Source organism: Lissotriton vulgaris, chromosome 7, assembly GCF_964263255.1.
Source record: "Lissotriton vulgaris chromosome 7, aLisVul1.2, whole genome shotgun sequence".
Lineage (NCBI taxonomy): Eukaryota > Metazoa > Chordata > Amphibia > Caudata > Salamandridae > Lissotriton > Lissotriton vulgaris.
Genome location: NC_141695.1, coordinates 1,214,411,873 through 1,214,556,051, shown reverse-complemented (window position 1 = coordinate 1,214,556,051; position 144,179 = coordinate 1,214,411,873). Strand labels below are relative to the sequence as shown.

The window sequence follows — 144,179 nt, the reverse complement described above, 5'->3', positions numbered from 1 at the left end:
GGGCCCCTAATGATTGGTGTCTGAGCAATTGTAATACAAAATAAGATTTTATTTTAAAATTGTAAAAATGCCACTTTTAGAAAGTCAATATTTCCCTGCCCTTTGCTATGTGGTGCCTGCAGCTTGTCTTAGGTCACATAACTGGGTGAACTTGTCAGTCGGACTTTGTTAATAACTCAAAGAGAGTCACAAAATAGAGGGATTTGGATTGACTGAATGTTCCATCTACTAAAAGGATGGGGAGGCAGAGCTGAGCGCAGTCACACTTGCAACTGTATATGCTCTGATCTGCCTTCACACAAAGGACTTGTTCTTTCAGTTAGGTTGGAGACAGGGCAAGGAAGTCAGGATTCTTAAAGGACTGCAGTGAGAATTTTCCGGAAACTTCTCCTACTTTAAAGAAGGCACCATGCACCATTTTCTGAACATGCTGAAGGACTCCGAGAAGACAGACAGCTATGTACTCCACAAGGCTTCTTTGCTGCACCTGAAAGGTCTACTTTACTGCTTGGAGCCTGTCTTGAATCTTCAGAGGCCTGCCCTGCTAATTGCTCTCTGCTTATTCATCTCATCCCAGGGTTACCAGACTGACTAGTTTGCTGGCCTCCTGTTCAGAACCTGCAGGACAGAAAAGTCTTCCACCATCTTGAACCCACACCTGGACCCAGCCTGGGTGAGTCCTACCCCCCAACGTGGTGCCCCTCCAGTCCTGGACTTATGGTGGTGGTTATAAAGTTACCCAGATAGCCAAAATTCAAAACTTAGACATGGAAATATTTTGGATATAAGCAGCTCTGAAAAAAGAGATTAGACTGGGACTAACATGCTCATCTATTCCCCCAAAAAGCATTGTTAGTCAGGCTGACTTCTCAGCAGCTCCTGTTACATTCTCTTCCACAGTAGCAAATCCCGTTTAGCGGCCTTTCGCAATAGGGGTATCGGCCTCCTGAAGCTCTCATCGGCAACAACCTCCTCCCTCACCCCACTGAAGATTTTCGACTTCCCAAAAAATAACTAAGTCTGAATATATAGATTTTCACAGTGACTTTGTCCAGCAGCTCCCAAATGACAATGCTCCTTCCTTGACCACCACCTGCGCCCTTGGCCTGATTAACTTAATTTTGTCAGAGTACTTTTTCACCGAATGTATTCTATGTTTGAAGGTAAGTACTTACTGGGCCCAATCCACTTTTTGTATTTGACTGGTGCTCCATTGCAATTTGCCATATTCTATTTACTTTGACACAATCTTGCACATTTAGATGTGAATGGTTGATGCTGTGATCTTGTATGTATTAGTTTTCACCTTCAAATTGTGAAATTCATGCCTCTAGTTCTACTGATTGAATTTTTGTCATTTTGGAGTCAAATCATTTCTTAAAATGAACTCTAAGTTTTTTAATTGGTGTTGGATTTTTCTTGTGTTGCATTTTCACTTTATAAATGTTTTTTGTGCTGCATAAATAATTCACACATTGCCTCTAAGTTATTCCTGACTCCTTTGTGCCAAGCTACCAGAGGATTGATCACAGATAATGTAGGAATGTTGTAATTCGCTGTGACAGGGACTGTAATTGTTGCTTGAAAATAAGTTACCACTGCTTTCCCTAACATCCAAGTTCCTCACAGATTAGTACTGGTTGTGCAAGCAACCATGATGGCTAGCTTATGGATTCTGCCTGCCTGATGGTTTAAATTGTCTAGTGTGGCTATACCTGAATGAAGAGCCCTAACTAGGGCAAAACTGGCCCCAGGTTGCTTGTACTTCAGTACAGGGAGGACCTAGCCTGGCAGTCGGACTGGACTGTTCCCAAGTGGAGCAGGGTTAAGAATGACTTGCATAAGGCTTGGTCCAAACTGAGGTTGCATGGTGGGCAAAAAAAACCAACGGCTGGGGATACAGCCTGAGCAATTGCCAGTGACTGGGAACCATTCGAGCATTCCATCCAGCATTTAATTTACCACCCTTAGTGTGACAGGTATGCTCAGAAGGAGGTTCCATGCTCACTGTGCCACTGGAATCAAGCTATAACTGGCTGATTAGCTCATAATAATGATTGTTTGTTTTCCAGGTCAGGGAGGACCTAGCCTGGCACTTAGGGCTGGAGTGATTCAACAGGATCAGGGTCAAGGCTGATTGGCATATCCATGTGTCCAAACTGAGGTGGCATGGTGGATGAAAAGTGATGGATTAGGATGTGGCCCGAGTGAATTCCATTGGCTGCAATTAAATCAAGCATTCCATCCATTTCCTTGTTGATCTTACTTTTAAAAAGTCAGCATTTACTTGTCCTAACCGTCTGGTGCCTTGAACCTGTATCCTGGGCCAAATGACTAGGTGTAGCTGGCAGTTGGTCTTTGTGTACTACTCACAGACAGTGAGACAAAGGGGAATATGTGTTGGCACAATTGTTCCTATCTCTCAGAGGGAAGGGGAGGAATATCAGCTACCACACTTGAACATTACAAAGACTCTGCCTCTGCACACTCACAAAGTGTTTCACACTAGTCTTTTGTGGCACCAGACAGTGTGGGACCAGGCCAAGAAGGTAGGAGATTCTAGATACCTCTCTACAGGGAGGGCTCTAGAAACGACTCCCTCTTGAAAGGTGGTACCAAGTATAAATATTGAACCCTCAAACCTAGCTCTTCAGTACCCATATGAACTTGTAGGAGGCTCAGAAAAAGACTACTGTGCTCCTCTGTTGCACAAAGGACTTCAACTTTTCTACTCGGGCGCCTACTGCCCTGCTCCCTAAATGAGAAGGATTGGGCCGGCATCTGGAACGTAGGACCAGCAGAGTGACTCAAAGGGCTAATTGGATTCTGTTCTAATCAGAGCCCTAGTGACAGAAAATGCTCGAACCATCATAACCCTGTCCCAGGTCTGTGCCTGCCGTAAGTACTGCCCCGTAAGCGGTGCTGCTCGAGTATTAGACACTTGATAGTGGCCCTGAAGATGCTCTGCCAGCCCAGCTGCGGTCCCTGTGGAACCAACACTGCAAAATACATCAACCTGCAGCTTATCAGAACTGATGCTGAGCAATGAATGAATGAATGAATGAATGAATGAATGAATGAATGGGTGTCTTATAATGCACATAACTTAACCCCAAGGGGCATCAAGGCGCAGGTAACAGACATATAGGCACAGCAAAGCAGATAGGAAATATAGTAAAGATTAATACTTAATAAGCCAGGGAAAAAGCCATGTCTTCAAAAGTTTACGAAAAATCACCAATGAGGGTTGGCTGGAAAGTTCAGGTGGGAGCGTGTTCCACAGTTTGGGCACCAAGAAGGGAAACGCTCTTTCTCCCCATCTTACCTTATTGAATCTGGGGACGGTGAGCAGGCTTTTGGTGGATGAGCGAAGGGGTCTGCTGGGGATGTAGGGGCTGATTAGAGATTTAATCCCTTCAGAACCTGGACCAAATACAGCCTTGTGGGCCAGGCAGAGGAGTTTAAAAGAAATTCTGGCCTGAATTGGCAGCCAGTGGAGGTCTTTTCTCGCCTTGGTGGCCGATGAGCGCCTAGGCAGATTAAGAACCACCCTAGCAGCGGCGTTCTAAACCACCTGAAGTGGCTGACTCAATTTCTTGTTAATACCACCATATATCGCGTTACAATAGTCGAGCCTAGAGGATACCAGGGCGACCGTTGACTGTTTTTGTGCCTCAGGGGACAAATAGAGGGCAATCTTTTTTAATGTCCGAATAATAGTACAATCAAAGTCAATGGAGATCCCTGGAAGAACAATTCTTTTTTTCAGTATTATTACCTCTCATACATCCAAAAGCTCTTAATATTAATTTTTTTTTTTAATTTGTCTTACATATGACACCCACACTAAAATGTAACATTTACACTCTTTTTATTTTGCATAGAAGGTAAAGAGGAATCTTTCTTTGCATCACAGATTAAAAATTGCAGAAAACATTCTGGAAGCGTACCATTTATTTAAAATATATACAGTATATCACACTAAAAATAAAATTCATTAGTTACGAAAAAGCAAGGAACTTATTATATAAAAGCAATTTCTATATCTAGACAATTTATTACAATACATTCAATAATCACAGTATGTTATAAAAACCCAACATTCCCCTTTCTTACAGTAGCATCCAATATTCTAACTACACATTATAGTGATCCAATAGCCTTCCAATGTTTTTCTACAGGGAACTACAGTATCCAAAACTTTTTTTTTGTATATCTGTTCTTCCCTGGGGCTTTATTTGGATTCTGTTTTTCAATGCGTCAACGCATTTCGGTGTTATACCATTGATATAGTAACACCTTCTTCAGGACAGAACAATTCAAAGGGGTCACCGTTTCCAATTTAGGTATCCTTTCTGTATATATAAAAAATCAATATCAGTAAAGATAAAGATGTTAGATGTTCCCATCACTCCCATTGTTGGTCTAAAAATTCTTTTGGGTACATTCTAATGCATCATGTTATTTTTTTCTTCTTCCTAAGTTGCATATGATCTTTTTTATGCATCCAAAAATTCTCTTATGTTACAACACTTGCAGATTACCTTATTTTTCATTCCTATGTTCAAAACAGCATACATTTCCCTCTGTTGCATTTTAGTATTGGTCCATTCACCTCACACACCCACTATGTATTTCCATCACTCATACTCTTCCACTTACTCGTATTCTTCTGGAATGAGGGGAATTCTATCCCGGCCCGAGAGTGAATTCTTCTCCTTAAGGGCTTTGTCCGACAAATATGGGGCAATCTTTTTTAATGTCCGAATAATAGTACAGCAAGTGGCCACTGTTTTATTGACCTGACGGTCAAAGGAGAGGGCCGGGTCAATTATGACACCTAAGTTCCTGGCTGCTTGCACCGGTTTGGGACAGTCCCCTAGCGAGACAGGCCACCAGTCATCATTCCACAATTCATGGCTCCCACCAAAGACCAGGACCTCAGTCTTCTCTCCGTTTAGCTTAAGATGGTTATGTATCATCCATACAGATACCTCTTCCATGCACGCTCTAAATTGGGGGGCAGAGTCTTGTGTCGGTCGGGCAGTAGAGACAATGATCTGTGTATCATCGGCATATGAGAGTACCTGATACCCAAAAGATCTTATAATTTTAGCGAGAGGGGTCAGATAGATGTTAAATAATACAGGGCTCAAAGCTGAGCCCTGTGGGACCCCACATTGCACCGCCTGGGAGGGAGATAGAAATTTGCCCAGTTTAACTCTCTGCTGTCTCTGATGCAGAAAAGAGGAAAGGAGATTCAAAGCATTGTCCTCGACCCCTATCGCCCTCAACATGTCTACCAGGATTGAAGGGGACAGGGTGTTGAAAGCTGCTGTTAGGTCCAACAGCACCAGTAGAGCGGTTTGACCTTTGTCAACTTTTGGTCTGATGTTGTTGACCACCACTGTGAGGGCCGTTTCTGTACAATGGGCTGCACGAAACCCATGCTGGGAAACATCCAACAGATTCTCCCTCTCCAGATATGAGGACAGGTGACAATTGAGATGGGCTTCAAGTATTTTAGCCGGGGCCGGAAGTAGAGAAATTGGCCAAATGTTTTTCAGGACTTCGGGATTCAAGGAAGCCTTTTTTAACAGGGGTTTAACCACTGCGGTCTTCCAGGGGGAGCAGGACTTAGTAGCGTCAAGGATATTGTTAAGCTCTACCAGTGACATCAAAGGAAAATATGTTAACCGGGAGCAAGGACTTTCTTCCGAGACCACAGGCCTGACCGGGAAATGAGGTAAAGATGAGGTGGATGTTGGCCCGGTGTTCAACTCCAAATTTAGAGTTTCAAGGGCAGTATGTATGTCTGCTATTTTAGTGTGGAAAAAGTTAGCAATGTTATCACTTACCGCCTGTGTCTCAACCACTTAATTAGCGGTTCTAGGTGAGGATAAATAGTTGATGATTTTGAAGAGCTCTCTATTAGATTTCAACGCAGTAGTGGTGTTATTGAAGTAGCTCTTTTTCTCCTCTATTATCGCCATTTTGTATTCTTTTCGGGCCTGTTTATGCTGGCTCTTCTCGGGGGCGTTAGGTTGGGCGAGCCAGGCTCTTTCTTTTTGTCGGCATTTCTGCTGAAGCAATCTCAATTGTTCAGAGTACCAGGGGGCAGAGGGGCTCTTCCTAGCAGAATAATGTTTTTAGGAGGTGCTATAATGTCCATAGCCATGCCTAATGCACTGGACAGACTTTGAGCAGCGGCATTAGCATCAGGCAAGAGGGAGAAGTTGGCTTCTGCCAAAAAAGGGGCTATGGAACTATTGTTGACATCTTTGTAATTTCTTCTGGCTTCCCATAAGTTGCTATTTTTCGGGGTCGTGGCAGAGGAAGGTATAATTAGACGGAAAGGAACAGCCCAATGATCTGACCAAGTTAATGGGATCGGCGTTCCGGTCCTCAACTTATTATCGTTGGAAAAAATACCATCTAAAGTATGACCAGCAAGGTGCGTAGGACCATCTACCAGTTGGCTCAACCCACATGCGTTCAGGCTCTCCACTAGAGCAACCGTGTCCGTGTCCTCAGTCTTCTCCAGATGAAAATTAAAATCACCCAGGAGAGTTAGATTATGCCTATTGATAAAAGGCTTTAACATTTAAAGTATATCATTAGCAAATGGGGCCCTGGGGCCGGGGTGCCTATAGCAGAGAGTGCCAGAGAAGGAGGAGGTGGGGGCCAACTGTATGGAGAAAGAAAGAGCTTCAAAAGTGTCTTAGGGGGAGGAGAGAGGGTCTATACGACAAGTGAAACCATCTATACATAGAATTCCCAGCCCCCCACCTCTCCGCCCTTCTCGATCCATTCTAGCCAGTGCATAGCCTTCGGGGATAGCATCAACTAGATCCGGACCGGCAGTCCCCGAACCCCAGGTCTCAGTAATAAAAACACAGGGGGGTTCCCATAGTAATACAAGCTCCTTAAAAGCTAAATTGTTTTTGACCAGGGACCTGGCGTTGATGAGAAAGCCAGGCTTCATTACCAGGGTGTCTGACCTCTTATCTGTCAGTGTCCTGATCCGATGGTTTTTGGACCCACGTATGCCTCCCAGAAGAAGTGGGGTAATTCAGCCACAGGTGACATTATCAGGGGATCTCGTATGGTGACATGGTAACGAGGGTGGCCTGATCGAGAGTAGAGTGGCAAGGGAGTATAACTCACAGTCATCTGGAAGTATGAAGCGGGGTACAGCCTTCCTGGCCCCTGGCGCTTCCTCAGCACAGACGGGCTGGACTCTGGCGCGACTCCGGCGCAGGTCCGGCGCGTCTGCTGTTCGCGTCCGCTGTGTGAAGCCATATCGGTCCCATTTTATACAAAGCGCTGGACTGCGCAAAGCGCTTCCTCCCTATCCAAAATGGCCACCCCTAAATGATCCCCGGGACCGGCAGACTTAGCACCTGAATCGGCTGCGAGGGGGCCCAAGATGTGGGAATGGCGGGGAAATAAAGCAAATGCGCTCCTAAATCGAGGCAAAGTGCGAGTGCAGGCAAGTTAAAAATAATGGTAAAATTTTAAAAGCACGTTAAATCCACGGCACAATAGAGAGAGGGTACGGGAGAAAAGTACAGTCACCAACCAACCTCCCGGCTTCCGCCTCATGAGAAAAGAGACACACACACAGCAAGGAAAGACCAAGCAAGGAATGCCCCTTTTATACAAAGCGCTGGACTGCGCAATGCGCTTCCTCCTTATCCAAAATGGCCGCCCCTAAATGATCCCCGGGACCGGCAGACTCAGCACCTTAATCAGCTGCTCGGTGGCCCAATATGCGGGAATGGCGGGAAAATAAAGCAAATGCGCTCCTAAATCGAGGCAAAGTGCGAGTGCAGGCAAGTTAAAAATAATGGTAACATTTTAAAAGCATGTTTAATCCTTGGAACAATAGGGAGAGGGTACAGGAGAACAGTACAGTCACCAAGCAACCTCCCGTCTTCCGCCTCAGGAGGAAAGAGACACACACACAGCAAGGAAAGACCAAGCAAGGAATGCCCCTTTTATACAAAGCGCTGGACTGTGCAAAGTGCTTCCTCCCTATCCAAAATGGCCACCCCTAAATGATCCCCGGGATCGGTAGACTCAGCACCTGAATCGGCTGCTCGGTGGCCCAAGATGCGGGAATGGCGGGGAAAAAAAAGCAAATGCGCTCCTAAATCGAGGCAAAGTGCAAGTGCAGGCAAGTTAAAAATATGGTAAAATTTTAAAAGCATGTTAAATCTGCAGCACAATAGGGAGAGGGTACAGGAGAACAGTACAGTCACCAAGCAACCTCCCGGCTTCCGCCTCAGCAGGAAAGAGACACACACACAGCAAGGAAAGACGAAGCAAGGAATGCCCCTTTTATACAAAGTGCTGGACTGCGCAAAGCGCTTCCTCCCTATCCAAAATGGCCGCCCCTAAATGATCCCCGGGACCGGCAGACTCAGCACCTGAATCGGCTGCGAGGTGGCCCAAGATGCGGGAATGGCGGGGAAATAAAGCAAATACGCTCCTAAATCGGGGCAAAGTGCGAGTGCAGGCAAGTGAAAAATAATGGTAACATTTTACAAGCATGTTAAATCCGTGGCACAATAGGGAGAGGGTACAGGAAAACAGTACAGTCACCAAGCAACCTCCTGGCTTCCGCCTCAGGAGGAAAGAGACACACACACAATGCATTACGATGCAGGACCTTGCATCACATCCTCACAGCTCCTCATAACTGCCACTGCACAAAGCATCCTCAATGTAGAATCTTGCCTCTCAGCCCCACAACTCCTCTAAACCACTGATGCATGACCCTTCCTCAATTTGGGGCCTTGCATCCATCTGCAAATTGGAGTCAGGGTACTTTATTCAAGACACCTAACTTGGTCCCTCTCTACTGTTCCATGCTCCATCCTGGGCAATCTAAGCTTGAGACTTTGTCTCAGTTAGGCACAACCAGCTAACCAGGGTTGGCGCCTTGTGCGTTTAAGCACTATTTTGCAGCTAAACATTCAAAATTACTTATCTCCTGTTCATCGGATTGGAATTTTGCTGTGTTGGTGTTGATTAATTTACTACATTTTACTTTGTTTTTCTAAGTTGGTGTGAGATTTTCTTGAGATGTGTTTTCACTTTATTACCGTTTGAAGTGCTACATAAACATCTTACACGTAGCCTTTAAGTTATGCCTGACTGCTTTTGAAGTAAGCTACCAAAGGGTTAAGTACAGATTATTTGGGGGGTTGCTTGTCTTTCATCCTGACAAGAATTGTGGTTGGTTCTTGAGTAGACGCCCCCCCCTCAACCAACAACGCAATTTCCTACATTGGGGTTTAGGGGTGATATTCAGTAGTCAGTGCCACAGAATGATTTTGTGTAACATTAAAATGCCATATTATTAATTTGACATCCATTTGACCTCGTTTTAAATTATCTTTGAACGGCCCTTTGGTTTTCCAAATTTTCTCTGATTCTATCTCACTGTCTATGACCATACCTGCAGGTATGTAATTTAAGCCTCTCATTCTGGAGAGATACACTGCGACTGAGCTCAAGGAGTTCTGTATGGATAGGGGGCTCCCAACCAAGTAAGGCACTAAGATGCAGGAGCTCAAGAAAGCTCTGAGTGCTTGGATGGAGGCTCACCAGTTGCTGACAGCAGGAATGGACGAGGATGAGGAGGATATGGAGGAAAAAGAGGGAGACCTGGGCACAGAGACACAGGTTATAGTGTGTACCATCCAGTGGAAGAGGTAAGCTTTTCCCCAGGATTTGTGCTCCCTGCCTGGGCAGAGAACAGTGTGGGGCATATGTATAAGGGGATTGCATCACTGAAATGTCACTTTTTTTACAATGCCCTGCACCATATTTAAGAAGCACTGTTAAGCCATTTTGTATGGCTTAATGCCGCTTTGTAAATATGGTGCACTTTCAAGCAGGTATCTACATGAAAGGGACTTGAACTGAGTGTTGCTGTGGGTATTCCACCACAACACACGTTGTTTTTGATGCTGCCCTAGATTTCCAAGGATGTATACATCTGAGGCAGAGCAAACATTTACACAATGCAAAAGTAGGCAATAGATGGCGCAACAAGGAGAAATAGTTTTATTTCTCCTTGTTTTTGCTTTTTTGATGTGTGCTTAAATTTGTAGATACATAGTAAGAGCAAAAAGCAATTAATGATTGTTTTTGTGCAAGAAGGTGTCCCTTCCATCCTAGACAAAAACAATCATTAAATAGTGGCGATTCTTATAAATACAGCGCATACCTGCATTTTTTGAATGACACAACGTGGTGCTGCAAAGTTTGCTGCTGCACCGTTTCCATTTACATATGCCCCTGTGTCTTCCCAAGGCCTGTCCCCAGTGGAGTTGGTAGACAGCATGGATGAGACAAAATCCAAAGATATAACAAAAGAAATGGGCATGGAGACAGAAGAGAGGAAAATGGCTTCAAAGACCTGAATATCTGAGCCAGACAAATGGATTTCAGCAGCAATGGTGACAGTGATACCACAGTGTCCAATGGGGATAAAAGCGTGCACATCCCCAAAGACCTGGTGCCTAGCTATGTAGTGGGGGGTGATATTGGCAAGTGGTTCTCAACCAATGAGGTGGCCCCAAGGATGCATAGGGATTGAGAGGAGTATTGGGGTGAGTCTCTGGGAATACATTCTTACAGTGGGGAGGGAAACCCTGATCACACAGATGAGTTAGGTCCCCATGAAAACCATTTTTGTTGTTAAATTTGGGCTCCCCCAGAAACGTACCACAATCAATCAATCAATCAATCAATCAATCAATCAATCAGAACATTTGTAAAGCGCACTACTCACCCATGAGGGTCTCAAGGAGCTGGGGGGGGGGGTGGGGGATGCTGCTACTGCTCGAATAGCCAGGTCTTGAGTAGTCTCCTGAAGTTTAGCAGGTCCTGGGTCTGCCGTAGGAGGATGGGGAGGACGTTCCAAGTCCTGGCGGCGAGGTGGGGGAACGATCTGCCGCTGGAGGCCGCTCTTCAGATGCGGAGGACGGTGGCGAGGGTGAGGTCGGCCAGTGGAGCTGGTGGTTGGGGTGTAGAAGGTGAGGTATGCAGGTCCGGTGTTGTGGAGTGCTTTGTGTGCGTGGGTGAGGAGCTTGAAGGTTGTCCTCTTGTTGACGGGAAGCCAGTGCAGGTCTCTCAGGTGGAGTGTGATGTGGCTGTGGCAAGGAATGTCGAGGATCAGACGTGCAGAGGTGTTCTGGATGCGTTGTAGTCATTTCAGGAGTTTGGCCGAGGCTCCTGCATAGAGGGTGTTTCCATAGTCCAATCTGCTGCTGACGAGGGCCTGGGTGACCGTTCTTCTTGTTTCGATGGGGATACACCTGTAGATCTTGTGGAGCATGCAGAGGGTGTTGAAGCAGGAGGACGAGACTGCGTTGACCTGCTTTGTCATGGAGAGAGTAGAGTCGAGGATGATCCCCCGGTTGCATGCATGGTCTGTGGGTGTTGGTGCTGTTCCCAGTGCGGTTGGCCACCAGGAGTCATCCCAGGCCCAGGGGCTGGAGCTGAGGATAATAATTTCTGTCTTGTCCAAGTTCAGATTCAGACGGCTGTTCTTCATCCACTCAGCAACGGCTTTCATTCCTTCATGGAGGTTGGTTTTAGCAGTGAGGTGGTCCTTGGTAAGGGAGAGGATCAGCAGGGTGTCATCAGTGTAGGAGATGATGTTGAGGTTGTGCAGTCGGGTAAAGTAAGCGAGCGGTGCCATTTAGATGTTGAACTATTTCAGGCTGAGGGATGAGCCCTGGGGTACGCCACAGATGATCTCGGAGGCTTCGGAGTGGAAAGGGGGAGGTGGATGCTCTGGGTTCTGCCGGAGAGGAAGGAGGAGGTCCATTCCAGAGCCTTTTCTCAGATCCCAGCAACGTGGAGGCGTGTCTATAGAGTGTGGTGGCAGACAGTGTCGAAGGCGGCTGACAGGTGCACATGAGATTTAGGAGCAACTAGGAACTGCCAACCCTGTTTACAGTCGCAATCAACACACAGTGCCCACACCACAATTACTCAATACATGTTTTTAAAGGGTAAGAAACCGATTTATTGTCCCTTCCCTAAACAGCGTTACTTTGTGTCCATTATTTTATATCTTTTTCATATTTTCAAAAAAGTCATGACAGAAGAAAGACAATAATTTCAAATATTTACAAGGCTAAATAAACGTTGTACATACATTAAAGACAAACATTATTTACACATTAGAAAACATTTCGACATCAAGCATTACAAAAAAATGATAATAGTTTTGTCACAAACAACAATTTTTACAAACAATTAATGAGAGAAACTAAGTTTTGGGGGAAAAGGAATATAAATAACTCAATAACTTAGAAACATTTGAATACTGGACCAGCCGGTCCTAGTATTTTTAAATTGGTGATTTATTTCTCCCAAACAACACTGCCAACGCGTTTCAAGACCAGGCGCAAAGTCACTGGTCTGTCATCAGGACTGTATATCTTTTGTATCTGCAAGATGCAAAGACATTGTTTTACTTAACCTATCATGTGGATTCCTTATTTCCATACAGTAGCTACAAACAGTTCTAAGCTACATACCAATTTTGTTTGAAGGAGGACTTCGTGAAGGGTCTTGTGGTGGTCCTGTTGCTAAATAATGTGGCCGAACAGAGATCCCTAGAAAGATTTTTTAGAGTGTGTTTAAGTTGCAATATTTATCCGCTCGTTTCGTTAGTTACGAGAACAGATCAAAGGAGGGGGGGAAACGTACTTTGTTCTTTAAAAACTGCCGGATTGCGGCGGAATCAATTGTGCGGTGTAACCATCAGGGTTGGATCTACAATGTGGGGGAGAATTGCGTTATTAGCGGAGCAGCGTACAACCAGTGTGTCACGTTAGATAGAATCTGGCAATCAAGGAAGGTAGCCTACCTTTGTTCGTTTTCTTATTCTCAAAGGAAAGGAGTGTCACTATCACCGTCCTATTGGAAACAAAACGCAACCTTAGCGATATGTTCAAGCATATGGAGGCGCAAGTTAAACGCTTACTACAGCAGGATGGATGATTACCTGCTACTCAGCCACTACTCGATAATGCTGAGGTCTGCTTTCTCTCAGTAAAGATGGCCGCCGCTATTTCCTGTTTGTTTTATGCTCAAACCTGAGCTGGTGCATTCTGGCACTTGTGGTCCTATAGCCTTCAGGCAGCTAGCAAATGTAACAAGAATGCACGCAAATTAGCGTCCTGATTCTGGCACATTAACATAATGAAAATTATGTTTAATAAAGGTCAAAATGGTGCTTACCCCCGGATATATTGGAACTGTTATAGATATTAAAGCAACATGTGGCTCTAGCAACCTGTGATTGTTTCAACATTCAAAGGACATCTCAAGGCCACGGACCAATTCTAATGTCAGTTTCATGAAATAGATCACAAAGGCCAAAGGGCAAACCAGGGATGTCTAACCGATGCAAGTCAGGACTGAGGGGGTCCTTAAATTAAATTATATATGCTCTATCTCAGACAGATTATTCAGGCCAGTCTGTCCGCTATTAAATTTTAGAATCAGATAGGCATCTTTCTGTAGCAGAACGCGCTCAACGTCATGGCATTTGGACTTAGAATTCATGGTGTACAGTACAGACCATTTAAACTCTTGTTTGTTGTGACCTTTTTCGCAAAAATGCTCAACCATTGGAGCAGACATAACTTGTCTCTTGATACGTGATCGGTGCTGGCTGATTCTTTGGTCACTTGTTGGCTAGTTTTTCCAATATAAATTAATTGGCACGGACATAATACCATATACACAACATGCTTGGTTCTACAATTAGAGAACTCTTTGTGTCTCCACTTTATGACTTGATGGACAAACTCATCGCCTTCTATTGTGCTAGGACAAGCGACACAGTTGCCACACTTGATAGTCATCTGGCCCCGTTCTATGTATCTGGCAGAGGGTGAGAAGCAAGTGAACAATACTATCTGGTACCGTGCACTAACAGAGGATCCCACTAAGGATATCCAGGGCCAAATTGCGAAAGTTTTGGACTCCAACAAAGAAAGTGGTTTCCTGGGCAACAAAGAGTACGACTATCTCTCTAAGAAATGCCCTAGGACCCCTGTTTTTTATCTTCTCCCGAAGATACATAAGAGCCTGCTAGAGCTCCCCGGACGTACTATCATTTCGGGCTGTGATTCCTGTTTAGAGCCGATAGCACAATATGTAGATTTTTTTCTAAAGCCTTTCTTGTGTCAGGTCAAATTTTATTTGCGTGACACAAACGACTTTCTGAACAAAGTCGAAGGTACCAGCTTTGATCCGCAATCACAAATTTTCTAATGTGCAAATAATGTTTGTCTTTAATGTATGTACAACGTTTATTTAGCCTTGTAAATATTTGAATTTATTGTCTTTCTTCTGTCATGACTTTTTTGAAAATATGAAAAAGATATAAAATAATGGACACAAAGTAACGCTGTCTAGGGAAGCGACAATAAATCAGTTTCTTACCCTTTAAAAACATGTATTGAGTAATTGTGGTGTGGGCACTGTGTGTTGATTGCGATTTATATAGGGTCTAGCCCCCACCACGTAAAGGACCTAACCCCTGTTGTTCACAACCCTGTTTACAGTGGCATTTCCTGATTATTTCAGTAACGCACTAAGTGGTTGGATGAAGGTCAGCAAAGTTAATTATTATATTGGGCTGTACAATTCGATCCAGAGGGGGCATAAACATTCAATATTTCTTTTACAGCACTGTTCCAACACCTAGTGCATAGTAATCTCACTGAACCCAGGGAGTCTACTAAGGAGGTGGACCTCTGGGTCAGCACCAGAGGGCCCAAAAGATATCTGGTTTGGACTCCCAAAAGGTTGGTCAGGGCTCACACTCTAAAGACCCCCAACATATTTCCCAATGGAACAGTAACCAGTCCATTCTGATCACAAGATAAAGCATTAGCATACAAGGACATTCATTCACTAGTATACTGAGTGTTATAAATATGGGCACTACAAGGGAGGCAGCAAATGCCTCAAGTTGGTGCAGCTTCCCCTGTGGTGATTAAGGGTGGCAAGAACAGCACTAAGGGTTTGAGGTGGTCCAAGTTAACTTGGGGGGGAGTAGAGGTGTGCCCAAGTGGGGGTGAGAGCAGAGGAGAGACTCTGGTGTCGCTCGCGGACAGATAGATGGAGCCAAAAGCCCACATGCCTTCCAATTCTGCCAAGTATAGGCAGTGTGTCACCATCAAAGGGCAAAGGAAGGAGGCTCTAAGTAAGACTGAAGCCAGTACATATATTTTAAGGTGTCATCTGGTGTTCTCAGAGAAGATCATCCCTAAAAGATTCTACAAGGTCATAGTTGCAGACAACCATGACAGTCACTACCACATGGCTCTGTCTCCCTTTGGATGGAGGGTCTCAGGTTCTCTAAAAGTAGATGAGAAGCCTCCCACACATGTAGGTTTTCTATTAGGCAATGGCCTATAGCACAATGTCTGAGAGGAAGTGGAGCTATGGTCACACCTGGAATTGTTAGGTTTGGTTGAATGGGTCTGCATGATCACACAGTCCAAGGCTGCCCAAGAGGGGAGTTGAGGAAGACTGGAGCCTGGAAGAATGGCACAGAAAGCTGGCAAGAAAAGAAGGGCAGAGGCAATGAGAAACCCACCCCTGAAACTCCCACAGTAATGGTTGATGGTGCACCTGAGGGGGCCACCCAGAGTCTAATGGGGAGGACATTGCTGCCCTGGGAGACCTGCCTGAGCTTGCTGGTTGACAACTTGAGGGGGGCAACAGGGAGGAGTTCTGTAAGGCACAAAATGAGTGTTCCACCCTAGAGGGCTGGAGACCTCAAGCTGAGTCCCAGGCAGCAGGTGATTCCTCTAGATATAACCTTATCCACGAGGAGAACATCCTGTATAGTGAGCCTAAAGTTCCTTGAATAGGGTCAACCCATGTGCTGGTGTTAACCCAGTGTTACAGGGTCTTCCTTCTGGGGATGTCTCATGACCTACCCCTGGCATGACATCTGTGGTAGGACTGGGACTGGTAACTCCACCAGTGAAGTTGGCAACGTTTAGGAGTCTGCATTTTGCTGGAAGAATGGAGTTCAGCAAAAACTCCACTTATTGTTTGCAGAGCAGAGTTTACCCACATATGCTTTTTGTAAACTATGGCTCTGTCATTCTCCAACCACCCTCAGTGTTAACCATCTCAAAAAGGTAAGCTTCCTCATACGTGTTACTCAAGTTGGGACAACAGAAGAGAGGCTTGTGGGTAGCCATGGATAATTGTAATCAGAAGTGTTGTGTCACAGCAAAGACTGTTGGGAATTAAAGTAAAATCTGTGTTTACCTGGAGGACAACAGCATGAGAGAATCAAGAGAAAGGTGGCCTGTGAGAGTGACACCTCCCAAAGAGACATTCCCTGAGGTGAGAGAGAACATGTGGACCTCAGGAATAAGACATATGTGGAGGCTTTCCTTTTTGAGGTAGAAAACGAGGAGGGTGGTTGGAGAGTGACAGAGCCATGGTTTACCACTTGAGGTGAGATCATCAGCGGCACACTCGCGAGAAAGCTGGGCCATCCAATATCACATGGATTTGTATGGGAAGGAGGCTTGATGAAAAACTACTGCTCCACATACGTGTATTACAATGAAGTGAATGATAAACCTCCTTAAAGTTCTGCTCCCCATGCAATTAACTCATGTCAGGGCTTCTGGTCTCCAAACAGAAGTACCAATATTCACGGGAGCGAAGAGTGGGTCTTTCCTCTCCCCTGAGATACTGACACCCTCTGATAAGGAACAAAGCAGGAAAGAACAGTATCCCTATGGAGCGAAGAAACAAGGCTGGACCACCAAAGGGACTTCCTGACCAATCAAAAGGGATGATAGGACAATTCAAATATACCAGATGAACCTGTACCAACAGACATGAGTAAAAGGACAAGTTAAGGAAAAACACCTTATAAAACAACAGGTTAGATAAGTGCCTACAATGGCTCGGGATGTGTACTTTCACATACTCACAGTAATAAGCATAAAGTGAGAGCTTGTCAGGAGAGTTCCTCATTCAATCCTCAAAAAAATGAAAAGGAAATAAAAATCAGAAGATACTCCCAGTAGGGGAAGGTTGACCTGCCATCAATCGTATTATAAAAAAGGCACACATCAGTCCATAGTCCGCTCATGAAGCAATTTCCATAGACACAGTCTTGTATCCTCCCAGAGAAGGCTTTTAGAACACACTTACTCAAGGTTGTTGGTACTCACGTGGTACAACAAAAATGAGACCTCCAAGTATCAAACAAATGAAGGTGGTGTAGTTTTCCTCTGGATTCCAGGGACTTGAATAGATAGGAGGCAGTATCGTTATGAGAGCATTCTTGCTCTAAACTGAAATGAGGAACACCTGCCAGGAGCATATCCTCGCAACCGGAGGTGGAATCAAGACTTGATTCAGAAGCAGCACGTCCGAGCACTTGAGGGCGGAATAATGCCAGCAAAAAACAAAACAAAGGTGAGCGGGATCTCGTGCTATGGGAATGAAAGAGTTCATCAAAAATAACGCGTCCTTGTGCTTGTCAAGAAGATTAGCGCGTCCTCATACTTGTCAGGAAGATTATCACGTCCTCGCACTTGTCAGGAAGATTAGCACTATTGGTACTCTTGCTGCTGGCACTTCCTTTGAGAGGGTAGGCATCAACATCGTTACACCCTTGGACCCCAAAACTTCCTTTGACAACAACTTCATCCTGGTTTTGGTGGACCTTGCCATTGGGTCCCCAGAGTCCATCCCTCTAAGTTCAGTGACTGAACCTGCAGTGGCTAGGGCCCGGATGGGGATTTTTACCCTAGTAGGGTTCCTCAAGGAAGTGTTGTATGACAGAGGCACCAGATTCATGTCCACACACATGAAGTCTATGCGCAGATTAGTCTGTGGTAACCTATAACCTCTCCACACACTATCACTCCCAAATGAATGAGCTTGTTGAGAGATTCAACAAGACTCTCAATTCGTTTTTGTTATCCTTCCTGAGTCCATGAAGCAGAAGTGGGACGCCCTCATGCTGTCCTCATGCTGTGCTTCATCAGAAGGTTTAGAATATGAATCCTTCGGAGCCCAGAGCTCTTCAAGTTCATTGGACAGGCTCTCTAAGAGATTAAGACACAGAAGGAAGAGGCCACCTATGTGGTGGACCTCAGAGCCCCAAGAAACCCCCCTCAGCATGATCCATATCAATTGCTCCTGATGGCAGATAATGGGTGGAGGAGGAGAGTGGCCTCTCCCTGACCTCTCTCACCACCAAGGAGCATGATAGATCAGTAGATGGTGTCAACCTTTCCCCTACTCTGAATCCATAACAGCAGAGGTAAGGTCATGAGTAGTTGGGTTAGTTTGCCTCACTGTTTTTATTCACCCCTTGGCTTACACACTTGTGTACCCACAACATCGATACTGTAGACAGTACATTAAAAACAAAATTTACAGGTTGACACACAAGATGAGAGCTAGTGTCAGTTAGGAAGTCTCCAAGATGTTGGCATTGGGGTAATGGAGCCTTCCAACAGTCTCTGGTCTAGCCCCATTGTGCTGGTGCCAAAGGTCCACCTTCCAGGCACCACCCCAGAACGTAGGTTCTGTATTGACTAGATTTTACTCAATTTAGTTACTAAGACTGGTGAGGCCAAAGATAGGCTGAGCGCTGCAAACTCCTCAGTACCTCTGATCTAACATCAGTGTACTAGAAGAGGGGACAAGAAGAGTTCCGCATTCTTGACCCCATAGAGCCAATTACAATTTTGGGTGATTCCCTTTGGTCTAAAGATTTCCCCTGCCACCTTCCAGAGGTTGTTAAACAGGGTCCTGGCTAGGAAGGAGACATTCTGCAATGCATACCTGGATAACACAGCTGTCTTCAGTTCCAGGTGGAAGGAGCACTTGTAGCAGCCCCAGTAGGTACTTCAGGATCTGCAGCAGTTGGGCCTGACTATCAGGGTCAGTAAGAGTCTGATAGGGCAGCAAACTGTGGCATATCTGGTCCACATGGTGGATGAGGACATGGTGCAGCCCCTCCTGGCCAAGATTTACACTATCACGACCAGGCAACTCCCACAAACTCAGACTTAAGTGAATACCTTCCTGGGTCTCACCAGATATTTCATGAGGTTTGATAAGGGATATGGAACAATTTCTTTCCCCGTAAGTGAACTGACTTCCAAGAAGCAGACCCAAAAACATGAACAGGATGGAGACCTGTCAGAAGACCTTCAACAACCTAAAGGGGGACATGTGTATAGCACCTAATCAATCAATCAGTGACACTTATAAAGCGTGCTACATACCCGTAGGGTCTCAAGGCGCTGGGGGGGGGGGGGGGGTGCCGCTACTGCTCGAACAGCCAGGTCTTCAGCTTCTTCCTGAAGGAGAGGTGGTCTTGGGTCAGGCGCAGGTCGGTCAGGAGGGAGTTCCAGGTCTTGGCGGCCAGGTAGGAGAAGGACCTTCCTCCTGTAGTCGCTCTTTGGATGCGGGGGACGGTGGCGAGGGCGTGGTTGGCTGATCGGAGGTGGCGTTTGGGAGCGTAGAAGTTGACTCGGCTGTTGAGGTAGCTCAGGCCTTGGTCGTGTAGGGCTTTGTGTGCGTGGGTGAGGAGGCGGAAGGTGATTCTTTTGTTGACGGGGAGCCAGTGAAGGTCTCTCAGATGTCCGGAGATGTGGCTGGTTCGTGGGATGTCGAGGATGAGTCTGGCTGAGGCGTTCTGGATCCGCTGGAGTCTCTTCTGGAGCTTGGCGGTGGTACCGGCGTAGAGGGCGTTGCCGTAGTCCAGTCGGCTGGTGACGAGGGCCTGGGTGACGGTCTTCCTGGTCTCGGTGGGGATCCACCAGAAGATCTTCCGTAGCATGCGTAGGATGTTGAAGCACGCCGAGGAGACGTTGTTGACTTGCCTGGTCATGGAGAGGGAGGAGTCCAGGATGAAGCCCAGGTTGCGTGCATGGTCTGTTGGTTTGGGTGCGGTGCCGAGGGCGGGAGGCCACCAGGAGTCGTCCCAGGCGGAGGGTGAGGAGCCCAGGATGAGGACCTCCGTCTTGTCCGAGTTCAGTTTCAGGCGGCTGGTCGTCATCCACTCGGCTACCTCTTTCATCCCTTCGTGCAGGTTGGCTCTGGCGGCGGCGGGGTCGTTGGTCAGGGAGAGGATCAGTTGGGTGTCGTCGGCGTAGGAGATTATGCTGAGGTTGTGTTTGCGTACGATGGCCGCGAGGGGGCTCATGTAGATGTTGAAGAGGGTGGGGCTCAGAGATGATCCTTGGGGGACGCCGCAGATGACTTCGGAGGCCTCTGACTTGTACGGTGGTAGGCGGACTCTCTGTGTTCTTCCGTCGAGGAAGGAGATGATCCATTCCAGCGCCTTGTCCTGGATTCCGATGTTGCTGAGGCGCCGTACTAGGGTGCGGTGGCAGACCGTGTCGAATGCCGCGGAGAGGTCTAGGAGGATGAGGGCCGCTGTTTCTCCATTGTCCATCAGGGCTCGGATGTCATCGGTGGCGGCGATGAGGGCGGTCTCGGTGCTGTGATTGGCTCGGAAGCCGGACTGTGAGGGGTCGAGGGCTCCGTTCGTCTTGAGGAAGGCGGCCATCTGCTTGTTGACGGTCTTCTCGATGACTTTGGCTGGAAACGGGAGGAGCGAGATGGGGCGGTAATTCTTGAGGTCGGTGGGGTCCGCTGTTGGTTTCTTGAGTAGAGCGCTGAGTTCGGCGTGTTTCCAGCTCTCAGGGAAGATGGTGGTGTTGAAGAATGTGTTGATGATGTCTCGCAGGTGGGGTGCGATGACGGCGTCGGCCTTGTTGAAGACGTGGTGAGGGCAGGGGTCGGTCGGTGATCCGGAGTGGATGGAGTTCATCGTGCGGATGGTGTCTTCGGTGCTGATCGGGGTCCAGGCATGGAGGGTGGTGGTGGGGGGTGGTTGTTCGGTCATGGTGTGCGTTGGTTGGTTGTTGAAGCTGTTGTGTATGTCCGCGATCTTGTTGTGGAAGTATGAAGCGAGGGAGTTGCAGAGGTCTTGCGATGGGGTGATGTCGTTGTTTCCTGCGCTGGGGTTGGAAAGCTCTTTCACGATGTTGAAGAGTTCCTTGCAGTTGTGTGCGTTGTTGTCCAACCGGTCCTTGAATGCTGTTTTCTTGGCGGCGCGGATCAGCTGGTGGTGTTTCCGGGTGGCAAGTTTGAAGGAGGTCCTGTTGTCCGGTGTCGGCACCTGCACTCAAGGTTCCTAACATCGCCAAGAAAGTTATCGTGCAGACTGACACTTCAGAGCATAGCATAAGGGCTCTAAAGGAGGAGGGCCTAGATCAATCTGTAGCTTTTATCAGTGGAAGGTTATTTCAGAACAGAAATTTAGTGCTATTAAAATGGAGGCCTTTGCTGTGGTCTAAGCACTGAGGAAGCTGAGACTATAGCTGTTCTAGACTCACTTCTTGGTTCAGACAGACGATAGGCTCTTCAGATGGCTCATGCTAGTAAGGGGTGACAGGGAATGGATTTACCAGTGGAGCGCCAACCTAGGTCAGACCACACCAATGCTGGAGGTCTATCCAGGCTCTTTCATCTTAGTGATGAGAACTCCCAGGAGATGAAGGACTTTTCCCAGCTTTCAGCTGTACGGGCTCACATGTTTGGCCTGTCAGCCTTAGGGTGGTTTACCCCCAAACATTTTACCTTCCTCCTTCTGATGAATTTGATTTTGTCGGCCTTAAGAATCTGGACATGTTACCACTGCTATCTAATTCTAAATTGCTTGTGCATTCTCCCTTAAACATGGTGAAATTGACTTGCACTTAATTGGCACATTTAATTCACTTGTGCGTTCCTAGTAAAGTGACTCTACATAAACACGATGTTCATAAATTAAATGCTACTTATAAGCCAACAGCACTCTTGTGTGTGCAGTTATCCCTTATCTTGATCTACCCAGGTGGCCATCTGCTCTCATATGTTAAAGCCCTTTTTCCGTGCCCCAGAACCTTTTCCGGGCAGAGATGGATTTTTCCAGTTTTTTTTTTTTTTTTTTTGGGGGGGGGTTTATATAGCGCTTGCAAGACCCGGGGGTATCAGAGCGCTTTACAGCATACATAACAGTGAAAACATAAGCAATAAAGTACAGTTGGAATCAACAAGGATATTGGGTAACCAACAGTAACAAAGTCATTGTCTGGAGGCATAGAGGTTGTGGTTGAGGAGAAATTATTTTAGTTGCCTCTTGAAGTTCGTGAAAGAGGGATTCGTCCTGATGTGAGTAGGGAGAGAGTTCCAGATTTTTGGGGCATTCCCAGAGCAAGAACAGGAGAGGGCTTTTTGTTTATGTCTTTTTGGGGGAATTAAGAGGAGTGAGTTGGAACTTCTGAGGTTTCTTGTTTGTCCAGCTTTTGTGAGTTTGGCGGCGAAGTACTCCGGTTTGCCTGTGTGCAAGGCTTTATGTGTGAGGCAGGCCGTTTTGTAGGCGCAGTGTGCTTTGATGGGTAGCCATTTTAGGGCCTTTAGTGTAGGGGTGATGTGGTCAAATTTCCTGGTCCCTGAAACCATTCTTGCTGCAGCCTTTAGGGTGGCTCTCAAGGGGCCGGTATGTGTTCTAACTGACCCAGTTAGAGTGGCATTGCCATAGTCAAGTCTGGAAAGAACTAGAGATTGTGTTGCAGTTTTTAGGTCCTTGGGGGGTATGAAGGGTTTGATTTTGTTGAGGAGTTTTAGGTTGTAGAGGGCACCTTTAGCCGTGGATTTGATGTGGGAACTCATGTTGAGGCTTGGGTCTAGAGAGATCCCTAGTGATTTGACTGAGTTTGCTGGAGTGAGTTTGCAGTTTAGAGCGGTAAGTTGGTTTAGCCATTCTTGGATCTGAGCCGGTTGCTCGTGATTTGAGAAGACAAGGATTTTGTTTTTTTCTTGGTTGAGTTTGAGGTGGTTGAGGGTTAGCCAAAGTTCTATTTTAGAGAGCGTGGTGTTTATGTCAGACGTGCCACCTCAAGAGTCCAGGTTCTTTCCGTCTTGGAGATGACTAATCCCAATACCTCCAGGAACCAACAAATGTGACAAGGAATTCAACACTTGTCACAAGTGCTGACCCCCAAAGGGACAGGGAAGTGGGGGACGGAAAAGGGTAGTGGAATGGGGGACGGAAAGTGAGAGAGAGAGAAACAAACACAGGATCTCTTCTTGAGATGACTGTCTCTCCCTCTTGAAGCACTCTGGGCTTTCGCTGATCAGTCGTGTTTAGATGCCGAGCTGTGTTTGAAGACCAACATCAATTAACATCATTTCCCACTATCCTAATACCAAATACTGAATGAGCTAGATACATACATACCAACTATTAGAAAAGCCCATTCCTGTACTTCATGTGCAAGATCTTTATCACTTCATTCAACTTACATTTAACTTCGCTGAAGTCTTAGTCACCTTTGAAAACATAGATATCCCAAGTAAGTGTTTACTTATACATGAGTGTCACATTTAACCAAACAATCAAATAATTGGTTAGTAGAAACTGTAACCACACCTTACATGCAATTATTGTTTCTTACCTTGCATCTCTGAGGTGAGGTCTTTGAAGGGGGTTCTGTGAAAATAGGAAACAAGAAAAAACAAGCCCCTAACTACTATTCAATGGCTCAGGTAATTGAGCTAAGTCCTCAAACATCAATTACTGCAGTTAAAGTCACTGCTGTACATTGAATACTGTATACAGGACTGGAGTCACTAATAAATCCTGAAAACAAATCTACAGACTCGAAAAGTTCTAAGAAAGGTGTTCGATTTTTGCCTTTGCCAAGGTTCAATTGAAATGTTTACCATGGTTCGGTTTGAATTTGCCAAGGCTTGTTCCTTTACCAAAAACAACAGAAAGGTCTTACTGTATTCTCCGATTTAACCGGAAGTCCAAGTTCAGGGGCTGGTAGGGAAGAAACGAGTCCGGCTGAAAAGTCGCTCCGATGAGCAAACCGGAAGTTTGAAGACTCGCTTCTGCCGGGGTTCGAGGGTCGTCCCGAAGATCAGCTGGGGAGGAGTTCTGTGAGCGCTGGGACCCCCTAAGAGGAATCAGGTTGGCTGGAGCTGCCATGTCCAAGACAGGAGGGTGAGGCCGGTTGCTGAGCTCGGGATCCTGGAAACTCCTGAAGTGACGCGCAAGCTGAGAAGCGAAGCGTCTTTCAGTATACCGGTAAGCCTTTTATAGGCTGTATTGCACATGTGAGGCAGCGTCAGTTGAGCGCACCTGCTCAACGTGAGATCTCATGAATATTCATAATCTTTCTTTGGCCCTGCATGATCAACAAGCATTGTACCCAACAAGTGTGTGTTCTTACAGTATCATTATCGGTGGAACAAGCATTGCTAGCTCCAAACATCTTTCATGCATAGTACATAGTAATAATCCAGGAAAACCATAGTCATGTTTAGGTTTTTATGACAGTTCCCCCCCCAAAGGCCTTCTCAGGGGTCGTGGTTTAGTGGGATTCAATGCATGGAAAGAGCGAAATAAACGGGGAGCGTGAACGTTATTCTCAGGTTCCCAGGATCTTTCAGAACTATCATAGCCTTTCCAGTCGATCAAATAATACAAATGCCCCCTTAGTCTCTTTATATCCAGTATTTTCTTGACCTCATACTCAATGTGATCTCCTACAATAATTGGGGGGGCGGTGAGTCTGGACGGGTGTCAGGATGTACTGGTTTAATCAGGGATATATGAAATACCGGATGAATTTTGTAATCTTGGGGAAGGTGTAGTCTCACAGAAACTGGGTTTACAATTTTTTCAATGGGAAATGGACCGATGAACCTTGGTTTTAATTACTTAGGTCCCTCAATTTGTATATTCTTGGTTGAAAGCCAAACCTGATCCCCTGGTTTATAAGCTGGCGCTGGTGTCCTATGTCGGTCTGCATAAAACTTCATCTTTTCCTTTTGTTTTACTAATGTTTGTTTCACATTTTCTTGGAACTTACGTAAACTGGCTAGTCTATCGGAAACTGCTGGCATAACAGTTCCTTTCTCTGGGAATATTATAGGTAGAGTTCTGGGGTGTTGGCCTGTGAGGAAGAAAAACGGGGAACAACCAAGAGCAGAGTGTGCTGTGTTATTATAAGTGAATTCAGCTAAAGGCAGGGCGTCTATCCATTCTGTGGATAAAGTGGTAGTTAAACAACGCAGACTTTGTTCTAGGTATTGATTTACCTTCTCAGTCTGACCACAGGTCTGAGGATGGAAAGCTGATGATTACGCTAAATCAATTCCTAATTGAGTGCTCAGTTGTTTCCAGAATTTCGACAGGAATTGTGGACCCCTGTCTGAGATAATTTTTGTGGTAAACCATGTAATTTAACAATATTAGTTAGAAACACATTACTGAATTCGACTGCCGAAGGGAGTTTAGGTAACGGAACGAAATGTCCCATCTTAGATAGAAAATCCACTGCCACCAAAATAGTTGTCATTCCTGATGATCTTGGCAAATCTGTTATAAAATCTAAACTGATGGTATGCCACGGTGTCGGGGGTACTTCCATTGGTTGTAATAAACCTACTGGAAATGAGTGTGAAGTTTTTTGTCGGGCACACACCGGACAAGCCTGAACATATTGCTGTATATCTGACTTCATGCCCTTCCACCAAAAATACCTTTGGCACAATTCTGTAGTTTTGTTAATTCCAGGATGAGCTACAATAGCTAGATCATGGTTCCATTTTATCACTTGTTCCCTCAGGTCTTCCTTTGGAAGGAATATTTTGTCTTTTAGATAAAATATACCATCCGATACTGAAGTTTGTTTTTGTGAAAGCCAATCATTTTGATTCAGGTCTTTGGTCTGCCCCCTGAGTATTGATAAGAAATCTAGTTGAGTGATTTCTGCACAGATCTTTTCTACTGGTATTATACTCTGTTGTCCTTTTCCTGTCTCACTGTTTTTATCGCAAACCAAACGCGAAAGAGTATCAGACAGCAATTGTTTGACTCTGGGTCTATAAGTAATAATGAAATCAAACTCGCTAAAGAATTGTAACCATCGCATCTGTCGCGGTGTGAAAGCTTTCACAGTGGAGTAGAATTGTAAATTCTTGTGGTCAGAAAATATGGTTATAGTATGTTTGGCTCCTAGGAGGTGATGTCTCCATTCCTGAAAGACAGCCTTGATTGCCAGAAGTTCGCGCTCAGCGATTGTGTAGTTCTGTTCTGCTGGTAATAATTTCCTAGAGAAAAAGGCGTTAGGGTGGAAGTTCCCAGAATTAGCATCTTTTTGTAACAGAACTCCTCCAATTGCTGTTTGCGAAGCGTCTGCTTCAACAAAAAATGGTCTGTCAGGGTCAGAGTGTGTTAAAAAGGGGGCAGAAGTGAAAGCCTTTTTTAGAATGCCAAAAGCTTGTTCTGCTTCGGCACTCCATTGAAATTTCTTTCCTTTCTGTAACAGACTGGTAATTGGCACCACGATTTCTGAGAATTTGGAGATGAACCTCCTATAAAAGTTTGCAAACCCCAAAATCCTTTGTACCTCTTTGACCGAAGTGGGAGTTGGCCAGTCCAGGATTGCTTTTACCTTTTTGGGATCCATGACTATTCCTTCTGGTGACAACCAGTAACCTAGAAATTCTACTTTTGATGTGTTAAAAACACATTTTTCTAGTTTGACAAACAAAGAATTATCTCGTAATTTTTGTAAGACAGATCTAACATGCAACACATGATCCTCAGGAGTTTTGGAAAAAATCAGAATGTCTTCGATATATACAATGACACAGATGTCCAACAGCTCATGCAAAACCTCATTAATGAAATATTGAAAGGCTGCTGGAGCATTACAAAGGCCGAAGGGCATCACTGTATATTCGAAAAGTCCAAATTTGGTGCGGAATGCCGTCTTCCACTCGTCTCCTTCCTTTACTCGGATTAAGTGGTAAGCCCCACGAAGGTCCAGTTTAGTGTAAATGGTTGACCCCTTAACCTGGTTTAACAGTACAGGAATCAGTGGCAATGGATATCGATTTTTTAATTGTAGCCTTATTTACTGCACAATAGTCTATGCAGGCCCTCAAGTCTCCTGACTTTTTTGCCACAAAAAATAACGGAGACGAGACCGGAGAGGTGGAATGCCGAATGAAGCCCAGTTCGGGCAACTCATTTAAGTAAGTTCGTAGATACTGGTTTTCTGGTTCAGTGAGTGCGTAAATTCGACTACAGGGTAGCACTGCTCCAGGAATTAAATCTATCCTGCAATCATAAACCCTGTGAGGAGGTAACTTAGTTGCCTTTACAGGGTCAAAAACATCCGAAAAATCTTGAAATTCAGTTGGCTATTCAATTGGATCGGGTTGGGTAGCAGCACAGATAAGAGGTAGTCTTGGATCTCTATGCTCCTGGTAACAATGAGTTTTACAGTGTGTGGAGTCCAAAGTTACAGTACGCTTAACCCAATCAATCTTTGGGTTATGGAGCTCCAACCACGGAATGCCTAAAATTACCCCAAAAGCTGGAGTATCGATAAGATCAAAAACAGTCAGTTCAGTATGTCCATTGTCGGATAGAAGAAGCAGTGGAGGAGTGTGGAACCTAATTAAACCAGATGAGAGTGCCGAACCGTCAACAGCTCGCACCGGTTCAGGTTCCTTCTTTGGAATCCTATTCAGATTTAATTTCTTGGCGAATCCTAGATCAAAAAAGTTTCCGGTAGCTCCTGAATCAATTAGCACAGGAATACTATGCTTTTGTTGATTAGCTAGAATTAAAATCATCCTTATGGTCAAATGACGAGGTACATGGTTTGGAATACTAGTTATGTAACGTGAGATCTCAAAAGTGTCTTTTCCTGAGGGATCGACCTCTCCTTCCCTCGAGACTACGAGTTTTCCGATTCCTGATCTTGAATTGTGGCCAGTAGTTTCTTTTTAACTGGCCGGATTGGACACTCTTTGGCGAAATGGCCTGCCTTCCCACAGTAAAGACATAAATTAGCTTTCCTTCTTCTATCTTTTTCATCTTGTGGTAGAGGTCCTTTAATCCCTCCAATCTGCATTGGCTCTACCTGGGCATTCTTATCCTCACTAACTTTTTTCTCAGTTTTAAAATGTAAGGCTCTGAAATCCGACTTCGGTCTTTCAGACCTTCTTTCACCTAGCCTATGGTCTGACTTGATTACAAGGTCCTGAAATTCGGTAAAATCATTAGGTAGGTTTACTATGTGTGCCAAAGAATCTTTCAATTCCTCTCTAAGCCCCCGGTAAAAAAGAGATATTCTTTTATCTTCTGGCCACTGTGTTTCTGCTAATAAGCGATTAAAGGTGGTCACATAAGAAATCAGATCTTGAGAGCCCTGGCGTAGATTCAATAACTCATTATCGGACGCTTGGAGAAAAACATGTTTTGCAAATAAACTGGACATTGCAGTTTTAAAATGAGTTAAATTATGCAAAAGAGGATCATTTTTATCCACCAGGGGCATGGCCCAATTTGCCGCTACTCCCCCTAAATAAGAGGTTATAAAGGCTACCTTTGTGGTGTCTGAAGTGAAAATGTGAGGTTTACATAGGAAATGTAACAGACATTGACTCATAAAAGTAGTAAAGTGAGTACTATCTCCTGAAAAGCGTTCTGGGTTAGCTAAGGGAACTGGTTGTGGAGAGACAACTGTGATTTGAGCAGGCTGACCTGAACCAAAACCTGAGCCTTGAGTTTGGTTTTGAAATGGAACCCCAAATTTTGGTGGTGATAGAACTGGTTTTTTCAACTCCCCTTTATCTCTCCAAGAGGTGAAGCCATCTCTAGTGTTCTCTAATTCGTCCCTGGTGTGATCTAACTCTTGTCTAAGGGATTGGTTTTCTAAACGTAAGTCCTGTATTTCGTCATTCATTTTGCGCACTAATTCTGCTAACTGGGTGACATTCATGTCCTCCATGGGATTAGTCAACTACAAGAGGAAATAAGGACAGTTTGGGCTTCGCTTTCTGTCAGACGTGCCACCTCAAGAGTCCAGGTTCTTTCCGTCTTGGAGATGACTAATCCCAATACCTCCAAGAACCAACAAATGTGACAAGGAATTCAACACTTGTCACAAGTGCTGACCCCCAAAGGGACAGGGAAGTGGGGGACGGAAAAGGGTAGTGGAATGGGGGACGGAAAGTGAGAGAGAGAGAAACAAACACAGGATCTCTTCTTGAGATGACTGTCTCTCCCTCTTGAAGCACTCTGGGCTTTCGCTGATCAGTCGTGTTTAGATGCCGAGCTGTGTTTGAAGACCAACATCAATTAACATAATTTCCCGCTATCCTAATACCAAATACTGAATGAGCTAGATACATACATACCAACTATTAGAAAAGCCCATTCCTGTACTTCATGTGCAAGATCTTTATCACTTCATTCAACGTACATTTAACTTCGTTGAAGTCTTAGTCACCTTTGAAAACATAGATATCCCAAGTAAGTGTTTACTTATACATGAGTGTCACATTTAACCAAACAATCAAATAATTGGTTAGTAGAAACTGTAACCACACCTTACATGCAATGATTGTTTCTTACCTTGCACCTCTGAGGTGAGGTCTTTGAAGGGAGTTCTGTGAAAATAGGAAACAAGAAAAAACAAGCCCCTAACTACTATTCAATGGCTCAGGTAATTGAGCTAAGTCCTCAAACATCAATTACTACAGTTAAAGTCACTGCTGTACATTTGAATATAAATCCTCAAACATCAGTTACTGCAGTTAAAGTCACTGCTGTACATTGAATACTGTATACAGGACTGGAGTCACTAATAAATCCTGAAAACAAATCTACAGACTCGAAAAGTTCTAAGAAAGGTGTTCGATTTTTGCCTTTGCCAAGGTTCAATTGAAATGTTTACCAGGGTTCGGTTTGAATTTGCCAAGGCTTGTTCTTTTACCAAAAACAACAGAAAGGTCTTACTGTATTCTCTGATTTAACCGGAAGTCCAAGTTCAGGGGCTGGAAGGGAAGAAACAAGTCCGGCTGAAAAGTCGCTCCGATGAGCAAACCGGAAGTTTGAAGACTCGCTTCTGCCGGGGTTCGAGGGTCGTCCCAAAGATCAGCTGGGGAGGAGTTCTGTGAGCGCTGGGACCCCCTAAGAGGAATCAGGTTGGCTGGAGATGCCGTGTCCAAGACAGGAGGGTGAGGCCGGTTGCTGAGCTCGGGATCCTGGAAACTCCAGAGTGATGCGCAAGCTGAGAAGCGAAGCGTCTTTCAGTATACCGGTAAGCCTTTTATAGGCTGTATTGCACGTGTGAGGCAGCGTCAGTTGAGCGCACCTGCTCAACGTGCGATCTCATGAATATTCATAATCTTTCTTTGGCCCTGCATGATCAACAAGCATTGTACCCAACAAGTGTGTGTTCTTACAGTATCATTATCGGTGGAACACGCCTTGCTAGCTCCAAATATCTTTCATGCATAGTACATAGTAATAATCCAGGAAAACCATAGTCATGTTTAGGTTTTTATGACAGTTTAGGCGGAGGATGTCAATGATGGAAGAGACTTAGAGGTACAACTGGTTGTCATCAGCATAGAGATGATAGTCGATGTTTGCTTGTTTTAGAATGGTGATGAGTGGTTTCATGTAAATGTTGAAGAGTGTGGGGGAGAGGACTGAGCCTTGAGGAACACCTCGAGTTGAGGGAGAGGTGTTGGATATTGAGTTTTTGATTTTTATGAGTTGTGAGTGGTTATGTAGAAATGAGGATAACCATTTTAGGACATTGCCATCAGCTCCTATGTGTTTTCGAAGGGCGTCTAAGAGTGGGTTGCGGGCAACCATTTCAAAGGCGGCAGATAGGTCGAGGAGGACAAGTAGGCAGCATTTGTTGGAGTCAAGGGAGTTATGAATGTCGCCTGTAATGCTCAGTATAGCTGTTTCTGTGCTGCATCCTTTTCTGAACCCAGATTGGTGTGAATCGAGTAGGTTATTAGCTTTCAGGTGGTGGTTCAATTGGGAGAGAACAGATTTCTCTAGGATTTTGGCTAGGAAAGGGAGGTTGGTGATGGGCCTAACATTTTTGAGGTCATTAGGGTCGGCCTCAGGTTTTTTTAGGAGGGGGTGACTTGCACTAATTTGAGGCAGTCAGGCATCAGTCCGTTGTTTAGAGAGCTGTTGATAATCTTCGTCCACAGAGGGGTTAGGGTGAGGTAGAGGTTCTTGGCTAGGGAGGTGGGTAATGGGTCTGCGAAATGGTTGGAGGGTTTGAAGTTAGCAATCACATTGGAAATGCCCTCTTCGGAGAGAGGGATGAAGTCTTTCCATTGCTTGGGGGCGATGGGGGGCAAGGGAGGCGGGCAAATTTGGGGGTCAATGGAGGAGTGTTCTCGGCTTCAGTGAGCGTGTTGTGGGTTGGGGATGGGAGAGGTTTCATAAGGGGTGTGGATTTACTGTGTTAGGATTGGGGGTGTTGGTCTAGGGAGAGCTCCATTTTGGAGATGTTGTCATTGAAGAATTTAGCCAGATTGTTACACTGCAGTTTGGAGGCAGGGGGTTAGTTTTGGTGGGCTTGGAGGTCTGTCTCTGGATGATGTTGAAAAGTTCTTTGGGGCGGTTTTTGGCTTTGTCTAGTGCGTTCCAGAAGAAGGTGGCTTTCTCCTTGATTATGTGTTTTTTGTAGTTGTTTCGTTGATTTCTGAGTTGGGAGAGGTTGATTGTGGATGGGTTCCCTCTCCAGAGTCTCTCAGTGGCTCTTACTTTTCTTTGTTCGGAGTTGAGGTCGTTATTGAACCAGGCTCGGGAGGGGATGTCTCTAACCCTTTTGAGTTTTAGGGGGGCTAGTTGGTGATGGACAGCAGACGGGCCAGCCACTGCTGAAAGGTGGGAGGATGTGGATCTCAATGCCTAAAAATAGTCATTGAGATACACAATAATTCTCTTCCCCCGTAAGTGCTTCCTCCATCTTGAATAACCAGTAAGATTAAGGCTGGTGTCATAACTATATTCAGTCATAGTTTATCACTAAGAAATTCCCACATTTGGTTAATAATCATTGAGAGAGAGGCACATGTTCCAAACATGTGGGCTAATTCTGCTTTGTGAAGGGCACAGCGTGGACAACGAGATCTTCTTCCTTTACCCCACTTTGAAATACAATATGGAGTATATTATAAAAAAACAGGTTTTATAATAATGGACCTGCAGTTTAACTGACATCATTGCTCCCTGTGTGGTTAAAAAGGCTTGATGAGAAAAGGTACCTGTAATGCCAAGTTTAACTTTCCACCAGTCTGAATATTTCTCTATATCATCCTTCATCAACTCATTTAATAGTAATTATATAGTGCCAATGCGAGGGGGGACTCCATTTCTTAACTTCTCCACCAGTTTTCTTTCTGTCATTTTCCCTGGCCCTCCCCTTTTTTCTGTAAAAAGACCCTTATCTGGAGGAATTTAAAAAACTCTGTATGAATTGTTTGATAGGCTTTATTCGATAAAAAAGTTATCATAAAGGCTTTTTACAGGATAAAAAAGTTATATGTAGAATTTTTCTTAAAAGGACAGTTAAAAATTCAGCACAGATAATAAAATAAAACAGAAGAGGAAAATATAACATCATGTCTTTAAAATAGTGATTAGTCCATAGGTCCGAGGTTTCCATTATGGCAGAAAGGAAGGTTACAACCCATATTGTTCCCCGACTTGTGGTGAGCGCACTGGACCAAAAACAGAGTTCCTTGTTAGGCAGTTGTAGTTGCCTTGCAATTGTCATGTGTAACTTGGTCTTGAACACACAACAAGACCTAGAGAAGAATAAAAGCACCCTACTTTGTTGATCACATCCCTCAACCATTTAGCCATGCATGTATCCGAGAATGTCTCTGGTGGATGTGGATTGCGCTGGAGGGGAGAATAAAAATTGAGCCTGCATGATCCCAGGAGACGTCGATTAGGGACCCATATGTGGTAAACTACCATGATGGTCTTAACCATTTTGTAGTACCCCATTTCTAGCTGGCCCCACAGGCATCCCCAAGCCTCAATACCGATCAGCAGTTGATACAGTGAGGGGTGCAGCGGTGGAACATCATTGTGGGAGTGCTTCAGAAGGATCATAGAGTGTACTAATGCCGTAGCCCAGTAATACAGCTTTAGGTTAGGTAATGCCAACGCACCACGCTCTTTGGGAAGTGTCAGCCACTTAGCCGATCTTATGGGTTTCGAGTAGGCTCAGATAAATTGAAAGAATAATTTTTTACATTTTTAAACCAGTAGTTAGGGAATAAATGGGAATAGCTCTCATCAGGGACAGCACTTTGGGGAAGTAAATCAGTTTTAATAAATTACACCAACCTACTAGCGTTGGATGCAGATTCTCCAACTTCCTCAAATTTAGCTTAGTTTTTTCCACTATGGGTATTAGGTTCTCATCTACAATAGCGTCCAGGTCTGCCCTAATTATAACCCCCAGGTAGTTGGCACTCTCAACTAACCAACTGTCTGTTATTGTGACATATTCCTTGATGGCTATCTGTGTTTTTCCCCTGTTTAGGGAAACTGCTGCCTTTTACTCTAGGGTTTTTATGGCTAGATCGGGGTCAGGGGTGGCCACCGCCATGTCATCGGTGTATGCCAGTACAGAGGTATTGTGGCCTTGTTTTATTACAGGGGGTGTGTTTGAATTGCCTTCCAGTTTTTGTTAGAAGGGATCTATATACAGTGCAAAAAGCAGTGGAGAGCATGGGCAGCCCTGCCACATCAGTGTTGTTATGTTCAGGTGTCTAGATGATCTCCAGTTTTTACTAACTCTGGCTACAAGGTTTGTATACAAGGCCCTGACTGCCCTGATGAAATTTGGGCCAATCTCCTTCATCTGCATAGTGAGCCACAGAAGTGGCAGGAGACCTTATCGAAAGCTTTCTCTGCATCGAACAGAATTACTGCCATAGGGTCTCCTGTCACCTATTCCACATTAAACAAGGATATTATTCTTCTGATGTGATTGATGGTCCCCCTTCCAGCAATAAATATGTGTTGGTAATTTACCACTATTTTATCAAACCCTCTAGACAGTTAGGATTGTAGCATCTTCGAAGAAGCTTAAGCATCACAATTAACCAAAGAAATTGGATGATAGGAATTTAATTCTTGGACAGGTTTATTCTTTTTTGGAAAAACAATCATTTTAGCTTCTGCCCATGATTGTGGTGGAATATCCCCATTAAAGGTTTCTGTAAAGAGATCCATCATTACGTCTTTTAACTGATCAGCAATTGCCTTATAAAACTCAGAGGGTATTAGGTCTGGCCCCGCAGATTTGCCATCTGATAAACTCGAGAGTGCCAGAAGCATCTTGTCCATAAACAGAGGTGCTTCTAAGTCATATTTATCTTCCTCCATCAGTATAGTCGTGGGTACCAGATTTAAGTAATTACCAATGGAATCAAGTTGCTGAGGGCCCTGCTTTTTGAGTTCCTCAGTGTAAAGATTTTGATAATATTTCTGAAACGCCTCCCAGATCGTTTAAAGTCAGAGTGTCCTAAACCCTCCTTGGCGGAGAAGATTACCATGGTTCCTACTATAGATCAACCTTTACTTACTTTTCACTCCAAATTTGGAAAGGACCCTCGTAAGGGAGTGGGCAAAGCTTGGTCCACCTGTCAATATAAACTACTTGACGTGGTAGGCCCTTTGGCACTTATTTTTGATCTGGCAGAGTCTGCCCGTCTGGATGGTTCAGACCTTTTGGCGAAGATGTTTCAATGTGGGTCCAATGAGCCTTTTGCCTTCTGGGCAACGCCAATGTTGCCATCACACATGAACGCTGTAAAGGGCTTCTTATTAAATTAGATCCCAAGTTGGCCAAATTAGCTCCTCAGGATCCGGGCAATAAGGCTAATGGTCTTCTCTTCGGAGACTCTCTGGTCAAAGACCTTAGCAAGTTTGTGTCCACCTTTGTTTCTTTGGATAAGGCACAGAAATCCATAAAGAAGGTTTTTTCACCCCGGGTTTTTGGACGGGCCGGCAGAGGCAGGGGTCGCTCTTCCGGCCGTCCCTACCACAATCAAGGCTCCAGAGGCTCCTTCAATTCCAATTCCCAGGACTACAAGCCCCAATTCTACCTGCAAAGGGGCAGAGGTTACAGAGGTCGGGGTCAAAAGAATTACTGCAACAACAACAACAACCAGCAAGGTATGTCTTTCGCCACCCCCCTGTGGGAGGGCGTCTATAATTATTTCTTGCAAAATGGCAAACTATCAGTACAGATCCTTGGGTGCTAAATTCCATTGAAGGTTATCTTATAGAACTTTATTCACCGCCTTCCCATTCTGTGTTCCTTCCACCACTGTTTTTTTTAAACAAGATGTCCCAATTGATCTCTTCGGAAGTCCTAGCCCTCCTACAAAAACAGGCTATTCTAGTTACTCCCTTCGATCCTACAGGCTTCCTAAGTTCCATTGTTCTAGTTCAGAAAAAGAACAAAAAGCTGCGTCCGGTTATATATCTAAAGTGGCTCAACCAGTTCGTGGTGTATTGCCACTTCAAGATGGAGATGATTCTTCATTTAAGAGATACTCTTCGTCCAAACGATTGGATGATCGGATTGGATTTACAGGACGCGTATCTCACTGTTCCCATTAATCCTTCTCACTCCAAGTTTCGTCAGTTCCAGTGGTTGGGCGTGACTTATCGCTTCACCTCCCTCCCGTTCGGCCTCTCCTCAGCACCTTGGTGCTTTACGAAACTCATGAAACTGATGGTGGCTTTCCTGCGCTCTCTCTGGATCAGGCTCATTATTTATCCCTCTCGCAGCCGCCTTGCGACGAGCAGATGAGGACAGGTCAGTGCTGATCGTGACCACAGCTCAGGTAGCGTTTAGCGTGGAGCGCTTACAGCGGCAGTAACGCTTCTGCCTTAATGCTGCATCTTTCCACCCTGCTTGACCCTAAGATGGCGGCCGCTTAAAGCGAAATGGAATACCCGTGTCTAATCTCTGGGACCTTCTGACACTGGTTATCTCCCACTCGGTAGGCCTCTCTGGAATACTGCTAGCTGTGCTTGGCCCTGCTCACCTTGTACTATGCCTAAGAGGTGCTTGAAGACTTCTCTGGCACTCACCACCGCAAGTCAATACAGCACTAGTAAATAGTAAATGACTGCCATTTTGGGCCCGACCGCCATCTTGGCTGCCCGAACAGGAGGAGAGGCCCGCACTGTGAAGCGTGCCGAGTAGCACCGCTGGACAGAGCCAGGAAAGGAAAGTGTAGCCAATTGCACTTTCCTGACTCATATGGAAGGCACCTGGTGGGCTGATTGCAACGGTGGTGGCTGGGGAATCTGAAGGAGAGAAGACCTGAGAGGAGGATAACCACTGATCAATAGCGGTGCGCGAGGTGACTTTAGGGCAAAGAAAGTGAGGTGGAAGGGCCACATGGTGCTGCAAAGTGGGAGCTTTGATGTGTCCCTGCGTGTACACCACCCTTGATAGGAGATCCAATGCTGCAAACTCATCTAGGCTGAAAGATCCCATGATGACTATAACAGCCCCGGGGAGAAAAGCTGAGACCTAGCTACTTTTGTATAATGCTCGGTGGAGCTACCTCGCTAGCTATGGGGGAGATTGACTTTGGGTTCCCTCCTTTGACTATCACCTACCCAGCCAGACTTCGGGCTAAAGCTCCCGCGACTCTCCTGAACTTATCTTCCCGCTCTCCCTTCCCCCAACACTCCCCCCCTCCGCTCCTACTCTTTCCAGCTTCTGTCCTCTGCCCTCATATGCCCTTGCCCTTTGTCCCCACCCTGTTTTTCTGTGAACCTCTTACCTCGCCACTTGAGAGCCCAATGGAGCTACCTGGTTTGATATAGAGGAGATGGGCCGTGGAATCCCTCCATGGTCTTCACCTACCCAGTCGGTATATAGACAGACTTCCTTTGGGGTCTACGGTTGTCTCTTCCCTTATCCTCACTTTCTTTCCTCCCCTACCTCCCACTACTTTCTCTCTCCTTCCTCTTCTCCCCTAATGTATTGCTGATTCTTCGATTTAATGTTTACTTGTTGATCTTTTTCTGGTATATTGTTGAACCACATTGTTGCACTTCCTTTCGTCTCTCCTGCTGTCTCCTCCCGCATCCTCCCTCTATTTATGTCTCTCCTTCCTTCCCTCCTCTCTCTATGTATTGAGACCGAACTATTTTGTCTGATGCCCGATGGAGCTACCTAGTTTAGCTGTAGGGGAGATGGGCCGTGGATTCCCTCCTTGGTCGTCACCTACCTAGTCGGTCTTTAGACAGACCTCCTTTCGTCTCTACTGTTGTCTCTTCCCTTATCCTCACTTTCTCTCCTCCCCTTCTCCCCACTACTTTCTCTCTCCTTTCTCCCCTCCCCTAATGTATTGCTGATTGTTTGATATAATGTTTACTTGTTGATCTTTTTCTGGTATATTGTTGAACCACATTGTTGCACTTCCTTTCGTCTCTCCTGTCATCTCCTCCTGCATTATACCTCTATTTAGGTCTCTCCTTCCCACTTCTCTCAATATATTAAGACTGAACTATTTTGTCTGATGCCCGATGGAGCTACTTGGTTTAGCTACAGGGGAGATGGGCCGTGGATTCCCTCCTTGGTCGTCACCTACCCAGTCGGTCTTTAGACAGACTTCTTTCCATCTCTCCTTATTGTCTCTTCCCTTATACTCCCTTTCTCACCTCCCCTGCCCCGTCCACTACCTTTCTCTCTCCTTTCTCGCCTCTCCTAATTGTTTTGCATATTTTTTGGGATGTATTGTGTAATTGTTGAACTTTCTCTGTTACATTGTTGATTCTCATGTAAAGCGTTCTGATACCTTTGGGTCTAGCCAGCGCTATATAAAACTCTTTAAACACAAATAAAAATAAATACAAATAAATAAATAACTATAACGACAGTGGGATTCCTGATATTAATGACCTCCCTTTGTATGTACTCCTGCCGGGTTAGTGCCGCCAAATGGTGACCTATCTTCTTGCTGTTTTCATAAATCTTTTCTTGATGGAGTATAGCTCTGTCAAGTGATTTCTTCATAAGGACATTGCTAACTTTAGCTATTGCGACTTCCATTTGAGCCTCACCTACCCCATTCCCTAGCTGTACAGCTGCTACAAGTTTTAATTCTGCTTTGACACATCTTAGGTGGAGTTCCTGTGTCTTTCGTTTATCGTCTTTCCCTTTGTTTAAAGAACATTGGATGGTTTCCCCTGGATGCTGGCTTTGAGGGAATCCCAGACATTAACTAGGGAGGCTGTTCCTGTATTTTCCCTCAGAAATTCCGGTATCCAATCCTTCATGTATTTCATATATTTTTTGTCAAGGAGTGGTGCTCTTTCAAAGGTCCAGGTTGAGGTTATCAAACCCGCCCCAATCCCCGCCAATTCCAGCACAAGAGGATTATGGTCAGATACAAGTCTGGGGTGTCTATCTATTTTGCACTTTGACTGAATCATGGATGATACAAAAAAATAATCCAGTTGTGCATGTTTGTGGTGAGGGGCAGAAACAAATTAAAACCTTCTTCTAGTGACCTCACCGTTGGCCAGACATACATCAAGCCATGCATGCTACAAGAAGCGAAAGCGCTTGAAACACTTTAGGTTTCCTCCCAACATACATAGGGGTGGACTCCCAGTTATTTGGTAAATTGACCTTAAGGTCTCTGCAGAGGATGATGGGTAGTGGCTAAAGTGCCAACTCATTAGTTAACCAGTTAAGGACTCCAGGATCATCCACTATAGACCCATAAACAGAGCAAAGCATAAAAGTGTCCATCCCCACTATGGTACACTTAGTGATCACCCATTTCACCTGGGTCTGAGGAAACTGCATTCTATTGTGTTGGGCTAGTATGGCAACATCACAGGTATGTGATCCTTGAGTGTTCCCTCCTATCAGCCTATATCCAAGATTTTTAAAAGGCCCACCTTTGACTCTTCTATATGGGTTTCCTGCAGGCAGACGTCTGCTCTCAATGATTGCAGCCCTAGATGTACCTTCTATCTTTTATTTGCATAGTTTAGCCCGCATATATTAACCATGGCTATGCAGAGCTTCCCAGCACCCATCATTCGTACTGCCATAATATACTATGCCATCCATGCGCAAGATAATACCTATAACTGCTGGAATGACTGGTCTTACAAAACAAATACCAAACGCAAACAAATTGGGTAATTCCCTTTATCCACCTGCCCATCCCCCTCACCACCACACCCCATCCCCCCCAAAAAAGAGCAATCAGGCATAGCCTGAGCATTGTGTCCCCAGACCCCTACGCCCACCACTCCTCTTTCCGCATAGTGAAAAAAGAAGAAACAGACAAAAAAGAGAAGAATCTCATCCCTGCCCCAGTTAGCCTTCCACCGCAACCTCCTCCAAGTAATATCTTTGTAGGTTCATCCTAAATATAATTTACCATTATTATTACTGTTCCCCGGACTGTTAAATACTCTTGGGCCTGTATTTCCGATCTAAAGCTATAAACGTGACCTCTGAAGATGACCTTTAACCTGGCCGGGTTTAGGAGGTCGACTTCTGCTCCTATTCTTTGGAAGGGGTTGATTAGCTGCTGAAGGCGCCATCATCGCTCCACAGTAGCATGTGTGAAGTCCAGTTTACCGTACAATGAGACCCCTTCAAAAGATTTTTTGCCTTTGGGAATGCCTTAACATAGATATGTTGCCTCAATAAGAAATTTCCAAAACAGATAAGCATTGCCCTGGGCCTTTCAGATTCATTATGTGGGTATTTCCTCGCTGTTAAGGGGAAGAGGTGAACTGGTTGGACTACCGCATTCCAGTCCATTTTAACTAGATCCGGGAATGCGCCTCTTAGTAGATTAACCACGTAGTCTCTTGGGTTATCGCCCTCCACCGCTTTAGGAATCCCTAGCAGATGTAGTTTTTGCGCAGCTGGTGGTTCTCCTGGTCCTCCAGTTTGAGTATGAGATCAACCTGCGCCGCACCCTGAGATGCATTCTGAGCTTTCAGGGTGTCTTCTTCCGTCTCCAAGGCCTCTGTACAGCCTTCAACAGTGGTCAGTTGGTCTGCAAATTCTCCACTGACTTTGATCAGCTTTCACTTTCTGATCTGCAGGGTCTTTGAGGTGACCCTTGCCCGTTGGTTTTCGCTGCGGTTCTCTTCCTGCATTTGTTTAAAGGACAGAAAGATGGTGGTGAGAAATCGTTCTTGTCCCTCGGCTGCGATCCCTGCTTCAGCTTAATCCCTATCGATTATCCCAGGATCTTGAAATGAAAGCTGGGCATTGCAGTAGTTCCAATTCAGCTGCTGCTTGCCGTTCCATATTGGGCCCTCCTTTCCCACACTCCTGTGTTTCTTCTTTGAGGACTTTCTCTTTCTTTGCTTGTTTTAAGGGTTGTCCAAGGAAACACTACTGTCAGAATCCAGAGAAAGTTGACTTTCTAAGGATGAGCACTCCGGTTTAGATGAATCTGAACCATCTGTCAGAAAAATAACTTCTCTCTTTGTTTGCAGCTTGACTTCCCTGTCCAGGCAAGATATCTTCTATTTTAGATTTAGCTGCCTAGGGGGTCACCTCTTCTTCCTGCCTCCTGTGTGGCAAAACTCATTTCCACCCCCAGATTCGGGGTGGGATTAACACATTGTACATTTCCTGAGGCAATTACAGGGGGGCTATTTCCCTTGTCCAAGTTGCCATTCTGTGCCCAAAGACTTTCGAACATTGCAAGGGTTTCGTGTGGGTATAACCCTCGCCTGGTGTAAGGGCAGCAAACTTAGGTCTCTTTTGCTTGGATCAAAGGAGGGTTTGACAGTTTTCACATCCCCCTAACAGGGGGGGCAAACCAGGAGGCTATAGTTGTTTAGAGTCCCACCCTACTGTATCCCATTACCAAGAGGTGCCATAAATACTTTTTTTTCTTTCCAGGCTCCCGTCTGGCACCAGCAGTATTCTGTCTTTGTTTAGGGTCCTTTGCTACCTCCGGAGCCACTCCTGAGCTTACACCACCTGTTGTGGTCGATCTGGTGGCGACCAGCTTGGTTGTCTTCCCTCCGAGCCCCATCATGTTGATCTTCACTGCATTACTCTGAATTCATTCAACTGCATCCCGATCCGGAAAGCAATCCAAAAAGCCATGATCTGGACGCCAAGCGACAGCCTCCAACTGCAGCTGCAGTCAATTGGTCTGCCGATCACTGATGGTGAGAGGAGTAGTGTGAGTGGGCAGTGGGTTAACCTAATCCTGCTTCTAAAAACTTCCTTTTTAATGCATATGTTAATCCAAAAGTAGAACCTAAACAGCCCCTGGGACAGGGAACAATGGATTTGAATGTTGGGCATGTGCTTTCAACATTTACATGTCCTGGAAGTGAAAAACTCTTAATTTCATGTTTTCACTCCTGCAAGGCCAGCCTCTTCCATAGAATAATGTTGGGTTCCCTTATTAGATTTACAAGTTGTAACTTTCAGTTGAGAGCAGGTGGGAAAGTTGAGTTTGGTTTCTACAGAATTGTAATTTAAAACTATATTTAGTATAAAGTTCAATTTCAAGTCACAATTCTGAAAATGCCACTTTTAGAATGTTGGCATTTTCTTCTTTCAAGCATTTGGTGCATGCATCCTGGATCACATGACTAGGTATAGCTGGCAGTTGGTCTTTAGTTAAGACATAGGGGCAATGGTGTGGGTAGGATGTTCCATCTCTGTCAGGATGAGGGGGAGAAGCTGGCAACTACCAAACTTGTACACCATAAAGACTTTGACTCTGTTTGATCCTGACAAGAATCGTGGTTGCTACTTAAGTAGGTTTTCCTCCTTTCAACCAGTAATACAATTTCCTAGGGCAACATGTTGTCGATAAAGCTTGAAAGATTATGTGATCAGTGTTACAAGTTGTGTGCCTTCATTCCACCCTTCAGGACTGGCTATAACGAGCCTATCCCCGACTCCGTGAACAGGCTTCTTCCCTGGCTCCTCTGGCAGACCTAGCCAGGGTTTACCTTCTAACTGCCATTCTGGATCTAAACCATCTTATGACTTATTAGCTATACACTCCCTGCTTACCTACCGTGGGCATGCATCCGTATACATGGAGGGGGGTCCAACTCAGCCATGCTCCTGACTGATTGTTGCTAACCGTTTTAAAGTAGCGAATCACCTCTTTGTACGGTAGTTAGTAGTTGAGGTTTTGGGGCGACAGATGCTTCGACTTCAGAAGTGTAGGGTGTGGGGAGTTGGGGGTAAGCATGGCAAATTTTGCGAATCTCGCGTTCGCGAATTTTGCGGATTTGCGAACTCGCAATCCGCAAAATCCGCGAATTCTCGCGAATTTGCGGATTTTTTTTTTTGTGTTTGCGCGGGTTTCTGCCAGTTTGCAAGGGTTTTGTACAATGTCGCAAATTGCGAACTTACCTGTCGGGTCGCAAGTTTCGCGAACTTGTTGTTTCTACGTGTCCAGCCTGTTTGGGACACTCTTCTTCATCACTGCCACTCTCTGTCACCACTGCCACTCTCTGACTACTCATGCCACCCTCTGGCCCACCCATGCCACCCTCTGTTTCATCACAGCACCCTCTGGTTGTCCAGTCAGTGTACATTATTGTGGCAACGCAAGCACACCTTCCCTGCCTCAAGTAACCTGAATTAATTTGGGGCTGATTAATGTGTCACAGAATATTTTTTTAGCTGGCACCTGCTTCCTTAGTGCTTCCTGATTAGTGATCTTTTGCACTTGCTAAGTGCTTTCATTGTTGCAAAATTAGTTACAACACCTGCCCTGCCCCAACTGACAATAATGAATTAGGGGCTGATTAATGGATTTGAACCTCCAGCCTGGCTCCTGCTTGTCTCCCTTAGCTGTAATTCAGGACCTTTGTGGCATATGTGTAACTATTCTGAGGTTCAGAGCAGGGTCACATAATAGTTGCAACTGGCAGCTGAACTCTGGAGGGGCCCCTCAGGAAGCACTACAGGAAATGGCTACTAATGATGAGCCTGAACTTTTGAACCTGGTAAGTAGTTTCAGTTTTGCTAAGATCGTATTTCTGCAATTGTGCACTTATTCGCGGGGCGCGAAGTTGTACTGGGAAGCCGCGAACTCACGCGAACAGTGCGAGCAGTGCGAGCAAAATCCGCTGCTCGCGGATTTGCGGATTTTGCGGGAGATTCGCGAATCTCGCGGATTGCGAATTTACCGAAAATCCGCAAAATCCGCGAGCGAAACGGATTTTCCGCCCATGCTTAGTTGGGGGGTTGGGAGGGACGGGGGACCGTTGTTCCTCGACAGTTTGTTTTGTTTAGCCACCTACGGGCCGCTGGTTGCAGTTCTTCTTGGTAGCTATGTTTCTCTGATTGGTCCACAGTTGACAAGCAGATCACATTTTCCACCAGTGTGTTATTTTTGGCCGCCTACGGGCCGTCATCGGGGGCTCCCATTGGTACCTTACACAAGTGATCTCCTCCCTCCCGCAGGGACTTACGGTGGTAGGGGGGATTTGAACGCCGTCCTGCAGCCCCTGCGTGATACGACAGGGACCCCATCCGGGGCCCGGGCCACCTTCGCGAAGATCTCTCAAGTTGGTCCTCGGCCCTAGGTCTCCGTGGCCTGTGGCAGGTTTGGAACCCCATGGGGAACAATACACCCACATGTCAGCAGCCCATCATACTCACTCCCGAATTGACCTTCTCCTTATGCCGGCCACAGACTGCCAGCTGGTATCTGGGGCCACAATATTGCACAGGTGGATCTCGGATCACTCTCCCATCTCCCTCCTCTCAGGTTCCCTCTGACGGGTCCACAAGCGACTTGGCAACTAAACGCCTGGTTCTTGCAGGACTCTGCGACAGTGGAGTCACTTGGTCAGGAGTTGCGTCACTATTTCTCCACCAATACGGGCTCGGTTCCCTCGCTGGGGATGCTGTGGGAGGCTAGCAAGGCCGTTAACCGGGGGGTGGCCAGGGTCATGTGAAGCGATCGGAGCAGACAGCCCAGCTTGTCCAGCTGGAATCTCGGGCGACGCAGCTGGAAGTGGCTCAACTCATAAGTGACCCGGGGGATTCCTCCTGACAACTGGCAGCAGTGCGCAAGGAGATCCGCCGGATCTTGCTGGAATCTACAAAGAAGCTTTGGTGTTAGTTGGTTGCTCGTATGTACATGTGGGGTGATAAGAATGGCAAGCTCCTCCATAACCTTGTGTCTTATCCCAAAGTCAACTGTATTATTCCTGATGTCCGTTCGAACACCGGGGCCCTCCAAGTGACGTTCTCAGCCATTGCACAATCTTTTGCTGCTTACTACACGACCCTTTACACCGCTTGACCCCCGGTCGCTCCTCTGGCTGACTTGCTAGACAGGAATGGTACCCGACTGCCGTGTCTCTCCCAGGAGACTGCGGAGGCCCTGGACCGCCCCTTCACCCTGGAGGAAATCCAGGACGCTATCTCGCTCTTACACCCCGGTAAAACGTTCGGTCCCGATAGGTATCTTCAAGAGTACTATGCGGCCTTTCAGGATATTTTGGCCCCCCATTTGGTAGACCTTTTCCCCCATGTGGCAGAGATAGGGACATTCCAGCCCGAGTCTGATGTGGCCACAATAGTGGTTATTCAGAAGACGCAGCAACCCTCCCTAAACTGTGCAGACTACCGCCCGATTTCACTGATCAACACGGAGATCAAGATCTTTGCCACTGTCTTGGCTCAGAGACTCCGACCCTTCCTGCTAGAACTGGTCCACCCCGACCAGTGCGGCTTCATACCTGCCAGGGGCACTCACCACTGAATTTGTTGTCTCCACCTGGCTCTGGTCCACTGCGGTCACCTAACCCTGTACTTGGCACTGCTTTTCATAGACTTTGAGAAGGCCTTCAATACAGTGAATTGGGCTTATCTACAGGATGTGCTGGACAGGAGGGGTTTTGATCCCTCATTCCGCCATCTGATCAGAGTTCTCTACACTAATCCCAGAGCATGTGTACCCATTAATGGGGAGCTTTCTGAGGCATTCCCTATCCAGAGGGGCACCCATCAGGGGTGTCCGCTTTCACCACTCCTATTCTCGCTGGCGATGGAACCCCTGGTGGCACTCATCCGACAGGACCCACTTATTCTGGGGTGGGCCTGGGACTTGAGCCAGGTTAATAAGATAGCCATATATGCGGCGAAGTCAACTCTGGTCCCCCTGCATCCCTCCAGAGACTGCTGCTACTGGCAGTCGAACATCCCCCTTAGGAGACACTCAGTCAAATATCTTGGCATTTGGAAAGCTCTTTTGCCAGAGCTCCAATGGGCCTTGAATGTCACACCTTTGGTCGTTAGGACGAAGGCAGATCTCAAGAGATGGCAGACACTTCCCCTTAACCCCCTGGGCAGGAGAGCACTCTTCAAAATGATGGTCCTCCCCCGTTTTCTTTACATACTGCAAAACATTACTATCCGCCTCCCGGGTAGTTGGTTCCGCGAGCTTGACGGTGCCCTCACCCGGTTTCTCTGGGGAGGCCGGAGACCATGTTTATCCCTGGCGCACTGCCGTATTCCCCCGTTTGACATGAGTATGGGAGTTACCAATCTCCACCTCTATTACCTGGCCACGAAACTCATCGTCATCCACGATTGGTATGCAGGCAGCTGGTCCGACCCTGCATACCACGTGGAACTCAGCACGTCAGACTTCACACAGATCCAGGTGTTTTTATATGGTAGCCCTGTGCCACAGGCTATGCCCCCGGTCACCAGGACGGTGTTTCTGGCCTGGTGCACGGCCCTACGCCACATGAGGTAGGACTGGAAACTCACACGGCAGACACCACTTTGGCATATGTCCTGGAAGCAGGAGGTCTCGTCCCTGCAGGGGTTCCGACAGTGGGACCTCATCGGGGTTTTAGTGCTCGGGGATGTTTGGGTGAGGGACCACATCCGATCCTTTGTGGACCTGCAGCAGCGCCATGCCCTTCCTCACTCCCAACTCTACAAGTACCTACAACTCAGACATGCCCTTCATACACATTTCTCACCCCCTGTCTCCCTGCCAGAGTTCAGCCCGCTGGAGGCTCAGGTGATGATGGGGAACCTAGGGAGGGGGGAGTGTCCAGCATATACCGGTCCCTGGTGAACGATGGTCCAGATCGGCTTAGGGCTCGATGGGAGGATTGGCTGGGCCCCCTAGGGGAGGTGGACAGGAGGGATGCCCTTATGGCGCCCAACACCCTGACCACATCCTCCAAGTTGCGCCTGGTTCAACTTTACTACCTTCACAGAGCATACCTCACCCCGACATGTCTATTCCAGGCCCGGATGAAGCCCTCTCCAGCATGTACACAGTGTGCCTCCGCCCCATCCGATTTTTATCACATGGTGCGGTGCTGTCCGGCTATGTCGCCGTTTTGGAGAGGTGTGGAGCGCGAACTCACGCAGGGATGGGAGGTTCCCCATGATCCGGTGCGTATGTTGTTGGGGGTGTTTGACGGCTTGGATGGCTCTGGGGCAGACAAGCACCTGTTGGGGACAGCTGTGGCGGTGGCCAAGAGAGACATAGCGGCGCAATGGTCCCAGGCAAAGACACCTGCTGTACAGGGATGGAGGAGGGGAGTGGACTGGTGTGGGATCCAGGAGGAAGCCCTATTCGAAGCCCAGGGTTGCCCTGACTTATTCAGTAAAGTGTGGGGTAAATGGTTAAATATGCTGCCACCATGTTGATCTGTCTTCATTTTAGTTTATCTACAATTGTACTTACTGTCTGGACTGCCGTGTTACACCCCGATGGACCGCCCTTTTCCCTGTCAACTAAATGCATTGTAATGCTCATACCTATGATTATTGAACTGCAACCAATGAATTTACATGTTGTTATAAATCTAATAAAGTTGATTATCAAAAAAAAGCTTGAAAGAATATTAGGGAGTGAACATTTCTTACAGCATGCAGAGTGCAGATTTTGGTTGGTACACCATGAAAGTATTGATATATTTTATTCACAACACAGAGGAACTACATGTAAAATCTGTTGTTTCTTAGTAAATGTTTTTGTAAACTATATTCTTTAATAATGCTGATGTCAGGTTTGTTTTCTGCGCTTTGCACACTTGGTTTACTGTGGAACAGATATCTGTAATTTACCACTTTCAAAGTTCAAGAGTAACATCTGCTTTTTTTGCCTCTCTGTAGCACAGTTATAGTTGAATATTACTTATGGTGATGTTGTTTACAGACTTTATATTTGCACTTAATCCTATTGACATTATTTTTAATTCAATCAGATAAATATTGATGCAGAAAATATTTCAAGTATATAATTTTTTATACTTTCTTAGTAGAGGCTCGTTCTGAAAATACCTTGAAGCAGGAAGGTCAACATGAACTTTTTCATTTTTCTACTATCAGGTGGAATTGAATGTTTTCACACATTATTTATGTTCTAGCATTTAGATCACCATGCTGCATCTGTGTGTAAATGCTTGTGCAGTGCTCAGGCAATGAGCAATATCTCAGGTTGCTGCATGCTTCTAACACTCGGGGTGAAGAGAGTTGATCAGATGGATTCCTCAACAGCTAATCCTTAGCTCTGGGCACTTCCTGTTTAATTTTTAACCGTTTTTCAGCTTTCATTTAGTTTTGACCAAAATGTAATTCTCTCATTGTAAATATTTCAAATAACTGAAAAGCATCATACATATTTTGTTTGTGTGACCATCTGTTACTTATATAAATATTTAGCTAAGAAAAGACCTGTAGTCTGAAGATAGAACTGAATACACAGTTTGTATAGTAGCACCTTCTCTATTGCAATAGATTACCTTTCACTCGTTCACTCCTTATGACAAATCTTTGATGGAGCTTGTTGAATCACTCTCCAATGTCACTCTCCAGAATGAAAACCTAGCATCTTAGAAACTCTTTGCATTTTTTGATATTTCTGATTTTGTAGTTTGCTTAAATTATTTTATGTTTTTCAGTTTGTCCCTCCAAGCTCCCCTTTTGTGTGTACCTTTGTCTGGATCCCAAACTACTAGTTTTAAATGTACTATTCTTTTATAATAAATGATATTGTGGATCTGACGACAATTTCCCTGTTCTTTCAGATTAGTAAAGTCACTAAATGGGTGGGACCCAGCTACTTTAGAAAAAAATGAAAGTGAAATGCATTTTGTTTTTTCTATCATCGAGATTAGCGCCTGCATATTGCAAAAAAACATTCAAACCTAGTCATCTTTTTTTCTTGGTCAATAATGGAGAAGAGGCAAACTTTGAAATGCTTTTTCTATTTTATTAGGAAGTACACAAGGGATCCTATACATATACTAATGAAATGAGAATGAGGAGAAAGTCTTGGATGAAAAGGCAGAGAAGTAGTAAATCCAATACGATGGCTTTGGTCCTCTGGTTCATGCATCAAGGATTTTGGAGACTAAATGCAGCACCCTTTAAAAAAGAAGAACATAGAATATAATGAAAAATTTAAGCTTGGAAAGACTTCTGATCTACTGCTACCTAAAGAGCAAATCTTATCAGAAACCATAACCAAGGCATCATTCCACCCAATAACTAAAGAAGCATGTCTATTCTAGACAATCATCATTCCAAAAAAAGCTTATTCTTCTCACAAATCAATCAAAGGCATTATCACACTCAAATATTAGAATGAAGAAATCATTCTACACCCCCATAGAAAATATTAAGCTCAATCACAAACTAAAGACACCATTCACTCCAACGCTAACTTTGGGTAAGTATTCTACTCATGAGCTGACCATAAATCTCATTCTCCTAAAGAACGGACTTTGACCACATAAAATAGACGGTTCCTGTATAGTATGAGGTTAAATGATCAAATTACGTACAGGTCAAATTATGACACAATTTCAACCAACTCTACCCTAGCAAATCATCCCACTCATCCCCAGCGTGAGGAGATTAACTGTCAAAAATGATCAATTTGTAAAACACAGAAAAGGATATTCCACTCAATATCGAACTGACGAAATTGCTTACTCAATCACTAGCTGGTAGCATGTCCATGAAACTCTAACCAACATGTTGGGGGTTTTATGTTTTTTTGTGCATTCTAAGGTGACACCATTCATTGATCACCCCCTGGACCTGATTAGCAGTTGAAGCCAATCTGATAGCTTGTGTATACGCAGTTAAATACATTTGGATTGAGATTTGCCCAGGACAAATGTAAAGCACACAATCCTTTTTAAGACCATTCAATGATATTGCAACCAGAGTAGGAGGATATGTGAGGAAACAGATGTAACAGAACATTTATTGCCACAAAACAATGGCTCCGATTATGTGGTCTGAAACAACACTTTGGCACACAATTGATGCTAGAATAGTGTACTGGTAACTGCAAAGGGGCCTGGCGATAGAAATTATTACTGTAAATTGAATGGGTGTTAGCTAATAGCACTGATATTGAAATAATACATCTATTCTACCCGAGAGCTCTGCTGATGAAACAGAAGGCTGCTGGTGGTACAGAGTACATGTGCTGGGTCTTTCTGAATATGCCCTGTGGAATTATCCTGGACGATGAGAAATCCCTCTGCACAGAATATTGATGTGTTTCACTTCAGCCTTTGTTCATACCAAAGTTCATACCAAAGTGTTAGCCATTTGAAATCTGGTGAGGCTAATGGAAATGCACCACATTCACATACAACATGCTTTCTTTACATTTGAGATTTCAAAGTTATAAATGTCTAAACACTTTATAATGGATTATGAAAGAGTTTAGCATCTGCACCGTTTGAGAAAAGCAATTTTTTCTAAATATTCAGGACCAAAAGCAGGAAATTATTGCTAAACAACTATATAGTAATTCATGACCTTTGTTTCAAAAGCTGTGATCAACACAAATTCATCGGCAGTGAGGTTGTCAAGCATTCCCATCAGAAGTCATTTTTACCTTCAATTATCACCCCAAAAACCCAGTTCCAAGAAGCCCTTTACTGCCTCCTTCCCCTCTTCCTCCTCCAAGAATCCCCCCAAGAAGTCCTCCTTTATCTCCTCCAAGCAGGCCTCCAAGAAGACCACCTTTGCCCCCAAGAAGTCCACCAAGGAGCCCGTGTGGCCCAAGAAGAGAGTCCTGTGTGAAGACACAAATAATATTAGAAAAGACAATATTTCTTATTTCAAAGTTTTAGTAAGAAATGTGTTCCTTAATGAACTAATTATGTCATTATTATAGAATGAAAACATTCAAATGCATTTACCCCATATATAGCTACAAGCAAATTGCAGTACATTTATGAAAGTGCTGAAGAGAGGGGCTGCAGCTGTTACAAATATGCGTTTTACGTGGAAATTGTGCAGCATTGCATGTATAAACATTCCACCTCAATGCATTGTAAAGATATAAAATGCAGAACAAAAATACCTTGATTCTTCTTCCCAATATTTATTCACTGCCAGGACTATTGTGTTTAAATTATAGGAATGGCCTAAGTTCTAAATATAATTCAGTAAATTGGCATTATTTAATTCAGTACATTGGAATTATAGTGCTCTACTGCAGCATTGCTGGACTATGACAATGAACAATTTTATTTCTGTATCTTAGTTAGAGAAACCGGCAGTACTTTTGGACTCTCAGTTACTGGCTCATTATTATTAAAGTTATCATCAGCGTCCTCATTGTATTTGTAAATACTAACAGTCTTACTTATCCAGACTCATCTACACTCTATTCCTCACAAATATAAGTCCCTGTTTCAGGTGTCATGGTCATAGTTAGCTAACATTGGTTTCAGATCCAACAGCCATTTTGACTTACGTCTTAGTGAATTTTTTTTAATTATATTTAGAATGTTTAATACATTTTTAATTATGTTTAATATAAGGTAACATCTGTATGCGTTTCTGAATTAGCTTACGCTTAACCTTTTTTCAGAATATTAGAAAACTCAGAGGGTCATTATGATGGCGGACTGACCGCCACCACCAGTCATGCAGTTGTGATCTGTCCGCCATCAAACGTGGAGTGATCGCCCACCAGATTAGAATGGTGGGCAGATCCACACTGTGACCATAGCATACGCAAAGACCTTCTGCCACGGAACCACCACAGGCAATCTCACCAATAGCCTGGCGGAGCAGTCTGCATCCATGGAATGGTGGGGTGCCTAGCAGGCACTGTCCACCATATCATGATGCAGGCTTGATCCAGCCTTTCCATGTGTTGCGGGGAGGTGTATGTGCACTGGGGGGGTACCCATGGTTCCCCCTACATTTCAGTGCACTAAGTGGCATGCACAGTGTGGTACCTACCACGTAGTGCACTGAAATGCACAACCTGCATTTCCAACATTGCAGTAGATGCTGCTGTCAGCAGCACCCACCCCAATGTTACAATACAAGATGTGACAGCCATGGTGGTAGTCATATCCTAATTTGGAGTGCGGAACCGCCACATGTATTGCAGACGGTCCCGGTCACCACCACGATGGCGGACGGACTCCAGTCCGTCCGTCATTGTAATTGGCGCAATAGACTTAGCCAACAAATAACTAGATATTTGATGGATTACATGCTTTCGAATTTGTATTTTTTTGTTTAAATATAATGTTGGTCATTTTCATTGGGATTCGCTATCAAAAGTATGCTCGGCATATTATAAAAAAGTGATTGTTGATTACTACATGATTTGAGGAGGTGTTAAACTCTTGACTGGTTACCGAAACAATCCCAAACTCTTCATGCCCTAACACCTGCCTTTGGTTTGTATGTACTAGGCGTCTAGAACCAACATGCTGTATTTATTTTTAACTGTTGAAGTTGGATAAAAAGGTCATGCCATGATCGCAGGGCTATTTCTAGATGGAAAAGTAAGAAGATATTTTTACCAGCACTCCGGACAAAGTACCAAGAAGAGGTGCTAAAACACTGTTCTGTAAAGAAAGGGCATTGATGAATACATGGGCACTGAAAAATATAATCTCATGACATAAAATGAATATTTTAGTTATGATTGAACATATTAATTGATCAGTAGGTCTATCATGAAATCAAATGTTATTCATTAGAAAAGTTCTATATACCAATGGAAGAAATGTAAAGTAAAAAAGGATATTTTACCAGTAATCCGACGATGCCACCTAATAAGCTGCCAAGAAGATTCTCACATTTTTTGGGTTCCAAATTTTCAACAGACCTAGAGCCCTAAATCAGAAGACAAACAAGGTAAATCCAATTTGAGGTTTCAGAATTGTCTACAAAACAATGGTCTTATTGCCATATATGTTTAAAAAAATTAATTGGCCCATACAATTCAATAAAGTTATATTTTAATCTTTGCCTTATTTATGTGAACCAGGCAATGCTTGGGACCAGCAGCACACTAGGACTGATGAGGTTTTAAATAGGTTATATTGCTGTCTGTATTGTGCACACTGCCCATTGTGAACCTAGCTATTGCCAAAACCTCATAAAAACTGCCCCTTTTTGAATGTTGGACACTAGGATCATAAAAAGTTCTCTCCTTGGCCAATGATGAATCATCTACAAATGTAAAATGTTTTTTCTGATGTCACCAACTACTAATACAGTGTGAGGGTACATTCAGAAAGGTGCATACGTTCTGTTCTTTAAGAGCAGGAACAAACATATGGATGGATTTCAAGGTGTATCTGCAGTGGAAATCTCCAGATGTCACGTGTATCTATTGAGAGTTCATTGATATACATACACTAGAATTAGTGCATACGGGACATTCAGACAGGGCATTCTTCACATATTTTATCAATGCCAACATCCTCCAAACTCAAAATGCAACCCACAATCTTGTAACATGTTCTTGTTCTCTGTTTGCTTGAAATAGCATGAGCACTATAACAAAACTATCTATTGTTTACTTTTATTTCATTGTTCATGAAAAAGAGCAGCACTCTTTTGAACACTCTACAAGCTGCACATTTCTATTTCTATTAAAATTATTTATACCGCGCACTATCACCATCGGTTTCTTGGCGCTCCTTGATATAAATAGCATTGATCCAGGGTGGGGATTATTCATATGCCGCTTGAAAAAGCAGAGTTTTTAGGAGTGTACAGAAACTGTCGTACTTTGGAGAGAGACGGAGAGAGAGGGGTAGGGAGTTCCAGGTGGCGGGAGCCAGGACCGAAAAACTCAGGCCACTGTGCTTTTTTCTTTTAAATCTGGGGACCTCAAGGAGATTTAAAGATGCTGAGCGAAGGGCTCTGGCAGGGATGTGGCGGGACAAGGCCGAGGAGATGAATCTGGGGGCTGCGTCCGAGAGGGCCTTAAAGGTGGTACATGCCAGTTTGAAGGTGCAGCGTTTGGAAACAGGGAGCCAATGCAGACTACGGAGGAGGGGGGTGACGTGCTGGTGTTTGGGCTGGCAGAAAATCAGGCGGGCAGCCTGATTCTGCACCAACTGAAGTCGGTGAAGGTGACATGCAGGGATTCCTGCGTACAGAAAATATGTATTCATTATCACTGTTGACTTAATTTTCGAAACTACAAATGTTGTATGTGGGCACTCATACCTGATTTTATGAAACACATGCTAACTACAGCTAGATGTCTCCGCTATCCAGAAGTGTGTATATTAGGTTTGTTTGCATAGTATATTACAGAATTACAAATACCAAGGCCTTTTCACAAAGGCATGTTTGAGTTCTTGAGCTGGTAATGCTATTCATGAATCTCCACCTAAAGATCTCTGCCTCGGCTATCTCTTGTGTGAACAGATCTCTTCAATAAATGGGGTGATCCCACTTTGAGGTATTCATTTTTGTAGCTCATGCGGAGGAAACTAGGTGTACTGGCTGGAAAATTGGTAATATACACTATCAGCAAATTTGAAGGAAGAATTTAGCGAGGAACATGCAACTAACAAAGCACACCCAAAAAAGTGTAAGCCAATTGTTATTGACAAAAGTAAAACCTAAACACACAACATCAGACAACACGCATGTTTGATCTCTGGTATTACAACATACTTTCTTAGAAATCAAAGGCGACAAGAAATAATACTAACACCACATAGAGAAAAATACAAAGAAAAATATTTTAATTGTCTAAATATTATATTTTACTATTTATATTTTTTATTTGGCTTAACAAAGCTTTAAAATTGTTAGCATATATTTTATGTCCAGGTAATACAAATCAGATATTGTAATAAAGTGGTATTCACAGGCAAAAAACCCAATCTGCAAGAGGGGAGCAAGAAAAAGTCAGGAATCCACCACATCAATCAACAGATAACACACTTTACAACTACATACAATCAATAACAGCCTGTACCCATGAACAACGTTGTCACAAACTAAAATAGATCATTAACTATGTTATTGACTATATTTGTTGTTTTGCCCCGCATTTTGAGCAACAATTATTTGAGGAGGAAATGGAGATAGAGAGAGATAGTTTACTAATGTCTGTGCTTCTATGTAGGTATATTAGGTGTAGTGTAAGTAATATGGTGTTGCTTTGAATAGAATGATGTGAGCTGGGCTCATTTTATGTGTAAAACAATGATTCAAATAGGGCTCATTCACAAATATTTTGGAGAAGAGCTTCTTCCCACAATACATTTAATATAGGAAACACATTATTGTGTCTCTACCCACAATAACATTTATTGGACCACAGTTAAATCCCGAAATCAATTAATCATCAAAACAATTGTTGGGAGGTAGATTATTAGTAGGGGTAAATATGCACCTACCACTAGCAATAAGGTCACCAACACAATATAAGGTTCAGACAAGGTCTCAATAAATTATTCCTTTTCTCAACCCTTGGTAGCTGGCAGTGAGCAGGAAGGCTCAACTTAAGAGTTTGTGAAGCATTTATAAACCACAATAAATTAAATAAGTAAGACACAATACAAAATCAAATCCACAACATATTTATAGAATAGAAAATATTTTTATGATCAAAATGACACCAAAACAACCCAATATTGGGAACCACAGATATACATTTTCAAATACAGGATACAGGATACAGAACGCCGCAGCTAGAGCGGTGGTAGGCCTCCCAAGATTCTGTCCTACCTCCAGTACCCTGCGGTCACTGCATTGGCTCCCGGTGGCCCAGCGGATCCAGTTTAAGGTCCTCTGAGTCGCCTATAAAATTCTGAAGGGGTCCCCAGCAACGATTCTCATGGCCCTCCTCGCCCACTACACCCCAGCTCGACTCTTAAGATCTGCGGACCTAGAATTGGCTGTTGTGCCGCGCTTCAAGCGGAGTAGAGCTGGAGGACGTTCGTTTCGAGTGCGCGCGGCGAACCTGTGGAACTCCCTGCCCCCGGCGATTCGTGCTATGAGAGATCTGCTCTCCTTTCGCCGTGCGGTGAAAACCTTTTTATTCCCTTAGTTTGTTTACACTGTTTGTCTTTTGTTTAGTTGTGTTGTGCAGCTGCCTTGTCGGGCACCAGGACGCTCCTTAGCTGGAGCATCTGTGCGCCAAATAAAAACGCATAACATAACATAACATAACAAATATTAAACATGTTGTACTGCTTAAAAACATATAGCACCAACTTCGAACATCTGTCCATGCTTCACTGGGACAAAGTCAAAGCTTAAGAACAATCATGATGGAGGCCTGGTTGCATTTGCAAAGTGGGAGGACTCTGTCAAAATGTTACCTTCACATTTAGAAACGTTTCTGGAGGAATTTCTCTCAAAATCAAGTGGGTCTCTCCAGCCGGCCGGACCCCCACTGAGCTCTGGAGCTTTTAGCGGGACAAACCTGAATTCCAAGTTGGGTCACAATGGAAGGTAGTCTCTTGACATCCGGGCGGTCACCTTATGGAGATTTTTTCAAAAATGCCTCCAAACTTCTGGAACTTCCTCCTCAAGCTCCGCTTGTTGGATCAAAGTGTCGATAACACAAATCCAAGGGTACAGAGTTTCTGAGTTGCTCATCAGAAGTTAAGACTACAGTTCCCACAATGCACCTGCCCAAAACCTTGAAAGTCACTTGGACACACTCCGTGTTTGGGACTTATTAGGGGAGATGTTGCAGGCAAGCTCTTTTAACTTGTTGCTTTCAGGGACTCCACTCCTTAATACATTTTGAAGCAAGGTAAAATCCTTGTGGCCGTAGTTCCAAGTGTGCAGCAGAAGCAGTCCTTCAGAGTGAAACAGTTTGGGGTGCAGACCAGGTTCCAGCAGGGCAGTCCTTCTTCTATATGTAGTTTCAGGCAGCAGACCTGGATTGCTATTAAATGTTCTGGGGAGATGAGAAGTGGGCCTCCCTTGACCAATGGGGTACAAGGTGCCAACCAAAAGCAGGACAGCTTCCTCCAAAGTGTGCAATTTTCTTGTCCCAGAAAGCACTGTCCTTTAAAATTCAAGATGGAGATTTTCTCCCGTTCTGAGTAAGAGCTGGCTAAATCAACCCACTGGTGTGGCTTATTTTCCTTAACTCTCCCTTTTCAGACCTGCTGCAAATTCGACTCTTGGTGCTGTCATCTGGCTGGGGGTGGGGGTGGGGGTGAGGGGGATTACAGGAAGAGGAGGTTGTTCTGACTGGTATTCCTTACTGTCTTGCTCTCTTTGAAGCCCGGTATGATTTACCCAGCCCCCATCATGGCCTATTCTCTGCAGCTGCAGAGCCCCCTCATTAGATAACCTCTGCCTCTATGCAGGCCATTTATTAACTCATCAAAGTAGTTTGGCAAAACCTGTTAAGGCTGGCCTATCAGAAGTGGCTGCCAGAAGGCTGGATTTTGACTCACAGAAAAGAAAGCTCTACACCTTATTTTCTGTTTTAGTTATGATACATTCAACAGTGGCAAGTGGTAGTAGCTATTATAACCAATCATATTATTTTGAACACTCCAGTCAATAGATACACTGCATTACATTATTCCCATATTAGACTACGGAGCTAAAAGGGTTACAATGGGGAAAAAAGAAACTGTAGTAAAACTTTTTTTTAAATGCCCTAGCTTATTTGCACATGGCACCCTACCCTGAGGGCACCTTGGGCAGACTGTAGAGGAGACTTATTTGTATCAATAACCTTTTTTAGTATTTGGAAGTACCTTTAAATGTAAAGTCAAATTTGCATTGAATTTCAGTTTAAAAGCACCTTGCAGAGCAGGGCTGATTTTTAAAATGACAGCATACAACATAGCAGTGCACAATTAAGTGCCTCCAAGCTGCTAGGTCTCTAATCCTATACCCCCTATCATATACTAGAGACTTACAGGTAGGTTGTCAGTGCCAGTTGTAATGACACCTAGTTACCAAATACCTTTTTATTCAGAGCACTGGCCCTGGGCCTGACTAGCAGAGCCCAGGGTGCAGTCAGTCAGTTACCACAAGTATGAGTCAAAAACTGTGGGTGATCAGGGCAAAAATGATCACTTTCTCAAAACAATTAATCTTGAATATTCTACACTTTTACTTCCGACATTTTAATGTGCTGAAATAGGTGATTACTTTGTGCAATAGTGAAGAAAGTAAAAACATTTAAATCTGAAACAGCCGGTGCCTTGAACAATTAAACTGGTCCTTAATCAAAATAATTTCCCTTGTAATATAAGCATCGGTGGTGAATCAAGAATTTCCTCAGCCTGGTCGTTATAAGTCAATGTAATTTCAATGCAATGGTGTCAATTATGAAATCATTAATTCTATAGCACAATATCGATTGCGTAGTAATCAGTGCCAAACTTTCTCTAAACTCTTGTCAAGTGTGTCTGTGCAAAGAGTAACATTTACACTCATTTAATCAGTGCACCTGAAAAAATCTGAGGTGAATGATCAGCCACTTTACAACACAAGAAGTTAGAATGGCGATAGTTTTAGTCAAATAAAGTGCCCCATGGATGTTTTTTATTTCATTTTTAGGGACTGGGTATTGATCAGAAAATAGCCACCTGGACCATATAAATCATAAAATTAAAAACAAATATTAAACGTCATGAATTTGTATCATTACAACCCATCAGGTTCTTAAAATTTGCTGCTTTGATCACGTTTTCAATTAAAGGAAATTAAGCTTGGGCGTAAAATCCGTTCCGCTCCCCGATTTCGCGGATTTTCGGTAAATTAGCAATCCACGAGATTTGCGAATTTCCCGCAAAATCAGCGAGCGGAACGGATTGGGTCAAAAGTTCAAGCTGACTTTTGTAACTCTTTTAGAATGGCGCCGGCAAGCTGCCAGAGCCATTGTAAAATAGTTAAAAAAGTCAGCTTCAACAGGAAGCTCTTATAGATAAAGTAAAGCAGGTGCTGCTCAAATTCAGTTACACAATCATTAATCACCCCAAACTTGGGGTGATTAATGATTGTGTAAATTAATTTGACCTTCAACTGGAGCACCTGCTTTACTTTATCTATTAGTGCTTCCTGTTGAAGCTATTTCTAGCTATTTTAGAATGGCGCTGGCAGCTTGCCGGCACCATTCTAAGTGGGGCTGAGGGCAGAAGGGCACAAAAGTGGGACAGAGGGCAGAACGGGACAAAAAACGAGTGGTACAGAGGGCAGATGGGCATAAAAAACGAGAGGGTGGCAGTGATTAGGCAGGCAAAACCCCCCCCCCGCGAAATTGCAAAGCGCCTCGCGAACACGCAAAGCGCCTCGCGAACACCCGCGAACAGGCAAAAATAAAAAAATCCACAAATTTGCGCGAATTTGCGAATTTTGTGGATTGCCAATTCGCAAATCCGCAAATTCGCGAACTGCGAATTTTCAAAATTCACCCATGCTTAAAGGAAATGTTAAAGGCTTTTCATTGAAGAATGTTAAGTTATGTAACTTACGATATAGCTCTCCTCAGTGCTGAGAATAGAACTGATAATTATGTGAGGAATTTGAAGGTTTGCAGATTTTCTTTACCTGAATTATTGCCAACATTTCTTGCACTTGCATCTGTGAAAAACCCTGAAAGGGAGTATATAAAATGTGAGTACAGGTATTTATATTCTTGGATTAAAATACACAAAGACAAGTAAACCACCAATCACAGCTTAATTCATTCTCTGCATCTAGGAATGTTATTGTTTCTGTTACTTACCGGTAATCTTCATTACTCCGAGTATAGTCTTCCTCGCCACATGACTAACAAAGTGAGCTTCAGCTCCACATTAGAACCATCCAAAGCAAAATTTCAGCCTCCCATGCCAACCATCCCTTCGCAATATGGCTGACCTATAACACCCTTGACCTCTCTATAAGAGGCTGGCCGGCCCAACCCATCAGCCTGAAAATACCAAGCATAAACATGAAGCCAAAAGCCAACAGGGAGGGAGGGATGGGAACTCATGTGGCGAGGAAGACTATACTCAGAGTAATGAGGATTACCGGTAAGTAACCGGGGTATTACCTCCTAGTTAGTCTTCCTTGCCACATGACTAACAAAGTGAGCATATACCAAAGCCAAGTGGCTTCATGGAAACTCACAAGAAACCAACGGACCAGAATTGGACGCCCATAAAAAAAAGTCAAACCAAACAGACCAGACGAGTGGCAGGACCACCCAAGAGAGGCAACCACGAGCAGGAAGAACCAGCCCAGGACAGAAGACACCGGGAGGGACCAGAACCCAGACCCCCGAGGGGAACAAAAAACTGTCCAAACTAAAGGCTGAAGGAGGACAGAGTAGGCACAGTACCAGACCGTACGGAGCCAAAAGCAACGGCCAACATGCCCCAGAACAGAAAGCTGCAAGACGGCCCAAACACACCAGGACGGCGCACCGAACAGCCCAAAACGCGGGGATAGAGGGCATCCCCACCACAGTGACCCTGCAAAAAAGCCACAGCAGAAAAGAGACGCAGATCCACAGAAACACAGTAACACCGCAAGATGGACCACCAACTGTGGGAGCTGAAACCTCCGGGAAAACGGGGCAGTGGAACAAGACGCTGCAAAACAGACCGGCAGGAGCCGCAAGAACGGATAGGTGTGCAAGGGAACCCACCACGCCAACCGAGCAAATAAACAAAACAACGAAGGTCACCACAACCCCGCAAGGCAAGAAACAGGTGGGACACGGACCCCAGTCGCACAAAGGACCCCCCAGAAGGAAGAGCGACACCAAGGGGAGAAAAGGACAAATAAACCCAGGAGAAGGCACCAGAAACGACACCGATGAAACCTGGCCACCAAGGGAACCCAACAGGCCAACAGTGAAAAGCGGAAAACCCACAAGGCCATCCACTCGAAGAGCAGAAGGGACCAGGACCAAGGCCAAGACACAAAAAAGGAAGCGAACGGCCCCCAGAGGCACCCATGCAGGAAAAACACACAGAGACAGGCAGGGGTGGGCAGGAATGCAGCCCAGAAGAGCGAGACCGCCCCACACAGGGACCAAGCAAACCCTCCCAGGAACGTGTCCACAAGAAGGTAGCGAGCCGCCGAAGCGAGCACCCAGGCGGCCACATACCCAGCCAACAACCAGGCCCGGTCCAGCCAAACAATGAAGAACCGGACAGGAACAGGAGTGCTCAGGGAGGAAAAGTCACAGGCAAAAAAACACCAAAGGCGAGAAGGACAGAAGAGCTGGGCGAATGAGCCCGAGCCGTGCCAACACACCCAGGGAGCAACCCGAGCCAGCAGGCCCTAGGACCCCAAAACCAGGGACAAAGAAGAAGGAGGGCACAAAGTCCACACTGGAAGTGCAAAGCCCCCGCCTAGGAGAGGAAAACCCGGTCCACCAGCACCCCTAGATACCCGAAAGCACCGCTGGACAAAGGGAAAACCAGAAAGCAGGGGACAGGCTCAAAACCCGCACCCCCAGAGGAATACCACGGACCCGATAAACAGGTCCAAAGCCCACTGATTGCAGCAGCATACTCCAACGGAGAAGCACCCCAGCGAGCACCACTAACAGGACAAAAAAGCCCAGGCCAGGCCCAAATAAGATGGACCATACTCATCCAGGCACTAAAATGGTCCGACCCGGAGGAGCTGCCAAGATCAGAGGAGACCTTGTGCAGACAGGGTGGCAGAGCCGCAGCCAGAGAAAAAGACTCAGGCAAGGACAGCACAATCCACAAAAACAAAGCTGGGGCGAACCCCGCAAACCCCCCAGAGCACGAGGCAGGGGAGAAACTGACCAGGAGAGCAACAGGAAGTCCCCAAAGGACCGAGGCAAATCTCAAAGGAACGGCCAACAGAAGGCAAACCAAGGGACTCAGCACCGAATGGGAACCCACGCACGCCCCAAAGAACTGCAAAGGCCGCCACCAACCGGGAAGGGGAACCCTGAACAGAAAAACCATCGGCCCAAGAAGGAAGAAACCGAAGACGCGGAGTCAAAACACACACAAGACCAGGACCGCACAGGAGAGTGAGCCCACCGCACAAGGGAGTCCCAGGTGGGCACCCATCAAGGCGCGAACAACAGAGCACATGAGACCAGAAACATTCAGTGAAGCAAGGTCACAGGGTCCTGGCCACCCAAGCAAGGGAAGCAGGAGGAGACATCCAAAGTCAAGGTGCAGCACCCAAACACTGTGGCAGCTAGCCACAGAGAGGAAGAAAGGGGACATCCAACAACCTCACCAGACCAAACGAATGCAAACCTGCCGGTGGGCGAATGACACCAGTCATAACCAGAATCCCCCACAATTTCATGAAGGTGGCACTAGAAAGGATTGGAACACAGAGGGCCCCACAGGAGACCTAGATTAGAAGGAATCGCAAACAATAGGGCCCAGCGACTTATGGATAGGAGAAGGTGCAACAAGCAACCTGCATGAAAACGAGCCCAGGGAAGCATAACAAAATCAGGGAACAAACACAGAGGCAGCATTCAAGAGGCTACCGCAACCGAGGTTCACGAAACATACCCACAATCGGGAGGAAGGGGACCCCCAGCAGCAGGGCCAAGGAGCCCAAGAACAAGCTGTACAGTGGAGAACCACACTCCTGCCACAAACAAGCAGACGACAGGGAGGGACAAATCCGCCAAACACAGCCCAGAAGAGCCACATAGTGGCCACAGAGACAACCTAGGGAAGGAGGGACAGCACCAATAGCAGCCCACCCCCAACAGCCATTCAGAACCATGGGAGGACTCCAAAAGTGCAGTCAACCAGGACAAACCCTACACAACATATGAGAGCAGGAGGTACAGACAGCAGGCCCAAAGCACCCATGGCAGCGAAACCACCATGACGGCCAAAACTAATGGTACCACCAGAAAGCGTAGAGCAACACCCAATGGGCCCCACACTGCCAACCTCAGAAAGGAAGAGAGAGAAACCACCGGGAAGGCTCCAATGCAGAACCCAGCCGTATAAAAAAGTCACCATGACCCCACTAAAAGTGGGGAGCCCAGAATCACAGGATGATGAGCGTCGTTGCCGAGCCTTGAACTCAGTTCCCCGACTACGACTTTGACCGCACAAGCCCTAAGGCTACATCCTCTCCCCCGACAAGAACACTCAAAAAGTGAGAATGCGGGACAGGAACACACAACCCAGGAGTAGGAGACAGAGACCGTAACTGCCAGGTCACAGCGCCACAGCCAGGTGAAAACAGGGAAGCAACTCAACCAAAGGAGGAAGCAGAAAACCCATGTACCAACTATTGTGCAAGATACAGAAAGATAAGTATGCAAAAAGCACAAAGACAGTGCGCCAGACCTGAAGTATGCATCCAACATATACTCATTCAATGACACATTGATCCGAATGCCAATCCAAAAAAATAATAAAGGAGAATGAGAGTGGACAGACCAGAAGCACGGAAGAAGAGCGGCGAAGCCGAGACACGAACCGGCAACCCCAGCCTCTGGGACGACTGCACTAGCCATAAGGCTATCTACCAGGTCCATCACACCCACACATAGCACGCAGAAGTAGGTCAAAACACGTATGAAACCCAACAATCGCAGAGTGGGAAAAATAACCCCCCAAGAAAGTAGTATGGGAAACACAGACACCCCACCAGTACACACACAATAACCACCAAAAGGTGAGCCCAATGTACTGCAGAAAACGAGAGCCCCCAAAAGAACATGCACACTCCTCTGACACAAGTTAACCAGGGAAACAGACACGCAGCAGGAGAAACAAGCGGTGCGCATGCGCAAGTCCCAAAGCAAGTTCAAACAACGGCGGTCACAAGCATGAAGGTGCAAAATCACCAACACCCAAAGTATAGTTGATGGCCATAGCAATGGGAGAATATGCGGCAACACCAGGGACCAGGACCCACCGAGGCAACGGAAGCAGCACACAACAGGAAACCTGGCCAGGAAGGTAAGCTCCGCCGCTGAGCCCACCCGTGCAGCCAGAGCCCGCAGAAGCCGGACAGAAACGCCCTAAGGCGTGGGGGCGGCGGCATCCACAGAGCCTCACAACACAGGAGATTCGCTCACAGCCCCGAGACAAGGGCGGGACATGAACTACGACCACAATCTCCACAGCCAGCAGACCCAAATTTAGAAACTCTTCTCATTTGCGCTGCTTAGTGGAAGGCAACTGTATGCCAACAACAGGCCCGGGGCGGAATGCAGAGCACGCCGCAGCCCCGTAATCAGGCTACGGGACAATGGAAACGGGAGCTCCATGGCAGGGGACCAGACACTCGGTCCCCGTAAACCCAAATACTCCCTGTCCCTCGGTGGGCCAACAAGCACCACCCAGCAGGGCTACCTTCGTTTGGGGATGCAGCGTGCGCACGAGTGAAAACAGCAAGTTTCACCAACATCACAACGTCACTCAGGTCATAACAGAATGCGCGTTAGCTGATGCAAAGAAAGCACAATTCCCCCATGTTGAGGTACTATGCTACATAAAACTTGGCACACAGGTCCGTAGCTAACCACAAAGCCCGCTATAGTGGGGCAGAAAGCAATAGGGGGAATAAAAGGAAACCCCAGGCGCCCGCAACCACCGGAGCCCGCTAGAGCAGTGCGGGGGCCAGAAGGTGTGTTAACCAGCGTCCTAGTACGCTTGAGCAGGGCCTCCACACCAGGGCCCTGGGACCTGCTGGAGCAGGACCTCGGCCCAACTTACCTGATCGAAAATGCTCTGGAGAATCTGCAGCACAGAACAAAAAAAACAGGCTGAAGTGTTGGGCTGGCCCACCTTTTATAGAGGTCAAGGGTGTAATAGGTCAGCCATATTGGGAAGGGATGGGAGGTATTGGAGGCTGACTTTTTGCTTTGGAGGGTTCTGGTGTGGAGCTGAAGCTCACTTTGTTAGTCACGTGGCGAGGACGACTAACGAGGAGGTAATGAAACCTTTAATGCTAAATCAATGGTCAGGCACCGACCTGCGGTTAAATGATGCTTTCCTCCTGAGCAAGTCTTGCTAGCTATCACTTAATGATATTGCTGTGCGTTATTATGCGAGCACGTCTAACACTATGACAGGCATTATTGTTTCTTTATGTTTTGAGAGGCACTTCACTTTCATTTTGTTACGCTAGTGTTAAGTGCCAGTATAGCCATTGACACAAAGTGGCGGCCTGCACAGGTAAACGCTGTTGGGCGTGATGCAGGGTGGGGTTAATGGAGTTTAACATACGACGGGAAAGGTGAAAGGGAAGAAATACATAAATAATAGCACTTACCTTGCACTTGCCGCATCGTAGACTCTGCGATGTGGCGAGCACAAGGTAATTGGTTTTATTTCCCATCAAATGTTGAACTCCACTGCCTCCACCCCCGCCCGCCTCACCACCCCACAATTTTTACCTGAGCGAGCCCCCACTGTTGCCACATATTCTTTTCACAGATCTTTTTGTTAGAGTAGACCTCACACTAACAGATATTGACCCATAGTAAGATGAAACGACAAATGGCTGAAGTATGTGGGTTGCTGTATGGAATATTGCAATCTAACATGTTACAAAAAGTGACAATATAAGAAGCTGAGAATATAATTGAAGTACGGATACATAATAAATATATGTTAAGAATATAAAAATGTGGAAAGTGACAGAGAGTAGCATTATAAGTAGCTTTGATGGGTTGGTAGTAGCAAGGATATGGACAACAGAGAATACCATCACTTTACAGAGCAAATAAGTTAGTCAATGTTGAGGACAATACTCCTGTAGATCTCGTGGTGCAGAGATGTCCAACAGCACTCCTGCCACATGGCAAGTGAATCGGAAACTGACAGAGTGCCAGAACTACAATGCCATTGAATTCGAGATTTGTTGTGGTCTCGTATGCCTATGGATGAGCAGTAACACAACACACGCTTGTTCTTTCTGGTACCTACATTTCACTTTCAGTACAGCACCGATCAACTTTGCATCATGTCACATTATAGTATATGAATGCTAGAGAGAGTAACAATGAATGCATGTGTGCAATACTGTAAAATGCTCCAGTTTTAGAGGGTAGGGAGCAATGAGTAGAGGGTGCAGAGGAACGTGTGGGAAGTCAAAAATATGTCTTGAAGAGGTATGTGCAAAAGGAGCTGGGACACGTGTTAAACCTTTCTGTAGACCAGCTATGAGTGTGAGTGCTTTAGAAAAGGATAGGCGGATTGTGATATGATTCCGTTTTTTTTTCCTATTGTACATACTTTTCTTTGTAATCTATCATTCGATGTAGCTGAAAAGATGGTCAAATTGTGTTATAATGGAAAAAAGAAACCGCTATGATTACTTCTCCGTTTCTTTTTACTCTTTAATTTATTACTATTTTATACTAATTTAAATTTGGGCCCAACATTACCCAGTGTTAAAATATGATATTTCCAATTACTGGGGAATAAAGTAGGCATTTTAAGCTGTTGGAGAAACGGGAAATTGTTTAAATTATTAAAATACTATAGGAAAAAGAATAACATTAAAATAAAATAACAGACCTCGATATCGTATGATAACCACATTCTTCACAAACCCTGCAATATGCAATAAACTAAGAAAGCAGTACATCTGCAGTCATAATGTGCATATAGGTACAGCTGGAAAAAATAGGCTTGCTTTAGACAACCATTGCAGAGAGAAATGGCTCATGGGAAAAATCGGTGTTGGAATCAAGTTAAAAGGAGCACTGTCCTGTTCCCTGCTCATGATGACAATATAAGGTGAGCAGACAACAATCTTGTGATGATATTATGAGAACTGATACATCTGGCCATCTCTGACAGTGATGTCAGACACTCTTCATTCAACATTGCTATGTAGCAAAAATTGGGCACATAACAGTATAGGCAAAATGGAAATTTAATGAACACTGATGTGATCCGACCTTCCCATATTAACAGGAACTGACAGGCCCTTACAGAAAGAGGGAAGCAGATATACAGCGCCGCACACTTTGGAAGCGATCTCAGCACTATCAACCTAACCTTCATTAGGAAAAGCAAGCTTACCATCTGCCGCAAGACGTCTTCAGCGGAGCATCCCAAGTCATCAGCCATTTCTTCCTAAAAGACAATTAAGGATAAAAAATGTTTAGTAATGTTTCACTGATAAGCTTTGCAAAACATGCAATGGACTATCAGAATCTACTCAGGTACATTAGTTTGAGCATCCTGTCATATCAATCCCTCTAAATGTAGCTCAATTATGTAACAAAAATGGCCCAAATGTATCTCAGGCAAAGAATTTATAAATCTACAAGGATGTGGTATCTCAATTAACCCCTATTATTTACAAGAAAAATGAAAAATATGGAAATTTGCCTTAAATTGTAATTATTATGTAGGGGGCACGTTCACTTTAATGCATTTCATTTAAAATGACAGGAGGCGCATTTACAATGCCATAAACAGTGAAGGCAGTCACACAAACATCTGAACAGGCAGCCACATTGTTAGACTCATAGATACATTTAGCACCATGACAGATAATATACTTTGTGATAACAACAAGATTTAAAAAAATATATAACATAACTTAGCTTTATTACCACAACAATGAGGAGACCGTGCAGGCTGCATTTCATCTTAAATTCCTTGTCCTTGGATGTGCTTTGCTGCAAAAGAGAGTGGGAACTGTGAAGAACACATTGCATTTTGCAAAAATTGTCTAAATGAACATAATTGTTAGTGGAGTCAAGTATGATGCATTTATTCATTTTGTCCTTGTTCTCCCTTAGCTCAAGTAACCCCACAATTGTATTTGTATTTAGTTTGTGAAACGTTTACATAAATAAAAATGAAGGGGCATATTTACTAACAAGTTGCACAGCAGGGTGCTGCAAGTAACCTTGCTGTGCTGTGTGATAGGGAAAGGTCAGGAATGATCCGTGTTTAACATAATACGGTTCATTCCAGTCTTTTCCCAGCGCCTGTGCACAATGTGCTGCATAGCACCCACACAACCTCTTCTGCACCATGATGCAAGGGTGCCTGCGCTATAAGCAGGGTTGTTTTTGTGCAGGAAGGGGCACCTTCCTGCACAGACACAATCCCCTGAGGCATTTTCCTCTTTCTATGTGTGCTGCATTGTGGCTACCCTCACTTGTTCACACTATGGGACTGTACAGTGGAGGGACAAGTCTTCAAACCCACTGTTTGACTTCAATGAAAAAGCATGTTAACGCTCTCCTTGTTTGACTGCACAGAATCAGGAGCAAATCAATATTTCTAATTGAGTGGTAGTGGTAGAAACATGATAAAGATCCCCAATTTACAGTACCCATTTGTTAACATAAATAACTATTCTCGTGATAACTGTGATCGTTTTTGTGATCGCTAAAGTGAATCCGTTTTCAACCCCAAAAACTCAGTGGTGGTATGTACAAATGCTATTTTGCGAGTCACTGACTTGCAAAATAGTGTTTGCAACTCGCATTTGCAGCTGCAAAACACACTCAGTTTACTACCTACTTCTATAACTCCTTTCCTTTAAATCCGGAGTATATGGCAGAAATCCCAATTCCAGACAAGCCGTATCACCCTAAACTAGAGTACTTTGCCCCCATAACAAGGGAGCAAGTTCTCTCATTATTAAAACAGAGCAAGTCAGGCTCTTAGCAGATGTGGCTCCTCCCTATATCATGCCTGACCTGGGGTTGGAACTGGCTAATCCAATCAAGGAAATCTGCAATCTGTCTCTATCATCTGCCTCTTTCCCGCTGAAATGGAAAAAGGCATTTATCAAACCTTTGCCTAAGAAATCCTTGGCTGACCATGGGGATCTTCAAAACTATAGGCCCATTTCTCTTCTGCCATTATGCTAAAGAATTATGGAGTCTATGGTGAATTTTCAACTTTCAGATTATCAGGAACAGCATAACCTCCTTGACTCCTCACAGTCGGGCTTCCGTGCTGGTTTCAGCATGGGTTCTGCACTAACTGAGGTGTCAGATATGATCAGGCTACTGTTGGATGAAGGGACCCCCACCATGTTGGTTCTCTTGGATGTATCAGCGGCCTTGGACACCATCTCTCACAGGATTCTATTAGACAAACTGCGAGAGATCGGTGTCATGGGGAGGTCGCTGGACTGGATACAGAGCTTTCTCTCTGAAAGATCTCAATGTGTACAACTGGACACTTTTGTGTCCAGGACTGCAATTGTTGATAAGGGAGTTCCCCAGGGCTCGTACTAGGTCCTACACTGTTCAATATCTATGTGTTGTCCTTGGCCTCTGTTATTAAATCATGCGGGTTTCATTCCATCTCTTATGCTGATGACACGCAGATTATTGTCCCTATAGAGAAGGATTCAGGAGGGACTAGAGACAGATTCAAGCTATGTATGACAAAAATTGCAGTATGGATGAAAAAGAACTTCCTGCAATCAAACTCAAATAAAACTGAGATTCTACTGTTCGGTAAAGCCGAGCAGTTATGGTCCAAGGATTGTTGCCTGGAAGAACTAGGAGAAGCTCCCCGCCCCAAAAATTGGGCAAAAAATGTGGGCGTGCTAATCGATTCTAAACTATCCATGGAGGAGCATGTGAAAACTGTATCTGGTAAATGTTTTGGATTACTCCGCATGCTAAAGAAGATTTTCTCCTGAATTCCACTCTCCACCAGAAAGGTTCTGTTACAGGCACTTTTAGTTAGCAGGCTCGACTACGGATATGTACTGCTGGTGGGGATGAGGGAAGATCTATTCTCCAAACATCAAGTCATGCAAAATACGGGGGCACGGCTAGCTCTCAATAAACCTGCATGCACCCCCTCTTTCCCATTATTGAGTGAACTGCATTGGCTTCCAATGAGGAAAATAGCAGTTTTTAAGCTCCTGTGTCTGGTTTTCAAAGCCCTGATTGGTCTACGAACAGAATACCTAAGGAGAACGCTAATATGGTACACCCCAACCCGTCAGCTAAGATCTAGTGGCCATAGGTTCCTCCAAATCCCTAGAATTAAAAAGTCTAGGATGGGTGGACGTGCTTTTTCTCATGTTGCCCCTAAATACTGGAACGCACTACCAGAAGACCTGCGGACCTGTGCCACATTCATGGACTTTAAGAACAAATTAAAAACATGGCTATTTTAGTATATTGACTCTGTATGTTGATGTCTGCATTCCGGGCGCTGGGAGATCCCTTTGGGGATGATTTGTGTGCCATATAAATAATAATATAATAATAAAGTAGGTGTTAAACCACTGGCAAAAGGGAAGGGGTCCCTAGGGGACCCCTTCCCCTTTGTGAATGGGTGCGAAAAAAAATTTCAAGAGCAGCAGTGGTCCCAGGGACCACTGCCTGCCCTTAAAAAATGAAACTGAAAAGTTTCCTTTTTTGTTTTTAAATGTATCTTGTTTTCCTTCAAGAAAAATGGGCTGCATTTACAAACACAAAACTGCTTTATTGAAAAAGCAGTAACAGACATCGTGGTCTGCTGACACCAGCAGACCACCATCCCTGTGAGTGCAAGCCATTCCCAATGGGGTCGCAAATTGTGCCTGCCTCATGAATATTGATGAAGCATACAAATTGCGACCCCATTAGTAATCGCAAACAGTGTCTGAGACACTGTTGTACATTCAGTTTAGCGAGTCGCAATTCTGCGCAATTTGCGACTCGCTAAACTGAATAGTCCTACATCTGGCCCTAAATCTTTAGTAATCCTGGAACCAAGTTCCTTAATTAAAAACAAAGCAGAGGTATGCCTTTAAAATTGCACCTCAACGTTCATTATATTTACCATGTTCTGCTATTGTCAGTACCTAAAAATACTGCATTATTAGATGTTGGCCCGACTTTCAGGGTTCTGCACATTTGCCCATGATCCTTTCAGTGGCAGGCGATGTACATACTCGAAGGCAGTGATTAAGCTGAAAATGCCACAAACTCTACTCAGGAACAGAGTTTCTGTTCTTCCTTATGACTTCCCTTAGGTCGCTATTGTCAATGAAAAACCTCACAACTGTGCCCAGAATCAAAACTGAGATTGGCTTAAGCTTTGCAGAATTTGCTGACTTAGCTTGTTTTATGGCTGATGGTTATCGACGTGCAGTTGTGCACTTTCAGTGCATGGATCAGTGTGTGCAGATGCTAATGGAGTGTTGTCAAAAGTGGAAATAGCTGATTCGAGGAATGAGAGTAGTGAGAAAAACTCTGAGGTTCTAAATAAAGAACCATATTTTCAAAGTGTTGCGGAAACATATGTAATGCAGTGCGCTCACTAACATGAGAGTTTATTCCAAGGTTTATCAGCCTGAATTATAAATGTTTGACCTTTGCCTTGTAATCTGGCCTTGTAGAAGCTTGGTATTTGCTGTTTAGAAATTAAAGATGTTCGAATCTATGTAGATGGGAGCAAAATGAAAATGCCAGGAATAAAGTGGGAATCCGCAAAATGGCTAAAATATCTACATAAATGATTTGCATTCATGCCCTTTGACCTGGGTGTACCGTGTGATAGCAAACATTCGGAATAGGAGTGGCGTGGGGCAGCTCATTGCTTGCAGGAGAGGAGTGGATGAGTGCATAGGATTGCGGAGGGGTGGCAGAGTGTGGCTGACCATGGCAGATTGTCTACTCGGGCTTTAGGGCACACAGTATTGGAAATATTTGACTGAAATGTGACACGTGTTTGAAAACAACAAAAAAAAGCTCAAGAGAAAGAAAGACAGAGATAAAATTATGACAGGACAAAAAGCAAAGGAGCAAAAACAGCAACAATTGGCATAGCGAATAGATCTCACCAATTGGCCTTATCAGTGTTTTTCAGCCATGCTGTACAGCATGGTAAATAAGAGGATAAAGGTTGGTGACGTAGCTGGCTCCGCCATAAACTTCGTACAATACTTGCATGAACAGCATGGTTTAAAATACACGCAGTACTGACGGCGCAGAGTACAATAACTACAAGATGTGCTGATGGATGAATGAATGCCTGCAATAAACACTAATGTCAGAATATTTGAGTAAAAGTGTCACCCCGTGCTTTAATAGGGAAGAAGCGAATTATTCTGTTGAATGCGAGTTTGCTATCGGGCATGCTATGTTTATTACCGCAGAGCTGCTAACAGTAGTAGTGTTAAAACAAATGAAAGCGGGTTCATCTTGCTGGGTTGTGAAGCAGTTGTGCTGTTATTAATGTGCTTTCCTGAAACAATTGCAAGGCCTAGCTGAAATAGGCATTTCTAACTCAAGACATTTCACTTGGCTAGCTAGTTGACATTCTGTAATCAACTTTGCACCAGCCCTACTTAACTTTAACAGCCCCACATTTTCGGTAAACTAAAGCCTCCTGAAGCCAACCTACTAATTGCTGCTGAGAAAGGAAGGGGAAAGCGTCATTCTGGACACATCTCTCAAATGCACTTAGTACATCTAGCGGCGGACTCCGTTCGCTCACTATGGAAAATGAGTATGAAGCGAAGGATATGCCATTGGCACACAATAGAACATAGTAGCTGCCATTTTGTTTAAGTGTGAGGCAAGTTTGTACATACAGTAGAGAGTTGGGGGATTGTTCTCTTTGGTACCACATGCTGTTTGCACATGCTGTGGTGTCTGAGGCTCGTTCCCTCCAGTGCCACATGAAAGCTCAAATCTTGGTTTACAAACAGCGATGTGTTTCAATGTAGCAATAGGTGGGGCCCACGCTTCTCTCTCTGTAGCTGTGTGCCTGTCAGCAGGGCCTCGAATCATTAAGACCAGCTTAACAAGTGCACACCAGCGCAGGCCCTCTGTAATCAGTCTAAATTCAAGCGATGGGCACAACCAAGGCACAGGTCATGAACTAGCAAATGTGTCAAGATAACACTATGATTTACAGCCCTATTTACAGTGGGGCTCAGAGCGAGGTAAACATGAGCACTCGTAAAGACGAGCATGAAATTAAGAAAAAAATAGTGCACCATAATTAACAGAACAGCATCGAAAGTGGAAAGATACCAGTGGTTAGGCACTACTCCTTGGGAGGAAACAAATGACAACAAGGAGGGACACAGAGGAAAGATTACCCACTAGCAAGAAAACTTTTTAAAAAGATAATCAAGGTAATGCATAAATAGGCAAAGGGCAGGCTGTAAGCCCACAAAGTGTATACAATATGTCTCAAAGAGACAGCACAAGCATTACTTAGGCTTGACCTTAAAAGGAGGGGGCAGAAATCGAAGCAAGGAATTTACCAATGGGAATGTAATACATTTTACCACGAAGAAACTACCACTGCCTACAAAGTAGATGTATACTGAACATTTCTTTGGATTCTTATGGTTTAATAAAGCTCAAATGGTTTTGTAAAGAGGCTAAAATGTGTATGTCACATGCAAACTTTATATAATATTAAATATGCGCGATTTTCTCCTTTCATTTATAAACCACCACCTGTGGTTACTTATCATAGTACAGGGGAGAAGAATTGTCATCCATTGATGCACACAACAATGTGTACTGAGGCTAAATTATTGCTATTGTTTCATTTACAAAGCTCTCAAAAAGAGTAGCTGCCATAGTTGCCTACCTAGTACCTCCCGAATCACTTGCTTAGATGTCTGAAACATTGACAATAGATGCTAATCAGAGAGGAAGCACATGAGTCTTTTTCTGGACTTCCTCATGCCCTATCTCTCAGGCTCCCATAGCTAGACGTTGTTTAGTGTGAGGTAAACAGCATCCCATGTTAGAATGTAATCTCACACATTCTAAATACCAGCTACTCAAGACACACATTCACAGAGCCAATTTCACAAAAAAAGCCTTGTATCTGCACTCTGCCATTTATGACAGATCACCGGTTCTGGTTTCCATCGTACTACATTTCTCAAAAATCGCCCTAAAATGCATCTAAATTTCAGTGGCAGTTGCAGGGTTCCAGGTATATTCTTGGAAAACCTTTGTGATTTATTTATATTTGTACCCACTGTGAATGCACTTACATATCTTAAATCATATGTGATACTGTCAATGTTTGTTAATGTGCAGGAAGGGACAGCTCCCTGCCCATAAATAATAATTGGTGCTTTTCGGTGGCACAACACAGCACACATGGAAACAGCAAAAACTAGGAGAAATTAAACATTTCTCCTCCTTCAACAAGGGTAAGATCTGTTTTTACCTGGTCTGAATGTTTGCGCTGCCCCTTATTTATGCCAACCTTGTAAATATAGAGCAGGGTCAAAATCAATGCGTGTTGTGGTGGAACTCCCACAGCAACACCTATTGCCCTACCCTTTCATACTAAGTATAGTGTAAAAGTGTGGCTTATTTACAAGGCAGCGTTAAGTCACGGTAAGTGGCTTAACCAGTTTAGAGCTTTGAACGTTCAGCACCTAGTGCTGAACGTTGGAATAACGGGTGGGGCCGCATCGGCCAACGGACGTGCGCAGCACTACCAAGGTAGTGCACGTGACGACCGTTGGCCGACGGCAGCACTTAAGGGGTTAACACTGCCTTGTAAATAAGGCAAAGCCTCTTCCGCCACCACAACGTCAATAAAAGAGGAGTTGTGGTGGTGATAGCATCTAGTAAATATACCACTAAATCTACTTTATGAAATGCAAGGCATGACACATCAATTTATTATGAACTTTTAACCTGCAATACTGTGCTTTTCCAACTCCTGTACCAGGGCTGGAACAGCCACACTTATTGAAAGGCTGGCTCACCAAAACAACAGCTCTTTGTGTGTCATGGCATTTTGAGCAGATATAACATAGTAGAGATGTATTTTACCATAATCATTTGAGAATTCTTCACATTGATCTTTATGCTTCGTGTGAAGTAGTAGGCATCTTCTTCCTGGAAAAGCAGTTAAAGGCAATGATCAGTTCTCACAAATGAAAGGAACACAACCAACTTCAATTAAATATTGAGATAATTAAATGTACACATGACCAAATAATCAATATGTGAGGTTCGTGAATGGTTTGAAGAATAACACGAATGGTTGTCTGCAATCAGCTCCCAACCCCACCGTCTTTTCATTATGAAATGAGACCATTAAATAAATAGAGGGATCTCTGTCATGCATTCCTCAGATGGCAAGCAGATTTCTAATCTGGGGGGTGTTAATGCTCGATCAAAAGTGCATTTCAGCTATTTCCTCCTCTGATGTATACATTGGGGCGTGCGCACACTGCCTGCACTCGCCCTCTTCGTCTTGATGACGTCAGATGCTTTGATGGTTCTCAGAAGGGCCACTGAGGGTTGATAGTAAGGTCCAAGAGATATAAACTTCTACATACCTTCATGCTTGAAGAATGTTGCTGCAGGCTATAGTCAGAAGAATACGCTGTATAAGAATAACATGTACAATTTATTTTCTGGATGAAATCAGGATAACTCCTTACAAAATATTTAGCTGAGGGCACAGATAGACAGTGCCCATACATCTGTTCAGTAATCAAACAACATATTTCAATTCAATTTCCTGACACAAGTCAAAACTAATAATACCCGTGACTAATTCGGATTTTGCATAAACTTGGAAAACACAGTAAATAAATACACTTTGATGTCAAACACACCTTGTGATACACATTGATTCGTGCCCCCGACTTGTTAACGTTTGAATTATTTACTCATTTAAGCAATGTACTAAAATGCAACCTCCTATTTTAAATGTACCTGTAATCACTGTTCAAAATATTAAAACAAGTTAATGGACTTTCTAAATGCATGGTACAACATTTATCCTGAAAGTAAATAAAAAAAAATGTATTTTGCTAATGTTTCCGAATAGCAAACAGGTTTGCAAGAAAAACAACAATCATATTTGACTGTGGATTCAGGTTATGAAGAATGATAAACTTTCCTCACACTATAGATAAAGTGCAACGTATGGCGAAAGTGTGAGAGTAGAAGAAAAAGAGAGACTGTGCAATACTGTGTCCAACACATTACCTTATCAACCAGTACGTATGATCTGAATCACTTAAATAAAATAAAGGGTTTTTGCATAAACTTCGAAAATGCGAGAACTGAATTATCTATCTTTAGGGATACAAAAGAGATCCACCTTTGTCTCAACAGCAGAAGGACATTTATGTAGATTCCTAAATTACTGTTTCCTTTTGAAATCATAAAATTAAAACCCGGCTGAATTTAAATTCTTGACAGTGTGGTAAATCATTCATCTTGACCAGAACAGAAATTATGGGGCAGATTTACAAGCTCTTTTTGTGTCGTACTGGTGGCACAGGGGGCTCCTCCATATTTACAAGAAGAGGAAAAGCCACCCTGCATGACTTTTCCTCTCCTTGTAAATCCGGCCCCTACACACGCAGCACTTTGCGTTGAAAGGGCGTTCCATGGGTGTTGCTGGGGGGTACCAGCGCAACACCCATGAAACAAGACAAATCTCCAAATTTATGAGAAAGCGTAAATCTAGAGATGCGTCGGAATGCTACGCCACCCTAGAGGTGGCGTAGCGAGGCGCAACGAGGACAAATGTTTTCATTTCTCGTTATTTTTTCCTCATTCAATGTGTGCTGCATTCTACAGCACGCATTGAAAGAGGAAAATGCCTGTAGTGATTGTTTTTGTGCAGGAAGGTGCCCCTTCTTGCACAAAAACAATCTCCCCATGACGCAGGCATCCTTGCACCATGGTGTAAGGATGCCTGCACCAGTGCATGGCTGCAGTTTGTGCGCCAGCGCAGGAGAAAGCACAGAGATGCAACATATTCTTGTAATATGTTGCATCCCTGTGATTCGGAAGTGGTGCAGTGTGTGAGCAGCCAATGGGCTTGCGGTGCCATGCTGTGGCACTTCCTTGTAGATCTGCCCCAAAACATTTAACACAACCATATTGTATCACTGAACCAACTATGGGGCATATTATCAAGCCTGTGCGCTAAAATTATCGCCGCTTTATCGGCCGAAAACGGCCGATAAAGCGGCGATAATGGGCTTGATAATATGCTCTGTGGAATTCCAATCGAAGCCCATGTTAGATGTCTTCACATCTAACATGTGCTTCGATTGGAATTCCATAGAGCATATTATCAAGCCCATTATCGCCGCTTTATCGGCCGTTTTCGGCCGATAAAGCGGCGATAATTTTAGCGCACAGGCTTGATAATATGCCCCAATATTCCTCGCATTACAGAGAAATGACAATCCAGGGAGGAAGAGAGAAAGAATCGGAAGAGAGACCTTGTGAATAGAAAAACCAAAAAGGAAAGAATAACTGAACAATTAATAAACCTTCAGATACAAGTGTTTATCATCCTCATTCTTTTGATGACAATCTTTATATGAAGAAATTCTCTCATCAGTTTCAGTAGATGAATCATTATGAGTAATAGAAGATAGCATAGAAGTTAGCAAGATCACTCATGGCTGGGTTAAAAGGCCTTGGAGGAGAAGTACTCTTCGTGTATTTCTGTGAGTCTGGCCAAGGACCCGTGACCCACTAAGGAGCCATTGTTAACACCCAATGATCTTATCTCCAAGAAAATCTTGAAAGGATGACAGCCTTTGTGGGCTGACGATTCCTGGGCATGAGGCCGTTTTTGAAAATGTATTACATTAATTTGATTGTTACCAGCTCTACTCTATAGAAATTTGTGAACCAGTTTCTGAATTAAAATAGAAGATTGTGCTTCCAGTCACTGAAATAATTTTGAAATCGACAGAAAGGAAAAGTTAGGCAAGAATGTGAAAAACAATCAAAAATGTCCAATCACACTACTTTGCGGTAATGCGCAAATGTGATGCCTTATCACCAAACACCCAGCCTGAAGACATCGGATCTGCATTTTATGAAATTGACAAGAGATACGTTCACTCATTATTTTTAATAGTGACAAAAGCAACACATTCGTGAGTGAAATTTCCTGACACTGAGTTTGTTCCCAAGAGTCCTCTGACTAATGAACAGCTCTCAAAAGATAACAGACTTTAGCATCTTCTACCCACTTACCCAGGCAGCTTCCGAGAGCAAAGAGGAGGAAGGCAAAATGCATCTTCATGTTTGCTGTAGCCTTGAGGTCTCTTGCAGAACTGCAGAACACTCAACCGTCTGTGGGTAGTTCCACTTTAAGGTCCTTTATTTATACCGAAACTGATGCCTTTGTGTTGGTGCGCTCCTCCCTGGTATGTAAATGATACATTTGTTCAGTGCTTTCCCAGCAGAAGAATCTCAGAGTTATTGCAAACAAAGGAAAGTTTTGCCATATTTGAAAAAGATTTAGTTGATTAATCAGATCAGGAGCATTAGGCTTGTGAACCTGGTTAAGATCTTTGTAAATATTGTGTTTTGCACAGTTTACTTCATTAAGGGTCTGTTGTTTCTACTGATAACAGTGAATATTACAGCATATTTAGCTGCTCATCTGGTACTGTTTCCCGAGATTTACAATATTTATTGGCAACCAAATTAATTGGCCGGGAGAGGAGTTGGCCTAACGGCTAGGACGGTCGAATCGACCTCGAATCTGGGGAACCGGGTTCGAGAATCGACAATGATGCTGAACATCCTGTGATTCTGCGCAAATAACTTAGGGGCATATTATCAACAAAGGGCGTTAAATTATCGCCGCTTTTATCGGCATGAAACTGCTGATAAAGCAGCGATAATGGGCTTGATAATATGCTCTATGAATTCCAATCGAAGCCCATGTTAGAGGTCAAGACATTTAACAGGGGCTTCGATTGGAATTCAAAAGAGCATATTATCAAGCCCATTATCGCCGCTTTAGCGGCAGTTTCCTGCTGATAAAAGCGGCGATAATGTAACGCCCTTTGTTGATAATATGCCCCTTAATCTCCCCGTGCCTACCAAAGATCAATGTGTCCTCGTGTAACGCAACTGTTGCTATGTAAAGTGCTCTGATACCCGATATCGGGTCAAGTTTGCGATAAAAAAACCTCTCTACAAAAATCTCCTTTCCCTTCTTACTCACAAATGAGCAAAGTGCAAAATAATAAATCAGCCATGGAGCCTCACAAAGTGCCACAGTGGTGTGGGATTGCTATGTTGAACCTTTGACAAAAAAACCTTACAGTCTTAACAGGGCACAAGAGCAACACAGCCCCTAAATTTGCATTATGAAGCCATTCGAGGTCACCTTGCATGATTTAATAACCACAGAGAAACTCAACGCAGCTCAAATTGCTCCTTGCATTACTCTGCCCACGGCGGCATTCCAAGGGTGGAGCATAGACTTTCCCATGCATTCAGCAATGGATTTTGGCTTATTCCCTGATTTACCACCAGTGCTAAACCAGGGAAGGCATCAAAATGCCACTCCTTCCTAGGTGAAGAATATCTTTTTTGCTCATACTCCATGGATCGTGAGAACCTAGCAGTTTCAGAAGGAGCAGGTCTTACCAATTGGGAGGACCTGTTTGGAAGTTCAGGCTGGACTGTTCCCATGAGGCACAGGGTCAAGGCTGATTTGCATATGGCCATGTCTGAACTGGGGTGGTGTGGAGTGCAAAAAAACGATGGATTTAGGCCCACATCTCTGTACTGGGGTGAATGTATGACATTGTTCTGCATTCTGTCCATCAACTGTTGTTTTTGCATTTGTCACCCCGAGTGGGCTGGGCATGCTCAGACATGAGTCCCAGGCTCTCCACACCACTGGAGTCAAGCTATCCTGGCTGAAGATGGCTGATAGCCAGAAACCGGTCCTAGGATGCTTGATTACGGTCCAGGAAAGACATGGCTTGGCAGTTCGGGCTGGACTGTTCCCATGAGGCACAGGGTCAAGGCTGATTTGCATATGGCCATGTCGGAACTGAGGTGGTGTGGAGTGCAACAAAATGATGGATTTAGGCCCAGATCTCTGTACTGGGAAAAATGTATGACATTGTTCTGCATTCTGTCCATCAACTGTTGTTTTGCAATGGTGTTATAAAATGGCAATAAATAGGGAACAGATCTTAAAGGATAAGGACCACTAGATGGTGTTTGTTTTTCATTGTGAGAAGGTCATCCTGTTTGATTATTAGTTAGAGTGCAATCACAATAGATAGTAAGAACGCTCTATAGAAAAGAAAGGAAGGGATTTCTATTTAATCAGAGTAGGTAAGACCCTTTTCACCAGTTGTTGTAAGATCTGTAGACCTTTCTCAGCATACAGCCTTACTCTGGCACCTCTCATTGCCATATGTTTTGTTGTAATTTGTGAACTTTAGGTGTCATTGCACACTGCTACTTGTACATTTACCAGATATTCACATACAGTATCCAAAGCTTGACATCTACTCCATGGCCAGACTCGGAACCCAAACCATGCCTGGCAGTTCTGCTGAATCAGCCTTGGGGGAGGATGTGGGGTGCTAGCTCATAGTAACCTTACTGCCGCTTTAGTACTATTCCACTTTTGTTACAGGGGGGCGATATTGCAGCGCTGCTGCAAAACCGGTCCCTAGTAACTAAACTGACCCCCATCTCTTCAAAACCAGCACTCACACTTCTGGCCCACTGCGAAAACACCAGGTGTCCACTAGGGCCAGTCCGGCCCTGATCTACTTGTTACCTATGGGATGTTACTTCTAGAATATTTTACAAGGCTCAGTAAATAAAATCTAAAAATACGAAATGAAAGAGTCACTGAACACATCCACACATCAGCAGAATATTGATCCCAATTAAGGGCTCATTAATTAAGGTTTCACACAGCGCAGCACAGCACAGCAAGCCACCTTGCTGCACTGTGCTGCGTGAAAGGGAAAGGGCAGGCATGCACAGTATTTAATATAATACAACACATTCCCGTCCTTTCCTTGCACTGGTGCTGTTTTGACGGCTTTGCGCCAACGGAGAGGCCCTTGCACCATGGTTCTAGGGTCCCTGCGTTGTAAGCAGGATTTTTTCCCTGAGGCATTTTTCTTTTTCTATATGTGTTGCAAAATGCAACACACCTAGAAAGAGGATGTAATGAGGAGAAATAAATATATATATCACAAAAAGGAGGGAGAGAGAGGCTAGTGCTAGGTTCGGCCTCTTGTATCTAAAGTATCTTACTATAATCCATACTCCAGGGATCGTGAGAACCTAGCCGTTTCAGAAGGCACAGGTCTTACCAATTGGGAGGACCTGTTTAGAAAAGAAAATTCTTTTCTTTAGTCCCCTCACTCACCAGAGGTTGCCCTTAGGTGACATGCTTCATCATAGGGGCTTCCGAAGGATCTACTGCTTGGGGCGTACTGCGACTTGCGAAGGATACGTAGGAGCACTTTAGGCGAAATTATGTGTGGTGCGGTGTATGGTGGAGTGGTGTTTAAAGTGTGAGTATTAAAAATGCCTAGCTAGTAGGCCTACATATTTATTCTTGCTTCTTGCTTCCAGTTGGTATATTAAAAAGGGGTTAGATGTAGGAATTAGAACCTTAATGTGGTCAAAAAACCTAGCTAGGGGACACCTTGAAACATGTCGATGAGATAGCTAGGTTTAAACACCAGTCCACCATAGCACACATACAAGGAGTAAAACACAATTAATGATTGTTTTTGCACAGGAAGGTGTTCCTTCCTGCACAAACACTATCATCCCTGCAGTTCAGGCATCATTGAAGCATGGTGCAAGTGTGCCATGGCTGCTGTTTTTGCAACGGCACAGAGGGAGAGCACAGTAAATATGTAAATATGGAGCATCCAGGGGAGGAGCCGAGCCAGCGACCAGAATGACCGCCTGAAGACCGCCTCCGGCCGACCCAGCTCCACCGGCCCATCATCCTCGCCATAATCCTGTCCCCCGCCTAGTGTTATAGGCGGGGGAATCCAAGCGGTGCCGGGAGAGACTACCCCAGACATTCTGCGAGCCCCGGGGACCACGCAGTGCCGCCTGGAGATTTGCGGCCTGCCCGCACTGGAAGCCGGGGACTCGAGTAGCCAGGCCCCCCGACCGAAGTGCAACAACATCGCCGGCCCGGGAGGCCGGGTGTCAGCCCGGTCGGCGGTCGGGGGGATGGCTGGCGATCTGCCCCTGGAGCTTCGCCCGCGCGGGACCCCTGCTGGTAGGGGAGGGTTCCCGGATATTCGAGGGGGCTGCAATTAGCCCTGTGTGAGCCCCTGGAGACCGGTGCGGGAGCCTGAGTTTTTTTCCTGATATTGCTGGACCTGGGGAGGTGGCCCCTTCAGCAGCGTGAACCAGCTTGACTTCGCTGTTGGCGGGGGAGTGGGACAGGCGGTCCCCCCCGCCTGAAGTGTGGTGGGGGGTCAGTGCCAGGTGTTGGTGGTGGCCCTTCCTGGTGCCCCCGATGGTCCTTGCGGTGGCGTGGGCCCCCATGTGAGAGAGGGGGGACCCCACAAGAAGAAATTACCGGCCGGGCAACCCTGCCCCAGGGGAGCTATCTTTTCTGGCCTCTGGTGACGGTGTGGATCTAACGGGACAGCCAACTGGCTTGGAGTGTAGCATTTCCCTGCGGTCTTGGCTGGTGCTAGGCCGGACCCCTGGACTGGGACTGTTTTGGAGGTGGGGTCGGCTTCCGCTGTGGTTGACTCCATCCTGTTTGGGGCTGAACCTGCGGTGGGTCGGTGGTAGCCTAAGCTACTAGCAATGGCGACGAAGACGGATTCCGAGCGGCAGGGCCCCAAGACCTCCAGGGGGGCTTGGCAGGTGCAATCCAACAAACTTGACAGATATACCCTGCCCAAGGGGTTGCCAGTAGAATGTAGGAGGGGCCCGAGAGTCGGCGCTGATGATCATCATGCAGCGGAGGAGCCATCCTTAAAAAACTTGATGGCGGCCATCATGGGGGTCAGTACGTCCCTGGGACAGAAGATGGAGACTCTGGATGCCAAGCTTGACATGGTGCCGATTGAGATGGGGCTGATCAGGGCCGATCTGTCGAAGGCCAACGAGTAGGTTAAGTCGCTGTAACTTAAGACGACTAGCCTCATAGACAATGTGAGCCAGCTCCAGCGGGAGGTGAGTGATGTTAGATCCTCGAGGGAGAATACGGATCGGCGGCTGGATGAATACGAAGGGCAGGCCCGACGCAATAATGTCCGCATCTTAGGTGTTCCAGAGACGGCAGAGGGGCAGGCCATGGATCTCTTTGTGGAGAACCTCATCCTTGACTATCTTAAGCCGAAGGGGCTTAGTAAGTTCTTCACTATGGAAATAGCCCACCGAGTGCCGGGTGGCAGGCCCCGGGTTGGGGTGCCTCCCCGGCCGATAATTGCCCGAGTGCTTAATTTCCGGGACCGAGACGCTATCCTGCAGGCGGCCCATTAGGCGGATCCCCTGAAATTTGAAAATGCGACGCTCCTGTTCTTTCCTGACTTCACCCAGGTGGTTCAGAAGCAAAGACAGAGGTTCGTCGCGATTAAAAAGAAACTGAGAGACAAAGGCATGCGGTATCACATGATGTTTCCAGCCCGCCTTCGTGTGGAACTCAATGGAAAGGCCTGGTTTTTTGACAATCCTGAGGTGGCGGCGGACTGGCTGGAGACACTCCAGCGCCCGGACAAGGTGTCTACTGATCGTGAGGAGGCCGAGGAACAATGATGTGGTTGAGTGGGGCTTAACAGGGGGCTGTGGATAGTTGCAAGGGGTGGGTTTTTCCGGGTGGCAGTGCTTGGACTTTGGGTAGAATTTTTGTTAGAGATTTTGTTGAGTAACAATGATGCGCCATTACATTTATGGAGCCGGTGGGTGGGTGGGTCTTTCTGTAGGCCCTCCTCTGTGTTCTACTTTTAGATTTTTGTAGTTAGCTGGGGGTGACAGGCACACTGCTAGTTGGGGATGAGCGCAAGCTTTATGCAGGGGTGCAAATAGGGGGGTTGGGGAGATCAGGGGTTGGTTATTGTATTTTTGTATGTAATTTGTTTTTACACTGGACGCCATTGCATTACGATGTTTGCTTTTGTTTTCTTAATGTCCTCCGTTAAAGGGGGTGTGGGGATATCCGCACTGAGTTGGAATGTTAATGGTTTGGGGGACAAGATTAAGAGGGGTGTGGTCGGCCAATTGATTTGTAGACACTCCCTGGATGTGGTGTTATTGCAGGAAACCCACCTTATGGGAAAGCGGTGTTTGGCTCTCCACAGAGGGGTCTATAAGTTGGTAGTTCATGCTGGATTTACGACTGGGTCATGGGGGGTTGGAATTTTGGTCAAGAATGCCTTCCCACTGGCCATACAGGCCACATGGATCGACGATAGGGGGAGGTATGCTGGTGTCTCTGGATTGTGGGAGGGGAGAACTGTGTCTTTTTTGTTTGTTTATGTTCCTCCGGCCCTTCAGACGGACACATTCCATGATTGTGCAAGATCTTTTTGTCCTTGCCTGTCGGATTGTTGGTAATTGGGGGGATTTCAATGCTGTCATGGATGAGAAAGTTGATAGATGCCCGGCTCATGAGTTGCTGTCCTCCAAGAGGTGGTTGGTTGATTTTGTGGGCACTACAGGTCTGGTGGATGGTTGGAGGCTTAAGAAGCCCGGTGAATTGCAATATACGCACGTCTCGGCAGGTCACAAATCCCTGTCCAGAATAGATTACGTCCTGGTTCCGGCAGCCTAGGCGGCATGGCTCCAGGAGGTGCGGCACTTGGCTAGGTGGGTCTCGGATCACTCACCTGTTTGGTTCAGTTTAGATCTTGGCGGCGCGATGGGGCCCGGGTTGCACCAATAAGTGCTTGGAGGTTCTGGGACCCAGCGGCTAAGAAGGAGATCATGCGTGTGGCCGAAAGGATTTTTCAGGAGAACGTAGACTCTGTGGAATCCGAGTGCTCCCTATGGGAAGCATATAAAACCGTCCTTAGAGGGGAGCTCATTTCATATATTTCGAGAAAGAAAAAGGAGTGGCGCGCCGAGGTTGACAGGGTGGAATCAGAGTTGCTTGTGCTGGAGCAAGAGGTGTCGCTAGCTTCCACAACGGAGGGGCTACATCGTTTGAGTCTCCTCAAGGACGAATACAGGTGCCTGGCCCGTGACAACACAAAATCACAATTGGCAGATACCCAGAGTAGAGTATATGAGCATGGGGATAAGGCCGGGAAGCTGATTGCTTGGTTGGTTCTGGTGATGCAGCCCTCTGGGGCTGATAAAGTTACTGACCCGCAGGAGATTGTGGACATCTTTTCCAGATTCTATGAGAAAGTCTACGCAGCTGAGTGTCAATACTCGGAGGCCGAGAATGTGGATATGATCAGGGACATTCGATGCCCATTCTTTCTGACGAAGACAGGGAGTTCCTTGACTCTCCTCTCACTAATGATGATGTGTCGCAGGCAATTAGAGGGGTTCGTTCAGGCAAAGCGTCCGGCCCTAATTGACTTCCTGTTGAGCTTTACAAAGTTAATGCGAATAAGTTAGTTGTGGAGAGTAGGGAGAGGGTCCGCTTCCATATGATCAGCCTGTTGCAAATATCATTGTCCTCCATAAGGAGGGTAAGCCGAAGACCGAGTGTTCCTCATATAGGCCGATATTCATGTTGAACGCCGGACCCAGTCAAGGTTATTACGACGCTGGTACATCCAGACCAGTCAGGCTTTATGCTCCTCCGGAATACAGCTCTTAATCTGCATTGGTTGCATGACGTAATCGGTGGGGCGTTGCAGATACACAAGCCGACAATTTTGTTTTCTTTGGGTGCAACTATGGCCTTTGACAGAGTGGAGTGGCCCTATCTTTTTGCCGTCCTCGGCAAGATGCACATGGGCTCCGAGTTTGTCTCTTGGGTCCGCCTCCTATATTCAGGTTCGCTGGCCCGAGTAGTTGTTAATAATCACAGGTCGACAGACTTCGCTCTGGGGAGAGGCACCAGACAGAGCTGTCCTCTCTCCCCGCTGCTCTTTGCACTGGGGTTTGAGCCGCTTGCGGCATGGGTTCGTTGGGATAGATCGATTAGGGGGCTCCGATGGACGCCCGACAAGATATCGCTTTACGTGGATGATATTTTGTTGTATCTGACCTCTCCTCGAGCTTCGCTTATGGTATTCCTAGACGTCCTGGAGGTGTTTAGTAGATATTCAGGCTTTGCCATTAATTGGACGAAGTCGGTCCTGTTTGTTTTGAGTGGTGATCCCCCGGAGGTTCCTCCAAGTTGTCCGGTTAAATTGGAAGTGGAGGAATTCAAATATCTTGGTATTTTTATATCCTAGGACCCTCAGAGTAGATATTCCAAAAACCTGTTGCCTCCTTTGGTCCGGCTTAGGCGCGACGTGGATCACTGGAAGTCGCTTCCTCTTTCTCTTCTTGGTCAAGCTGTTCTGTTTAAGATGATGGCTCTTCCTCGTTTCCTCTATGCGCTACAGAACTCTATGGACCCGGTCCCGCCGTAGTATTTCAGGGAGGTTGAGTCTCTCCAGAGACAACTTCTTTGGGAGGGTAGGCCCCGAATTGCGTTTGCGAAATTAACATTGCCGTGGTACGACAGCGGGATTGGCCTGCCTAATATCCAAAAGTAGTACTGGGCGTCACAGTTGGAGGCAGTTAATCAGGCTGTTTACTGTTCACCACTGGACCCCGGCTATATTATGGACCGTGGCCAGGTTCCCGGGGGGGGGAAATCACTAGAGCACTTTATGCAAGACGGGGACGTTTTCCCGTGTTGGTACCAACGACGGTGGAAGTTGGGGTCTGGCACGAGGCTAGCTGCTCCCTCGGATGGGAAGGGAAGATCACGCTGGCGACACCCTTCTGGAATTCGGAATGTTTAGCAGTTTATGGAAATCCAAGGGTTTTGACAAGTGGGACCTCCTAGGGATTTCCCGAGTTGGGGATCTATGGGGTAAGGATGGTATCCTTCCATTTGAGACTCCGCAGGAACGGTATCAAATGCAGGGGAGCGAGAGGTTTCATTACCTTCAGATTAGGCATTCGCTGCTTACTAACATTCCCCTTGACAAGAGGCCCCCGGAGGCCTACCCGCTGGAGGATCCAGTGTTGGATGGTCATCTCCCGACGAAAACGATCTCCCTTATTTATAAAAAACTAGTTAATCATGCGGAGGATCCTTTGGTGGCTCTAAGGGACCAGTGGGCAGCAGATGGATTGATCCTAGATGATGAGGACTGGAGGAAGACGGTGCCCTCTCCAAGGGTCATTGCCATCCAGTTGAGGATCAAGGCTGATTCAATTAAAGATTATTCACCGCTGCTATGTGACTGGCCCACGGTTGGTGCCAATGGGTTTAGCTGTGAGTGGCGAATGCAGTAGAGGGTGTGGTGAGTCAAGAACGTTCTTTCATGTGTTGTGGGACTGTGCCCTCACTCGGGGGTACTGGTCTGCTATTCCTGCAAAGGTGAGGGAGGTGTGGGGAGTGGGTTTTGAGTTGGAGGTGAGGCGTTGCCTCCTGAATATTTGAGACCCAACAGATCTCCCATCCCATGGAAAGATGTGGACTACATTGGCATGTAGTATTGCGAAGCGTAATATAGCTCAGCTGTGGGGGGGGGGGGCGGTTTAGCCACCGACAGTTGGGAAATGGATGAATGATTTGGATTGGTGCATGTTCAGAGAGCGGGCTGTGTATGTGGCAAGGGGGAGGCCCAAGAAATGGGGCAAGATATGGGGGCCCCGGAAGCTTATAGGGGTGATATATGCACTCCCCCGGCGGCATTGGTGGACTCAGAAGTGCTGGAGGATCCCTGAACCCGAATATAGAAATCATTGATGATCTATATCTAATAGGAGGATGTGAATAGATTTATTGAGCAGAGTGGCAGCCCAGTGTATTTATAGTAAGTGATTTATAATTTGTTTGTGTTTAATAAAAAAGAAAAAAGAAATAAATAAATAAATATGGAGCATCCAAGCGTTTTTTAAATGATGCACCTCAGTGCAGAAACATTGCTTGGACCGCCGTGCTTTGCCTTTCACTGTAAATATGCCCCGTTATTCTCATCAAATGGTTGTGATAAAGGGCGGTTTTTCGAGTTTGAGCCTGGACTGTAGTGAGTTTTTTCATACAAACTGTGGTCACCAAATATTCTCATTCTATGACTTAGATTGTTTCTATGTTTTGCGCCTATTTAATTTCTACATGTTGCCTTTCGTAAGAAATTGGTTTACTTGTTGACAGGGTTGAAAACCCTTGTCAAGCAGCAACCTCAATTCTTGCCAGGGTGCAGTCACAATCAAACCTCAAATTAACTCGGTAGCTTGGCACAGAGCAGTCAAAAATGTACATGCAGCACCTCATACAGTAAGAAGGTGAAACACAACTCAAGAAAAATCCAACACCAATTTAGGAAAAGAGAGTACAATTTAATAAATAATATGGCATGAAAATGACAAAAATCTAATCAGTGGAACCAGAGTAATGAATTTGTAATTTTGTAATTGAAAATAGTGCCAAAAAGCCCAAAGCACCAGAAGCAGGGTCAAGACTGATATGCATATGCCTAGGCACAAACTGAGGTGGCATTGTGGGGGAAAAATTATGGATTGGGATACAGACCAAGTAATTAACAGTCGCTGAGGTAATTTCAGCGTTTCACCCATCACTTTGTTGTTTTTCCACTTGCTATGACCTGGTTGTACAAAACCAGGAGAAAGTCACATGTTCAGGTAAAACGTGATGGAGTGTGGGTCGGACACAGGGACCAGGTTAGTCCCATTGAAAAAGTTACATTCTCAGTCCAGTGCCTCAAGTCCATGGTGGAAGGGTCCACGGGGAGAAGGGAGAGGTTCATAGATGCCTGACAAAGAAATGCGGAGAACTGGCCGGGCGTCAAGATCAGTTGCTCTTGTAGTGCGAAGAGTGGATTTGCTGGAACTTAATGCTAGCACAGTCAGCAACACCGTGGTGTGAACATGCTGGTTTGCATTTGCCAAGAGCCCAATAACTTTGAGGGAGCTCAACAGAGCCACGCCGAAGGTCCAGAACCTGAGGGGCACCACTTGAGGGTTATAACTCACTTCATCAAGGGACACCTTCCTGCACATAAACAATCATTGCCTCCCAAGGCAGGCACCCTTGCACTATGGGGTAACGGTGCCTGTGTTGGCACTAGGCAGTGGAAATTAACATCAGTGCAGGGGGAAACGCAGGGCTACACCATATTGTTGTAAATATGGTGCAGCCCTGCATTTCAGAAGTGGTTGAGCATAGCGTGAAGCCAAGAAGGCTAATGCCGTGCTCTGTCACTTCTTTGTAAATATGCCCTGTGTTACGCATTTTGGAGAAAAATTCAACCTTTTTTCTTGCTCATTGGTCCATTTAGCAATTCTGTAAAAAAATAATCCTAAGGCAGCTGTTAGTGTTATTTTTAAATACTATTTAATTGTCAGATCACTTGACTCGGACGGAAAAAGAGAAGACAATGTAACCACTTTCTGGTCACTAAGGGAGTGGGTAAATCAATCTCTTACAATCCAATAAACCATCTTGCACGCTCCACTAAAGATATCAAAGGTATTTTCCAGTTTTTTAGTTAAATGTGTAATATGTTTGTATGACTAACATTGGTAGTATGCGTCAAAAGCTATGTTATAGCTAGTTCTGAACTGAGGTGGCGAAGTGAGCTAAAGAACAACGATGGATTCAACACATATCTGTGACTGGGAGTGAGTGTCTGCAAAGTTTCAGTGCTCCGTCATCATTTCCTTGTGTTTGCAATGTGTCAAAAGCTAATATGTCTATGTTTCCACAGTAGGAGAGTAGGATCTTCTTACAATTGACAGAGGGGGAAGTGGGGGCCCTTTCAAGCCCCCATTAAGGGTGTGGTCACGTTTCACTGTGATCTGGAGTACCAAATCAATATTGAGGAAGGAGGAACAATAAGGTGAGATGATAACTTTTCACATTGGAGTGGCACTTTATTACACAAAAACACATGTATTTCAATAAAACGCATTGCTAGTGAACACTCTTAAGAAAACCTGCCTTCACTCTGCCAGGAGTACATGCTAAATAGAAATCGCTTCTAAAATGCTGCAAGGCAAGCTGAAATGAGTAACTCTTAAAAATGCATAATGGAAAACTGCTAGAGATCCAAAGACATGGAGTACATTTGTTATGAAATCATAGTGCCTAGAATCAAGCCTTTCTGATGAGAACTATAAGGCAAGCTGGAGTGAGTATTCATTAAAAATCACATTTTAATCAGCTAGAGACTCAGAACGACACAGAATACATTCTATGAAAATATAGAGAACTTGAAACAGTATACGTATATTGCGGGAAGACGTTGATTGGTGGGGTTAGGCTACGGGTGAAAATGTGCTTTTAAAGATGGAGGGAAACTGGGAAAACATAGTCTTACTCATGTGTTTTTACATTTTAGATATACAACCCCTGACGAAGGGCCGAATGGATGGCCCGAAATGCATTGGGTAAACAATCATGCTAGCGGATAAAATTTACGTACACCCTCGGGGTGCAGGATTAAGCTTGGATGAGCATTTCTGTGTCTTTAAGAATACGTTGAATACGTAGATGTCTCTCCTGTGACTTGCGTAAAAAGGATAAAGTTTTGATTACATGTGGATTATAAAGATAATGAGAAATGAAGAAAAGAATGTGGATGACAAACATTTAATAAAAAGATTGGAACATAAAAGACAAGCGTAGTAGCATTTGTGAATGCAAGGAACATTTAAGCTGTGCATCCGACACGGGGCATCAGGTTGCTCCGTTTCAGTGCAGATGGCAAGTGGCCCCAACCATGAGGTATTGTGTGATGTCTCTTTTAGCTCGGGAAGTTCCCTGTTCTTGCGGTATTGCTATTCTTGCGGTATCTACGTGGGTGTAAGAGAAGAGATGCAGATCGAGGAAGTGGGGGCTCCAGGGGAGCTGAGCCTCACTGAGAAGATTTGTATGAGAGAGACACTTTGGGGCCTATTCATAGAAAAAGAACGGCTGGGACAATTGGGTCAATTTAACAGATTCCTTTTATGCTAGCTGGTGGGGGCTTATCTGGGTGTCATGCCTCAAGGGTGGGCAGAATTGGCCTGGGGTATAAAATAGACTCTGCTTCATCTCCCTCTTTTGTTCATTTTATTGAACAAACATTATACGTGCTGTTATTCACATTCCCTGTTCTATTCTTGCTCTCCCCGTGCCAATTCTACTATTCTCAGGAGGTGAAGTGCTACGGACATGGGGTGCTGGTTGAAGAGCATAATGCTCATTAGGACACAGCCCACATGTTTAGAGACAAGTAGGCCAGTGTGTGCAAACATAACATCCTGTCCTGTCAACTGTCCCCTTGTCTCATCTTTATCAATGGCTATTTATTCAATTTGGTACAATATCTCTGTATCATTTAAGCAGTATCCTAAGTATAGCAAGCACTGTGCACATAATACATTTATAGTCATTATAATGGCAGAAATAGTGTTAAAAACTGCTAGTAGCACACATTGTCATTTTTTCTCATTGTTCTGAAAGTCTTGAGGCATGGTTCCAATTGTTGGTACGTGTAGCTTGTGTGACTAGTTGGAATAATGTCTTATCTTCTGCTGTACTTTAAGTCTTTAAAAAAAGGTCTGCTGAGGTCTGCTGAGTAATTATGTAGAGCCTCAGAGATGATACCTGTAAACAGAAAAGTAACCGTTGGTGCCTGTCTTCAAGTAATTTGAGAGGTTTGCAAGCACTTCTATTACCTAGGCACTTTAAAAAATGAAGAAAACAAAGTGATGAAGAAGGAAAAGATATCTCGTCACAACTTGTAGACTGAGGGGTTGGGGCATTTGAAGTTCCAGACGTCTTTAGGTAATGTATAATTGGGGTCTTCTTACACTCTTCCTTTCTCTGCTGTGTGACACGTGCAACCCATCAGGATGAGCTTGGGATACCATCCCTACTTTGTACTTTTCATGGGACGGACGTTGTAATGAGGCTGTCCTGGATGAGAAGCAGGGGAAGGCAGTGGAGGTTTTCTTGTTGCAGCGTAGCCACTGCTTCCTTTGTATGAGAACCATGGATCAAGAAAGTCAGTCACCAGCACTTGAAGAGAAGATAGGGGTCCTTGGATGATAGTTTCAAGAAGCCTGGCCTGCTCTGGGTAGCAGGGAGATGCCTCAGTTGAGTTTTGCTTTCCTGGAGGAGGCCTGGCCTGCAGCAAACAGGGATCTGCCTCTCCTCTAATCCTTCTTTGTTGTTCCTGGTCTGCTGGAGTGAATATTGTACCTCAGATGACACTATTGGTGCAGGTTGAGCTTGCCCTCCTTTGTCTGGCCATGCTCCTTTCTTGGTGTGGGAGCTGTGGATCCAGGATGTCACCTGGCCAGAGGCAGTATTGTCTGGTGTGAGCTTTTATCCAGACCCAGTCACCTGGCTAGAGGCCATATGCTTCTGGTGTCCCTTCTTCAGGAAGGCCTTACGTCTTTGCAGTGGTACTCATGGACAACAGAGCAAGTGGAAGTGCATCAATCCAGGTCAGTTCAGTGGATGCACAAATCTTCCTTATATGATTTTTCAACACAGTTCTTTCTCTCAACATCGCACCCTGCTTGCTGATGACAGGCACAATGTAGTTTCTGTGTAGCTCCTAGCCCCTTGCACAACCCCTCAATCATGTGTGAGATGAACGGTGGTCAATTGTCAGAACACAAAAGCATAGGCACTTAAAAGTATGGAATGAACTTCTTCAGGAGGAATTTTGGCAATAATTTATACATTTCAGTTCTTGGATCGGTGTACCAACATGTACTTGCAGTTTCAATAGGGGGCTATGTTGAAGAAGTCTGTTTCATGTGGGCAAAAAGTGGCCTGGGGTAGTGGAAGTACCCTTTTTTCCAATTTAACCTTAGTACCAGCATTTAGAAAAACAGTCTGATCACATCCTACATGTGATAAACGATGAAAAAGACGGGCCATGGGAACAAGCATTATCATTGGTAAACATATCTTTCCATTTGAGCCTATCAATATTCCCTCCTCTGTTTGCCTTCATCTTCCCCTTTTCCTATTCTTCCTTTTCTTCCACCCCTTTCCAATACTTAGGGACATAGTACATATCATTATCTTTTATCTTTTATATCATGATATCATGTGGAGTAGAAGCAATTTGAACCATTGTGTACATACAACCAGTTACTGAAGATATTCCCCCTTTTTTTTTTTTTTTTTTTACATCTGCATCAATACATTCTTTACCTTGTGATACATAGTACTTTGAGGAGGTGTGTGCAGCACATTCTACAATAGAAACTCTTTTTAATAGCAACAGGCCTTTCAATAATTGTGTTATTACTGATGCATGTTGTATGTTTGCCAGCTGAGGTAAGAAGGGAACTCCAAATGAAGAAAAGAGCCTAAAATTTATATTGGCATCCCTGCATGACATTTTAAAAAGAAATCCACGATCTCCAAAAACAAAAGAAGAATTAAAACGTTGTAATATAGCTTATTCCAACAGCAAACATAGTTGGAAATCTCTGTCACAGTAACACCTTTGGGAACTAAAACAGTCATAGTTGTCAAACTGTGCTCTGGGATGTGGAATCCCTATGGCCCCATGCCCAGGGCATATATATATAAATAAATATTGCAGTACTCTATCCTTCCAGAATCCAGTAACCAAACCACGGACTCAGATAGACAACGCGGACCCAATTTCTTTGTGCGTTTCTTCATTTATTTAAAGTTTTCCGCCCTGCATCAGTACGCCGCCATGACGCGTTTCGGTCCGACCTGGACCTTGATCACATGACGCGTTACTCATGGACCGGTGCCAAATCTAAAGTGCAAGGTAACACAAAATTGTAAACAGTTGTGACATTACAAAATAGAACTGAAAAACAGACTATGTAACGCACCATATACATAAATCAGACTGAAAAAGGATTACATAGGGATTCCAGTGGAATGTACAAGTTAAAATCACAAATATATACAGAATTTCATAAATGTACACCTTCATATATGTAAAAAAATATATATACATCTCTATAAAAATATATATATCTTTCTTAATAAATAAAGACATTTTTTGGACATGGCTCCTTAATTGATTTTCGGAACTATAACCACATAATTTTAATATGCAGCGAGGCCACTGGTCACACACATTACGTGCGTCCATCTGCAGTCTGTAATTAGCTGTTTACATTAATACTGCCCAAGTGGGCAAGCACTTAACAAAAGTTGGCATCCAGATCCTAGTATTAGATGATCGATTTTATCAGCTGCCTGAGTTTCTTAGGCGAGAAATTTTGTGATAAATTAACAGTGAATCAGTGAAAAATAAATAAATCAAAAGTACTACTTAAATTACAACTTATAACCACCAATGTGTTCTGTGAGTAGTTAAAAAAAGACAATGCTTAGTTACATTATATTAGCGCAGATGTATGTATAGAGAAACATATAAAGGCATTCTATAATAGATAAATGGAGAGTTTTACCAGTACCATAGCAGTATATTTTCTCAAACAATGTTCCAAAAACACATAGGCAGTGCAAAGCTAAACAAACTTTCTATCTATGAATACAGGGACAGTGAGACTTGATTTAAATACATGTATATAAGTCCTCCGTAGTGTTAAGACCATTTGGAGCTTTAGAATTTAATTCCAAGATGTATCTAGTCTCCAACACTCTTAAGGCACTGTCCCTGTTTCCCCCTTTGCGCGACAATGGTATACAGTCTATGGCAAAGTACTGAAGGAGAGTGTTATCACTGCCATGTTTGGCTTCGAAATGCCGTGCAACCGGGTATGTTTGGTCCTTGTTGTTAATGGCCCGGAGGTGTTGAAGGATCCTCATGTGCACGGGTAACTTAGTACTGCCAATATAACGCAATGCGCAAGGGCATTCCAACACATAAACAACGTATTCAGTTTTACATGTAATGCGTCGTTTGATTTTAACAGGTTGGGGCAAGAAAGGAGTATTGTATTCCTTAACATTTTTGGCATGCTTGCAAGCTTTGCAATAAAAATATTTGAAAAAGCCTTTTTGTTTGGAAAGCCAATTAGTTGGGGGCCTGATTTCAGGGTTACATTTGTCAAGACTATTTCCCATGGATCTGGCTTTACAAAAAGTTATTTGAGGGGTAGGGTTGTCCCTAAGTAAGTCCTCACCAATAATGGGGTCCTTCAACAATAAATCCCAATGTCTTCTAAGTATTTTTCTAATGGCCGCCTGTTGTTTGTTATAGGTGACAATGACCCTCACCTTTTTACTGGCACCACTAGCCATGATTGGGATTCTAGGGGCTAAAGCACTTTCACGATTCAGAGACTCAGTTTTGTGAATGGCTTTCTCTATAATCGCAGGACTATATCCCCTTAGAAGGAACCGTTCCTTACAACTCCTCTGTGCCAGTTTGCATTCCTCCTCATCACTGCAGATGCGTTTGATCCGCAGCATCTCCCCATAGGGGATGCTGTTGATCAAGTGCTGGGGATGGTGACTAGAGGCATGGAGAACCGAGTTCCTAGCAGTAGGCTTACGATGTAGTCTAGTACATATACTGTTATTATCTATATATACTTCAACATCTAGGAAGACTACAGAGGTCTTGCTCATGTGAGCAGTGAACTGCAGGTTCAATTGGTTAACATTTAAGCTGTCAATGATGTCCCTGGCTACTTCCTCTGACCCCCTCCACAAGATGAAGAGGTCATCGATATATCTCAGCCAAAGGGGGACGTGTGCCTTCAAGGTGGTTTCATGCTCTATTTTCAGGACCTGCTCCTCCCACCAGCCCATATGTAGGCAGGCGTAGCTGGGGGAGAAGCAGGCCCCCATAGCTACCGCCCTTATCTGCTGGAAGATGGTGTTATCAAAAGTAAAATAGTTATGTTCCAAACATATTTTAATCATATCCACCAACATTTTATTATGGAGAGTAAAGCATGCAGGTCTACGATTGAGATAGCATTCAATCGCCCTGATCCCATCCCGATGACTGATAGAAGTGTAGAGGGATGCAACATCCATGGTAATTAAAATCAAGTCATCAGACCAATTATTGTCACGAATTTTTCTCAAGAAATCAGAGGTGTCCCTAAAATAAGATGGTAATGTGAGCACCCATTCTTGTAAGAAAAAAATCTACATATTTGGAGGTGTTCTCAGTTAAACTCACAATACTAGAGATTATGGGCCTGCCAGGTGGTTTTTCGATATTCTTATGCACCTTGGGAAGAAAATATATCAAAGGTACAGTAGGGTAATCATTATGCAAAAAAAGGTATTCATCATTGCTGATTAATCCACTACTTTTCCAAGCTAGTAATTTGCCATAATAATCCAACCATGATGACTTCATTATTTGTAAATTACTACGTTTATAGCAAGAAACATAATTGAGTTGGCTGTAAGCCTCCTCCATATACATGGGTCTAGGCCAAAGGACAATGTTGCCCCCCTTGTCAGAATGTTTTATAACAAGTTCCTCACTGGCCTGTAACTTCTTCATCAATTCAATGTAGCACCTTTGTTTGCAATTCATTTTTGTGCTACATTGATTAGTGACTCTGTATAGATCTTTCAAGTCCGAGGCAACCAGTTCATGAAAACAATCTAAGTTATCATGCATCATAATAGGCAAAAAAATCGATTTTGGTTTGAATGGAGTTTTTATAGTGCAGCCAAAATCCATACCTTCCAATCCCAATGCACCAATGGGTTCAGTTTGATCTTCCTGAAGTTGCTGTAAATCAAAAAACAAATTCACATCACCGGCAGATAATAAGGGTGGACTGGTTGCATATTGAGGAGTCTTAGTGCTGTCCTTATTTGCCTTTGTTTTGTGAATTTTTTGCAATTTTAATTTCCGGATAAATCGAAACACATCCATTCGGGTTTCGGAATAATTAAAATTGCTTTCGGGACTGAAAGAATGGCCAAGAGAAAGTAACTGACATTCAGCCTTATTCAATGCGATGTCAGAAAGATTGATAACAGTATTAGCCGTGTCTTCAAGATTCATTTTCGGTTCCATTTGCCCCTCGTTGTTTTTTTCGGAGGTTTGCTTGCATTTGCGCTGTCTGTAGCGCTCCCTCCTGGCCCCCCGCTTGGCGTTTGCGAGCCTTTTTGTTGCGGCTGCTTCTTCCGGGGTCTTAGCTTTTCTCTCCAGTCTTGGCAAAGCACATTCATTTCCTCTGCCCGGGACATAATTAAAACTCCGTCTTTTGGCTGGTTAGATGGACCGCTTTCCTCTTCATTTTCACTTCCACTGACAACACTTTGTTCGGAAGTAGATGTTAGCGAGGGTGTGCTATCACCCGCGGTGCCTTGTTTTTTGCGCTGGGTGGCTATGTTGTCTTTATTTTTAGCAGCGCCGTACCTCCGGGCAAATGTGAAGACATTACCATTCTGGTAATCAAGTTTGTCTCTGTTAAATTTGAAAGCTTTGCGCTTTTTTATCGCATCTTCTCTCCTCTGTTTGCCTTCATCTTCCCCTTTTCCTATTCTTCCTTTTTTTCCACCCCTTTCCAATACTTAGGGACATAGTACATATCATTATCTTTTATCTTTTATATCATGATATCATGTGGAGTAGAAGCAATTTGAACCATTGTGTACATACAACCAGTTACTGAAGATATTCCCCCTTTTTTTTTTTACATCTGCATCAATACATTCTTTACCTTGTGATACATAGTACTTTGAGGAGGTGTGTGCAGCACATTCTACAATAGAAACTCTTTTTAATAGCAACAGGCCTTTCAATAATTGTGTTATTACTGATGCATGTTGTATGTTTGCCAGCTGAGGTAAGAAGGGAACTCCAAATGAAGAAAAGAGCCTAAAATTTATATTGGCATCCCTGCATGACATTTTAAAAAGAAATCCACGATCTCCAAAAACAAAAGAAGAATTAAAATGTTGTAATATAGCTTATTCCAACAGCAAACATAGTTGGAAATCTCTGTCACAGTAACACCTTTGGGAACTAAAACAGTCATAGTTGTCAAACTGTGCTCTGGGATGTGGAATCCCTATGGCCCCATGCCCAGGGCATGTATATATAAATAAATATATACACACATACACACCAGTATGTATATATAGTTCGGATCTTTTCTCTATGGGATTTTTGAAAATTCTATGTCTAATAACTTTGGCGTTTGTGGACGGAATTGGCTGAAATTTTCAGGAAAATGGCACATTTTGTGTCTGAGCAGCCCCTGAAAATTTGGTGGGGTTTCGTCAAGGGGGGGCTGAGAAAAAAGGGGGGTCCCAAAACGCGTTTTTTACATTGAGTTTTCCATAGGGCGGTTGGACTCACTTTTAGCTCGAACGGCTGAATGGATTTGCACGAAACTTGGCAAAATTGTAGGGACTGTTAGCCCGATGTGCCTTTGCTAGGTCTCAATATATGTGCTTCAGTGGATTTTGAGAAATTAACGTTTAAATCAAGATATATATCTGTAACAGCGCTCCGGGCAGCGATCCGGTCCGCTTACTTTTCGCGTTTCGGAACTTTGCGTGCAGAAAGCTGATTGGTTTCTGAGCAGCCCCTGAAAAGTTGGGGGGGGGTTCGTTAAGGGGGGGGCCGAGAAAAAACGCATTTTTCCCATGTTAATTTCCATAGGGCGGTTGGCCTCACTTTTAGCTCGACCGGCTGAATGGATTTGCATGAAACTTGGCAAAATTGTAGGGACTGTTAGCCCGATGTGCCTTTGCTAGGTCTCAATATATGTGCTCCAATGGATTTTGATAAATTAACGTTCAAAAAAATATATATATCTGTGACAGCGCTCTGGGTAGCGCTCCGGTTCGCGTACTTGACACGTAACGGAACTTCGCGAAGCGAAGCTGATTGGCTCTCCGGTTTCTGTCAACATTCTAAACAGTCCGGAGTGGCCGCCATCTTGTCTCTCGGTAGGATCGAGAGACAAGAGGAGGCAAAAACGAAGGGGGAAATGACCATAAGGGGGCATAGTAGATCCTCCCTGACCCCCTGCGCCCGGTACGCTTTTGTGCAATGGGCGTTGGTAATCTAAATGATGAGGAGGGGGGGGGCATCGTTCAAAGCACATCAGCGTGCATAAACACGAAAATGTTTTTATCACCACGTACTTGACTTATCTCACTGAGATGCATTCCCTTGTGTTTCGGCAATGGTAGTCTGTTCATTACATAGATCGCCCGAGGGCGGTAGTACAGACCGCGCGTAGGAAAGGGTCAAAAGCCAGGGGTATAGGAGTATGTAACAAGCGAGCCATTTAATTGAAAAAACTAAACGTGACAAACGGTTGCAGGATCAGTGAAGGTTGATTTTATAATTGAAAGTATAAGAGGATCAGTTACAATAAAATCGTCCATACGCACACCATGGGCGAGTATCATGGGTAACATTATTTCGAAGCTTTATTAATACAATAATCAATAATGAAAAATCAACATCAATAGGGTTGTCTGCATTCACAGTCAGTACCCTTCCCCGCCCGCCATGTGCACAAAGACCGCATACATCCCCCATAACGTCTAGGCTAAGTAACTAGAACGTCATAAGGAGATGCAAGTCGCTCCCATACTGGCGCCATATTGGTCGAGGCCAGGCAGGTCCAGAGTATAGTTTAATGTCTCCAATAAGTAGCGGCAGGACCAGAATTACATTTATGAAGAATGTTGAAGAGTAGTATGTTGAAAATCTGAAGCCATCGTTCTACAAACTCTCAACCAGCCTTGGATGGAAAAATCCTGAAGAATGTACAAATTGAAAACCAGTTTTTGTCTGCATAGCATCAGCAGCAACACTTGAGTCAGCTTTGTGTGAAGCCGCCATCTTGATCCAATCAATACCGTCCCCTTGCACACATTCAGGGACCAGGCCGCATGACGTGTCTTCAGATCAAACGGATTGTGGGACAAGGTCCAGAATGGAAGAGTCACCAAAAGGCAAAAAGTTCCGCCGGACCCCGGGAGCCGGCCGCCTATGTCGGGGCGATCTCAGGCCACACCAGGGCAACAAGACTTGGGGAGGGGGCAGGAGCCAAGCGCCCCCTCCCAGTCCACGCTACCACACCGCCCCTCGGAGGCCTCCGTCAAGCGGTTCAGGGAGGCACCGCAGGCAGCGGTTCTTCAGATCAGTGGCTCTCACCCGCAAGGCTCCCCTCCATTAGCAGCGATCGTTGGTGCTGTGGTTGCGGCCGGAGGCCCCGCCTAGTCAACGCCCCGGCCTCTCCATGTCGTAGGCCGCAAGAGTGGGCGCAACTCTGCTGGCCGAGCGAGAAATACCGTCCCCCTGCACACATTCAGGGACCAGGCACATTGCGAGGGCACCGCAGGACGTGTCTTCAGGTCAAACGGATTGTGGGACAAGGTCAAGAATGGAAGAGTCGCTGTATCGCAAGAGTGGGTGAAATTTAGCTGGATGGCGGGTGAGACGCTGTAATAGCAAGAGCAGGCGCAACTCAGCTGGCCGAGAGAGACTTGGGGAGGGGGCAGGAGCTAAGCGCCCCCTCCCAGTCCGCGCCACCACACTGCCCATGGGGAGCCTCCGTCAAGCGGTTCAGGGAGGCACCGCAGGCAGCCGTTCTTCAGATCAGTGGCTCTCACCAGCAAGGCTCCCCTCCGTCAGCAGCAATCGTTGGCGCTGTGGTTGCGGCCGGAGGCCCCGCCTAGTCAACGCCCTGGCCTCTCCATGTCGTAGGCTGCAAGAGTGGCCGCAACTCACATGGCCGAGCGAGACTTGGGGAGGGGGCAGGAGCCAAGCGCCCCCTCCCAGTCCGCGCCACCACACCACCCCTCGGGGGCCTCCGTCAAGCGGCTCAGTGAGGCACAGCAGGCAGCGGTTCTTCAGATCACAACAGAGTCTCATGCTCGATCGATTGAGCTGGCCGAATCAGGCAACAAGAAGGTGTGGGGGGGGCACCTCTTGCTCAACCACCACCTGAGGAGGTGGTACTCTCTTCCTAGGAGGTGGTGGTGGTGGTGGGGATGCACCAGTTGAAGCTACAGCACTTGCTATTGCTAAGTGATGAAAAAAGGTCTTCCTCTCAAAAAGATGAAAGTCAGAGTGAGGAAACAAGGATGGGCTTTCATCATTTGGGACAAAAAATAGTTCTCAACCAATGAAAAGTGTTATTTTTAGGTCACATGACCTAGCCTTACATCATTAGGAACCCAAAAGTGAAATGGACCAATGAAAAGTTTTATTAACAAGTCACATGACCTGTTATGCTTACGTTACGCGCTCCGCGCCGCACCCCGGATCGCTTCCGGGAAGCTGCGCTTCGCGCCTCGCGCACCGGAGCACCTCCGGGTGTGCTAACGCCGTGCGTCATATGACAGAAGGGACAGGCAACAAGAACCATCAGTCAAAGAGGGGAGGGCAAGTTCTTCTCTACCGGGTCATGTTGGGGCTCCACTGGAACTGATCAAATTGGTAGTCTACAGTGTTTCTGGATGTTTCAGACTGAAGCTGGCGTCAGCATGAGAGCATTCCGTGGCTACGTCGTGGCCATTCCGCGAGCAATCATGGCAGTCGCTCCCCACCGGAAGTCTGCGGGAGTCGGGGGCCCCGGTGACTCTTGTAGAATCTTCAAGGCTGAGGGGACGCTTTTGGGAATGGGGCCCATGCCCTAGCAGTCAAGCGTCCGAGTTCCAGGGTTGACCAGAGCCATCCTTGCAGGCCAGGCCCAAGTCTGTGGAGCCGACCGCCATTTCCTGAGCTCTGTGGCAGCCGCCTGTCGCTGTACCGCAAGAGTGGGTGCAATTCATCCGGATGGCGGGTGAGACGCTGTAATAACAAGAGCAGGCGCAATTCAGCTGGCCGAGCGAGGCCCTGTGCCGCAGGAGCAGGCGCAACTCAGGTGGCCGAGTGAAGCGCTGGGGTGTAGCTGAGTAACCTCCACCTGGGGAGGTGGGGGAGGCTCGTTCGCGCCGCCTCTCCCTTCCAGTGCACCCCACGCCGTCTCCTGGCGCAGGTATATGTGATGGTTGGACCAGGGCACCGCAGGACGTGTCTTCAGGTCAAACGGATTGTGGGACAAGGTCCAGAATGGAAGAGTCACCAAAAGGCAACAAGTTCCGCCTGACCCCGGGAGCCGACCGCCTATGTCGGGGGCGATCTCAGGCCACACCAGGGCAACAAGACTTGGGTAGGGGGCAGGAGTCAAGCGCCCCCTCCGAGTCCGCGCCAGCACACCTCCCCTCGGGGGCCTCTGTCAAGCGGCTCAGGGAGGCACCGCAGGCAGCGGTTCTTCAGATCAGTGGCTGTCACCGGCAAGGCTCCCCTCCGTCAGCAGCGATCGTTGGCGCTGTGGTTGCGGCCGGAGGCCCCGCCTAGTCATCGCCCCGGCCTCTCCATCTCGTAGGCCGCAGAGTAGTCGGGGAGAAATCCCGGGAATGGCGGCCTGCATTTGGATCGATGTTGCAGCAGGCTGCCATGTAAATAGTTATTTAATAAAACGTTTTACCCTGTTACTTTGCTGGTGTGTTGTATATATTTATAATATTTGCATAGGGTTTGTCGTTGTTTTGGGCGGGGTGGGCGGCGGAGCCGAGCTGTCTTGCAGCCATCATGGCGTCGAGCTCAGTTCCTCTCACTAGTTTCATACTTCTCATGAGGGGTTGTTCCTAATGTTTCTATTTTAGCGAGGTCAAAAAGAGATCCCATTAGTGGCCTACTGATTTTGCTTGATTCCTTTCGTTTTTTCTAACGATTTTTCACTATCTGCAAAGACTAAACAGAGTATTGCGACTCTGTGCTTGTTTGTAAATAGAGAATGAACCAAAGAGAACCAATTCCAAAACAGTAAATGCTTGGATAACAATCAATCAAATGGAGAGGGAAGCAGGCACGACGGATTACAACGGGGGCAAAGGCCTGCGTTACCTACCCTTCACTATCTGCAAAGAGAGAATACTCCTAAAAGAAAAGAGAGGGGGGGCAGCGTTCAAAGCACATCAGCGTGCATAGACACGAAAATGTTTTTACCTACCACGTACTTGACATTTTACAGCTTTTGATATTTGCTATTAAAAAACCATTGAAATTCACAGAAAAAACCGTAGGTTATAGACCATATATAGTTAGGAATTAGCATTTACAAAACCTTGAAAATTCACTGAAAAAAACATAGGTTATAGACCATATATAGTTAGGAATTCGCATTTACAAAACCTTATTTTACTCACACAAAACCATTGAAATTCCATATATAGTTAATTGCACTAACTATATATCGCGCACCCGCAATCCACTGCTGATGATGTCACATATTACATCATTCATGACATGGTCAGTGACATCACTGATGACGTCACTGATGACAACATCCAGTGACTGTATGTTTCTGTAAAGTTAAAATATGTCTTACATATTGAAGAATGAGTGGATGTATGAGTGTCTGGATGAAGGATTTAGTAGGTGCATGACTGACTGTATGAGTGAGTGATTAAATGTGTCTCACTGAGTGCATGGGTTAGTGACTAAACTGTCTTAATTTGTGCATCATTATGTCTGTTGTTCTGTAAACTGTTGCATGTGTTGATAAGTAGCTATATGAGTAACTATATGGGTTATTGATTGGTTGCCCAGGTATTTGTATAGAAGACTGAGTGTGTGTGTGGGTGGCTGGGAGGTGTATGACTCTGTGCATAGATGTGTGAGCAGTTGATTCACTAGATGTATGGTTTCAAAAGTGCATGTGGAAACAGCTGTATGGGCGGTTGACTGTGTGCATGAGTGTATTGGTGAGTGAATGGATATCTCAGTGCTACATGTCAAAGTAAGTACATGTGTAAAACACAGTACATGTGAGAGTTGACATATATAAATAACTGTGCATAAGAGCCAGTGAATGTGTGAGTGGCTGTATGGATCATTGTGAACTTGTATCAGGGATTGTATAAGAGAGTAAATATGTGTTAGTATATGTTTGAATAAGTAAGGTTTGTATAACTGTATAGTTGAGGAAATGGAGGTGTGATTGATTCTTTGCATGACTGACTAGGTGTGTGAGTAACTCCATGGATGAGTGACAGTCTGTGAGTGTCTGTTTACACTGATTGTATCTAAGGTTATATTAGAGTCTGAAGAGGCTCATCGTATTATCACATGAATGATATCATCAGTGATGTGATCAGTAATGTCAAATGAGATGTCATCAGTGATGTCATCAGTGATGTCATTTGTGATGTCATCAGTGATGTCATTTGAGATGTCATCAGTGATGTCATCAGTGATGTCACTGACCATGTCATGAATGATGTAATATGAGACATCATCAGCAGTGGATTGCGGGTGCGCGATATATAGTTAGCGCATCTAACTATATATGGAATTTCAATGGTTTTGTGTGAGTAAAATAAGGTTTTGTAAATGCGAATTCCTAACTATATATGGTCTATAACCTATGGTTTTTTCAGTGAATATATATATATATATATATATATATATATATATATATATATATATATATATATATATATATATATATATATATATATATATATATATATATATATATATATATATATTCAATGAAAAAACCATTGGTTTTAGGCCATATATAGTTAGGGATTTGCATTTACAAAACCTTATTTTACTCGCATAAAACCATTGAAATTCCATATATAGTTAGATGCGCTAACTATATATCGCGCACCCGCAATCCACTGCTGATGATGTCACATATTACATCATTCATGACATGGTCAGTGACATCACTGATGACATCACTGATGACAACTCAAATGACATCACTGATCACAACATCCAGTGACTGTATGTTTCTGTAAAGTTAAAATATGTCTTACATATTGAAGAATGAGTGGATGTATAAGTGTCTGGATGAAGGATTTAGTAGGTGCATGACTGACTGTATGAGTGAGTGATTAAATGTGTCTCACTGAGTGCATAGGTTAGTGATTAAACTGTATTAATTTGTGTATCATTATATCTGTTGTTCTGTAAACTGCTGCATGTGTTGATCAGTAGCTATATAAATAACTATATGGGTTATTCATTGGTTGCTCAAGTATTTGTATGGGAGACTGAGTATGTGTGTGGGTGGCTGGGAGGTGTGTGATTCTGTGCATAGATGTGTAAGCAGTTGATTCACTAGGTGTATCAGTTCAAGAGTGCATGTGGAAACAGCTATATGGGCGGTTGACTGTGTGCATGAGTGTATTGGTGAGTGAATGGATATCTCAGTGCTACATGTCAAAGTAAGTACATATGTAAAACACAGTACATGTGAGAGTTAACATATATAAATAACTGTGCATAACAGCCAGTGAATGTGTGAGTGGCTATATGGATCATTGTGAACATGTATCAAGGATTGTATAAGAGAGTAAATATGTATTAGAATATGTTTCAATAAGTAAGGTGTGTATAACTGTATAGTTGAGGAATTGGAGGTGTGTTTGATTCTTTGCATGACTGTCTAGGTGTATGAGTAACTCCATGGATGAGTGACAGTCTGTGAGTGTCTGTTTTCACTGAGTGTATCTAAGGATATATCAGAGACTGTAGAGGTTCATCGTATTAACACATGAATGATGTCATCTGTGATGTTGTCAGTGATGTCATTTGAGTTGTCATCAGTGATGTCATCAGTGATGTCATTTGAGATGTCATCAGTGATGTCATTTGAGTTGTCATCAGTGATGTCATCAGTGATGTCACTGACCATGTCATGAATGATGTAATATGTGACATCATCAGCAGTGGATTGCGGGTGCGCGATATATAGTTAGCGCATCTAACTATATATGGAATTTCAATGGTTTTATGCGAGTAAAATAAGGTTTTGTAAATGCAAATCCCTAACTATATATGGCCTAAAACCAATGGTTTTTTCATTGAATTTTCAAGGTTTTGTAAATGCAAATTCCTAACTATATATCCACTATAACCTATGGTTTTTTCTGTGAATTTCATTGGTTTTTTAATAGCAAATAAGAAAAGCTTTAAAATGTCAAGTACGTGATAGATAAAAACATTTTCGTATTTATGCACGCTGATGTGCTTTGAACGCTGCACCCCCCCCTCCCCTCTTTTCTCTTAGTAGTACTCTCTCTTTGCAGATAGTGAACGGTAGTTAACGCAGGCCTTTGCCCCCGTTGTAATCCGTCGTGCCTGCTTGTCTCTCCATTTGATTGATTGTTATCCAAGCATTTACTGTTTTAGAATTGGTTCTCTTTGGATCATTCTCTATTTACAAACAAGCACAAAGTCGCAATACTCTGTTTAGTCTTTGCAGATAGTGAAAAATCGTGTAAAAAAATAAAAGTAATCGAGCAAAATCAGTAGGCCACTAATTGGATCTCTTTTTGACCTCGCTAAAATAGAAATATTAGGAACAACCCTTCATGAGAAATACGAAAATAGTGAGATGAACTGAGCTCCACACCATGAGGGCTGCAAGACAGCTCGACTCCGTCACCCACCCCGCCCAAAATAACGACAAACCCTATGCAAATATTAAAAATATAGACAACACACCAGCAAAGAAACAGGGTAAAACATTTTATTAAATAACTATTTACATAACTATTTTATACTTTTTATTGCCCGATCCGGCTAGCTCAATCGATCGAGCATGAAACTCATGCACTCTGATAGCAAGCGTTGCTACTGATGCTATGCAGACCAAAACTGGTTTTCAGTTTGTACATTTTTCTAGATTTTTCAATCCAAGGTTGGTTCACTTTGTAGAACGATGGCTTCAGATTTTCAACATACGGTGTGGTGGCGCGGACTGGGAGGGGGCGCTTCGCTCCTGCCCCCTCCCCAAGTAAGATTTTCATACGTGAAAGTACGTTAATGGTTTTGGTCCCTGAGTTGCTTCAATGTCACTGCCATTCTCAAATGGCATAAGTTCTGGATGTTGGGTGCCATAGTTAAGAGTTCTGAGCAGTGCTTCTAACACTGTCTGAAGCTTATTTCCACCTACTGCAGCTTCACTATTCTCAAAGTAAGTGAGTGTCGTTTGTGGACCTGACTTCATTAGAAAACAATGTGATATGTTACCTTCCTAAACAGCTTGACGGAGGCCCCTGAGGGGCGGTGTGATGGCCATGGACTCGGAGAAGACGCTTGGCTCCGACACCCTCCCCAAGTCTTATAGCACTGGTGTAGCCTGAGATCGCCCCCGACATAGGCGGCCGGCTCCCGGGGTCCGGCGGAACTTTTTGCCTTTTGATGACTCTTCAATTCTGGACCTTGTCCCACAATCCGTTTGACCTGAAGACACGCTGTAGTGGGGCGCCCCTTTACCGTTTCAGTTGCCATTCCGCCCGCTTTTGCTACACTGTGCCTCTTCCGCCATTCAGCTGTTTACCGCCCGCTCTTACGACTACAGCGTCTCGCTCATCATGTAGTTGAGTTGCTCCCGCTCTTGCGGTGCAGCGGTAGGCGGCTGCCACAGGACTCTCAAAATGGCGGCCGGCTCTTCGGTTTTGGGCCTGGTCCACTAAAATGGCCCTGGGACACCTTTGAACTCGGACGCTTCCCTGATAGGGCTTGGGTCCCATTCTCGAAAGCGTCCCCTCAGCCGTGAAGATTCTACAAAAGTCATGGGGGCCTCCGACTCCCGCAGGCTTCTGGTGGGGAGCGGCTGCCATGATTGCTCGTGGAATGGCCACGACGGAGCTACGAGATGGTAGTGCTCTCATGCTGACGCCAGCTTTAGTCTGAAACATCCAGAAACACTGTAGACTACCAATTCGATCAGTTCCGGTAGCGCCCCAACATGACCCGGAAGAGAAGAACTTGCCCTCCCCTCTTTGACTGATGGTTCTTGTTGCCTGTCCCCTCTGTTATCATTTAACAGAACTTTTTGGACTGCTGAAAGGGGTTGTGTTCCGAACGCTGGTTGGTGGAGACATTTTGACTATATTCTTGACCTGCGTTGTCGCGTAATGCGTTATATGACACGCCGCGTTAGCGCACCCGGAAGTGATCCGAGGCGCGGCGCGCAGTGCGTAACGTAAGCATAACAGGTCATGTGACTTGTTAATAAAACTTTTCATTGGTTCATTTTACTTTTGTTATTTTAATGATGAAAAGCTTGGTCATATGACCTAAAAATTACGCTTTTTATTGTTTTCGAACATTATTTTTTTTTAAACATATGTTATAATATTCCAGGCTAATGTACTTTCCCGGAAAATTTACAACTGTCCTGCAAGTAAAATATATTCCTTTTTCGAGAAAAAGGGCGTTTCTTCCTTCCATGACGGAGCCGTTGAGTAAAAGAGATTCGGCCTGCTGTCTTAGTCGCGGATACGCCTGATTATCAGATTCTTATCGATCACTTTATGTTGCAGAAATGAAAAACACAACTGCCCTTGACCATTTATCTTTACTGCGTTCCTATATATTATACCTTTTATCCGTCATGTAATTGGACTGCTTTATTTCACTTGCCTTTTACTGATTCGAAAACAGTGACTAAAAGTAAAAACTTTACCAATGTAAATACTACTACCGTGTTTTGTTTTAAAAACCTTTATTGAGAAAATGTCAGTATACAAATACGGGCCTATAAACACGTGGGCCGGCCACGGAGCAAACTGAAATCGTATATGATGAGGAGACATTTACACTGTAGAGGAACGTAACGAGCGGGCCATTAGGTTGCAAGAACAAAGGTGTCTAACAGTTGCGGAATCGGTGGACGTACATTTTGTAATTAAAATATGACAGGGCCACTTACAATAACATTTTCTAGATATACATTTGCGGGCAAGGAGTTACGAGTCCCATTTATACCGGCGCCATTTTGGGCGAGGCCGGGCAGGTCCAAGATATAGTCAAAATGTCTCCACCAACCATCGGCCAGACCAGAACCCCTTTCGGCCCTTTATGCTACAAGATGGTGTCTTCCATTCAGAAAATATTGTTGGCAGCATTTTGAAAGGAAACAGAAACAGCCGTTCTCCTAGTGAGTTTCACATTGTTTCATTTAGGAAGAATGTTGAAGAGTAGTATGTGGAAAATCTGAAGCCATTTTTCTACAAACTCTCAATCAGACTTGGATAGAAAAAAAAATCCTGAAGAATGTACAAACTGAAAACCAATTTTTGTCTGTATAGCATCAACAGCAACGCTTGAGTCAGCTTTGTGTCAAGCCGCCATTTTCATTCAATCAATAGCGTCCCCCTGCACACATTCAGGGACCTGGTCGTGTCTTCAGATGAAACGGATTGTAGGAAAAGAAGCAGAAAGGAAAAGGAAAAAAGTTCCGCCGGACCTCGGGAGCCGGCCGCCTATGTCATGTGCGACCTTTCGCCACACCAGGGCAATAGTGAAGCTGCAGCAGGTGCAAATAAGCTTCAGACAGTCTTACAAGCACTGCTCAGAACTCTCAACTGAGGCACTCAACATCCAGGACTTGCCATTCGGATCTTGGCACCTTGTGCTGGTTCCGACCTATTCACACATCGGTCCACTACTGACATCACCTCATGGAAAGGGGCGACCATTCGGTCCCCCCGAACGTATGGTGGAGTACCACGATCCCCCCGGGAAGCCATCTTGGGCGGGAGGCGTGTCTCGGCTGGTATGCCCGAAGCGGCGTAGCCGGGGCGCGCCTTTTTCCCGCCCTAGAGTGGGCTGGCCTAGACACCGACGCGGCCGGCCACGCCCTCGGAGGCAGGCGGGGGCGGGTTTACGCCCACCCTGAAGACGGATAAAAGGAGCGGAAGCCAAGAAAGCATCCTCTTGTTCCTGTGCTCTGAAGCTGCACCTCCCCGCTGCACGTGAGCTCGAGACGGAACGAAGAGCCAATTTTGAGCGTTGTAATCTTTCTTTTTGTCTTACAGATATCCCGTCTGAGAATGCCTAGGAAAGTCGGAAAGCGGGTCGGTACCGAGCAGATGCTTCACATGCTCATGAAGGAGATAGCCGATCTGAAGAAAAAGGTGGAGGCTAAAGACGGGCCGGGAGGAACGAAACGGCCTTTGCAGAGAGCGGTTCCCGGTGAAAAAGCCAAGAGGCCCAGAAGGGGAGCACTTGGGGGAGACACCCCGGTTCCCGATACCCCACGTGAGGAGCCAATCCCGGTGCCGAGAGAAGGGAATCCAATTCCTGTGGTGGTCACCCCCGTGAACAGGGAGGATATGCCCCCCGAATTAGCGGCACAATTGGCAGCGTGGTTGGGAAAAGATAGCGAGGGCGCCACGGCTGACGACGCCCGGGCAGTAATGAGGCAACTGCGGGAATCCAGGGAGGCTGCGAAGACAACATCTTCTGTTCCCTTACAGGTCCCGGCGGCTGGAAGTACAGCGGGCCCCAGTTCGGCGACAAGCTCGGGGTCCACTTCAGGTAAGCGGCCATTGCCGATTGCGGGGGAGGGGTCTGTGCCTTCGCGAAAGGAAAAGATTGCACAGCATGTCCCGCTAGAAATTAAGGAGTTGATTTGGGCGGATAAGTATATAAACATGTTTTCATTGCTTACCGACCATTACGAGATAGAGCATGTAAAGAGTCAAAAGGAGCTCATGCATCCGAGTGTTTGGCGCGCAAAAATGGCCGCCTTTAAGGTCGATGAGACCATTGGTACTTGGGGCAGAGCGTGGGGCATTTTTACATCCATCATGGGTGAGCGCAGGCCCGAGTTGCTGACCGAGTTACCCATTTATCAGTCGCGTATTATGGAGTATTCTGTGGCATATGGGGGCAATCAGTGGTTCTGCTATGACAATCTGTTTAGAAAAGCTAAAGAACACAACCCATTGTTGTCTTGGGATTGTTACCACTCCGTGTCATGGCAAAAAATGGAGAGTACAGGGATGTTGAAAGTACCATTGGTAGGGAGTAATGGGGGGGAATCTTCCCGCCAAAACTCTGCGACACCCTTTCGGACGGGTGCAGGTAACGAGTACCACTCGAAGCCGAGTGGCAACACAGGTAAAAGGGGGATCTGTTGGAACTTTAACAGAGGGAAATGTACGAGGCCTCAGGGGTCATGCAAATTCAGACACGAGTGTGGGGGGTGTGGGCAGTCATCCCATCCTGAGTCCATGTGCAGAGCCAAAACGGGTGATAACGGTGGTAAGGGAGGCGCCAAACAGGTCTAATACAGTCCGAGGGGCGCCTTTACCTACCCCGATTGATACCATGGCAATGATTCCTTGGCTCAGCGAATACCCGGATCATGCTTCCGCTGGGGTGTTGCGAAACGGGTTTTCATATGGTTTCCGCATCCCAGTGGGGGATTTTCGGGGTGTACCAAACTGTAAGAACCAACTGTCGGTCTTGCAGCACACGGCGGTGGTGCAGGTAAAGATTGGGAAAGAGGTGACTAGAGGTCGTGTCGCCGGTCCCTTCGAGTTGCCACCAGTTGCTAACTTTGTTTGTTCCCCTCTAGGGGTGGTCCCCAAGAAGGACCCGGGTGAGTTTCGGCTGATACATAACTTATCAGCCCCACGTGGTCTTTCCGTGAATGACACGATAGACCCGGAAGTGTGTTCGGTGCGGTACGCATCTTTCGATGAGGCCGTTGCCATGTTGAATCGCCTGGGGCCCGGGACGCTGATGGCAAAATCGGACATCGAGTCAGCGTTCCGGTTGCTCCCGGTACACCCAGACGATCAGCGTCTCCTTGGTTTTCAGTTTCAAGGTCGCTATTACATGGATAGATGTATGCCAATGGGATGCTCGATTTCATGTGCCTATTTTGAGAAATTCAGTTGTTTTCTGCAGTGGGTATTCACAAGGAAGACAGGTTTTCAACATGTTATGCACTATCTCGATGACTTTCTGTTTTTGGGGGCAGCCGGGGATCCTGAGTGTGGACAGGCTTTACATGAATTTTGTGTCCTAATGAATCAATTTGGTGTGCCATTGGCGCCAGGTAAGACTGTGGGTCCCTCGACCTTGATCGAGTTTCTGGGGATCGAGCTCGACTCGAGGGAAGGTTGTTTTCGATTACCCATGGAAAAAGTGTTAAAATTCAGGTTATCCCTTGAGACATGTATTCGTGCAACGAAAGTAAACCTGCATCAATTACAACAGGTGGTGGGTCAGTTGAATTTTGCCCTAAGAGTGATACCAATGGCGCGCCCCTTTTCCCGCTCGATTGCACAATCCATGGTCGGCTTGAAGGAAGGACATCACCGCACGAGACTCTCGGCAGAGGTTCGCCGGGACATGCGCATTTGGATCGCATTTCTGGCGGATTTCAATGGTCGAATTGTCTGGAACAAACCAGCGGTGTCTTCCGAGGAGTTGGGGCTTTGGACAGATTCGGCGGGGAGTATAGGTTTTGGCGCCATATTGGGTACACAATGGTCGGCACAAAAATGGCCGTCATGGTGGCATGAATACGGGTTGACGAGTAACATTGCTTTTCTCGAATTGTTCCCTATTCTGGTGGCTTTGAAAACATGGCCTGAAGGGTTTAGGGATCACTCTGTGGTGTTCTGGTCTGATAACATGACCGTGGTTGAGTGTATCAATAGTCAGGCAGCACGATGCAAATTGATTCTGAGACTGCTCAAGGAAATTGTGTTGTTATGCATGCAACTGAATGTACTGTTTAGGGCGCGACACGTGCCGGGGGTGATGAACCAAGCGGCTGATGCGCTTTCTCGTTTCCGTATGCAGGCTTTCTGGGGTTTTCTGCCCACAGCGGACCCGGTGGCGGCACCCTTTCCCGAAGCACTCTGGTCTCTCGGTGCCCCGAACTACAAAACCTCGTGGGAGAGAGTTTAGCACCCAGGACGAGGAAGGCATATGAAGGGGCGTTCCGTTCCTATTGGGCCTTTTTGGGTGCTGCCGGGGGGGAGCTTTGGGGTCAGGAAGAGTTTGTGGTGAATTTCCTGCTCTCTTTACATCAGGCAGGTAAATCAGTAGCTAGGCCCAGAGGCATCGGGCCGCCATTTCCTTTATGGCAAAGGCTCATGGGATCCAGGACCCGACAGCGTCTTTCGTTGTACAGAAAGCGCTACGTGGGTGGCAACGCCTTGAGGGTCACAGAGTAGACGATAGGCACCCGATAGGTCTGGATAGGTTGACCCTGTTGTTGTCCGTACTTCCGGCAACGTGTTCATCCCAGTACGAAGCAGTGTTGTTCCGAGCCGCATTTGCACTAGCATTCCATGGGGCTATGCGGGTGAGCGAATTAGTGGCAAAGAACAAGCGGGATACGATGGGGGGGCTGTGCCGAGAACACATTCAGGTCAGGGGGGAGACCATGACGGTCTCGTTTGTTAGGTCCAAATCCGATCAGGATGCAATCGGGGACTGTGTAATCATTCAGAGGGTCCCCGGGTCTTCCATGTGCCCTGTGGTGTGCGTAGAGGAATATTTAGCACAGAGGGTAGCAGCATGGGGGGGGACCTTGTTGAGACACGCTGACGCCACCCCACTGACGAGGTTTCAGTTCCGGAGGGTGCTTGCAATGTCTACTTCTGCCGCGGGCTTGAACCCCGGCGAGTTCGGGACCCATTCCTTTCGGATAGGGGCTGCTACTGAGGCTACAGCCAGGGGTCTGAGTGTGGAACAAGTGAAGCGTGTGGGGCGTTGGTCCTCTAACTGTTACAAAAGGTATGTGCGGTTGCACATGTTGTGACACTGTAATGTATACTCACGCTTCTTGTCTCTGTTTGATTTTCAGTTACGCAAGCTTACGAAGCGGGGCGGACTGTGCGGTCGACCCGACTCCTGGGGGACAGCGGTCAGAAATCACCGTCTGCGAATAAGGAGGTGTGGGTCGTGGGCCACTCATACGTGAGGCGTGCCGCGGACGTATTCAAAGCAGGTGATATGAGTCACGTGGCTGGGGAATACGGGTACAGGGTGTCCTTCTACGGAAAGGGCGGGCTCTGTATTGACCAGTTTCAATTCTTTTTTGAGGGTTTGTTAGAGCGGACGAGGTCACCGCCGTCTATAATCATAGTCCATCTTGGGGGTAACGATCTTGTGGCCACTGGTAGACGACTTCTTCTTGAGGCGATGCTTTCCACGGTAAGTTGGTTGGCAAGAAGAGTTCCAGGGTGCACAATTGCATGGTCCCATATGATCCCACGGAAAGTGTGGCGGGGGGCTATTTCAGTTACTGCTTTGAATCATTCAGTAAGGAAGATAAATAACAAAGTGAGTAGATTGTTTCGTTCAAATACACTGCATTCTGTTTCGCATGGTTGTATCAAAGGGGACAGTATGTATTTGGGGGACGGTGTTCATTTGTCCCGGGTGGGGAACGAGCTACTCATAGGAGACTTCTTAGCCTGGTTAAAGGGTTTGCAGCATGACCTTTAGGTAGGAGTGTTTTGTGGGGGGTCCGGATAGCCGGTCAATTTTGTTTCATATTTTAATAAATACGGCCGGGAAGGGTGACTCCCTTCCCGCCTTCCAAAAGTTCAAGAACTGTTTCCGGTTTCCCAATTCTTGGGGATTGTGTTGAGAGGGGGTGGCGGGTATCTCAGCCATATGGAAAGGGGCGACCATTCGGTCCCCTCGAACGTATGGTGGAGTACCACGATCCCCCCGGGAAGCCATCTTGGGCGGGAGGCGTGTCTCGGCTGGTATGCCCGAAGCGGCGTAGCCGGGGCGCGCCTTTTTCCCGCCCTAGAGTGGGCTGGCCTAGACACCGACGCGGCCGGCCACGCCCTCGGAGGCAGGCGGGGGCGGGTTTACGCCCACCCTGAAGACGGATAAAAGGAGCGGAAGCCAAGAAAGCATCCTCTTGTTCCTGTGCTCTGAAGCTGCACCTCCCCGCTGCACGTGAGCTCGAGACGGAACAAAGAGCCAATTTTGACCCACCCACCAGCCCCTGAGGACAGCTAGTTGTTTTTGAATAAAGTTTTGATCTGGTAACTCTGTTTCTTGCAGTTTGTGATGATCGTCGTGAAATTTTTGAATATGCAATAAAGAATGGTTATTTTCAGTATGTTTTGCAAATAAAGTAATGTTGCACTAATGTTGATCAGTATTCATGCTTGTAATAAGTCATGTTCGTTTTTATTCTTAGTAAGATAGGTAGAATTGTCGTATTTATTTTGGTCGGGCGGTAAGGTCATGATCGGTGAGCAGTAATTCGAAGATCCCTATGAGGGGGCGTCACCCATTACGGATGGGAGCGCGCGGGGGAGGTGGCCAATTGGCCCCTCAACGGGGAGGCGGTCCTGTCTAAGGAGAGGCCGCCGGAAGGAAAGGAAAGGTGGTCAAGGCCCCTTCCTGGATAGGAGGGGCTACGGCCCCTCCTGGGGAATTTCCCGGGGCCAGGACATCTGCGACGGCAGATGGGTAAGTTGTGTGGGGTGCGGGAGGGGGTTTACGCTACCTTTTAGACACCTCACACGAGTCCTCGAACGACCGTTAAATGGCGTCGAGTTTATTGGGGCCCCCGTCAAGTACAAAGGGAAATTGGTAGATGCATTTGAGGTACGCCTCTGTGCGGTCGCTCCTCTCACAAGTGAGGGGGGTATGTCTGGTTTAGGGATCTGACACCGGTTACGACCTTGCCGTTGGCCCTTAACGTTAGGATGTACAATTTCAAGTCAAATGTTTTGTAGGATGTTAGTTCGGCTAGGAGAACCTCTGTATTAGAGATCTGTTAAGGTTAGCTAAACATCGTAATGTGGAAATGAAATTGTACATAATATGAAACTGTTATTTTAATGTTTTAATTTTGTTTCATATTTTAATAAATACGGCCGGGAAGGGTGACTCCCTTCCCGCCTTCCAAAAGTTCAAGAACTGTTTCCGGTTTCCCAATTCTTGGGGATTGTGTTGAGAGGGGGTGGCGGGTATCTCAGCCATATAAGCCAACGGGGCACCCCACGCCGACTTTCGGCGCAGCATTGTAGGATGGCCACACCAGTGCGGCAACTTGCTGGACAGAACCTCGGTGCCATCCGGATCTCGGCACGTTCGACTCACTGTACCGCAAGAGTGACCGCAACTCAGCTGGACACGCCGTCTTTCGGCGCAGCATTGTAGGATGGCCACACCAGTGCGGCAATTTGCTGGACACCACCTCGGTGCCATCCGGATCTTGGCGCGTTCGAGTCACTGTACCGCAAGAGTGACCGCAACTCAGCTGGACACGCCGTCTTTCGGCGCAGCATTGTAGGATGGCCACACCAGTGCGGCAATTTGCTGGACACCACCTCGGTGCCATCTGGATCTCGGCGCGTTCGAGTCACTGTACTGCAAGAGTGACCGCAACTCAGCTGGACACGCCGTCTTTCGGCGCAGCATTGTAGGATAGCCACACCAGTGCAGCAACTTGCTGGACACTAACTCGGTGCCATCCGGATCTCGGCGCGTTGTGCTGCCTTCGGCCTATTCGCACATCGGTCCGCTACTGACGCCGCCTCACGTGCCAACGGATTTTCTACGCTTTTTGTAGCCCTATGCCGCATAACAGGTCATGTGACTTGTTTATAAAACTTTTCATTGGATCATTTTACTTTTGGTTTCCAAAAGATGGAAGGCTTGGTCATATGACCTAAAAATAACACTTTTCATTGGTTTAGAACATTTTTTTATCCCAAACGATGAAAGCCCCACCTTGTTTCTGGATCATTCAGACTGAAGCTGGCGTCAGCATGAGAGCACCACCATCTCGTGGCTCCGTCGTGGTCATTCCGCGAGCAATCATGGCAGCCGCTCCCCACCGGAAGCCTGCGGGAGTCGGGGGCCCCCAAGACTTTTGTAGAATCTTCACGGCTGAGGGGACGCTTTTCGAGAATGGAGCCCAAGCCCTAGCAGGCAAGCGTCCGAGTTCCAAGGTGTTCCAGGGCCATTTCAGTGGACCAGGCCCAAAACCGAAGAGCCGTCCGCCATTTTGAGAGTCATGTGGCAGGCGCCTATCGCTGCACTGCAAGAGTGGGAGCAACTCAACAACATGGTGAGCGAGACGCTGTAGCCGCAAGAGCGGGCGCAACTCAGCTGGATGGCCGCCACCTGGGGAGGCCCATTCACGCCGCCTCCCCCACGCCCCCCCCCCCCGGGCCGCCGCACTTTTCGGAGCAGCATTGTAGGATACCAAAACCAGTGCGGCAGTTTACTGGACATCACCTGGGTGCCATCAACATCTCAGCGCGTTCTGCTGCCTTGGGACTATTCGCACAACAGACCGCTACTGACGAGGCCTCCCCCCGCCCCACCCGGGACGCCCCACGCCAATTTTCGGAGCAGCATTGTAGGATCCCAAAACCGTTGCGGCACCCAGGCGACATCACCTGGGTGCCGTCCAGAACTCTGCACGTTGTGCTGCCTTGGGACTATTCGCACAAAAGACAGCTTCTGACCATTGTTGCTTTTTTGGGTGAAAAATGTTTAAATGTTTTTACAGTTTTTGTTCCGTTCATTATAGTTAAATGTTAATAAAGTTTTAAAATCTAACTTTGTTGGAGTGCTATATATGTTTAAAAAATCGGGTGAATGGGGCCTTGAATCGGGTTATTGTCATGTGTGGGCTTTGCAAGTGTACTGCTACAAGATCGGACATTTCAAACTCAAATGCACGTTCTTTTTCTTACCTTTCCGAAACATGGAGCGCAATAGCAGGCAGAGAAAGGGTGATGCACGTGTTGAACACTGCCTGGCCTGGCAAGTTGCTGGCAGTGCCCCCCCCGCCCGCTCCTGAAAGAGGGCACACACACACCGCCGCCCCGAGTACTTCACAAATCTTTAAAAGACCATGCGCTTGTTCATGAGGCTTAAATGGTTTATCACCCCTTCTAGAACCCCTGCATCGACCCTCTGACGTTTCCTGGAAAAATTAGCACGTAACACAATACCAAGCCCTGTCAGCTGAAACCCCGAGAAATCATGGGGCATATTATCAACTCCAGTAGGTAATATATATATATATATATTACCTACTGGCTATCGCCAGTAGGTATATATAGTTAGGATTTATTCCCTATGGGATTTTTGAAAATTCTATGTCTAATAACTTTGGCGTTTGTGGACGGAATCGGCTGAACTTTTCAGGAAAATGGCACATTTTGTTTCTGAGCAGCCCTTGAAAATTTGGGGGGGTTTTGTCGAGGGGGGGCCGAGAAAAAAGGGGGGTCCCAAAACGTGTTTTTCCCATGTTAATTTCCATAGGGCGGTTGGACTCACTTTTAGCTCGAACGGCTGAATGGATTTGCACGAAACTTGGCAAAATTGTAGGGACTATTAGCCCGATGTGCCTTTGCTAGGTCTCAATATATGTGCTCCAGTAGTTTTTGAGAAATTAACGTTCAAAACAAGATATATATCTGTAACAGTGCTCCGGGCTGCGCTCCGGTTCGCTTACTTTTCGCGAAACGGAACTTTGCGCGCAGAAAGCTGATTGGCTCTCCGGTGTCTGTCAACATTCCAAACAGTCCGGTGCGGCCGCCATCTTGTCTCTCGGTAGGATCGAGAGAGAAGAAGAGGTGAAAAACGAAGGGGGAATTTAATAAAGGGGGCAAGGTATACCTCTCTTGACCCCCTAGGAATGTTGTTGGGGTTATTAAAGGGTCCCGTGGGGAAAATAAAAAAAAAAATGATTTTTCACGGTAGAAGCGCTTCACGGGCCGCGAACTGGGCCGCAAACTGGTAGCGAAACGGGAATTCGCCATTTTGTGTTTCGTTTTAATTAAATTACTAGGTATAAGGGGGTGCGGGAGACGTATCCTGACCCCTTATGTTTTCTGAGGGTGGCTGAGGAGGCTCATATATGTTGATACATGTCTTCCAGCGGCTGTGCGTGAGCTTTTTTTTTTTTTTTTGCTGCGTGACGTCTGTTAACGTTCGATTCGATGGAAATCAGGAAGTGTTGACCGCCATTTTGACACTGCGAGTAAATATTTTGTTATAAATGAATCCTTATTGATAAACATTGTCTGCGCCATCTTGCCTTTTTGTCCAATGCCACAATTTTGTCGTGCACGGCAGCCATTTTAGATGCCTTGACCAGACCCAGTCTCTGCACGCTGTCAATTCTCAGCACGGCTCCCCACCCTCGCAAGCATCTCCCCCACGCACTGGTCACCCCCGCTCTCTCTCTCATGCATGGGTCATATACTTCTCCCCATCTGCGCTGCTCTTCCCTGAGAATCACACCCTGTGCCCGCCCGACACCTCCCTTTCACCCTATTCACTACCGCACCCTCTGACACTCCTCTTCCTCTGTGTCCGATTGTCCAGGCCGGACCCAGGCTATCACCTAGCCCTTCGGATGTAGTTTATGGCCCCAGCTGTAGAGAATCCAGACATACCAACCCTCCCGATTCAGGCGTGAGACTACTGATTTCAGTGCTAGTCTCCCGCCTCCCGATTTCTGCAAGCAAAAACCCGGGGGCATATTACCAACAACTAGCGATAATTTTTGTCTCTAACTTGTTTAGAGACAAAAATTATCGCCGCACATCGGCGATTTTTATCGCAGATAAACCTTGCTATTAGCAAGGTTTATCGCAAATGCGATAAAAAACGGCCGCAATGCATGAATATCGCTGAAAAGTCAGCGATATTCATGCATTATCGAGCAAATGCTCTTAGCCATGTTATCCACCTCCCATTGGATAACATGGCTAAGAACTGCTCAGGGCAGGTGTTAGCTTTTGGAGATATTCGCGCTTAGCGCGAATATCTCCAAAAGTTGGTAATAGGAGATAGCGATGTTAGGGACTGTTTCCAGTCGGTAACATCTTGGCACGCCCACTTTGCATGTCATTAGTGATAAATATCACTGACATGCAAAGCGGGGCCCAAGATGGTCGCTATCTCCTTTTAGCTGTCACTAACTGGTGTTAGCGACAGCTTGGTAATAGGGAGATAATTTTATCTCCGCTTTCTTGGCTTTTAAAGCCAAAAAAGCGGAGATAAACCCCCTTGATAATATGCCCCACGATTCCTCGGGGGTTTCAGCTGACAGGGCTTGGTATTGTGTTACGTGGTAATTTTTCCAGGAAACGTCAGAGGGTCGATGCAGGGGTTCTAGAAGCGGTGATAAACCATTTAAGCCTCATGAACAAGCGCATGGTCTTTTAATGATCTGTGAAGTACTCGGGGCAGCGGTGTGTGTGTGTCCTCTTTCAGGAGCGGGCGGGGGGGGTGGGGCACTGCCAGCAACTTGCCAGGCCAGGCAGTGTTCAACACTTGCATCACCCTTTCTCTGCCTGCTATTGCGCTCCATGCTTCGGAAAGGTAAGAAAAAGAACGTGCATTTGAGTTTGAAATGTCCGATCCTGTAGCAGTACACTTGCAAAGCCCACACATGACAATAACCCGATTCAAGGCCCCATTCACCCGATTTTTTAAAAATATATAGCACTCCAATAAAGTGGGATTATAAAACTTTATTAACTTTTAAATATAACGAACGGAACAAAAACTGTAACAAACATTTAAACATTTTTGACAAAAAAAGCAACAATGGTCAGAAGCTGTCTTTTGTGCGAATAGTCCCAAGGCAGCACAACGTGCTGAGTTCTGGACGGCACCCAGGTGATGTCACCTGGGTGCCGCACTGGTTTTTGGGATCCTACAATGCAGCAAAGAAAAACAGCGTGGGGCGTCCTGGGTGGTGCGGAGGAGGCCTCGTCAGTAGCGGTCTGTTGTGCGAATAGTTCCAAGGCAGCAGAACGCGCTGAGATGTTGATGGCACCCAGGTGATGTCCAGTAAACTGCTGCACTGGTTTTGGTATCCTACAATGCTGCTCCGAAAATTGGCGTGGGGCGGCCCGGGGGGGGGGCGTGGGGGAGGCGGCGTGAACGGGCCTCCCCAGGTGGCGGCCATCCAGCTGAGATGCGCCCGCTCTTGCGTCTCGCTCACCATGTTGTTGATTTGCTCCCACTCTTGCAGTGCAGCGATAGGCGGCTGCCACATGACTCTTAAAATGGCGGACGGCTCTTCGGTTTTGGGCCTGGTCCACTAAAATGGCCCTGGGACACCTTGGAACTCGGACGCTTGCCTGCTAGGGCTTGGGCTCCATTCTCGAAAGCGTCCCCTCAGCCGTGAAGATTCTACAAAAGTCTTGGGGGCCCTCGACTCCTGCAGGCTTCCGGTGGGGAGCAGCTGCCATGATTGCTCGCGGAATGACCACGACGGAGCCACGAGATGGTGGTGCTCTCATGCTGACGCCAGCTTCAGTCTGAATCATCCAGAAACAAGGTGGGGCTTTCATCGCTTGGGAAAAAAAATGTTCTAAACCAATGAAAAGTGTTATTTTTAGGTCATATGACCAAGCCTTCCATCTTTAGGAACCAAAAGTAAAATGAACCAATGAAAAGTTTTATAAACAAGTCACATGACCTGTTATGCGGCATAGGGCTACAAAAAGCGTAGAAAATCCGTTGGCACGTGAGGCGGCGTCAGTAGCGGATCGATGTGCGAATAGGCCGAAGGCAGCACAACGCGCCGAGATCCGGATGGCACCGAGGTGGTGTCCAGCAAATTGCCGCACTGGTGTGGCTATCCTACAATGCTGCGCCGAAAGTCGGCGTGGGGCGCCCCGTTGGCCTGTGAGGTCAAGTCAGTCAGTGGGGGCTGTACGTCTCCCCCAAGATGGAGGCTCCTCGGCTGCAGTGCGGCGCCCCTTAGCGTTTCACTCGCCGTCCAACTGAGTTGCGTCCGCACTTGCGGCTACAGTAGGCCAAAGGCAGCACAACGCGCCGAGATCCGGATGGCACCGAGGTGGTGTCCAGCAAATTGCCGCACTGGTGCGGCCATCCTACAATGCTGCGCCGAAAGACGGCGTGTCCAGCTGAGTTGCGGTCACTCTTGCGGTACAGTGACTCGAACGCGCAGAGATCCGGATGGCACCGAGGTGGTGTCCAGCAAATTGCCGCACTGGTGTGGCCATCCTACAATGCTGCGCCGAAAGACGGCGTGTCCAGCTGAGTTGCGGTCACTCTTGCGGTACAGTGACTCGAACGCGCCGAGATCCGGATGGCACCGAGGTGGTGTCCAGCAAGTTGCCGCACTGGTGTGGCCATCCTACAATGCTGCGCCGAAAGTCAAATGAATTCAAGTGAGAGGCCTAATTTCACTTGTGTGTGTTGTCGACGCACTTATTATAAGAATCAGACTAAGTTGAAGACTGTCTGAAGCTTATTTACACCTGCTGCAGCTTCACTATTGCCCTGGTGTGGCCAAAGGTCGCACATGACATAGGCGGCCGGCTCCCGAAGTCCGACTGAACTTTGTTCCTTTTCCTTTTTGCTTCTTGTCCCACAATCCGTTTCATCTGAAGACATGACCAGGTCCCTGAATGTGTGCTGGGGGACGTTATTGATTGAATCAAAATGGCGGCTTGACACAAAGCTGACTCAAGCGTTGCTGTTGATGCTATACAGACAAAAATTGGTTTTCAGTTTGTACATTCTTCAGGATTTTTTTTTCCATCCAAGGCTGATTGAGAGTTTGTAGAAAAATGGCTTCAGATTTTCCACATACTACTCTTCAACATTCTTCCTAAATGTAACAATGTGAGACTCACTAGGAGAACGGCTGTTTATGTTTCCTTTCAAAATGCTGCCAACAATATTTTCTGAATGGAAGACACCATCTTGTAGCATAAAGGGCCGAAAGGGGTTCTGGTCTGGCCGATTGTTGGTGGAGACATTTTGACTATATCTTGGACCTGCCCGGCCTCGTCCAAAATGGCGCCGGTATAAATGGGACTCGTAACTCATTGTTGTGTACTGGTTGAACAACCTTGATATCACGAGATATGAATGCAGTTTTGATGCTCATGGCGGGCGGGGACGAGAATTGATTGAATATTTCGACATCCCTATTGATATTAAGTTCTGATGTGTTATTGATTACTGTACTATTGAAAGTTCGAATTTCAGTTTGCTCCGTGGCCGGCCCACGTGGTTATAGGCCCGTATTTGTATGCTGACATTTTCACAATAAAGGTTTTTAAAACAAAACATGGTAGTAGTATTTACATTGGTAAAGTTTTTACTTTTAGTCACTGTTTTCGAATCAGTAAAAGGCAAGTGAAATAAAGTAGTCCAATTACATGACGGATAAAAGGTATAATATGTAGGAATGCAGTAAAGATAAATGGTCAAGGGCAGTTGTGTTTTCCTCTCCTGCAACATAAAGTGATCAATAAGAATCTGATAATCAGGCGTATCGGAAACTAAGACAGCAGGCCGAGTCTCTTTTACTCAACGGCTCCGTCATGGAACGAAGAAACGCCCTTTTTCTCGAAAAAGGAATATATTTTACTTGCAGGACAGTTGTAAATTTTCGGGGAAAGTACATTAGCCTGGAATATTATAACATATATGTTTTTTAAAAAAAAGTTCGAAATCAATAAAAAGCGTATTTTTTAGGTCATATGACCAAGCTTTTCATTATTAAAATAACAAAAGTAAAATGAACCAATAAAAAGTTTTATTAACAAGTCACATGACCTGTTATGCTTACGTTACGCGCTGCGCGCCGCGCCCCGGATTACTTCCGGGTGCGCTAACGCGGCGTGTCATATAACGCATTACGCGACAACGTAGGTCAAGAATATAGTCAAAATGTCTCCACCAACCAGCGTTCGGAACACAACCCCTTTCAGCAGTCCAAAAAGTTCTGTAAAATGACAACAGAGGGGACAGGCAACAAGAACCATCAGTCAAAGAGGGGAGGGCAAGTTCCTCTCTACCGGGTCATGTTGGGGCGCTACCGGAACTGATCGAATTGGTAGTCTACAGTGTTTCTGGATGTTTCAGACTAAAGCTGGCGTCAGCATGAGAGCACTACCATCTCGTAGGTCCGTCGTGGCCATTCCACGAGCAAACATGGCAGCCGCTCCCCACCAGAAGCCTGCGGGAGTCGGGGGCCCCCAAGACTTTTGTAGAATCTTCACGGCTGAGGGGACGCTTTCGAGAATGGGACCCAAGCCCTATCAGGGAAGCGTCCGAGTTCCAAGGTGTCCCAGGGCCATTTTAGTGGACCACGCCCAAATCTGAAGAGCTGGCCGCCATTTTGAGAGTCCTGTGGCAGTCGCTTATCGTTGCATCGCAAGAGCGGGAGCAACACAACTACATGGTGAGCGAGACGCTGTAGTTGCAAGAGCGGGCGGTAAACAGCTGAATGGCGGAAGAGCACAGTGTAGCAAAAGCGGGCGGAATGGCAACTAAAACGGTAAAGGGGCGCCCCACTACAGCGTGTGTTCAGGTCAAACGGATTGTGGGACAAGGTCCAGAATAGAAGAGTCATCAAAAGGCAAAAAGTTCCGCCGGACCCCGGGAGCCGGCCGCCTATGTCGGGGGCGATCTCAGGCTACACCGGTGCTATAAGACTTGGGGAGGGGGTCGGAGCCAAGCGTCTTCTCCGAGTCCATGGCCATCACACCGCCCCTCGGGGGCCTCCGTCAAGCGGTTTAGGAAGGTAACATATCACATTGTTTTCAAATGCAGTCAGGTCCACAAACGACACTCACTTACTTTGAGAATAGTGAAGCTGCAGTAGGTGGAAATAAGCTTCAGACAGTGTTACAAGCGCTGCTCAGAACTCTGAACTATGGCACCCAACATCCAGAACTTATGCCATTTGAGAATGGCAGTGACATTGAAGCAACTCAGGGACCAAAACCATTAACGTACTTTCACGTATGAAAATCTTACTTGGGGAGGGGGCAGGAGCGAAGCGCCCCCTCCCAGTCCGCGCCACCACACCGTATGTTGAAAATCTGAAGCCATCGTTCTACAAAGTCAACCAACCTTGGATGGAAAAATCTAGAAAAATGTACAAACTGAAAACCAGTTTTGGTCTGCATAGCATCAGTAGCAACGCTTGCTATCAGAGTGCATGAGTTTCATGCTCGATCGATTGAGCTAGCCGGATCGGGCAATAAAAAGTATAAAATAGTTATGTAAATAGTTATTTAATAAAATGTTTTACCCTGTTTCTTTGCTGGTGTGTTGTCTATATTTTTAATATTTGCATAGGGTTTGTCGTTATTTTGGGCGGGGTGGGTGGCGGAGCCGAGCTGTCTTGCAGCCCTCATGGTGTGGAGCTCAGTTCATCTCACTATTTTCGTATTTCTCATGAAGGGTTGTTCCTAATATTTCTATTTTTGCGAGGTCAAAAAGAGATCCAATTAGTGGCCTACTGATTTTGCTCGATTACTTTTATTTTTTTACACGATTTTTCACGATTTTTCACTATCTGCAAAGACTAAACAGAGTATTGCGACTTTGTGCTTGTTTGTAAATAGAGAATGAACCAAAGAGAATCAATTGTAAAACAGTAAATGCTTGGATAACAATCAATCAAATGGAGAGACAAGCAGGCACGACGGATTACAACGGGGGTAAAGGCCTGCGTTAACTACTCTTCACTATCTGCAAAGAGAGAGTACTACTAAGAGAAAAGAGGGGAGGGGGGCAGCGTTCAAAGCACATCAGCGTGCATAAACACGAAAACGTTTTTACCTATCACGTACTTGACATTTTACAGCTTTTGATATTAAAAAACCAATGAAATTCACTGAAAAAACCATAGGTTATAGGCCATATATAGTTAGGAATTTGCATTTACAAAACCTTGAAAATTCAATGAAAAAACCATTGGTTTTAGGCCATATATAGTTAGGGATTTGCATTTACAAAACCTTATTTTACTCGCATAAAACCATTGAAATTCCATATATAGTTATAAGCGCTAACTATATATCGCGCACCCGCAATCCACTGCTGATGATGTCACATATTACATCATTCATGACATGGTTAGTGACATCACTGATGACATCACTGATGACATCTCAAATGACATCACTGATGACATCACTGATGACATCATCCAGTGACTGTATGTTTCTGTAAAGTTAAAATATCTCTTACATATTGAAGAATGAGTGGATATATAAGTGTCTGGATGAAGGATTTAGTAGGTGCATGACTGACTGTATGAGTGAGTGATTAAATGTGTCTCACTGAGTGCATGGGTTAGTGACTAAACTGTCTTAATTTGTGCATCATTATGTCTGTTGTTCTGTAAACTATTGCATGTGTTGATAAGTAGCTATATGAGTAACTATATGGGTTATTGATTGGTTGCCCAAGTATGTGTATGGGATACTGAGTGTGTGTGTGGGTGGCTGGGAGGTGTGTGACTCTGTGCATAGATGTGTGAGCAGTTGATTCACTAGATGTATGGTTTCAAAAGTGCATGTGGAAACAGCTGTATGGGTGGTTGACTGTGTGCATGAGTGTATTGGTGAGTGAATGGATATCTCAGTGCTACATGTCAAAGTAAGTACATATGTAAAACACAGTACATGTGAGAGTTGACATATATAAATAACTGTGCATAAGAGCCAGTGAATGTGTGAGTGGCTGTATGGATCATTGTGAACTTGTATCAGGGATTGTATAATAGAGTAAATATGTGTTAGTATATGTTTGAATAAGTAAAGTTTGTATAACTGTATAGTTGAGGAAATGGAGGTGTGATTGATTCTTTGCATGACTGACTAGGTGTGTGAGTAACTCCATGGATGAGTGACAGTCTGTGAGTGTCTGTTTACACTGATTGTATCTAAGGTTATATTAGAGTCTGAAGAGGTTCATCGTATTATCAGATGAATGATATCAGCAGTGATGTTATCAGTCATGTCAAATGAGATGTTTTCAGTGATGTCATCAGTGATGTCATTTGAGATGTCATCAGTGATGTCATCAGTGATGTCACTAACCATGTCATGAATGATGTACTATGTGACATCATCAGCAGTGGATTGCGGGTGCGCGATATATAGTTAGCGCTTATAACTATATATGGAATTTCAATGGTTTTATGCGAGTAAAATAAGGTTTTGTAAATGCAAATCCCTAACTATATATGGCCTAAAACCAATGGTTTTTTCATTGAATTTTCAAGGTTTTGTAAATGCAAATTCCTAACTATATATCCACTATAACCTATGGTTTTTTCTGTGAATTTCATTGGTTTTTTAATAGCAAATATGAAAAGCTTTAAAATGTCAAGTACGTGATGGATAAAAACATTTTCGTATTTATGCACGCTGATGTGCTTTGAACGCTGCACCCCCCCTCCCCTCTTTTGTCTTAGTAGTACTCTCTCTTTGCAGATACTGAAGGGTAGTTAACGCAGGCCTTTACTCTCGTTGTAATCCGTCGTGCCTGCTTGTCTCTCCATTTGATTGATTGTTGTCCAAGCATTTACTGTTTTAGAATTGGTTCTCTTTGGATCATTCTCTATTTACAAACAAGCACAAAGTCGCAATACTCTGTTTAGTCTTTGCAGATAGTGAAAAATCGTGTAAAAAAATAAAAGTTATCGAGCAAAATCAGTAGGCCACTAATTGGATCTCTTTTTGACCTCGCTAAAATAGAAATATTAGGAACAACCCTTCATGAGAAATACGAAAATAGTGAGATGAACAGAGCTCCACACCATGAGGGCTGCAAGACAGCTCGGCTCCATCACCCATCCCGCACAAAATAACGACAAACCCTATGCAAATATTAAAAATATAGACAACACACCAGCAAAGAAACAGGGTAAAACATTTTATTAAAAAACTATTTACATAACGTTGGTTTATAAGATGATGTCAGTAGTGGACCGATGTGTGAATAGGTCGAAAGCAGCACAAGGCTCCAAGATCCGGATGGCAAGCTCCTGGATGTTGGGTGCCATAGTTCAGAGTTCTGAGTTTGAGCCTTTTTCAATGCCTGTGCTTTGTTGAATCAAAATGGCGGCTTGACACAAAGCTGACTCAAGCGTTGCTACTGATGCTATGCAGACCAAAACTGGTTTTCAGTTTGTACATTTTTCTAGATTTTTCAATCCAAGTTTGGTTGACTTTGTAGAACGATGGCTTCAAATTTTCAACATACGGTGTGGTAGCGCTGACTGGGAGGGGGCGCTTCGCTCCTGCCCCCTCCCCAAGTAAGATTTTCATACGTGAAAGTACGTTAATGGTTTTGGTCCCTGAGTTGCTTCGATGCCACTGCCATTCTCAAATGGCATAAGTTCTGGATGTTGGGTGCCATAGTTAAGAGTTCTGAGCAGTGCTTGTAACACTGTCTGAAGCTTATTTCCACCTACTGCAGCTTCACTATTCTCAAAGTAAGTGAGTGTCGTTTGTGGACCTGACTGCATTAGAAAATAATGTGATATGTTACCTTCCTAAACAGCTTGACGGAGGCCCCTGAGGGGCGGTGTAATGGCCATGGACTCGGAGAAGACGCTTGGCTCCGACACCCTCCCCAAGTCTTATAGCACTGGTGTAGCCTGAGATCGCCCCCGACATCGGCGGCCGGCTCCCGGGGTCCGGCAGAACTTTTTGCCTTTTGATGACTCTTCAATTCTGAACCTTGTCCCACAATCCGTTTGACCTGAAGACACGCTGTAGTGGGGCGCCCCTTTACCGTTTCAGTTGCCATTCCGCCCGCTTTTGCTACACTGTGCCTCTTCCGCCATTCAGCTGTTTACCGCCCGCTCTTGCGACTACAGCGTCTCGCTCATCATGTAGTTGAGTTGCTCCCACTCTTGCAGTGCAGCGATAGGCGGCTGCCACATGGCTCTTAAAATGGCGGACGGCTCTTCGGTTTTGGGCCTGGTCCACTAAAATGGCCCTGGGACACCTTTGAACTCGGACGCTTCCCTGATAGGGCTTGGGTCCCATTCTCGAAAAGCGTCCCCTCAGCCGTGAAGATTCTACAAAAGTCTTGGGGGCCTCCGACTCCCGCAGGCTTCTGGTGGGGAGCAGCTGCCATGATTGCTCGTGGAATGGCCACGACGGAGCTACGAGATGGTGGTGCTCTCATGCTGACGCCAGCTTCAGTCTGAATGATCCAAAAACAAGGTGGGGCTTTCATCGTTTGGGAAAAAAAAATGTTCTAAACCAATGAAACGTTTTTAGGTCATATGACCAAGACTTCCATCTTTAGGACGCTAAAGTCCCATCAACATCTCAACGCGTTCTGCTGCCTTGGGACTATTCGCACAACAGACCGCTACTGACGAGGCCTCCCCCCGCACCACCAGGGACGCCCCACGCTGTTTTTCTGTGCTGCATTGTAGGATACCAAAAACCAGTGCGGCACCCAGGCGACATCACCTGGGTGCCGTCCAGAACTCTGCACGTTGTGCTGCCTTGGAACAATTCGCACAAAAGACAGCTTCTAACCATTGTTGCTTTTTGAGTTGAAAAATGTTTAAATGTTTTTAGTTTTTGTTCCGTTCATTATAGTTAAAAGTTAATAAAGTTTTATAATCTTACTTTGTTGGAGTGTTATCTATTTTTTTAAAAACGGGTGAATGGGGCCTTGAATCAGGTTATTGTCATGTGTGGGCTTTGGAAGTGTGCTGCTGCAGGATCGGACATTTCAAACTCAAATGCACGTTCTTTTTCTTACCTTTCCGAAGCATGGAGCGCAATAGCAGGCAGAGAAAGGGTGATGCACGTGTTGAACACTACCTGACCTGGCAAGTTGCTGGCAGTGCCCCCCCGCCCGCTCCTGAAAGAGGGCACACACACACCGCCGCCCCGAGTACTTCACAAATCTTTAAAAGACCATGCGCTTGTTCATGAGGCTTAAATGGTTTATCACCTCTTCTAGAACCCCTGCATCGACCCTCTGACGTTTCCTGGAAAAATTACCATGTAACACAATACCAAGCCCTGTCAGCTGAAACCCCCAAGGAATCGTGGGGCATATTATCAAGGGGGTTTATCTCCGCTTTTTTGGCTTTAAAAGTTATGAAAGCGGAGATAAAATTATCTCCCTATTACCAAGCTGTCGCTAACATCAGTTAGTGACAGCTAAAAGGAGATAGCGACCATCTTGGGCCCCGCTTTGCATGTCAGTGATACTTATCACTAATGACATGCAAAGTGGCGTGCCAAGATGTTAGCGACTGGAAACAGTCCCTAACATCGCTATCTCCTATTACCAACTTTTGGAGATATTCGCGCTAAGCGCGAATATCTCCAAAATCTAACACCTGCCCTGAGCAGTTCTTAGCCATGTTATCCAATGGGAGGTGGATAACATGGCTAAGAGCATTTGCTCGATAATACATGAATCTCGCTGACTTTTCTGCGATAATAGCAAGGTTTATCTGCGATAAAAATCGCCGATGTGCGGCGATAATTTTTGTCTCTAAACAAGTTAGAGACAAAAATTATCGCTAGTTGTTCGTAATATGCCCCCGGGTTTTTGCTTGCAGAAATCGGGAGGCGGGAGACTAGCACTGAAATCAGTAGTCACACGCCTGAATCGGGAGGGTTGGCATGTCTGAATTCTCTACAGCTGGGGCCATAAACTACATCCGCAGGGGTAGGTGATAGCCTGGGACCAGCCTGGCATCTAAAATGGCTGCCGTGCACGACAAAATTGTGGCATTGAAAAAAAGGCAAGATGGCGCAGCCGCTGGAAGAGATGTATCAACATATATCAGCCTCCTCAGCCACCCTCAGGAAACATAGGGGATTAGGATACGTCTCCCGCACCCCCTTATACCTAGTAATTTAATTAACGAAGCACAAAATGGCGAATTCCCGTTTCGCTACCAGTTTGCGGCCCAGTTCGCGGCCCGTGAAGCGCTTCTACCGTGAAAAATCATTTTTTTTTTCATTTTCCCCACGGGACCCTTTAATAACCCCAACAACATTCCTAGGGGGTCAAGAGGGGGATACCTTGCCCCCTTTCATTAAATTCCTCCTTCGTTTTTCACCTCTTCTTCTCTCTCGATCCTACCGAGAGACAAGATGGCGGCCGCTCCGGACTGTTTAGAATGTTGACAGACACCGGAGAGCCAATCAGCTTTCTGCACGCAAAGTTCCGAAACGCGAAAAGTAAGCGGACCGGATCGCTGCCCGGAGCGCTGTTACAGATATATATCTTGATTTAAACGTTAATTTCTCAAAATCCACTGAAGCACATATATTGAGACCTAGCAAAGGCACATCGGGCTAACAGTCCCTACAATTTTGCCAAGTTTCGTGCAAATCCATTCAGCCGTTCGAGCTAAAAGTGAGTCCAACCGCCCTATGGAAAACTCAATGTAAAAAACGCGTTTTGGGACCCCCCTTTTTTCTCAGCCCCCCCTTGACGAAACCCCACCAAATTTTCAGGGGCTGCTCAGACACAAAATGTGCCATTTTCCTGAAAATTTCAGCCGATTCCGTCCACAAACGCCAAAGTTATTAGACATAGAATTTTCAAAAATCCCATAGGGAATTAATCCTAACTATATATACCTACTGGCGATAGCCAGTAGGTAATATATATATATTTTTTCTCATTATGGACGGAATTCCATTACCATAGGTTTCACACCAGTTATAGTTAGCTGGGAATTTTACTGACATAAAACCATTGAAATTCCCACGTAATAGTTAGTTGGACTCACTATAACTTGCGCGTGTAATGCACTGCTGATGACGTCACATATTACATCACTCATGACCATGACCATGTCATGAGTGATGTAATATGTGACGTCATCAGCAGTGCATTGCAGGCGCGCAAGTTATAGTGAGTCCATCAACTATAACGTGGGATTTTCAATGGTTTTATGTCAGTAAAATTTCCAGCTAACTATAACTGGTGTCAAACCTATGGTTTTTTCAGTGAATATATATATATATATATATATATATATATATATATATATATATATATATATATATATATATATATTTTTTTTTTTTTCTCATTATGTGTGATCCTGCGATCAGTGTTCCAACTGCCGAAAACTCTCGTTACAAACTGCAGGAAGTGTATTTCCTGCCTGGCTCAACGCCCAGAATCTGTGGTTGGCAAGACTGCTACTTCCAACGGCAACCCCAGAGACAGCCTATTAACTCTTTTCTTACCTCATAGCTTCTAAAACCATGTATTGTTCTTAATTGTACGCTATGCTGACCAGAATATTTAATATCACATGTTTTTTTTTTGTAAAGCACACCTTTACCCAGAATGGTAATTTGGTGATAGATACCAGATCTTTATTGTTCCTTACAACTCAATGGTACTCCTTTCATCCACCTTGGATAGATCAGTAAACCTAGTTGCATATGAACCTGTGACTATCAAGTCAAACACAGGCTCACGTTCTCTGTATGTCATGCACGTTGTGTAAACGCCATCCACAATTTCAAAAACCTAATTTTGTAATAGCAAACATCAACAGTGAGTGCTCTCTTCCGACACCCTCCCAGATAAGTGCTGCATTCGGGCCATAAGCAGACCCTCCAGGATTTTGCGATTTCGCGATTTCGCGTTTTGCCGCGAAATCGGCACTTTTGGCAAAACCATCTCAGGCTTACAGTCTAGTCCCTTGTCGGAAGAGTAAACTCCACAGGTTATTTCATACAGCAATTGTTTGAAATCAAGGATGCCCAACACGAGCCCAGGAGGGCAGGATCCATATCAGAATATTGGCAAGATCATCACACAAGATGGATTCACATACTTCAAATCAGATCTTTATTGTTCCTTACAACTCAATGGTACTCCTTTCATCCACCTTGGATAGATCAGTAAACCTAGTTGCATATGAACCTGTGACTATCAAGTCAAACACAGGCTCACGTTCTCTGTATGTCATGCACGTTGTGTAAACGCCATCCACAATTTCAAAAACCTAATTTTGTAATAGCAAACATCAACAGTGAGTGCTCTCTTCCGACACCCTCCCAGATAAGTGCTGCATTCGGGCCATAAGCAGACCCTCCAGGATTTTGCGATTTCGCGATTTCGCGTTTTGCCGCGAAATCGGCACTTTTGTCAAAATGCCGCGATTTTTACAAAAGTGCCCGCGAAATCGGCACTTTTGTAGAAATCGGGGCTTTTATACAAAAGCTAATGCATGCCGCTAAATCCTGGGGGGTTGTTAGTTATTTATTTAAAATATGCACATGATATGAGCGTGATTCTTGGAAAATCTGAAGTTTGACCCCTCCCCCATCTTACTGACGCCCCTGAGCCCAGGTCAGGACCCAAAGTGCTTACATTGAAGACGGAGTTTCAAAGCCCCCTGCAGGGGATGTGACTGTGACAGACACCACAGGGGGCACCATTGTTGCAAGTGAACACCCAAGTAAAGACACTTTCAGATCACGGTTTTTATTTATTTTCCAAACATCATTCTTCCCCCTCACGCTGTTGTAAATGTGGTAAACACACTTTTCGTAATTGTTTGGAAAGAGAAGAGGCAGGTTGTAGAATGCGAGAGGTTGCACAAGCATGGGCTTCGTGAGCGGGTGTCTGCTGTGCTAAGCAAAGAGTAAGCCCACAAAGGCTTGTGTGCTCACAGGGTGAGTCAATGCCCCCCAGTAGCCCCCACCCCCACCCCCTCCAGGAATGGGCCTCTTCTCTTCCCAGGGACAAAGTGTGCGAAGGAAACCCCCAGCCCAGTTTTATCTCCCAGGGTGGAAGGTGGGATGAGCGGTTGTAATGTCAGGACTCAGCAAAACCATCTCTGGCTTACAGCCTAGTCCCTTGTCGGAAGAGTAAACTCCACAGGTTATTTCATACAGCAATTGTTTGAAATCAAGGATGCCCAACACGAGCCCAGGAGGGCAGAATCCATATCAGAATATTGGCAAGATCATCACACAAGATGGATTCACATACTTCAAATCAAAACGGAATTTATTTACCAGGTTAGTCGATAGCCTGCCACAGATTTTTTTTTTTGTAATGCAGATTTATATACATGCCTTTTAAGGCCTTGAGCACAAACAGCTTTACCATAGAGCAGTCACAGGTCTCCCATGCAGGGGAGGTGCATACAAAATAATGCACACATTACACACATTACAAAAAATTCCCTGTCAACGATGATTTTCACACCTAAATGACAGCAGAATAAGTATTTCAAATACTTTCCCTTTTTTTCCTTCACCTCCGTGGCACTAGGTCAAGATGTGGCAAAGTAATAGCGTTGAGGCATTGATTTTACTGAAATGGAAACCTAAAGGATCGTGGGCAAAAATTGTGCCCGAGGTTTGCACTGAATGTAGATTCTACGAGTTTTGACTTCTACAGACAGCACAACGATTTCTACATCTTAATAGGGCATTCAAGACATCAAACCGGTCGTTTAGCTATACAGTGCTCTTGGCCAGCATTTAAATAATTTTAACTATGTAAAAGGTGCTATAAATGCTTGACTGAAAATACATAGAGGTGCTTTTAGAATTCATGTCTCCTTTTGTTTACGTACTGCTCTGTTCAACTAAGTTGAAACTGGTTACTGGTACTAAAACTACACTGTGGCTGTCAACAGGTCATCCACTGCATTCAAGAGGCTAAACACACATGACCATTTTGTCATCTGCTCGGAGTCTTCACTTAGGACCTCTGGCAGTGACTTCTTGGTTCTTCTCTCTCTTGCCATACATATCGCGCTGACACCGCGCTATAAAGCGCCGCCTTGCCCCACGCAACGCGGGACGCCTGTAACGCTGTTTTGCTGCCCTGGGCTGCTGACGGGCAGTCTTTTGCTTTTCGAGGGAAACAAAGTGTCTACATTGTAAATTAACCAAATATACATAGCTTCATGTTGTTAAATAACAAAAAAACAAAGATATCTGTGTTTGTTGTAGGAAACATGGCCAAATAAAATGCCGCAAAATTGCCGCTAAATTTCCATTTTTGTACTGCTAAATTTCCATTTTTGTGCCGCTAAATTTGCCAATCCATGCCGCTATATCCTGGGGGGTCTGCATAAGCCTGTGCCTGCCTTAGCTGCTGCGAAATTCAGACGCAGGTACAAATAAATTATTCTATACTTAGTATCTTAGGGCTGCAGTATTTTGTGTAATCTTAGTATTGTTAATCTAGCTGACAAGGTAGGCCTTTGCATTTTGTACATTGAAATATGGATGCCAATAGATAGTCATCAGGTCTGTAATGAAAAATTATTTTATGAATTATAATTGGTCATCTAAATAGAGGGATATTCATATGCATTTGAAACTGAATGTATTTTCTTTTCTGCCAGGAAACTATATTACTTATATTGGTGGCATTTTTTGTCTTTTAACATTGTGGGCCATAGAACAATATTTTGTAAATATCTATTTTCAATAAGGAAGAAGATATTTTGTATGTTACCAGCAAGGCACTTTACTCATTTTTACAATCTTTGTTCATTGCTCTATTGTTGTTAATCTAGATGTTGTGGGGTATGTTGAATAGAATGAGGTTCCAAAAATGTCAAAGGGAAAAGCTCAATTTTACCCTGTATTATATCTTCTACCATTGGGCTCTGGGTGGTCAGGGATGGCAGTCCTTGACCTCAAATTATTATGTCATTTTTTTCTTTTGCGTGGCTGGCCTATCATTTGCTGCTGGGCCAAGTCTAGGGTGTGATAGCAACCAGAAAACATAAAAAAAGGTTGCTGTGTGATGTGGTTGATTAAGGCCTGCAAAATCCTTCCTCTCCCTCTTCCTACCACTTGAATCAATATTCAAGTGGGAGGATCCTTTATCAAGTGGTCAAGTACGCCAGAAATATTTAGGTGAGAAGCATGGGGTGTGGCAGACAAGGTACAGAATGAACTTCAATAAGGTTGTAATGAGTTAAAACAAGGGAGCCTATTTAAAACCGTGCTCAAAAGATGTAATTAGGAGCCTTGAAAGGCAGCTACTTGGTAGCCAGACACAGTATATACTCAGTTACAGTGGGTGTGCTTGGCACGTACCCAGATGTTCCTGCTGATCACTTCTCACTGCAGTGCATAAGAGAGATGTAACCCCATATGTAAGATCTCGCTACACAGGAGTGAAAGCCTGTGGTGTCACTGTCTGTGAGCGGAAGAGCTGAGAAAGGCCCATAAGCCAGGCAAGAGAGGTAAAGAGACGCTACATGTAACCGAGGGAAGGAGAGGTAGCTGCTGAAAAAGGAGAAGAGCAGAGGGCACTTTCTACAATGTGGAGAGAGAAATCAAAAGGCGTCGGCCTCTGCCAGGCCCGAGAGAGGAAACCACAAAGTGACGTGATGAAGGGGAAATGAGACTGTATAGGATCTGATGAATCTGGTGGATCTGATTGAATCTTCTCCATCAGTGATGACAATGGGTGATGAGCGGTCTGAGAGACCGGAATGAATCGAATGAGCGGAGTGGGACGTGGATAGGGCGTCAGAGCTAGACGAGTTGTCAGAGTGGCAGAATAATGTATGTGTGGCGGCAAATACGCCAGTCATGGAGAGTGTAGAGATGTGAACCTGGGTGTAAAGATCAACCCCAGAACGTCCCAAGCGGTGGCTGGGCTCTCTCGGCGCTTGTTATCAAGGTTTGTTACCATGTTAAAAGTGGTGTTATGGACTGAGATAGGGACGTCATGCACCAGATGGATAGAGCAATTGATAGTACGTGGGGTGGTGTTGGACATCACGGATATAGAGAATGTGATGAGGACGTCAAGGGGCTAGGAGGAATACTTGTCCCCCCTTTTGGCTATCAGTTGCTGTGGCAAATGATAGACAAAAACCTTCCTGAGTTCAGTGGCAATTAAATGCAAGGATGGTGCGTGTCTTCAGAAGGCCAGCTACTTACCTAGCAGGGCTGCAATAAAGAAAGGGAGAGTGCAGACATCATACAAGGTGTGGGAGGTGGCGCAGGACAAGGGCAGGGAATTGGCAATGAGACGTGAGGGGCTATGTTACTAGGGGCCCGATGTAGGTACCAAATACCGGTCGGAAACGGCCAATTTCGGCCGTTTCCGACCGGTATTTAGCCTACTGAGATGTAGGGGACCTTTTTTTGTCCGATTCGGTATTTTACCGATTCGGTAAAATTACCGAATCGCAAAAATACCGAATCGGTAATTTTACCGATTTTTTAAATTTGGGATGTAGGTGGGACTACTTTCAGTCCCACAGGCCCTTCAGATTCGGTATTTTAACACCCAATCCAATTGGGTGTTAAAATACCGAATCCAGGTGTGCATGCACATGTGTGCATGCACACCTATGCCATGTGACAGACAGACATGCCCTTAGGGCATGTCTGTGTGCCACATGGCTCACATGCCTTTTTTTGGGGTGCTGGAGGGTGTCAAAGTGACACCCCCTGCACCCTTGCACAAATCGGTAATTACCGAATCGGTAATTACCGATTCGGTAATGCCCATTGATTCCTATGGGCTTCAAGGCCCATAGGAAGCAATGGGGGATACCGAATCGGTATTTACAGAATCGGTAAATACCGAATCTTACAGATTCGGTATTTACCGAATCTGAAATACCTACATCTCCCCCCTCTAATTTACCACTTCATAAATACCGATTCGGTATGATTCGGTATTTATGAAGTGGTAAATGTAGATTTACCTACATCGGGCCCTAGAAGCACAGAGGCAACAGCATAGCACAATTATTGCACAGAGTAAGGCAACGGACAGACAACGTGGAACAAAAACAAATATTAACCAAGACAATGCACTTTAAAAGAAAATCAAAAATGATACCAAAAAAAAAGATGCATCCAAAAAAATTAAAGTGTAGTAAAAAGGACCTAGATATTAAATCACACTAAACACAGTGGGGCACCATGAAAGAAGTATTTGAACTAAAGTGTACCACAGGAACCTGGAGAGGCAAAAAGCCGGGGGGTGGGAGGTGTGGTCAAGAAAGGCAAGGGGGAGAGACAGAGGAAAGGGCGACCTGACTACAAAGAAGGTGAGGGCAGATGTATTGTCAGCGAGAAAGAGGAGAAAGCTGGAAGAGAAAGAGAAAACAAATAATTTGTTGTAGAGCAAGGCAACGGAGCTGTCAGTCAGGGTGAGATATTGTGCAGTAGCTCCAGCCGCGCTGGTGCGCGAGAATGGGCGAGAAAGGAGTGGTGAATCTGAAAATACCACAAGTGACTTCCCCTTTCTGTACCTTTGCGGAACGAGAGAACAAGGCAGCAGCTGACAAAGCCGGACAGTGAGAGAGAATGAGCAGTCGAATAAAAGCTAAAATAATTACACCCAATCCTCGCAGAGAGGAGATAAAGACAAGAGGAATGCCTGTGAAAGAAAGCACAGGCCAGAGACGGAGACCACAAGGTGGAACCTTAATGGAAAAAAAATATATTAATAAATAACGTACAGAGCTCATGAAGCGAGTGAGAAAGCAGTGTAGCAAGAGTAAAATACAATACTAAATAAAATATTTGGTACAGGTGGAGAACGTAAATATATTCTTCCCAAGACTCTAACTTGAGGTTAAAATGTACCTCTCAGGACCCACCCTGAGGCTTAACAAAAATATCTCTCAGGACATCAAACCTGAGGCTACCAAAGTACCTCTCAGGACCCACCCTGAGGCTCAACAAAAATACCTCTCAGGACTTCAAACCTGAGGCTACCAAAGTACCTCTCAGGACCCACCCTGAGGCTAACAAAAATACCTCTCAGGACTTCAACCCTGAGGCTAACAAAGTACCTCTCAGGACAGGAGATGAAGTAAAAGAAAAATGAAATGCAAGTTCAAGGCATAATATAACTGATAATGAAAAGAGTAAATGACATGGAAGCCAGTCGGAAAGTATAATGTAAGGCAGAGAAATATGAAAAGCAATTTCAAGGCACAATGCAATTTCAAGGCACAATGTAATTTCAAGGCACAATGTAATTTCAAGGCGCAATGTAAATGATAAGGAAAAGTGTAAATGACATGGAAGTCAATGTGAAAACATAATGTAGAGCAGAGAAATACATCAGGTAATACCCATAATAAAGAGACACAATGAAACACAATGTAGGATGAATGCAAAATCAACCAAGATATCTGTAGGGGAATTTAACTCTGACCCCATGCAAAACCTGAGGTGCTGAGGGAGTATTTAGTGTAGAATCTGTCTGAGAATGAAACTCAGACCCCGTGCATGCTGGGGGAGGAGGAATCTAGACCTTGTCAAGGAATGGTCCTGACCCCATGCACTGACCAGAGATGCTGAGGGTGTAGAACTGCGGGATCCTAGGTATATAGGACCAGGACCCTTCTCTTTTGTCAACCATTCCCTCCGGGCTACAGCCGGCAGGGCAAAACAGAAAAACCACAAGGCCACATTCCCTCCGGGCTACAGCTGGAAGGGCAAAACAGAAAAACCACAAAGCCACGTTCCCTGAAGGCACAAGAGACACATGGGAGTAGTGACAGTACACAAGAGGTGGATCATTGTATGTAAAAAGAACGAGCAAACTTGTGACCACATAGAGAGAGAGAGGGTTCAAATAGTGGCCAGAGATAGTGCTGCAGGGGGACAGGTGACAGCCAGAGACAGTCCAAAAAGAGTCAGTCACACCCCCAGGCAGCAGAGACCCAGGAAATTCAAGGGAAAAACAAAAACCTTGTCTTACCCGTGGTCTCTGCCGCAAAGGAGCGGAGGCCGGACTCTCAGGGACCTGTCGTGGATGTGCACCGGATCTGCTGCAAACAGTACGTAGTACGATTTTATGTTGGGCGCCAGCTGACAGAGGGGGAAGTGGGGGCCCTTCCGAGCCCCCATTAAGGGTGTGATCACGTTTCACTGTGATCTGGAGTACCGTATCAATAATGCACTGAGGAAGGAGGAACAATGAGGTGAGATGGCAACTTTTCACATTGGAGTGACACAAAAACACATGTATTTCAATAAAACGCATTGCTAGTGAACACTCTTAAGAAAACCTGGCTTCACTCTGCCAGGAGTACATGCTAAATAGAAATCGCTTCTAAAATGCTGCGAGGCAAGCTGAAATGAGTAACTCTTAACCCCTTCGAGGCTAATGACGAGCTGGGCTCGTCATGGCGCTTACCTGTCGTGCGCGGATGACAAGGCCAGCTCGTCATCAGCCCCACCCTCGGGGGAAGCGCTGGCGCTCCCCCCGAGGGTCTGCGATCTTGGTTGTGTTGCTGGGGGCGGCAGCGGAAGAGCTTCCGCTGCCCCCCCCAACCCCCCGTGGGAATCCCTGATGACGTCAGCGCGCACAGCGCGCGCTGACATCATCAGGGATTCCCTGCGCTCGGGAAGCCATTTGCTTCCTGAGCGCCGTGCAGCAAGGTAGGTTTTTGGACTCCGGCGGGGGTTTGGGGCAGCGAAGAGGCATCAGGGGAGAGGAAAGAGATTTTACTTTCCCCTGATGTCTCTTTGCAGGGCATTTCTGCCTCACGATCGCGCACAGCGTCGCGATTGTGCGGCGGAAATGCCCCCACTAGCACCAGGGATTGTTTATTTAGCTTTTCGGAAGCGACCCCTTGGGCAAGGGTCGCTTCCAGGTGGGCAGCCAAATAATTTTCAATTTTCTGCCCCCCCTGGGGGCAAATCGGCCCGTTTTTTCGGCCGTTTTGCCCCCAGGCAGAAATTTCCCACTAGCACCAGGGTTGTTTTGTGAAGCCAAGATGGCGACGATGGCTTTTGTTTACGTTTTTCTGTCCCCCCCTGGGGGCAAATCGGCCCGTTTTTTTTGCCGTTTTGCCCCCAGGGGGGACAGAAAATGCCCACTAGCACCAGGGATTTTGTTTTTAGCTTTTAGGAAGCGACCCCTTGGGCAAGGGTCACTTCCAGGTGGCCTCATATTTAACTTTTTGTTTTTCTGCCCCCCCTGGGGGCAAATCGGCCTGTTTTTCGGCCGTTTTGCCCCCAGGGGGGGCAGAAATTTCCCACTAGCACCAGGGTTTTTTGTTGGGGCAATGTGTTTGTTTTGGGAAGCGACCCCTTGGGTAAGGGTCGCTTCCAGGTGGCCATGATGGTTTTTTTGTTTTTCTGTCCACCCTGGGGGCAAATCGGCCCATTTTTTTGCCGTTTTGCACCCAGCGGGGGGGGGGGGCAGAAAATGCTCACTAGCACCAGGGAATTAAAATTTTGTTTTTAGGTAGCGACCCCTTTGGCAAGGAGTATTGCTTGGCTGGCGGTGTGTGCGGAGTGGCGCTTGGCTTGCAGTGTGCGTGGAGTGGTGTTTGGCTGGCGGTGCGTGTGGAGTGGCGCTTGGCTGGATGTGCGTGCAGTGGTACTTGGCTGTCTGTGCACGGAGTGGTGTTTGGCTGGTGGTGTGTGTGGAGTGGTGTTTGGCTGGTGGTGTGTGTGGAGTCGTACTTGGCTGGATGTGTGCGTGGAGCGGTGTTTGGCTGGTGGTGAGTGGCGCTTGGCTTGCGGTGTGCGTGGAGTGGTGCTTGGCTGGCGGTGTGTGTGGAGTGGTACTTGGCTGTCGGTGTGCGCTGAGTGGTTTTTGGCTGGCGGTGTGCGTGGAGGGGTACTTGGCTATCTATGCACAGAGTGGTGCTTGGCTGGCAGTGTGTGTGGAGTGGTACTTGGCTGTCTGTGCACGGAGTGGTGTTTGGCTGGTGGTGTGTGGCGCTTGGCTTGCGGTGTGCGTGGAGTGGTGCTTGGCTGGCGGTGTGCGTGCAGTGGTACTTGGCTGTCTGTGCACGGAGTGGTGTTTGGCTGGTGGTGTGTGTGGAGTGGTGTTTGGCTGGCGGTGTGTGTGGAGTGGTACTTGGCTGGATGTGTGCGTGGAGCGGTGTTTGGCTGGTGGTGAGTGGCGCTTGGCTTGCGGTGTGCGTGGAGTGGTGTTTGGCTGGCGGTGTGCGTGGAGTGGTACTTGGCTATCTATGCACAGAGTGGTGCTTGGCTGGCAGTGTGTGTGGAGTGGTACTTGGCTGTCTGTGCACGGAGTGGTGTTTGGCTGGTGGTGTGTGGCGCTTGGCTTGCGGTGTGCGTGGAGTGGTGCTTGGCTGGCGGTGTGCGTGCAGTGGTACTTGGCTGTCTGTGCACGGAGTGGTGTTTGGCTGGTGGTGTGTGTGGAGTGGTGTTTGGCTGGCGGTGTGTGTGGAGTGGTACTTGGCTGGATGTGTGCGTGGAGCGGTGTTTGGCTGGTGGTGAGTGGCGCTTGGCTTGCGGTGTGCGTGGAGTGGTGTTTGGCTGGCGGTGTGTGTGGAGTGGCGCTTGGCTGGTGGTGTGTGTGGAGTGGTCATTTGCTGTCTGTGCATGGAGTGCTGCTTGGCTGGCGGTGTGTGTGGAGTGGCGCTTGGCTGGTGGTGTGCGTGGAGTGATACTTTGCTGTCTGTGCACGGAGTGGTGCTTGGCTGACGGTGTGTGTGGAGTGGCGCAAGGCTGGTGGTGTGCGAGGAGTGCTACTTTGCTGTCTGTGCACGGAGTGCTGCTTGTCTGGCGGTGTGTGTGGAGTGGCGCTTGGCTGGTGGTGTGTGTGGAGTGGTACTTGGTTGTCTGTGCACGGAGTGGTGTTTGGCTGGTGGTGTGTGTGGAGTGGTGTTTGGCTGGCGGTGTGTGTGGAGTGGTACTTGGCTGGATGTGTGCGTGGAGCGGTGTTTGGCTGGTGGTGAGTGGCGCTTGGCTTGCGGTGTGCGTGGAGTGGTGTTTGGCTGGCGGTGTGTGTGGAGTGGCGCTTGGCTGGTGGTGTGTGTGGAGTGGTCATTTGCTGTCTGTGCATGGAGTGCTGCTTGGCTGGCGGTGTGTGTGGAGTGGCGCTTGGCTGGTGGTGTGCGTGGAGTGATACTTTGCTGTCTGTGCACGGAGTGGTGCTTGGCTGACGGTGTGTGTGGAGTGGCGCAAGGCTGGTGGTGTGCGAGGAGTGCTACTTTGCTGTCTGTGCACGGAGTGCTGCTTGTCTGGCGGTGTGTGTGGAGTGGCGCTTGGCTGGTGGTGTGTGTGGAGTGGTACTTGGTTGTCTGTGCACGGAGTGGTGTTTGGCTGGTGGTGTGTGTGGAGTGGTGTTTGGCTGGCGGTGTGTGTGGAGTGGTACTTGGCTGGATGGTGTGCGTGGAGCGGTGTTTGGCTGGTGGTGAGTGGCGCTTGGCTTGCGGTGTGCGTGGAGTGGTGCTTGGCTGGCGGTGTGTGTGGAGTGGTACTTGGCTGTCGGTGTGCGCTGAGTGGTGTTTGGCTGGCAGTGTGCGTGGAGGGGTACTTGGCTATCTATGCACGCAGTGGTGCTTGGCTGGCGGTGTGTGTGGAGTGGCGCTTGGCTGGTGGTGTGTGTGGAGTGGTCATTTGCTGTCTGTGCACTCTACGCAGTCCATCTTTTTCTGTATTTGCTGTGTCAGATATGTGGGCGTGTGAAAGTGATGGGCCCTTGAATGGCGCTGGCGGTGTAAATGTTTTGTATGTGTCACACGTACAAAAGGTATATGAATGTCCTTACTGCCCCTGTGTGATGGGGGTACTGTTAGGAGCAAAAGACTGACTGGCACCAAAGGGGTCTGGCAGTAAAAAAAATTCAAAAAATTAACCAGTGTCTTGATGTTAAACCTCATCTAATCCCAATTGGTCTAAGCCCTATTTGGTGGCCCATCTTGCCGAATTTAAATTTGGGGGGCAAGTTTGTGTGTTGTTTTTTGAATTGTTATATTGTTTGTGAAATGTGGTAGTTATTTTTTTTTCTTCTCTATTTTTGTCTTGTTTCAGGCTTTTGCTGTTTGGATTGTTGTAGGTTGCGTGTCTGTTTGCAGCTTGTGTAGTTGCTTGTGCTTGGTAAGTGAATGTATTTTGTACTACTTTCCCTTGATGTTTGTCTTATTGAAAAAGGTTGTACTTCTACCAGTTTGTGTGGCTCTGTTTTTTTTTGTTTTCAGTATTAGTGCTTGATGTGCACTTTGTTTTCTAATCTGTCATTTCTTTTTTTCTTTCTAGTGGGATATCATTTCTTTTTGCTGTGTCTCAACAGAGTAGGTGCTGGTGAGTGTAGCTATATTTGGCTAGAGTGAAATTGTTTTGGATTGTATTTATCTGTTTGTGAAAGCCTTACCTTGTTTACTTCTTACTTTGCACAGTGTAGGTTGTTGTTCACTTGTGTGTGCAGTCTTCTTGCTTTTGAAGGATAATGGCTAGTCGCAGGATTACTGCTCAGCAGGTTCTTGGTTTGCTTTTTGAGTCTTCCTCTGACCATGGTTCAGAGTCTGAGTCCGATTTGGACTCCCAGGTGGGGGCAGAAGATTCAGGCAGTGAGTTTTCTCTTCGCATGGTATCATCATCGGAAGATGAATCTTCTTCTAGTGCTGATGAAGGGCCTATGTTAGAGGAGGACATTGTGATGCCGGTAGTTGGCCAAGAGGCATCTGTGCTGCTGCCTAGGGCCGCAAGGTTTCCTTTCTTTTTACGTCGGCAAGAGGTAAGTGGGCTGGAGCCTGCGCCCAAAAGGCTTCACATTGCTGTGGTGCGCAAAGAGGCATCTGGTGCTTTTCGTCTTCCTGCTGGTGTAGTGCAGCAAAAGGCATCTGTGGCTGTTAGGCTTCCCGGTGGTGTAGTGCAGCAAGTAGCATCTCAGGCTGCTGGGCTTCCCGTTGGTGTAGTGCATGAAGAGCCCTCTGGGGATGCTATGTCTTCTGTTGGTGTTGTGCAGCCTGAAGTGTCTGTGGCAGTTAGGCTTCCCATTGGTGTAGAGGGGCAAGAGGCATCTGGGTCTGCTTGGTTTCCCGGTGGTGTAGTGCAGCAAGAAGCATCTCAGGCTGCTGGGCTTCCCGTTGTTGTAGTGCAGGAAGAGCCCTCTGGGGATGCTATGTCTTCTGTTGATGTTGTGCAGCCAGAAGTATCTGTGGCTGTTAGGCCTCCCGTTGGTGAACAGCAGCAAGATGTTTCGGTGCTGCTGGCTGGGGCGGCTGCTCCCCCCGTTGATATGGATGGCCTCTGGGTTCCCCCTGGCATGGTGCAGCCGGCATTGCCAGAGTTCACTGGTGTTCCTGGGTGTAGAGTGAATACTGAGAATTTTCTGCCAATAAATTTTTTGGAGTTGTTTTTTGACAATGTGTTTTTGCAAGAGATTGTTGATCAAACCAATTTGTATGCCGAACAATATTTGAGGGCCAACAGTGCAAGCCTTAAGCCCCATTCTTGAGCAATCCGGTGGACTCCCACAAATGTTGAAGAGTTGAAAAAGTTTTTGGGATTAACTTTTTTGATGGGCTTGCTAAGGAAGCCATCAATTACTTCATATTGGTCCACTAGTCCCTTGATGGCAACAGCTATATTTCCAGCAATCATAAGTCGTGATCGGTATACGCTTCTTCTTCGGATGTTGCATTTTGTTGATAATAGTTTAGCGTTGTCACGCGATCACCCTGGTTGTGACCGTTTGTTTAAAATTCGACCTGTCCTGGATCACTTTGTTGATCGTTTTTCTGAGATCTTTGTCCCTGGTAAAGAAATTGCAGTGGATGAGTCTTTGCTGTTGTTCAAGGGCCGCTTGGTTTTTAGGCAATACATTCCTAGTAAGAGGGCACGCTATGGAATCAAACTGTATATGCTGTGTGACAGTGAGACTGGATATGTCTACAATTTC

At 45.7% G+C, this 144,179-nt stretch overlaps 1 protein-coding gene across 1 annotated transcript; it reads right to left on the bottom strand.

The window, feature by feature from the left end:
* Positions 1-48,198: 48,198 nt before the first annotated feature.
* LOC147703264 (uncharacterized) lies at positions 48,199-138,321 on the bottom strand. Its single transcript, XM_086928900.1, has 11 exons — positions 138,270-138,321; positions 77,143-77,312; positions 74,463-74,509; positions 73,951-74,016; positions 66,772-66,837; positions 66,233-66,286; positions 58,782-58,826; positions 52,032-52,115; positions 51,800-51,844; positions 49,864-50,043; positions 48,199-48,371 (listed from the first exon to the last, which is right to left on the bottom strand). The coding sequence occupies exons 2-10, from the start codon at positions 77,189-77,191 to the stop codon at positions 49,873-49,875; spliced, it is 627 nt and encodes a 208-aa protein (XP_086785026.1). The 5' UTR covers positions 77,192-77,312; positions 138,270-138,321; the 3' UTR covers positions 48,199-48,371; positions 49,864-49,872.
* Between the last annotated feature and the right edge of the window lie 5,858 nt (positions 138,322-144,179).

Excerpts from the sequence above, each read along its gene's own strand:
- LOC147703264 (XM_086928900.1), bottom strand. The coding sequence starts at position 77,191 with ATGAAGATGCATTTTGCCTTCCTCCTCTTTGCTCTCGGAAGCTGCCTG. Across the intron at positions 66,287-66,771 it reads ACGGTCTCCTCATTGTTGTG|GAAGAAATGGCTGATGACTT; the intron begins GTAATAAAGCTA and ends ATTGTCTTTTAG. Across the intron at positions 58,827-66,232 it reads AAGACGTCTTGCGGCAGATG|GGTTTTTCACAGATGCAAGT; the intron begins GTAAGCTTGCTT and ends ACTCCCTTTCAG.